General features: G+C 40.9%; 1 protein-coding gene and 1 long non-coding RNA gene across 51 annotated transcripts; both read right to left on the bottom strand.

Annotated features, from left to right (window-relative positions):
• Positions 1–262: 262 nt before the first annotated feature.
• On the bottom strand, positions 263–81,456 carry LOC110508265 (macrophage mannose receptor 1). Its single transcript, XM_090226043.1, has 33 exons — positions 81,087–81,456; positions 69,015–69,350; positions 59,454–59,627; positions 58,548–58,703; positions 58,222–58,335; positions 56,476–56,613; positions 54,362–54,538; positions 54,092–54,234; positions 53,836–53,949; positions 49,458–49,573; positions 48,259–48,407; positions 46,638–46,837; positions 45,296–45,417; positions 42,942–43,017; positions 41,332–41,485; positions 38,894–38,932; positions 37,733–37,896; positions 36,957–37,021; positions 32,614–32,714; positions 31,850–31,992; positions 31,516–31,624; positions 30,122–30,249; positions 28,488–28,521; positions 26,213–26,256; positions 24,268–24,303; positions 23,986–24,079; positions 23,612–23,844; positions 21,344–21,509; positions 19,080–19,253; positions 17,877–17,993; positions 5,010–5,174; positions 2,264–2,290; positions 263–1,753 (listed from the first exon to the last, which is right to left on the bottom strand). Exons 1-33 carry the CDS (start codon positions 81,151–81,153, stop codon positions 1,479–1,481), a joined length of 4,350 nt encoding a protein of 1,449 aa, XP_090082169.1. The 5' UTR covers positions 81,154–81,456; the 3' UTR covers positions 263–1,478.
• LOC149971186 (uncharacterized) lies at positions 59,991–68,966 on the bottom strand. 50 transcript variants are annotated; one of them, XR_016493029.1, is made up of 7 exons: positions 68,107–68,966; positions 65,597–68,034; positions 65,432–65,517; positions 64,787–64,829; positions 62,979–64,413; positions 62,692–62,777; positions 61,488–61,666 (listed from the first exon to the last, which is right to left on the bottom strand). It is a non-coding gene; the product is annotated as an uncharacterized LOC149971186 (long non-coding RNA). The 50 variants fall into 50 exon arrangements; XR_016493030.1 differs by having other exon boundaries at positions 62,979–64,241; positions 64,708–65,474; positions 65,683–65,768; positions 66,113–68,034; XR_016493032.1 differs by having other exon boundaries at positions 62,979–64,241; positions 64,708–65,474; positions 65,683–65,768; positions 66,307–68,034.
• Positions 81,457–121,896: the final 40,440 nt, after the last annotated feature.

Raw genomic sequence — 121,896 nt, 5'->3', positions numbered from 1 at the left:
AACCAAACGGTTGGGACTCTGCTTTTTTCTGAAGATTTTTCGAAAACCTCCTAAAATGACCAGGGGTGGCCCCCATTGACTTGGCCCTGTAGTGGGTTGCTCCCTACCCAATATTGGACCCACCAGCAACAATGAAATGTAACAATGAAAGCCCTGGAACCCTAGAACGGCAGAGACAAGATACTTTCTATCAGCGACTTGTTCAGAAGGAAAATGTTATTGCAACCTCTCTGCAATAAGGAATTGAGACCAAACGGTCCAGAGAAGTTTCAAGTGTTTAATACCAAGGATACAGTCAGTGCATACATTTAGAAAGCTCACAACACATCATATACTCTTCCCTCCTCTTGTAGGTGTCACCTCACCAGCATTTTATGACCCCAATGAGTTTCCCTCCATTCCCCTGTAGAATGTCCATGGTCCTCTCTTTATTTAGCTAGATGTCAGAATCACAACCCGTCATTCTTCCATTCTGGGCTTGACCCTGCTCTCTGATCCTAGGCCATTTCCTCTTATATGATTAGGTCATGGTTTTTTAAACTAGCAAACACACAGTTTCATGACCTAAACTCCATTAATACTCTCGGTAATCATTCACTAAAGAGGATACAAACAAACTACAGTTTATTAACTTGAAACATGTTACATTTGAACAGAATCCATCAGATTCAAACAGAAGTGCATTGAACCGGGCCCGGCAGAACGTTCAACTCGTAGTAAACAGCTGATCTTACTGTAGAATATACTACAACATACTGGACAATCTCAATGTTCAGATGACAGCCAGGTTTGACCACCTTCCAATGATGAGATGGATGTTCTTCTTCTCTGGTTTTGTTTTATCATTTCACTGCCTGTGTTCGATCTTGTTCGATCTTGTCTATCCATCGATGGAAATACGTCCCAGACTTTATTGTGTTTTATCCTACGTGATTTTATTCATGCATTTATGGCTTTTTCAAGTTTTATATGTGCTTGTTTTTTTAAATGGTCGAATTAATAATAATTGTACATTTCACCAACAAAGACAAATCACCTAGACAGCTTCTCGGCTTCTTGTTCCAGCCTGACCTGACACACACTGTCCCCAATGCGAGAGAGTTACTGCAGCTGGTCCAATAGAAAGTGCCTAACCGGCCTCAGACCTCACCGCACATCCCCTGATTCCTAGGTGCAATATGTGAAGGTCGAGACATGAGGATTCTAATATCCCAGAAGTCTTTGCATAAATGGGGAAAAATTCAAAACATCAGCGAAGCTAGTTAGCAATGGCGCTGCTCCAATGAATTTGTTGATTATTTTCAAAATCTTGTGCATGTAAATATGACTTTGTCTAACCTGGGTTGGATCTTTAACCTTCCTCCCCCCTGGACTCCCCCCTTGACTCCCCCTTCGACTCCCTCCTTGACTCCCTCCTTGACTCCCCCCTCGACTTCCCCCTCGACTCCCCCCTCGACTGCCCCCTCGACTCTCTCCAATCACAAAGTGATCATTGGCTGAGTCTCCATATGGTTAACCAGCTGGCTAGTGTCCACCATGCTGGGGTCGACCTTGATGACGGGCTCCGTGTAGAGGGGGTTGTCGAAGGTACTCCGGCCTGCGCTGAAGACCAGGGGGTTGGTGAAGGAGGGCAGGGGACGGCCGGTCTTCTTGTAGAGCATTAAGGCTGTGAGGCCCATCAGACACATGGTAGCCAATACCACCACCACTGCCAGGCCTGAATACACACGCCTCTGACCTGCCTTCAGAGACACTGCAGGATCACAGGAATAAATATTACAGTATGGCTATGGGTTGACTGGTATGACTGATTGGTTAATTGAATGAGTGGTTAATCGACAGAGTGGTTAATTGACCGAGTGGTTAATCGACAGAGTGGTTAATTGACAGAGTGGTTAATTGACAGAGTGGTTAATTGACAGAGTGGTTAATTGACAGAGTGGTTAATTGACCGAGTGGTTAATAGACAGAGTGGTTAATTGACAGAGTGGTTAATTGACAGAGTGGTTAATTGACAGAGTGGTTAATTGACCGAGTGGTTTATTGACAGAGTGGTTAATTGACAGAGTGGTTTATTGACAGAGTGGTTAATTGACAGAGTGGTAATAGACTGATCATTCATTGACTGATTGATTGATTAGTTGATTGAAGGATGGATGATGGGTTGACAGATGGATGGGTGGGCTGGATGATTGATTGATTGATTGATTGAAGGATGGATGATGGGTTGGATGATTGATTGGCTCATTCATTCATGACTCACCATGTGTTGGTGGTGTTTCTGGTAGAACTGGAGGTGGAACAGAGAGGATTAATAACAAGGTATTATTAAGAGGTCCAACGCTGTCTATTTATTTATTTATTTTTTATTTCATCTTTATTTAACCAGGTAAACTAGTTGAGAACAAGTTCTCATTAACAACTGCGACCTGGCCAAGGTAAAGCAAAGCAGTGCAACACAAACAAAACAGAGCTACACATGGGATAAACAAGGGCACAGTCAATAACACAATAGAAAAATAGGAAAGTCTATATACAGTGTGTGGCGTGAGGAGGAGGCAACAAAAAAAAGCCCATAGTAGTGAAGTAATTACAAGTTAGCAAGTTAGCACTGGAGTGATAGATGAGCAGATGATGATGTGCAAGTTGAAATACTGGTGTGCCAAAGAGCAGAAAATAAAATAAAAACAATATGGGGATGAGGTAGGTAGATTGGGTGGGCTGTTTACAGATGGGCTATGTACAGCTGCAGTGATTGGTAAACTGCTCAGATAGCTGATGTTTAAAGTTAGTGAGGGAAATATAAGTCTCCAGCTTCAGGGATTTTTGCAATTTGTTCCAGTCTTTGGCAGCAGAGAACAGGAAGGAAAGGCGGCCAAAGGACGTTGGCTTTGGGGATGGCCAGTGAGATATACCTGCTAGAGTGCATGCTACGGGTGGGTGTTGTTATCGAGACCAGTGAGCTGAGATAAGGCGGAACATTACCTAGCATCAACTTATAGATGACCTGGAGCCAGTGTGTCTGGCGACGAATATGTAGCGAGGGCCAGCCGACTAGAGCATACAGGTCGCAGTGGTGGGTGTTATAAGATTATTTGGTGACAAAACGGATGGCACTGTGATAGACTGCATCCAGTTTGCTGAGTAGAGTGTTACTTTCCTTGCTATTTTGTAAATGATATCGCCGAAGTCGAGGATCGGTAGGATAGTCAGTTTTACGAGGGTATGTTTGGTACCGTGAGTGAAGGAGGCTTTTTTGTGAAATAGGGAGCTGATTCTAGATTTAATTTTGGATTGGAGATGCTTAATATGATTCTGGAAGGAGAGTTTACAGTCTAACCAGACATCTAGGTATTTGTAGTTGTCCGCATATTCTAAGTGAAGAACCATCCAGAGTAGTGATGCTAGTCGGGTGGGCAGGTGTGGGCAGCGATTGGTGGAAGAGCATGCATTTCGTTTTACTAGCATTTAAGAGTAGTTGGAGGCCACGGAAGGAGTGCTGTATGGCGTTGGAGGTTTGTTAGCACAGTGTCCAAAGAAGGGCATCAGATGTATACAGAATGGTGTCGTCTGCGTAGAGGTGGATCAGGGAATCACCAACAGCAAAAGCGACAGAGTCGGCCCGAGAATTGAACCCTGTGGCACCCCCATAGAGACTGCCAGAGGTCCGGACAACAGGCCCTCTGATTTGACACACTGAACGCTGTCAGAGAAGTAGTTGGTGAACCAGGCGAGGCAGTAATTTGAGAAACCAAGGCTGTTGAGTCTGCCAATAAGAATGCGGTGATTGACAGAGTCGAAAGCCTTGGCCAGGTCGATGAAGATGGCTGCACAGTACTATCTTTTATCGATGGCGGTTATGATATTGCTTAGTACTTTGAGCGTGGCCGAGGTGCACCCGTGACCAGCTCGGAAACAGGATTGCACAGCGAAGAAGGTACGGTGGGATTCGAAATTGTCAGTGATCTGTTTATTGACTTGGCTTTTGAAGACTTTACAAAGGCAGGGCAGGATGGATATCGGTCTATAACAGTTTGGGTCTAGAGTGTCACCCCCTTTGAAGCGGCAGCTTTCCAATCATTAGGGATCTCGGATGATACTAAAGAAAGTTTGAACAGACTGGTAATAGGGGTTGCAACAATGGTGGCGGATAATTTTAGAAAGAAAGGGTCCAGATTGTCTTGCCCAGCTGATTTGTATGGGTCCAGGTTTTTTCAGTTCTCAGAACATCTGCTAACTGGATTTGGAGGGAAGGAGAGCAGGGGACGGCCGGTCTTCTTGTAGAGCATTAAGGCTGTGAGGCCCATCAGACACATGGTAGACAATACCACCATCACTGCCAGGCTTGAATACACACGCCTTCAGAGACACTGCAGGATCAAAGGAATAAATATTACAGTATGGCTATGGGTTGACTGGTATGACTGATTGGTTAATTGACCGAGTGGTTAATCGACAGAGTGGTTAATTGGGCAAGTAGCCGCAGGGGGTGTGGAGCTGTTGACCGGTGTTGGGGTAGCCAGGAGGAAAGCAAGGCCAGACGGTGAGAAATGGTTATTGAAATTCTCGATTATCGTGGATTTATCGATGGTGACAGTGTTACCTAGCCTCAGTGCAGTGGGTAGTTGGGAGGAGGTGCTCTTATTCTCCATGGACTTTATAGTGTCCCAAAACTTTTTGGAGTTAGAGCTACAAGATGCAAATTTCTGTTTGAAAACCTAGTCTTTGCTTTCCCGACTGACTGCGTGTATTGGTTCCCGACTTCCCTGAAAAGTTGCATATCGCGGTGACTATTCGATGCGAGGGCAGTTTGCCACAGGATGTTTTTGTGCTGGTCGATGGCAGTCAGGTCTGGAGTGAACCAAGGGCTAAATCAGTTCTTAGTTCTACATTTTTTGAAAGGGGCATACTTATTTAAGATGGTGAGGAAATTACTCAACCTCGTCTTTCCTACAGATGTATGGTCTGTCTCAACCTCGTCTTTCCTACAGATGTATGGTCTATCTCACCTTTGGGCTTCTTGCAGATGTATGGTTTATAATACCACTTGGGGGCAGTGCTCCAAGTCCCATCGGAGGATAGCATATATCCATAGATATAGGAAGAGTCCTGAGGCTGTCCATCTGCCCAGTTAATGTAGTCCAGCACTGTTTGGTCCAGCCACTTCCACTGGCCTGCAACAGGGTCTGTTGTTAGTCATGTAGTTACCTGCACACTTACAAAAAAAGGTTCTATCTAGAACCTAAAAGAGTTCTCCCATGGTGACAGCCGAAGAACCATTTTGGAACCCTTTTATTATAAAGGTGTAGGTGTGTGTTGTAAAGGCCTATCTATAAGGATTGGTAGTTACCTAGGTGTGTTTTGTAAAGGCCTATCTAGAAGGATTGGTAGTTACCTAGGTGTGTTTTGTAAAGGCCTATCTAGAAGGATTGGTAGTTACCTAGGTGTGTTTTGTAAAGGCCTATCTAGAAGGATAGGTAGTTACCTAGGTGTGTTTTGAACAGGCCTATCTAGAAGGATTGGTAGTTACCTAGGTGTGTTTTGTAAAGGCCTATCTAGAAGGATAGGTAGTTACCTAGGTGTGTTTTGAACAGGCCAATCCAGAAGTATTGGTACTTACCTAGGTGTGTTTTGTAAAGGCCTATCTAGAAGGATTGGTAGTTACCTAGGTGTGTTTTGAACAGGCCAATCCAGAAGTATTGGTAGTTACCTAGGTGTGTTTTGAACAGGCCAATCCAGAAGTATTGGTAGTTACCTAGGTGTGTTTTGTACAGGCCTATCTAGAAGGATTGGTAGTTACCTAGGTGTGTTTGGAACAGTCCTATCTAGAAGGATTGGTAGTTACCTAGGTGTGTTTCTTACAGGCCGATCTAGATGGATATGTAGTTACCTAGGTGGTTAGGTACAGGCCTATCTAGAAGGATTGGTAGTTACCTAAGGGTGTTTTGTACAGGCCTATCTAGAACTCTTGGTAGTTACCTAGGTGTGTTTTGAACAGGCCTATCTAGAATGATTGTTTTATGTGTGTGTTGTAAAGGCCTATCTAGAAGGATTGGTAGTTACCTAGGTGTGTTTTGTACAGACCTATCTAGAAGGATTGTTTCTAGGTGTGTGTTGTAAAGGCCTATCTAGAAGGATTGGTAGTTACCTATGTGTGTTTCGTACAGGCCAATTCAGAAGGATTGGTAGTTACCCAGGTGTGTATTGAACAGGACTATCTAGAAGGATTGGTAGTTACCTCGGTGTGTTTTGAACAGGTCTATCTAGAATGATTGGTAGTTACCTAGGTGTGTTTTGAACAGAACTATCTAGAAGGATTGGTAGTTACCTAGGTGTGTTTCGTACAGAACTATCTAGAAGGATTGGTAGTTACCTAGGTGTGTTTCGTACAGGCCTATCTAGAAGGATTGGTAGTTACCTAAGGGTGTTTTGTACAGGCCTATTTAGAAGGCTTAGTAGTTACCTAGGTGTGTTTTGAACAGGCCTATCTAGAATTATTGTTTCTATGTGTGTGTTGTAAAGGCCTATCTAGAAGGATTGGTAGTTAACTAGGTGTGTTTTGTACAGGCCTATCTAGAAGGATTGTTTCTAGGTGTGTGTTGTAAAGGCCTATTTAGAAGGATTGGTAGTTACCTATGTGTGCTTCGTACAGGCCAATCCAGAAGGATTGGTAGTTACCTAGGTGTGTTTCGTACACGCCTATCTAGAAGGATATGTAGTTACCTAGGTGTGTTTTGAACAGGCCTATCTAGAAGGATTGGTAGTTACCTAGGTGTGTTTTGAACAGGACTATCTAGAAGGATTGATAATTACCTAGGTGTGTTTTGTAAAGGCCTATCTAGAAGGATTGGTAGTTACCTAGGTGTGTTGTGTAAAGGCCTATCTAGAAGGATAGGTAGTTACCTAGGTGTGTTTTGAACAGGCCAATCCAGAAGTATTGGTAGTTACCTAGGTGTGTTTTGAACAGGCCAATCCAGAAGTATTGGTAGTTACCTAGGTGTGTTTTGTACAGGCCTATCTAGAAGGATTGGTAGTTACCTAGGTGTGTTTGGAACAGGCCTATCTAGAAGGATTGGTAGTTACCTAGGTGTGTTTCTTACAGGCCGATCTAGATGGATATGTAGTTACCTAGGTGTGTTAGGTACAGGCCTATCTAGAAGGATTGGTAGATACCTAAGGGTGTTTTGTACAGGCCTATCTAGAACTCTTGGTAGTTACCTAGGTGTGTTTTGAACAGGCCTATCTAGAATGATTGTTTCTATGTGTGTGTTGTAAAGGCCTATCTAGAAGGATTGGTAGTTACCTAGGTGTGTTTTGTACAGACCTATCTAGAAGGATTGTTTCTAGGTGTGTGTTGTAAAGGCCTATCTAGAAGGATTGGTAGTTACCTAGGTGTGTTTTGAACAGGTCTATCTAGAATGATTGGTAGTTACCTAGGTGTGTTTTGAACAGGCCAATCCAGAAGGATTGGTAGTTACCTATGTGTGTTTTGAACAGAACTATCTAGAAGGATTGGTAGTTACCTAGGTGTGTTTTGAACAGGCCTATCCAGAAGGATTGGTAGTTACCTAGGTGCGTTTTGAACAGGTCTATCTAGAAGGATATGTAGTTACCTAGGTGTGTTTCGTACAGGCCTATCTAGAAGGATTGGTAGTTACCTAAGGGTGTTTTGTACAGGCCTATCTAGAAGGATTGTTTCTATGTGTGTGTTGTAAAGGCCTATCTAGAAGGATTGGTAGTTAACTAGGTGTGTTTTGTACAGGCCTATCTAGAAGGATTGTTTCTAGGTGTGTGTTGTAAAGGCCTATTTAGAAGGATTGGTAGTTACCTATGTGTGCTTCGTACAGGCCAATCCAGAAGGATTGGTAGTTACCTAGGTGTGTTTCGTACACGCCTATCTAGAAGGATATGTAGTTACCTAGGTGTGTTTTGAACAGGCCTATCTAGAAGGATTGGTAGTTACCTAGGTGTGTTTTGAACAGGACTATCTAGAAGGATTGATAATTACCTAGGTGTGTTTTGAACAGGCCTATCTAGAAGGATTGGTAGTTACCTAGGTGTGTTTTGAACAGGCCTATCTAGAAGGATTGGTAGTTACCTAGGTGTGTTGCGTACAGGCATATCTAGAAGGATATGTAGTTACCTAGGTGTGTTTTGAACAGGACTATGTAGAAGGATTGGTAATTACCTAGGTTTGTTTTGAACAGGCCTATCTAGAAGGATTAGTAGTTACCTAGGTGTGTTTTGAACAGGTTTATCTTGAAGGATTGGTAGTTACCTAGGTGTCTTTTGAACAGGTATATCTAGAAGGATTGGTAGTTACCTAGGTGTGTTTTGAACAGGTCTATCTAGAAGGATTGTTAGTTACCTAGGTGTGTTTTGAACAGGCCTATCCAGAAGGATTGGTAGTTAGCTAGATGTGTTTTGATCAGGCCTATCCAGAAGGGTTGGTAATTACCTAGGTGTGTTTTGAACAGGTCTATCTAGAAGGATTGGTAGTTACCTAGGTGTGTTTTGTACAGGCCTATCTAGAAGGATTGGTAGTTACCTAGGTGTGTTTTGAACAAGCCTATCTAGAAGGATTGGTAGTTACCTAGGTGTGTTTCGTACAGGCATATCTAGAAGGATATGTAGTTACCTAGGTGTGTTTTGAACAGGCCTATCTAGATGGATATGTAGTTACCTAAGGGTGTTTTGTAGAGGCCTATCTAGAAGGCTTGGTAGTTACCTAGGTGTGTTTTGAACAGGCCTATCTAGAATGATTGTTTCAATGTGTGTGTTGTAAAGGCCTATCTAGAAGGATTGGTAGTTACCTAGGTGTGTTTTGTACAAGCCTATCTAGAAGGATTGGTAGTTACCTAGGTTTGTTTTGAACAGGCCTATCTAGAAGGATTGGTAGTTACCTAGGTGTGTTTTGAACAGGCCTATGCAGAAGGATTGGTAGTTAGCTAGATGTGTTTTGAACAGGCCTATCCAGAAGGGTTGGTAATTACCTAGGTGTGTTTTGAACAGGTCTATCTAGAAGGATTGGTAGTTACCTAGGTGTGTTTTGTACAGGCCTATCTAGAAGGATTGGTAGTTACCTAGGTGTGTTTTGTACAGGCCTATCTAGAAGGATTGGTAGTTACCTAGGTGTGTTTTGAACAGGCCTATCTAGAAGGATTGTTTCAATGTGTGTGTTGTAAAGGCCTATCTAGAAGGATTGGTAGTTACCTAGGTGTGTTTTGTACAAGCCTATCTAGAAGGATTGGTAGTTACCTAGGTTTGTTTTGAACAGGCCTATCTAGAAGGATTGGTAGTTACCTATGTGTGTTTTTTTACAGGCCAATCCAGAAGGATTGGTAGTTACCTAGTTATGTTTCGTACAGGCCTATCTAGAAGGATATGTAGTTACCTAGGTGTGTTTTGAACAGGACTATCCAGAAGGATTGGTAGTTACCTAGGTGTGTTTTGAACAGGCCTATCCAGAAGGGTTGGTAGTTACCTAGGTGTGTTTTGAACAGGTCTATCTAGAAGGATTGGTAGTTACCTAGGTGTCTTTTGAACAGGTATATCTAGAAGGATTGGTAGTTACCTAGGTGTGTTTTGAACAGGTCTATCTAGAAGGATTGTTAGTTACCTAGGTGTGTTTTGAACAGGCCTATCCAGAAGGATTGGTAGTTAGCTAGATGTGTTTTGAACAGGCCTATCCAGAAGGGTTGGTAATTACCTAGGTGTGTTTTGAACAGGTCTATCTAGAAGGATTGGTAGTTACCTAGGTGTGTTTTGTACAGGCCTATCTAGAAGGATTGGTAGTTACCTAGGTGTGTTTTGAACAAGCCTATCTAGAAGGATTGGTAGTTACCTAGGTGTGTTTCGTACAGGCATATCTAGAAGGATATGTAGTTACCTAGGTGTGTTTTGAACAGGCCTATCTAGATGGATATGTAGTTACCTAAGGGTGTTTTGTAGAGGCCTATCTAGAAGGCTTGGTAGTTACCTAGGTGTGTTTTGAACAGGCCTATCTAGAATGATTGTTTCAATGTGTGTGTTGTAAAGGCCTATCTAGAAGGATTGGTAGTTACCTAGGTGTGTTTTGTACAAGCCTATCTAGAAGGATTGGTAGTTACCTAGGTTTGTTTTGAACAGGCCTATCTAGAAGGATTGGTAATTACCTAGGTGTGTTTTGAACAGGTCTATCTAGAAGGATTGGTAGTTACCTAGGTGTGTTTTGTACAGGCCTATCTAGAAGGATTGGTAGTTACCTAGGTGTGTTTTGTACAGGCCTATCTAGAAGGATTGGTAGTTACCTAGGTGTGTTTTGAACAGGCCTATCTAGAAGGATTGTTTCAATGTGTGTGTTGTAAAGGCCTATCTAGAAGGATTGGTAGTTACCTAGGTGTGTTTTGTACAAGCCTATCTAGAAGGATTGGTAGTTACCTAGGTTTGTTTTGAACAGGCCTATCTAGAAGGATTGGTAGTTACCTATGTGTGTTTTTTTACAGGCCAATCCAGAAGGATTGGTAGTTACCTAGTTATGTTTCGTACAGGCCTATCTAGAAGGATATGTAGTTACCTAGGTGTGTTTTGAACAAGCCTATCTAGAAGGATTGGTAGTTACCTAGGTGTGTTTTGAACAGGACTATCCAGAAGGATTGGTAGTTACCTAGGTGTGTTTTGAACAGGCCTATCCAGAAGGGTTGGTAGTTACCTAGGTGTGTTTTGAACAGGCCTATCTAGAAGGATTGGTAGTTACCTAGGTGTGTTTTGAACAGGCCTATCTAGAAGGATTGGTAGTTACCTATGTGTGTTTCGTGCAGGCATATCTAGAAGGATATGTAGTTACCTAGGTGTGTTTCTTACAGGCCTATCTAGAAGGATATGTAGTTACCTAGGTGTGTTTCATACAGGCCTATCTAGAAGGATTGGTAGTTACCTAAGGGTGTTTTGTACAGGCCTATCCAGAAGGCTTGGTAGTTACCTAGGTGTGTTTTGAACAGGCCTATCTAGAATGATTGTTTCTATGTGTGTGTTGTAAAAGCCTATCTAGAAGGATTGGTAGTTACCTAGGTGTTTTTTGTACACGCCTATCTAGAAGGATATGTAGTTACCTAGGTGTGTTTTGAACAGGCCTATCTAGAAGGATTGGTAGTTACCTAGGTGTCTTTTGAACAGGTATCTCTAGAAGGATTGGTAGTTACCTAGGTGTGTTTTGAACAGGTCTATCTAGAAGGATTGGTAGTTACCTAGGTGTGTTTTGAACAGGCCTATCCAGAAGGATTGGTAGTTAGCTAGATGTGTTTTGAACAGGCCTATCCAGAAGGGTTGGTAATTACCTAGGTGTGTTTTGAACAGGTCTATCTAGAAGGATTGGTAGTTACCTAGGTGTTTTTTGTACAGGCCTATCTAGAAGGATTGGTAGTTACCTAGGTGTGTTTTGTACAGGCCTATCTAGAAGGATTGGTAGTTACCTAGGTGTGTTTTGAACAGGCCTATCTAGAAGGATTGGTAGTTACCTATGTGTGTTTCGTGCAGGCATATCTAGAAGGATATGTAGTTACCTAGGTGTGTTTCATACAGGCCTATCTAGAAGGATTGGTAGTTACCTAGGTGTGTTTTGAACAGGCCTATCTAGAAGGATTGGTAGTTACCTATGTGTGTTTCGTGCAGGCATATCTAGAAGGATATGTAGTTACCTAGGTGTGTTTCATACAGGCCTATCTAGAAGGATTGGTAGTTACCTAAGGGTGTTTTGTACAGGCCTATCCAGAAGGCTTGGTAGTTACCTAGGTGTGTTTTGAACAGGCCTATCTAGAATGATTGGTAGTTACCTAGGTGTGTTTCGTACAGGCATATCTAGAAGGATATGTAGTTACCTAGGTGTGTTTTGAACAGGACTATGTAGAAGGATTGGTAATTACCTAGGTTTGTTTTGAACAGGCCTATCTAGAAGGATTAGTAGTTACCTAGGTGTGTTTTGAACAGGTCTATCTTGAAGGATTGGTAGTTACCTAGGTGTCTTTTGAACAGGTATATCTAGAAGGATTGGTAGTTACCTAGGTGTGTTTTGAACAGGTCTATCTAGAAGGATTGGTAGTTACCTAGGTGTGTTTTGAACAGGCCTATCCAGAAGGATTGGTAGTTAGCTAGATGTGTTTTGAACAGGCCTATCCAGAAGGGTTGGTAATTACCTAGGTGTGTTTTGAACAGGTCTATCTAGAATGATTGGTAGTTACCTAGGTGTGTTTTGTACAGGCCTATCTAGAAGGATTGGTAGTTACCTAGGTGTGTTTTGAACAGGCCTATCTAGAAGGATTGTTTCAATGTGTGTGTTGTAAAGGCCTATCTAGAAGGATTGGTAGTTACCTAGGTGTGTTTTGTACAAGCCTATCTAGAAGGATTGGTAGTTACCTAGGTTTGTTTTGAACAGGCCTATCTAGAAGGATTGGTAGTTACCTATGTGTGTTTTTTTACAGGCCAATCCAGAAGGATTGGTAGTTACCTAGTTATGTTTCGTACAGGCCTATCTAGAAGGATATGTAGTTACCTAGGTGTGTTTTGAACAAGCCTATCTAGAAGGATTGGTAGTTACCTAGGTGTGTTTTGAACAGGACTATCCAGAAGGATTGGTAGTTACCTAGGTGTGTTTTGAACAGGTCTATCTAGAAGGATTGGTAGTTACCTAGGTGTGTTTTGTACAGGCCTATCTAGAAGGATTGGTAGTTACCTAGGTGTGTTTTGAACAGGCCTATCTAGAAGGATTGGTAGTTACCTATGTGTGTTTCGTGCAGGCATATCTAGAAGGATATGTAGTTACCTAGGTGTGTTTCTTACAGGCCTATCTAGAAGGATATGTAGTTACCTAGGTGTGTTTCATACAGGCCTATCTAGAAGGATTGGTAGTTACCTAAGGGTGTTTTGTACAGGCCTATCCAGAAGGCTTGGTAGTTACCTAGGTGTGTTTTGAACAGGCCTATCTAGAATGATTGTTTCTATGTGTGTGTTGTAAAAGCCTATCTAGAAGGATTGGTAGTTACCTAGGTGTCTTTTGAACAGGTATCTCTAGAAGGATTGGTAGTTACCTAGGTGTGTTTTGAACAGGTCTATCTAGAAGGATTGGTAGTTACCTAGGTGTGTTTTGAACAGGCCTATCCAGAAGGATTGGTAGTTAGCTAGATGTGTTTTGAACAGGCCTATCCAGAAGGGTTGGTAATTACCTAGGTGTGTTTTGAACAGGTCTATCCAGAAGGATTGGTAGTTAGCTAGATGTGTTTTGAACAGGCCTATCCAGAAGGGTTGGTAATTACCTAGGTGTGTTTTGAACAGGTCTATCCAGAAGGATTGGTAGTTACCTAGGTGTTTTTTGTACAGGCCTATCTAGAAGGATTGGTAGTTACCTAGGTGTGTTTTGTACAGGCCTATCTAGAAGGATTGGTAGTTACCTAGGTGTGTTTTGAACAGGCCTATCTAGAAGGATTGGTAGTTACCTATGTGTGTTTCGTGCAGGCATATCTAGAAGGATATGTAGTTACCTAGGTGTGTTTCATACAGGCCTATCTAGAAGGATTGGTAGTTACCTAGGTGTGTTTTGAACAGGCCTATCTAGAAGGATTGGTAGTTACCTATGTGTGTTTCGTGCAGGCATATCTAGAAGGATATGTAGTTACCTAGGTGTGTTTCATACAGGCCTATCTAGAAGGATTGGTAGTTACCTAAGGGTGTTTTGTACAGGCCTATCCAGAAGGCTTGGTAGTTACCTAGGTGTGTTTTGAACAGGCCTATCTAGAATGATTGTTTCTATGTGTGTGTTGTAAAAGCCTATCTAGAAGGATTGGTAGTTACCTAGGTGTTTTTTGTACACGCCTATCTAGAAGGATATGTAGTTACCTAGGTGTGTTTTGAACAGGCCTATCTAGAAGGATTGGTAGTTACCTAGGTGTGTTTTGAACAGGACTATCTAGAAGGATTGATAATTACCTAGGTGTGTTTTGAACAGGCCTATCTAGAAGGATTGGTAGTTACCTAGGTGTGTTTTGAACAGGCCTATCTAGAAGGATTGGTAGTTACCTAGGTGTGTTTCGTACAGGCATATCTAGAAGGATATGTAGTTACCTAGGTGTGTTTTGAACAGGACTATGTAGAAGGATTGGTAATTACCTAGGTTTGTTTTGAACAGGCCTATCTAGAAGGATTGGTAGTTACCTAGGTGTGTTTTGTACAGGCCTATCTAGAAGGATTGGTAGTTACCTAGGTGTGTTTTGTACAGGCCTATCTAGAAGGATTGGTAGTTACCTAGGTGTGTTTTGAACAGGCCTATCTAGAAGGATTGGTAGTTACCTATGTGTGTTTCGTGCAGGCATATCTAGAAGGATATGTAGTTACCTAGGTGTGTTTCATACAGGCCTATCTAGAAGGATTGGTAGTTACCTAGGTGTGTTTTGAACAGGCCTATCTAGAAGGATTGGTAGTTACCTATGTGTGTTTCGTGCAGGCATATCTAGAAGGATATGTAGTTACCTAGGTGTGTTTCATACAGGCCTATCTAGAAGGATTGGTAGTTACCTAAGGGTGTTTTGTACAGGCCTATCCAGAAGGCTTGGTAGTTACCTAGGTGTGTTTTGAACAGGCCTATCTAGAATGATTGTTTCTATGTGTGTGTTGTAAAAGCCTATCTAGAAGGATTGGTAGTTACCTAGGTGTTTTTTGTACACGCCTATCTAGAAGGATATGTAGTTACCTAGGTGTGTTTTGAACAGGCCTATCTAGAAGGATTGGTAGTTACCTAGGTGTGTTTTGTACAGGCCTATCCAGAAGGCTTGGTAGTTACCTAGGTGTGTTTTGAACAGGCCTATCTAGAATGATTGTTTCTATGTGTGTGTTGTAAAAGCCTATCTAGAAGGATTGGTAGTTACCTAGGTGTTTTTTGTACACGCCTATCTAGAAGGATATGTAGTTACCTAGGTGTGTTTTGAACAGGCCTATCTAGAAGGATTGGTAGTTACCTAGGTGTGTTTTGAACAGGACTATCTAGAAGGATTGATAATTACCTAGGTGTGTTTTGAACAGGCCTATCTAGAAGGATTGGTAGTTACCTAGGTGTGTTTTGAACAGGCCTATCTAGAAGGATTGGTAGTTACCTAGGTGTGTTTCGTACAGGCATATCTAGAAGGATATGTAGTTACCTAGGTGTGTTTTGAACAGGACTATGTAGAAGGATTGGTAATTACCTAGGTCTGTTTTGAACAGGCCTATCTAGAAGGATTAGTAGTTACCTAGGTGTGTTTTGAACAGGTCTATCTTGAAGGATTGGTAGTTACCTAGGTGTCTTTTGAACAGGTATATCTAGAAGGATTGGTAGTTACCTAGGTGTGTTTTGAACAGGTCTATCTAGAAGGATTGGTAGTTACCTAGGTGTGTTTTGAACAGGCCTATCCAGAATGATTGGTAGTTAGCTAGATGTGTTTTGAACAGGCCTATCCAGAAGGGTTGGTAATTACCTAGGTGTGTTTTGAACAGGTCTATCTAGAAGGATTGGTAGTTACCTAGGTGTGTTTTGAACAGGCCTATCTAGATGGATATGTAGTTACCTAGGTGTGTTTCGTACAGGCCTATCTAGAAGGATTGGTAGTTACCTAGGTGTGTTTTGAACAGGCCTATCTAGAATGATTGTTTCTATGTGTGTTTTGAACAGGCCTATCTAGAAGGATTGGTAGTTACCTCTGTGTGTTTTGTACAGGCCAATCCAGAAGGATTGGTAGTTACCTAGTTATGTTTCGTACAGGCCTATCTAGAAGGATATGTAGTTACCTAGGTGTGTTTCATACAGGCCTATCTAGAAGGATTGGTAGTTACCTAAGGGTGTTTTGTACAGGCCTATCCAGAAGGCTTGGTAGTTACCTAGGTGTGTTTTGAACAGGCCTATCTAGAATGATTGTTTCTATGTGTGTGTTGTAAAAGCCTATCTAGAAGGATTGGTAGTTACCTAGGTGTTTTTTGTACACGCCTATCTAGAAGGATATGTAGTTACCTAGGTGTGTTTTGAACAGGCCTATCTAGAAGGATTGGTAGTTACCTAGGTGTGTTTTGTACAGGCCTATCCAGAAGGCTTGGTAGTTACCTAGGTGTGTTTTGAACAGGCCTATCTAGAATGATTGTTTCTATGTGTGTGTTGTAAAAGCCTATCTAGAAGGATTGGTAGTTACCTAGGTGTTTTTTGTACACGCCTATCTAGAAGGATATGTAGTTACCTAGGTGTGTTTTGAACAGGCCTATCTAGAAGGATTGGTAGTTACCTAGGTGTGTTTTGAACAGGACTATCTAGAAGGATTGATAATTACCTAGGTGTGTTTTGAACAGGCCTATCTAGAAGGATTGGTAGTTACCTAGGTGTGTTTTGAACAGGCCTATCTAGAAGGATTGGTAGTTACCTAGGTGTGTTTCGTACAGGCATATCTAGAAGGATATGTAGTTACCTAGGTGTGTTTTGAACAGGACTATGTAGAAGGATTGGTAATTACCTAGGTTTGTTTTGAACAGGCCTATCTAGAAGGATTAGTAGTTACCTAGGTGTGTTTTGAACAGGTCTATCTTGAAGGATTGGTAGTTACCTAGGTGTCTTTTGAACAGGTATATCTAGAAGGATTGGTAGTTACCTAGGTGTGTTTTGAACAGGTCTATCTAGAAGGATTGGTAGTTACCTAGGTGTGTTTTGAACAGGCCTATCCAGAATGATTGGTAGTTAGCTAGATGTGTTTTGAACAGGCCTATCCAGAAGGGTTGGTAATTACCTAGGTGTGTTTTGAACAGGTCTATCTAGAAGGATTGGTAGTTACCTAGGTGTGTTTTGAACAGGCCTATCTAGATGGATATGTAGTTACCTAGGTGTGTTTCGTACAGGCCTATCTAGAAGGATTGGTAGTTACCTAGGTGTGTTTTGAACAGGCCTATCTAGAATGATTGTTTCTATGTGTGTTTTGAACAGGCCTATCTAGAAGGATTGGTAGTTACCTCTGTGTGTTTTGTACAGGCCAATCCAGAAGGATTGGTAGTTACCTAGTTATGTTTCGTACAGGCCTATCTAGAAGGATATGTAGTTACCTAGGTGTGTTTTGAACAAGCCTATCTAGAAGGATTGGTAGTTACCTAGGTGTGTTTTGAACAGGCCTATCCAGAAGGATTGGTAGTTACCTAGGTGTGTTTTGAACAGGCCTATCCAGAAGGGTTGGTAGTTACCTAGGTGTGTTTTGAACAGGTCTATCTAGAAGGATTGGTAGTTACCTAGGTGTGTTTTGTACAGGCCTATCTAGAAGGATTGGAAGTTACCTAGGTGTGTTTTGAACAGGCCTATCTAGAAGGATTGGTAGTTACCTATGTGTGTTTCGTGCAGGCATATCTAGAAGGATATGTAGTTACCTAGGTGTGTTTCATACAGGCCTATCTAGAAGGATTGGTAGTTACCTAGGTGTGTTTTGAACAGGCCTATCTAGAATGATTGTTTCTATGTGTGTGTTGTAAAAGCCTATCTAGAAGGATTGGTAGTTACCTAGTTGTTTTTTGTACAGGCCTATCTAGAAGGATTGTTTCTAGGTGTGTGTTGTAAAGGCCTATCTAGAATGATTGGTAGTTACCTATGTGTGTTTCGTACAAGCCAATCCAGAATGATTGGTAGTTACCTAGGTGTGTTTCGTTCAGGCCTATCTAGAAGGATATGTACTTACCTAGGTGTGTTTTGAACAGGACTATCTAGAAGGATTGGTAATTACCTAGGTGTGTTTTGAACAGGTCTATCTAGAATGATTGATAGTTACCTAGGTGTGTTTTGAACAGGTCTATCTTGAATGATTGGTAGTTACTTAGGTGTGTTTTGAACAGGTCTATCTAGAAGGATTGGTAGTTACCTAGGTGTGTTTTGTACAGGCCAATCCAGAAGGAGGAGTAGCTGTCTTTTAGAAACTCCACTTTGCTCTTTATGAAGCGGAGTTCTTCAGGATCCTCGATGCTCACCAGAGACGCCCCTTCACACACAATATTGGTATTAATGCTTCTCCATTTACATTCTTTACGGTTTGTTCTACCCAAAGAAATGCACAGTTCATGGAAAACTGGATCCCATTTCCAGTTCTCTCCTTTTCTCCCTGAAGCGTTCACCATCTCACTCCACGCCAGGATGTAAAAGCATTAGATAGGTGTATCAGTCTGGGTACTAAAGCATTAGATAGGTGTATCAGTCTGGGTACTAAAGCATTAGATAGGTATATCCGTCTGGGTACTAAAGCATTAGATAGGTGTATCAGCCTGTGTCCTAAAGCATTAGATAGGTGTATCCGTCTGGGTCCTAAATCATTAGATAGGTGTATCAGTCTGGGTACTAAAGCATTAGATAGGTGTATCAGTCTGGGTACTAAAGCATTAGATAGGTATATTCGTTTGGGTACTAAAGCATTAGATAGGTGTATCAGCCTGTGTCCTAAAGCATTAGATAGGTGTATCAGTCTGGGTCCTAAAGCATTAGATAGGTGTATCAGTCTGGGTACTAAAGCATTAGATAGGTGTATCAGTCTGTATCATAAAGCATTAGATAGGTGTATCAGTCTGTGTCCTAAAGCATTAGATAGGTGTATCAGTCTGGGTACTAAAGCATTAGATAGGTGTATCAGTCTGGGTACTAAAGCATTAGATAGGTATATCCGTCTGGGTACTAAAGCATTAGATACGTGTATCCGTCTGGGTACTAAAGCATTATATAGGTGTATCAGTCTGTGTCCTAAATCATTAGATTGGTGTATCAGTCTGTGTCCAAAAGCATTAGATAGGTGTATCAGTCTGGGTGCCACCTTTCTTCCAACAATTCAGTCAACCAGTCCAGACTTGGAGGAGAATGGGAGATGGGCCCTTTCCAAAAATGCACCATTTTATAATGGCACCCCGTATAAGGCCTGGCATATTGAATATGAACGCATGTACCCTGAAGAGTTCTGAATGTAATGTGTTACATGGCCTCAAATCTCCTCTCTCTCCTGACAAGTCAACTTATCAGAAATCACGGGTATTCAATAGGACGGCAATTTTTGACACACCCTTGGTTTTGAGGCTCCTCCTACCTTTACGTATACAGCTGGTGGAGGCGTCGGCCCACTCTATGTGGTTAATGACGAAGCTGTAGCAGTGCCCTCTGAAAGGCAACCAGAACCAGAGGCTGTTGCTACCACTGATCTCCTCCTGCTCCTCCTGGATACATTCCCCGGTGTACTGGGGTGGGGCCGTGGGCGGGACGGCTGTGGGGGGAACAAGCCAAAAGGATTACAGCACTGCACAGGGATCAACCAATAGGATATCCTCTCTGGGAGAAACTAGCCAATGGTATTAAGGAGCTGCATAAGGACCAACCACTAGGATCCTTCCCACCCTGCTGCTTTCACACACTGGGGTAGGTGACTGGCTCACCTGGTGACAACTAACACATTGAGGAAGGTGACTGTCTCACCTGGGGACTACTAACACACTGGGGTAGGTACCTGTCTCACCTGGTGACTACTAACACACTGGGGTAGGTACATGTCTCACCTGGTGACTACTAACACACTGGGGTAGGTACCTGTCTCACCTGGTGACTACTAACACACTGGGGTAGGTGAGTGTCGCACCTGGGAAATAAAAACACAAGGGGGTAGGAGAATGTCTCACCTGGTGACTACTAACACACTGGGGAAGGTACATGTCTCACCTGGTGACTACTAACACACTGGGGTAGGTACCTGTCTCACCTGGTGACTACTAACACATTGAGGAAGGTGACTGTCTCACCTGGGGACTACTAACACACTGGGGTAGGTACCTGTCTCACCGGGTGACTACTAACACACTGGGGTAGGAGAATGTCTCACCTGGTGACTACTAACACATTAAGGAAGGTGACTGTCCCACCTGGGGACGACTAAAACACTGGGGTAGGTACCTGTCTCAACTGGTGACTACTAACACACTGGGGTAGGTACCTGTCTCACCTGGTGACTACTAACACACTGGGGTAGGTACCTGTCTCACCTGGGGACTACTAACACACTGGGGTAGGTACCTGTCTCACCTGGTGACTACTAACACAGTGGGTTAGGTACCTGTCTCATCTGGGGACTACTAACACACTGGGGTAGGAGAATGTCTCACCTGGTGACTACTAACACATTAAGGAAGGTGACTGTCTCACCTGGGGACGACTAAAACACTGGGGTAGGTACCTGTCTCACCTGGTGACTACTAACACACTGGGGTAGGTACCTGTCTCACCTGGTGACTACTAACACACTGGGGTAGGTACCTGTCTCACCTGGAGACTACCAACTCAATGGGGTAGGCACCTGTTTCACCTGGTGACCTAAAACACAAGGGGGTAGGCGAATGTCTCACCTGGTGATTACTAATACACTGGGCTAGGTACCTGTCTCACCTGGTGACTACTATCACACTGGGGTAGAAGAATGTCTCACCTGGTGACTACTAACACAGTGGGTTAGGTACCTGTCTCATCTGGGGACTACTAACACACTGGGGTAGGTACCTGTCTCACCTGGTGACTACTAACACAATGGGGTGGGTGACTGTCTCACCTGGTGACTACTAACACAATGGGGTAGGCACCTGTCTCACCTGGGGACTACTAACACACTGGGGTAGGTACCTGTCTCACCTGGTGACTACTAACACAGTGGGTTAGGTACCTGTCTCATCTGGGGACTACTAACACACTGGGGTAGGAGAATGTCTCACCTGGTGACTACTAACACATTAAGGAAGGTGACTGTCTCACCTGGGGACGACTAAAACACTGGGGTAGGTACCTGTCTCACCTGGTGACTACTAACACACTGGGGTAGGTGACTGTCTCACCTGGAGACTACCAACTCAATGGGGTAGGCACCTGTTTCACCTGGTGACTACTAACACACTGGGGTAGGTACCTGTCTCACCTGGTGACTACTAACACACTGGGGTAGGTGACTGTCTCACCTGGGGACTACTAACACACTGGGGTAGGTGACTGTCTCACCTGGTGACAACTAACACACTGGGGTAGGTACCCGTCTCACCTGGGGACTACTAACACACTGGGCTGATTGACTGTCTCACCTGGGGACTACTAACACATTGGGGTCAGTGACTGTCTCACCTGGTGACTACTAACACACTGGGGTAGGTATCTGTCTCACCTGGGTGACTGCTAACACACTGGCGTAGGAGACTGTCTTACCTGGCTACTACTAAAACACTGGGGTCAGTGACTGTCTCACCTGGTGACTACTAACACAATGGGGTCAGTGACTGTCTCACATGGTGACTACTAACACAAAGGGGTCAGTGACTGTCTCACCTGGGGACTGCTTACACACACTGGGGTAGGTGTGGTTACAAAGGGCTGTCTTCCAGGTGCCTTCCACATCCAGGTAGACACAGGGCCGGTCTCTGCTGGGCTCGCCTTGGGCCCACCGGTCCATGCTCAAGGGCCAGCCGTCCATCCACCTGAAGTAGCCTTGCGTCTGAAACAACAAACCACTACAGCTGTAAGTCAGTTGGTAGAGCACGGCGCTCCCAACGTCACTCTCATGGGTTTGATTCCTGCTGGCACCGCCCTGACGATCTGAACTCCATGTTATATTACAGTACACTAGCCTTTCCTGACAATCTGAACTCCATGTTATATTACAGTACACTAGCCTTTCCTGACAATCTGAACACCATGTTATATTACAGTACACTAGCCTTTCCTGACAATCTGAACACAGTTTTGTGGTGCTGTAGACGACCCTGTGGTTGAAACCCACCGTATCCCCTACAGCAGTCCCATGACTTCTTCCCATTCACCCAACACATTCCAAGGCCATCTGGATTCCTACAGATACCCATTAACTTCTATCAAATGTATTTATAAAGCCCTTCTTAGATCAGCTGATGTCACACAGCGCTGTACAGAATCCCAGCCTAAAACCCCAAACAGGAAGCAATGCAGGTGTAGAAGCACCTTGTTACATCTGATGTACCAACCAGTCTCTATCACCCCTCAGATACTATAGTACTACTGATGTACCAACCAGTCTCTATCACCCCTCAGATACTATAGTATTACTGATGTAACAACCAGTCTCTATCACCCCTCAGATACTATAGTATTACTTATGTACCAACCCGTCTCTATCACCCCTCAGATACTATAGTGTTACTGATGTACCAACCAGTCTCTATCACCCCTCAGATACTATATTAATTCTGATGTAACAACCAGTCTCTATCACCACTCAGATACTATAGTATTACTACAACCAGTCTCTATCACCCCTCAGATACTATAGTGTTACTGATGTACCAACCAGTCTCTATCACCCCTCAGATACTATAGTTTTACTGATGTACCAACCAGTCTCTATCACCCCTCAGACACTATAGTATTACTGATGTACCAACCAGTCTCTATCACCCCTCAGATACTATAGTATTACTACAACCAGTCTCTATCACCCCTCAGATACTATAGTATTAGTGATGTACCAACCAGTCTCTATCACCCCTCAGATACTATAGTTTTACTGATGTACCAACCAGTCTCTATCACCCCTCAGATACTATAGTATTACGGATGTACCAACCAGTCTCTATCACTCCTCAGATACTATAATATTACTGGTGTACCAACCAGTCTCTATCACCCCTCAGATACTATAGTATTACTGATGTACCAACCAGTCTCTATCACCCCTCAGATACTATAGTATTACTGATGTACCAATCAGTCTCTATCACCCCTCAGATACTATAGTATTACTGATGTACCAACCAGTCTCTATCACACCTCAGAAACTATAGTATTACTCATGTACCAACCAGTCTCTATCACCCCTCAGATACTATAGTATTACTGATGTACCAATCAGTCTCTATCACCCCTCAGATACTATAGTATTACTGATGTACCAACCAGTCTCTATCACCCCTCAGATACTATAGTATTACTGATGTACCAATCAGTCTCTATCACCCCTCAGGTACTATAGTATTACTACAACCAGTCTCTATCACACCTCAGATACTATAGTATTACTGATGTACCAACCAGTCTCTATCACCCCTCAGATACTATAGTATTACTGATGTACCAACCAGTCTCTATCACCCCTCAGATACTATAGTATTACTCATGTACCAACCAGTCTCTATCACCCCTCAGATACTATAGTATTACTGATGTACCAATCAGTCTCTATCACACCTCAGAAACTATAGTATTACTGATGTACCAACCAGTCTCTATCACCCCTCAGATACTATAGTATTACTGATGTACCAACCAGTCTCTATCACCCCTCAGATACTATAGTATTACTGATGTACCAACCAGTCTCTATCACCCCTCAGATACTATAGTATTACTGATGTACCAACCAGTCTCTATCACCCCTCAGATACTATAGTATTACTGATGTACCAACCAGTCTCTATCACCCCTCAGATACTATAGTATTACTTATGATCCATCATGACTCTAGTATAGAAATGTTCAAAGTTTCACCCAGAATCCAACAGTACCAATAACCTGCCTGTTCTGAGGAGGAGTCCGTTGCACCTGAAGAGACAGCTAGTACTGTACCTCATTCCTATTGAGTCCAATCCACAGTGGTGTCTGCAGCTTCAAAGCCTGCAGCTCCAGGTAGGCTGCTGACAGTTCATCCAGGGTGCTAGCCAGCTGGCCCTCCTCAGCCTCACACTGCATCCGGGCTTCGGGCCATGTCCTGTTCTGGGGCAGCACCTTGTAGGAGTCGTTGGCCAGCTTCACCCAGCCTCTAGGTAACATTGTCGGTGTGGGGACTGGGATGCCTGAGTCTAGGAGGGCAGGGCAACACTTAGTCACATTACAAATCACAGGGCCGAGGATGGAGACAAAAAGGAGGAGGAAGAAGAGGATGAAGAGTAGGAGAGAGAAAGAAGAAGAGAGAGAGAGAAGAGGAGAATGTCTTTTCTCACCAACTTTACGCTGACAGATGAAGCCGTGTGTGTCGTTGCAGGAACTGATTTCCCATTTTCCCAAGATGGAGGAGGAACTGGCCATCACAATACACTGTGAGACAAAGATGATCAATATCGACAACATTCACAGTCACAGACTTAATTCCCTCATATAGTAGAGCTTTGAGCAAAATGTAAGTCTAGCACTTTAAAAAATACATTATTAATATGTTATTATATCCAATTTATTGTGTGTAATTCTCATTTTGAATGGTGATAGTTCGTTTAAATGGATCTTACCCGACTAGCCTGAGAGGAAAGCCTATCCATGAACAACTACAATTAGAAAACAAAATGGTATACGTTAGTGGTATTTATTAAGAAATTGTTCTAGAGATAGAATAAGCAAAGTAAACGATGGGGATTTAATCAATGTGTTTCAGTATAATATGTAAACGATGGGGATTTAGTCAATGTGTTTCAGTATAATGTGTAAACGATGGGGATTTAGTCAATGTGTTTCAGTATAATATGTAAACGATATGGATTTAGTCAATGTGTTTCAGTATAATATGTAAACAATGGGGATTTAGTCAATGTGTTTCAGTATAATATGTAAAAGATGGGGATTTAATCAATGTGTTTCAGTATAATATGTAAACAATGGGGATTTAGTCAATGTGTTTCAGTATAATGTGTAAACGATGGGGATTTAGTCAATGTGTTTCAGTATAATATGTAAACGATAGGGATTTAGTCAATGTGCTTCAGTATAATATGTATTTAAACATATGTACAGTAGGCCTCTCGGTGTGTATACAAAATGTTTAGCTGGTGAATGTATACCCCTTGCAGAGTCTTCACATTTTGCTGCCTTAAAATTTCATCTAATTGTTTTTGTCAAAAATGTTCAAGCACAGTACATTTGGTTGGAAATCTTTGATGGACAGCAATATTCAAACTTTGTTTCAGTTTTTTTAAGCAGATTAAAGTTAGAACTCAGACTGGGCCATTCACTCAACACCTATTGGAAAGCCATTCTGATGTGTCTTTGGCATTCACATGTGTGTAATTAGGATTTCTTGTCCCTGGGATAGTTCAAGAATGTCTTGTCCCTGTGATAGTCCCAGGGCTTTCTTGTCCCTGTGATAGTCCCAGGGCTTTCTTGTCCCTGTGATAGTCCCAGGGCTTTCTTGTCCCTGGGAAAGTCCCAGGCTTTCTTGTCCCTGGGATAGTCCCATTCTATCTTGTCCCTGGGATAGTCCCAGGCTATCTTGTCCCTGGGAAAGTCCCAGGGTTTCTTGTCCCTGGGAAAGTCCCAGGCTTTCTTGTCCCTGGGATAGTCCCATACTATCTTGTCCCTGGGATAGTCCCAGGCTATCTTGTCCCTGGGATAGTGCCAGGCTATCTTGTCCCTGGGATAGTCCCAGGCTATCTTGTCCCTGGGAAAGTCCCAGGGGTTCTTGTTCCTGGGATAGTCCCAGTGTTTCTTGTCCCTGGATAGTCCCAAGTTTCTTGTCCCTGGAAAGTTCCAGAGTTTTCAGGAGACAGAGGTAATCTTTCCTTTTCTTTTTTACCTGGGCTCTGCTCATGGCACGTTTTTTGATCCTGACACCTTCCCCAAAGAGGCATTGACCAAGTATGACCTCTCGGGTGTTTCCTCCAAGTATAAACTCTGGGTTGTTTCCAACCAGTATGAACTCTGGGGTGTTTCCAACCAGTATGAACTCTGGGGTGTTTCCACCAAGTATGAACTCTGGGGTGTTTCCACCAAGTATGAACTCTGGGGTGTTTACAGCAAGTATGAACTATGGGGTGTTTCCAACAAGTATGAACTCTGGGGTGTTTCCACCAAGTATGAACTCTGGGGGGGTTTCTACAAGTATGAACTCTGGGGTGTTTCCACCAAGTATGAACTCTGGGGTGTTTCCAACAAGTATGAACTCTGGGGTGTTTCCACCAAGTATGAACTCTGGGGTGTTTCCAACAAGTATGAACTCTGGGGTGTTTCCAACAAGTATTAACTCTGGGGTGTGAAGACATATACAATCAATACATTCTTTCACTTTAAATATGTAGAATAGGTTTGTTTAGATCTGTCAGAAAAAAACATAACTTAATTCCTTTTTTACTTCATTTTAAGGCAGCAAAATGTGAAAACCGTGCAAAGCGTGCGTAGACTTTCACTAGGTCCTGTGTGTGTGTGTGTATGTCTGTGTTTACTTAAAGTTTGAAGGGACTTTACCTGCCTATAGCGATGCCATCGCGATGGGAACATCTGCGACAATTAAGAAACAAAATATTACATATTAGGGGTATTTATTAAGAAACATTATTGGTTTAGGGATAAAATTAGCAAATTAAACTCAAAGTAAACTAACACATCATGTCGAGTGTGCCACACAGTGTTCCAGGCTGTAATGTATGTGTATATTATGTAAAATGTTACCTCAATTTTCACCACTGAGCAAATTTATTAAGGTCTGCTGAGCACAAACTTGAAAGTCGTGAAAATTCTGTGCAACGTCCAGCGCACGTTTACTGTGAACACTGAGGCTGTACCCACTATAAGTTAGTTTTACTTTGAACACTGAGGCTGTACCCACTATAAGTTAGTTTTACTGTGAACACTGAGGCTGGTCCTGCTGTAAGTTACAGTTTTACTGTGAACACTGAGGCTGTACCCACTTTAAGTTACGGTTTTACTGTGAACACTGAGGCTGTACCTGCTTTAAGTTACAGTTTTACTGTGAACACTGAGGCTGTACCTGCTTTAACTTACAGTTTTAACAGTGGACAAGTAGGCAAATGTGGCTATTTGATCATAATGTAGGCCTACCAGACAGGCCTACCATCAAAAACAATGGAGAAAATGCATCTCATAACATTTTAACATGGAAATAGCTGTTCTATCATTCAGTCTACAGTAGCATCCAATGTGTGGTGTTCAATTATAGGCCTACATTCCATTAGACTTTTGAAAACACATGCAGGGCTTGACATTCAACTGTTTATCCAAATTTGGTTGGAAATCTTTGATGGAGAAGCAATATTCAAACTTTGTTTCTGTTTTTTAAGCAGATTAAAGTCAGAACTGAGACTGTACCATTCAGGAGCACTAAACACCTATTGGAAAGCCATTCATTCTGGTGTGTCTTTGGCATTCAAATGTGTGTAAATAGGCTTTCTTGTCCCAGGGATTCTTGTCCCCGGGAAAGTCCCAGGGTTTCTTGTCCCTAGATAGTCCCAGGGTTTCTTGTCCCTGGGATAGTCCCAGGGTATCTTGTCCCTGGGATAGTCCCAGGGTATCTTGTCCCTGGGATAGTCCCAGGGTATCTTGTTCCTGGGATAGTCCCAGGGTATCTTGTCCCTGGGATAGTCCCAGGGTTTCTTGTTCCTGGGATAGTCCCAGGGTTTCTTGTTCCTGGGATAGTCCCAGGGTTTCTTGTTCCTGGGATAGTCCCAGGGTATTTTGTCCCTGGGAAAGTCCCAGGGTTTCTTGTCCCTGGATAGTCCCAGGGTTTCTTGTTCCTGGGATAGTCCCAGGGTTTCTTGTCCCTGGGATAGTCCCAGGATTTCTTGTCTCTGGATAGTCCCAGGCTTTCTTGTCCCTGGATAGTCCCAGGCTTTCTTGTCCCTGGGATAGTCCCAGGGTATCTTGTCCCTGGGATAGTCCCAGGGTATCTTGTCCCTGGGATAGTCCCAGGGTTTCTTGTCCCTGGATAGTCCCAGAGTTTTCAGGAGACAGAGGTAAGTTTTCCTTTTCTTTTTTACCTGGGCTCTGCTCATGGCATGTCTTTTGATCCTGACACCTTCCCCAAAGAGGCATCGACCAAGTATGAACTCTGGGGTGTTTCCACCAAGTATGAACTCTGGGGTGTTTCCACCAAGTATGATCTCTGGGGTGTTTCCACCAAGTATGACCTCTGGGGTATTTCCACCAAGTATAACCCTCGGGGGTGTTTCCAACCAGTAGGAACTCTGGGGTGTTTCCACCAAGTATGAACTCTGGGGTGTTTCCAACAAGTATGACTCTGGGGTGTTTCCAACAAGTATGAACTCTGGGGTGTTTCCAACAAGTATGAACTCTGGGGTGTTTCCACCAAGTATGAACTCTGGGGTGTTTCCAACAAGTATGAACTCTGGGGTGTTTCCACCAAGTATGAACTCTGGGGTGTTTCCAACAAGTATGAACTCTGGGGTGTTTCCAACCAGTATGAACTCTGGGGTGTGAAGACATATACAATCAATGCAACACAATCTTTTTTAAATGTTTTATTTATAATTATTATTATTTTTATTCTACAACTTTCTTTCACTTTGAATTTTGCTGCCTAAAAGGTAAGTAATTAATTATATGTTTTTGCCTACTTGGTTTGTGTAGATATGTAGGCAAAGACATATAATTAATTACTTACCTTTTAGGCAGCAAAATGTGAAGACTTTCTAAAGCGGGTGCAGACGTTCACTAGGTCCTGTGTGTGTATGTCTGTGTTTACTTAAAGTTTGAAGGGACTTTACCTGACTATAGTGATGCCATCGCGGTGGGAACATCTGCGACAATTAAGAAACAAAATATTACATATTAGTGGTATTTATTAAAAAACATTATTGGTTTAGGGATAAAATTAGCAAATTAAACTCAAAGTAAACTAACACATCATGTCCAGTGTGCCACACAGTGTTCCAGGCTGTAATGTATGTGTATATTATGTAAAATGTTACCTCAATTTTCACCACTGAGCAAATTTAAGGTCTGCTGAGCACAAACTTGAAAGTTGTGAAAATTCTGTGCAACGTCCAGCGCACGTTTACTGTGAACACTGAGGCTGTACCTGCTTTAAGTTATAGTTTTACTGTGAACACTGAGGCTGTACCTGCTTTAAGTTACAGTTTTACTGTGAACACTGAGGCAGTACCTGCTGTAAGTTATAGTTTTAACAGTGGACGAGTAGGCAACTGTGGCTATTTTGATCATAATGTAGGTCTACCAGAGTTGCCAACCATTAAAAACAATGGAGAAAATGCATCCCATAAAATTTAACATGGAAATAGATGTTCTATCATTTGAACTTGTTTGCGTGTGTGTTATAAAGACTGGGTTTGTATTGTGGACTTCAGAACGTTCTGGTGAATAAACTGTACTAGCCTTTTGCATAAGCTGAGTCTAATTATTATTAAACCCACGGGGACTGGTCAAATCTATTGATTGTTTATTATTGGAATTGAAAATTGTTGAACAGGCTAGTAATAGGGGTTGCAAAAATGGTGACGGATAATTTGAGGAAGATTCAGGGTCCAGATTTTCCAACCCAGCTGATCTGTAGGGGTCCAAATTTTGCAGCTCTTTCAGAACATCAGCTGTCTGGATGAAGGAGAAGCGGGGGGGGGGGGGGGGGGGGCAATTTGCTTTAGGGGGTGCTGAGCTGTTGGCAGGGGTAGGGGTAGCCAGGTGGAAAGCATAGAGAAATACTTCTTAAAATTGTTGACTAGAAAGTAGCTATAACTGGGCTAATAACTAGCTAACTAGCAAAACATACACATGTAGCTCTCACTTTGATCTCAGAACAAGAGCATCTACTCCCGACTGCTCCTGCTGTAGCCTAAACACAGTGAACGGCACAGATCCATATATGGCTATGGCTATTTGCATATAGGCCTACTGCAGCTCTGATTGGTAATGGGGCACCTGTCTGTGTAGAGTACAGACTGAGTCCTGCCTGTCAATAGAATCCTACTCCAATGTGCTCTGCCTACAAGAAAGTCTCTTGCACAGTTAGTATGCATACTAAGTCTTGCACAGTTAGTTTGCATACTAAGTCTTGCACAGTTAGTTTGCATACTAAGTCTTGCACAGTTAGTTTTGTGTCGGTATGTTATATAAAAATGGTCTAACATTGTGTTGATTCGATCCCAATTCCCACAGTAGAGCTTAACATTGTTAACTGAAGGGGAAAACTAGAGAAAGGTGAGTGAAGTTCAATCTCGTGCTTCTCTGCAGTTTAGGCGGGAACATTGATGATGTCTTATGTGAATGTTTTGTTTATGTTTAAATGTCTGCTTGGCCGTCATGTCTACGACCAGCTGTGGTATATTGGCCATGGAAAACAACCCTCGGCCCTCATTGCTGAGGTAAATATGTGTACATGCGTACCTTCTTGAAATCCAAGTTTAAGTATTTGACTGCCTGGCCATCGGTCCAGACAAACGCGTCCCGGTTTAAGTTACTCAGTCCAATCCACAGGTCAGTAGCACCAGAAGTCATCTGGGTCGTCAGAAACACTGCAACCATAGAGATAGAAAGAGGACTCATCTTTATATCTGTGTCATTATAGAGTCTGTGACAGCATGGGTAGCTCCATAGAGATAGATAGAGGACTCATCCTTATATCTGTTCCATTATAGCATCTGTGACAGCATGGGCAGCTCCATAGAGATAGATAGATGACTTATCTTTATATCTGTGTCATTATAGAGTCTGTGACAGCATGGGCAGATAGATAGAGGACTCATCCTTATATCTGTTCCATTATAGCATCTGTGACAGCATGGGCAGCTCCATTGAGGCTGCAACCCATAGGACTCCCCACCCAGTTGACTACTTAAAAATGGTGGATGATGGCAATGTCTAATAACAATGGCAATGTCAAAGATAAAATGGGTTACATCCATGATGAGTCCTCTGTCTCTATGGGCAGCACAATGAAGGGTTATCTCCATTTTAAAGTGGTACATTTTCTTCTTCATTGACAAACCATAGGTAACCAAATTTGATGAAGACAATGCTCCAATCATTGGCTGATTTCTCTAAACCCATAGAAATCCCCACCCAGTTGACTACTTTAAAATGGTGGAATCCCTCAATCCATCCAGAGCCCTCTATCTCTATTGCTACAACCCACAGGAGAGAGTGTTGGTCAGGAGAGAACTCATCAACTCATCACTGACTGACTGACATGTGGCTGATGGTACTGTCATTTCCATCTGTAAAACAAGATGCTACTGACACTAATAGTAGCATCCATGGGATGTTTATGTGCATGACTGTCTGGAACATGTCACTTGATCAGCTGATCAGTTTAGGGTCAGTGGTGTTGTCTGTGGGTGTTAAATACCTGCCTGTCTAAGAGAAGTTCATTCAGTCTATATATATATATTTTGCAGTGGTGTAAAGTATTTTACTCCATACATTTTTCATGGCACTCTAAAGTACTTGTTACATAAGTCATTTTAAATTATTTATACTTTTACTTTTGAAACTTAAGTATATTTAAAACCAAATACTTTTAGACTTTTACTCAAGTAGTATTTTACTGGGTGACTTTGAATTTTCTCATCATTTTCAGTCATTTTCTATTAACGCATCTTTACTTTTACTGACGTATAAAAATTGGGTACTTCTTTCACCACTGATTTGTTTTTAAAGTATGTTTTAGGATCAATAGAGGTGATAGGTAGGAGAAAGAGCTATGGTCTTACATGTACTCCAGAGGGAGGGTCTTAGACCGCCACAGACGAGGGGTCATTTACAGGTTAAAATAATCTCACCTTGCTCCCGCCTACTGGCGATGGACGCCAGGTTAGCTCCCATGGATTGGCAGTACGATCTGGCCTCGAGCCAGGTACAAGGCACCCGGTATCCAATCAATTTGTAGCACTATAATCAAATCAATAAGCAATACATCAAGTTGATTCAAGTTGATTGATTATAGGCAAACACTTTGAGTTTGACTTTCATTCTCAAAGCCTGTTGTAAAACTGTATCGCCTGTTTTCATGTGAAAGACATTCAACATATTATTATTACATAATCAGTATTTTAACACTCTTCCTGTGTAACCTTTGATCTCTGACCTTAGGATCCATTCTCTCCTCTTACTGACCTTAGACTGGTAGCGGACCCATTCCGGGGGGCAGCCTCCTGTGGGGGGGGCAGTAGGGGGCACGGTGCTGTTCACTGGGGGGGAACCACTCCTCTCACAGATGGACCTCATTTCAGTGCCACAGTTATAGTCATGCCAGGAACCTGGAGACACAGACACATAGTTATAGTCATGCCAGAAACCTGGAGACACACAGTTATAGTCATGCCAGAAACCTGGAGACACAGACACACAGTTATAGTCATGCCAGAAACCTGGAGACACAGACACACAGTTATAGTCATGCCAGAAACCTGGAGACACACAGTTACAGTCAAGCCAGAAACCTGGAGACACAGACACATAGTTATAGTCATGCCAGGAACCTGGAGACACAGTTATAGTCATGCCAGAAACCTGGAGACACAGACACACAGTTATAGTCATGCCAGAAACCTGGAGACACAGACACATAGTTATAGTCATGCCAGAAACCTGGAGACACAGACACACAGTTATAGTCATGCCAGAAACCTGAACACTCAATCACATAGTTATAGTCATGCCAGAAACCTGGAGACACAGTTATAGTCAAGCCAGAAACCTGAACACTCAGACACACAGTTATAGTCAAGCCAGAAACCTGAACACTTAGACACACAGTTATAGTAGACCTAATCATGCCATTGAGTTATGTGGTAACCAGCCCCAAGATTCAGAATGAAAATAACTCAATGGAAGTTCTTATAAGAGAGGAACATTTATGGGCCTCATCTTTAGCTCACCCATGGAGCTGGACATGACAACACAGTTCTCATCGTTGTTCTTGAAGTCCGGCTGGTTGTTATCCCATCTCTGGAATACTACTGGGGAACCGTCCATCCACCTGGACAGAACACAGGACACAATCACTCAGAACACAAGGATTCAGGAACTCAGAACACAAGAACATGAGAACTCAGAACACAATAACTCAGAACACAAGGATTCAAGAACTCAGAACACAAGAACATGAGAACTCAGAACACAGGACACAATAACTCAGAACACAAGAACATGAGAACTAAGAACACAAAACATAAGATACTGAATATCCCTTTGAGCATGGTGCATAATTACACTTTGGATGGTGTACACCCAGTCACTACAAAGATGCAGGCGCCCATAATTAAGATGCTGGAGGGGAAGGAAACCACTCAGGGAGTTCACCATGAGGTCAATGGTGACATTAAACCAGTGTAATGGCTGTGATAGGAGGAAACTTAGGATGGATCAACAATCACAATACTAACCTGAATGATAGAGTGAAAAGAAGGAAGCCTGTACTGAACAGAAAATAAGGCAACAAGGCACTAAAGTAATTTGGCAAAAGAAAATGGCAAAGCATTTAACTTTTTGTCCTGAATACAAAGTGTTATGTTTGGGGAAAATCCAATACAACACATTACTGAGTACCACTCTTCACATTTTCAATCATAGTGGTGGCTGCATCATGTTATGGGTATGCTTGTCATCGTTAAGGACTGGGGAGGTTTTCAGGATAAAATTAAATGGAATGGAGCGTAGCACAAGCAAAATCCTAGAGGACAACCTGGTTCAGTCTGCGTTCCACCTGACACTAGGAGATGAATTCACCTTTCAGCAGAACAATAACCTAAAACACAAGGCCAAATCTACACTGGAGTTGCTTAAAAGAATAATGGGTAAATGTTGCAGAATCCAGGTGTGGAAAGCTCTTAGAGACCCAGAAAGACTCACAGCTGTAATAGCTGCCAAGGGTGATTCTAACATGTGTTCACTCAGAGGTGGGAATACTTATGTAAATTAGATATGTCTGTATTTCATTTTCAATAAATGTGTAAACATTTCTAAAAACAAGTTTGTACTTTGTCATTATGGGGTATTGTGTGTTGACTTGTGAGAGAAAAAATACTATTTAATCCATTTTGAATTCAGGCTGTAACAACAGAATGAGGAATAAATCAATTGACAGCTTTGGATAGAAAACACTCTGACGTTTCCAAAACTGCAAAGATATTGTCTGTGAGTGCAACAGAACTGATGTTACAGGCGAAACCCAGATACAAATCCAATCAGGAAGTGCCGCATTTTTTGAAACCGCCTCATGCCAATGACTCCTTATATGGCTTTGAATGAGCTACGAATGAGCTTACGTTTTCTACGTATTCCCCAAGGTGACTACAGCATTGTGACGTCTTTTTACGCACTTATGTTGAAGAATAGCCGTAAGGGACCACATTTAGCAAGTGGTCACATGATGTCTCCCGCAGGAAATCTTGCGTAAAGTACTGAGGTAGACATTTTTCCAATCGCTTCTTATGAGAAACCAATTGTCTCGACGGATATATTATCAAATAGATATGTTAAAAACACCTTGTGGATAGATTCTAAACAACGTTTGCCATGTTTCTGTCGATATTATGGAGCTAATTTGGAAAAAAGTTTGGCGTTGTAGTGACTGCATTTTCCGGTCGATTTCTCAGCCAAACCTGACGAAAAAACGGGTGCTATTTCGCCTACAAAAATAATATTTTTGGAAAAAAGGAACATTTGCTATCTAACTGGGAGTCTCCTGAGTGAAAACATCCGAAGTTCTTCAAAGGTAAATTATTTAATTTGGTTGCTTTTCTTATTTTCGTGAAAATGTTGCCTGATGCCAGCAGAGCCTAGTGTTGGATTCTGTGTTTTACATTATAGCCATTACCATATATATGATTGAATATTATCTGCTGTTGGCTTGTGTGGATGTATGTATGTGTTATGCAACATAGCTGACTTGAAACATTGTTAACAGTTTCAGGGCCATGGGCCTTTCTCATGATGGAAAAATACAGAGAAGCATGAAGACAGGAACTGTTCAATGAGTTGGGGGGGGCACATTCAGAACGGGGTGTTGCAGAACAAGCGGTCTTTTGTTAGATAACAGGAGCCAGGTGCGAGATAACGGTATCGAGCATGAGCGCATGGATGTTCTTCACAGCAACAGTTACATCTATCAACAGAAGCGCCAAGAGGCTGAGCAAGTAGAGCTCTAGGGGCGCTATTTCATTTTTGGATAAAAAACGTTCCCGTTTTAAGCGCGATATTTTGTCACGAAAAGATGCTCGACTATGCATATTCTTGACAGTTTTGGAAAGAAAACACTCTGAAGTTTCAGAATCTGCAAAGATTTTGTCTGTAAGTGCCCCAGAACTCATTCTACAGGCGAAACCAAGATGATGCATCACCCAGGAATTAGCAGAATTTCTGAAGCTCTGTTTTCCATTCTCTCCTTATATGGCTGTGATTGCGCAAGGAATGAGCCTACACTTTCTGTCTTCGCCCAAGGTCTTAGCAGCATTGTGACGTATTTGTAGGCATATCATTGGAAGATTGGCCATAAGAGACTACATTTTCCAGAGGTCCGCCCGGTGTCCTTTGTCTAAATTTGTGCGTAATCTTCAGGTGCGGTCATTTTCTCCTGGGATTCAGGAGAGAAAGCATGTGTCCAAGAACGATGTATCAATGAAGAGATATGTGAAAAACACCTTGAGGATTGATTCTAAACAACGTTTGCCATGTTTTCAGTCGATATTATGGAGTTAATTTGGAAAAAAGTTTGCGTTTTGAGGACTGAATTTATGGATTTTTTTTGGTAGCCAAATGTGATGTATAAAACGGAGCTATTTCTAATACACAAGGAATCTTTTTGGAAAAACTGAGCATCTGCTATCTAACTGAGAGTATCCTCATTGAAAACATCAGAAGTTCTTCAAAGGTAAATTATTTTATTTGAAGGCTTTTATGTTTTTGTTAATGTTGCGTGCTGGATGCTAACGCTAATGCTAACGCTAAATGCTAACGCGAAATGCTAACTCTAGCTAGCTACTTTTACACAAATGATTGTTTTCCTATGGTTGAGAAGCATATTTTGAAAATCTGAGATGACAGTGTTGTTTACAAAAGGCTAAGCTTGAGAGATGGCATATTTATTTCATTTCATTTGCGATTTTCATAAATAGTTAACGTTGTGTTATGCTAATGAGCTTGCTGATAGATTTACACAATCCTGGATACAGGGGTTTTTTCATAGCTAAACGTGACGCAGAAAACGGAGCGATTTGTCCTAAACAAATAATCTTTCAGGAAAAACTGAACATTTGCTATCTGAGAGTCTCCTCATTGAAAACATCTGAAGTTCTTCAAAGGTAAATTATTTTTTTGAATGCTTTTCTGTTTTTTTGTGTAAATGTTGCCAGCTGAATGCTAATGCTAAATGCTACGTTAGCCATCAATACTGTTACACAAATGCTTGTTTTGCAATGGTTGAGAAGCATATTTTGAAAATCTGAGATGACAGTGTTGTTAACAAAAGGCTAAGCTTGAGAGCTAGCATATTTATTTCATTTCATTTGCGATTTTCATGAATAGTTAACGTTGCGTTATGGTAATGAGCTTGAGTCTGTATTCATGAACCCGGATCCGGGATGGGGAGATCAGAAAGGTTAAACCACGCCCAGCCTCTACTGTGATAGGCCAACAGACGGGTTGGAACTGTCTATCACAGTATAAAGAATACTGTTTACATACATCTTGTCAGTTCTCTGTTCTGCCCTGCGTGGTATTACAGTGAGCCCGTATATACGAAAGTTGCACTTGCCATTTATTACTTAGCTAATAAAAAATACATAGTATAAAATCAGTGACTCATTGTTATATTTATCCTGATACCAGATTCGAATTTACGCAACCCTAACACTAGCCATAGCATTATGCCATGATAAACATACACAATGACAGTGTGATTAACAAAACGCTAAGCTGTGTCTCAATATATTTCATTTGTGATTTTCATGAATAGGAGAATTTTCTAGGAAGATTTATGTCCGCTGCGTTATGCTAATTCGTTTGAGGCTACGTTACGCTCCCGCATGCGGGATGGCTAGTATCAAGAAAAAGGTCCTTTCAAACCGATTTCTCCCAGAAAGGAAGCTCGTATTTCAGAGTTTCTAGAAGGTTATGAATGCAGCAATAGAACAGCAGTTTGACACCACTAGTTTAGAAGTGATATAAAAAACGTTTTATTTTTCTCTGTTTGATAATCTTCTTTTACTCATTTTATACTCACCCGAAAGAGCGATCAAGATCAACTGTGAGCCCGATGTAATGGCTTCCTAATTGCTCTTTATTGATCTGAAAAAAGAGCAATTAGCATTAGGGACAAGCTGTCTTGGAGTCCACATGGGCCAGCGTCCGTTTCAACACCTTGTAGAGTCCAAGCCCTGACCAACTGAGGGCAAAAGGAGGTGCAACTCCATATTAGAAAGGTGTTCTTAATGTTTTGTTGATTCAGTGTATTTCAGTGGTGGAAAAATTACCCAATTGTGATAATTGAGTAAAAGTAAAGATACCTTAATATAAAATGAAAGTCACCCAGTAAAATACTACTTAAGTAAAAGTCTAAAAGTATCTTTTTAAAAACACTTAAGTATCAAAAGTAAATGTCAAAATCCTTATATTAAGCAAATCTTTTTTATATACGGATAGCAGGGGGCACACTCCAACACATAATTTACAAATGAAGCCTTTGTGTTCCGTGAGGCCGTGAGTCTGCCAGATGAGAGGCAGAGGATTTGGACCATTGGACTGTCCTGCTAAGCATTCAAAACATTACTTTTGGGTGTCAGGGAAAATGTATGGAGGTAAAAGTACATCATTTCTTTTAGGAATGTAGTGAAGGAAAAGTAAAAGTTGTCAAAAAATATAAATGTAAAGAACAGATACCCCAAAAACGACTTAAGTAGTACTTTAAAGTATTTTTACCTAAGCACTATACACCACTTGTGTATATAGCTCTGCCAATGTGTTTGAAGGCAGGACTATAGCGAAACTATAGGTGTTTACCTCTTTCCACAGAAATGTATTTTCTGTTAGTCCGTTGATAACAACAAGGTCCCCATGCCTCTGCTGACAGTAGTGTCTGGCATTCTCCATGGCCAGCACTTCAGTATTAAAGTAATATTGAGAGCCTCCATACTCCAGCCAGCCATCCTCTGTCACATTATACTCTAGACAGGGTTAGAAAATACTCATATAAGTTATGTGCAATTAAGTCCCCTCTAGAGACCAAGCAGATTAGTCCTCTCTAGAGACCAAGCAGATTAATCCTCTCTAGAGACCAAGCAGATAAGGGGACATATTTGCTTGGTGTAGTCTCCAGAGAGGGGATTTATTTGCTTGGTGTAGTCTCTAGAGAAGGGACTTATTTGCTTGGTGTAGTCTCTAGAGAAGGGACTAACCTGCTAATGTCATCTCTAGAGGGGACTTGTCTGCTCGGTCTCTAGAGGGGACTTGTCTGCTCGGTCTCTAGAGGGGACTTGTCCGCTCGGTCTCTAGAGGGGACTTGTCCGCTCGGTCTCTAGAGGGGACTTGTCCGCTCGGTCTCTTGAGGGGACTTGTCCGCTCGGTCTCTAGTGGGGACTTGTCCGCTCGGTCTCTAGTGGGGACTTGTCCGCTCGGTCTCTAGTGGGGACTTGTCCGCTCGGTCTCTAGTGGGGACTTGTCCGCTCGGTCTCTAGAGGGGACTTGTCCGCTCGGACTCTAGAGGGGACTTGTCCGCTCGGTCTCTAGTGGGGACTTGTCCGCTCGGTCTCTAGTGGGGACTTGTCCGCTCGGTCTCTAGAGGGGACTTGTCCGCTCGGACTCTAGAGGGGACTTGTCCACTCGGTCTCTAGAGGGGACTTGTCCACTCGGTCTCTAGAGGGGACTTGTCCGCTCGGTCTCTATAGGGGACTTGTCCGCTAGGTCTCTAGAGGGGACTTGTCTGCTCGGTCTCTTGAGGGGACTTGTCCGCTAGGTCTCTCGACTTGTCAGAGTTCTTTTGGACTGCGTTCCAAAGTTCACACTAGCATTCTGCAATGCGTCCTCAAAATATTTATACTTTTAATGTGGTGAGCTCATTCATTTATTCATTAAATTAAGAGTGATCGACAACTCATCGACACTTGCCAATATTTTCCAGGGAGTCCTGGGAGCTATGGGATGCGTACTGTCAAGGGGACTTACCAGGGATGGTGTTGTTGGGAGGAGGTAGTGGGGTCACTCCTGTAATGCCACAGAGAAAAGAGGAGGATAATGTAGAAGACAGGAGGAGAGAGAAGACTGTGTTAGCTCACCAAGCTAAAGCCTTCTGGTCCCAGTAAGGTTACTATTCATGCACGTGAGGTCGACTAAAATACTTCCATCCCACAGACAGAGGCGATACATCCTGAATGTCTTCCTTTTCTAGTGTTGCACTTTTGACCACAACCACAACCACCTAGTGGCCGCAGGGAAACAAATCAGTTTTACCTAATTTCTACCAGCATGTTACATGTGCAACCAGAGAAGAAAAAAAACACTAGACCACCTTTACTCCACCCACAGAGACACATACAAAGATTTCCCTCGCTCTCCATTTGGCAAATCTGACCATAACTATCCACCTGATTCCTGTTTACAAGCAATAACTTAAGCAGGAAGTACCAGTGACTCGCTCAATTTGGAAGTGTTCAGATGACGCAGATGCTAAGCTACAGTACTGTTTTACTAGCAGAGACTGGAATATGTTCAGGGATTCTTCCGATGGCATTGAGTACACCACATCAGTCAATGGCTTCATCAATAATTAATAATTTGAAAATTTCAATAAGCATTTTTCTACTGCTGGCCATGCTTTCCACCTGGCTACTCCTACCCCTGTCAACAGCACTGCACCCCCAACAGCAACTCGCCCAAGCCTTCCCCATTTCTCCTTCTCCCAAATCCATTCAGCTGATGTTCTGAAAGAGTAAAATAAAAATAAAAAAAAATAAAAAAATAAGTGCATCGACGACGTCGTCCCCACAGTACATTCATACCTCAACCAGAAGCTATGGATTACTGGCAACATCTGCACTGAGCTAAAGGGTAGAGCTGCCGCTTTCAAGTAGCGGGACTCTTTCCCGGAAACTTGTAAGAAATACCGCTATGCCCTTCAATGAACCATCAAACAGGCAAAGCATCAATACAGGACAAAGATTGAATTCCACTACACCGGCTCCGATGCTCGTCAGATGTGGCAGGGCTTGCAAACTATTACAGACTACAAAGGGAATCACAGCCGCGAGCTGCCCAGTGAGCCTACCAGACGAGCTAACTGACTTCTATGCGTGCTTTGAGGCAAGCAACACTGAAGCATGCATGAGAGCACCAGCTGTTCTGGACGGCTGTGTGATCATGCTCTCCGTAGCCGATGTGAGAACGACCTTTAAATAGGTCGACATTCACAAGGCCGCAGGGCCAGACGGATTACCAGGATGGAACATGAAACATGAAACATGTTTCAAGCAGATTACCATAGAGCCTGTGCCCAAGAACACCAAGGTAACCTGCCTAAATGACGACCGACCCGCAGCACTCACATCTATAGCCATGAAGTGCTTTGAAAGGCTGGTCATGGCTCACAACACCATTATCCCAGAAACACTAGACCCACTCCAATTTGCATACCGCCCCAACAGATCCACAGATGACGCAATCTCTATTGCACTCCACACTGCCCTTTCCCACGTGGACAAAAGGAACACCTACGTGAAAATGCTATTCATTGACTACAGCTCAGCGTTCAACACCATAGTGTCCTCAAAGCTCATCACTAAGCTAAGGACCCTGGGACTAAACACCCCCCTCTGCAACTGTTTCCTGGACTTCCTGATGGGCCGCCCCCAGGTGGAAATGGTAAGTAACAACACATCTGCCACGCTGATCCTCAACACAGGGGCCTCTGAGGGGTGCGGGCTCAGTCCCCTCCTGTACTCCCTGTTCACCCGCGACTGCGTGGTCAAGCATGACTCCAACACCATCATTAAGTTTGCTGATGACACAACAGTGGTAGACCTGATCCCCGACAACGATGAGACAGCCTAAAGGGAGGAGGTCAGAGACCTGACCGTGTGGTGCAAAGAGAACAACCTCTCCCTCAACGTGATCAAGACAAAGCAGATGATCATGGACTACAGGAAAAGGAGGGCCAAGCACGCCCCAATTCTCATCGACAGGACTGTAGTGGAGCAGGTTGAGAGCTTCAAGTTCCTTGGTGTCCACATCACCAACAAACTATCATGGTCCAAACACACCAAGACAGTCATGAAGAGAGCACGACAACTGCTATTCCCCTCAGTAGGCTGAAAAGGTGTCTCATGGATCCTCAGATCCTCAGAAAGTTCTACAGATGCACCACTAAGAGCATCCTGACTGGTTGCATCAACGCCTGGTATGGCAACTGAGATGCAGTGCCTTAGACCGCTGCGCCACTCGGTAGCCCCATATAGCCTCGCTACTGTTATTTTATTGATGCTCTTTAATTATTTGTTATTTTTAGATTTTCTTTTTTTCTTCTTTTTCAATTAAATGTTTTCTTTATTCATTTTGAGAGACTCCATACATTACATTAGTTATTGTAGCCATACATTACATTACATTACCTTTAGGGATCTCACACAGCCAGTTATTGTAGTCCTCACAGTTTACATCGTTCCAGGATCCCTCTTCATCCCAGTAAGAGTTCCTCATCTCAGCACAGGACTCCACGCCGTTGTAGTTGTTGGGTTCCCCCTCCATCCAGTGTTGGAAGGACAGCTGAGGACAAACACATTTGTAAGAGAAACTTTCCCATGAGGTAGTAGTAGTAGTAATATTACTATTGCTAGCAGTATTACTATTAGTAGTAGTACTACTATTAGTAGTAGTAGAAGTATTACTATTAGTAGTAGTAATATTACTATTGCTAGCAGTATTACTATTAGTAGTAGTACTACTATTAGTAGTAGTAGTAGTATTACTATTAGTAGTAGTAGTAGTATTACTATTACTAGCAGTATTACTATTAGTTGTAGTATTACTATTAGTAGCAGCAGTGGTAGTAGTAGTATTCGTATTAGTAGCAGTATTACTATTAGTAGCAGTAGTAGTAGTATTACTTTTAGTAGCAGTAGTATTAGTATTCATTATAAATAGAAGTAGTAGTAGTACTAGTAGTATTACTATTATAAGTAGTAGTAGTAGTAGCATTACTATTAGTAGTAGAAGTAGTAGTATTACTATTAGTTGCAGTAGTAGTAGTATTACTAGTATTAGCAGTAGTGGAAGTATTACTATTAGTAGTAGTAGAAGTATTACTATTAGTAGCAGTAGTAGTACTATTACTAGTAGTAGTAGTAGTATTACTATTAGTCACAGTAGTAGTAGTATTAATAGTAGTGGTAGTAGTATTACTACTAGTATTATAATTAGTAGTAGAATGACTTAGTAGTAAAGGTAGAAGTATTACCATTAGTAGAAGTAATAGTATTACTAGTAGTAGTAGTAGTACTATTAGTATTATAATTAGTAGTTGTACTAGTATTAGTAGTAGTAGTAGTATTACTATTAGTATTATAGATTGTAGTAGAATTACTATTAGTAGTAGTAGTAGCAGTATTACTATTATTAGTAGTGGTAGTATTACTAGTAGTAGTAGTAGTATTAGTATTACTATTATTACTATTAGTATTACTATTAGTAGTACTATATATCATTAGTAGTAGTACTAGTATTAGTAGTAATATTACTATTGGTAGTAGTAGTAGTAGTATTTATGTTAGTAGTAGTAGTAGTAGTATTACTATTATTATTATTATGTTAGAAGTAGTAGTAGTAATAGTAGTATTACTAACATTATTACTATTAGTAGTAGTAGTAGTAATATTACTATTAGTAGCAGTAGTTGTAGTAGTATTACTACTAGTATTATAATTACTAGTAGTAGTAGTATTACTAGTATTACTATTAGTATTACTATTCGTAGTATTGTATATCATTAGTAGTAGTACTAGTATTAGTAGTAGTATTACTATTGGTAGTAGTAGTAGTAGTATTTATGTTAGTAGTAGTAGTATTACTATTATTATTATTATTTTAGAAGAAGTAGTAGTAGTAGTATCACTATTAGTAGCAGTAGTAGTAGTAGTATTACTAGTAGTAGTAGTAGTTGTAGTATTACTATTAGTATTATAATTAGTAGTAGTAGTAGTATTATTATGTGAACATAACTCACTGGCGACCCATCAGTCCAGGCGTAGCCAGTGTTGGGATCCTGAGCACTCAGACCGATCCAGGAAGTCCCACCATGGCTAATGTATACAAAACAATACTATATTATCACCATGGTTACGGTATCCAGAACAATACTACATTATCACATATTATCGAGCAAACAGCTGGAGGCAGGGCTTTCTCCTATAGAGCTCCATTTTTATGGAATGGTCTGCCTACCCATGTGAGAGACGCAGACTCGGTCTCAACCTTTAAGTCTTTATTGAAGACTCATCTCTTCAGTGGGTCATATAATTGAGTGTAGTCTGGGCCAGGAGTATGAAGGTGAACGGAAAGGCTCTGGAGCAACGAACCACCCTTGCTGTCTCTGCCTGGCCGGTTCCCATCTTTCCACTGGGATTCTCTGCCTAACCCTATTACAGGGGCTGAGTCACTGGCTTACTAGGGCTCTTTCATGCCGTCCCTAGGAGGGGTGCGTCACTTGAGTGGGTTGAGTCACTGATGTGATCTTCCTGTGTGGGTTGGCACCCCCCCCTTGGGTTGTGCAGTGGCGGAGATCTTTGTGGGCTATACTCGGCCTTGTCTCAGGATGGTAAGTTGGTGGTTGAAGTATCCCTCTAGTGGTGTGGGGGCTGTGCTTTGGCAAAGTGGGTGGGGTTATATCCTTCCTGTTTGGCCATGTCCGGGGGTATCAACGGATGGGGCCACAGTGTCTCCTGACCCCTCCTGTCTCAGCCTCCAGTATTTATACTGCAGTAGTTTGTGTCGGGGGGCTAGGGTCAGTTTGTTATATCTGGAGTACTTCTCCTGTCTTATCTGGTGTCCTGTGTGAATTTAAGTATGCTCTCTCTAATTCTCTCTTTCTTTCTCTCTCTCGGAGGACCTGAGCCCTAGGACCATGGCATGATGACTCTTTGCTGTCCCCAGTCCACCTGGCCGTGCTGCTGCTCCAGTTTCAACTGTTCTGCCTGTAGCTATGGAATCCTGACCTGTTCACCGAACGTGCTACCTGTCCCAGACCTATTATTTGACCATGCTGCTCATTTATGAACATTTCAGAATCTTGGCCATGTTCTGTTATAATCTCCACCCAACACAGCCAGAAGAGGACTGGCCACCCCTCATAGCCTGGTTCCTCTCTAGGTTTCTTCCTAGGTTTTGGCCTTTCTAGGGAGTTTTTCCTAGCCAACGTGCTTCAACACCTGCATCGCTTGCTGTTTGGGGTTGTAGGCTGGGTTTCTGTTCAGCACTTAGAGATATCAGCTGATGTAAGAAGGGCTATATAAATACATTTGATTTGGCTACAGTATCCTAAACAAAACTATATTATCACCATGGTTATGATATCCAAAACAATACTATATTATCACGATGGTTACGGGATCCAAAACAATACTATTTGATCACCATGGTTACGGTATCCAGAACAATACTATATTATCACCATGGCTACGGTATCCAAAACATTACTATATTATTATTATTACCTTTTCTACGGGATCCAAAACAATACTATTTGATCACCATGGCTACGGTATCCAAAACGTTACTAAATTATCACCATGGCTACAGTATCCAAAACATTACTAAATTATCACCATGGCTACAGTATCCAAAACATTACTATATTATCACCATGGCTACGGTATCCAAAACGTTACTAAATTATCACCATGGCTACAGTATCCAAAACATTACTATATTATCACCATGGCAGGGAATACAACTTCTGTCAGTGTGAGTTAGCAGTATTACATTATTGGTATGTCGGGGGTCCCACCTAGTGGACAAGGTTTGAGAAACCTGGAAGAAGGTGGAAATAGAACTGTCACATACTGCATCAAACATGTTATTAAACCTTTACAGGCAACAAACATGTTATTAAACCTGTATAGGAAACAAACATGTTATTAAACCTGTATAGGAAACAAACATGTTATTAAACCTGTATAGGAAACAAACATGTTATTAAACCTGTATAGGCAACAAACATGTTATTTAACCTGTATAGGCAACAAACATGTTATTAAACCTGTATAGGCAACAAACATGTTATTAAACCTGTATAGGCAACAAACATGTTATTAAACCTGTATAGGAAACAAACATGTTATTAAACCTGTATAGGCAACAAACATGTTATTAAACCTGTATAGGAAACAAACATGTTATTAAACCTGTATAGGCAACAAACATGTTATTAATCCATTACAGGCAACAAACATGTTATTAAACCTGTATATGTTGACTCTTTGGATCCTAGAATAAGACCTGTCGAAGATTATTGGGGGCTGGAGCCGTTGCTAACCGATAAAGGTGTGAGTTGGAATATCTGAGTGAGGTTGAAGAACTTACACATGATGCATAGACTGGAGGTCCGTAGAACTGTGGATGCTGAGTAGGTCTCCTCCAATCACCCTGCAGAAGTCCCGAGCCTCAAACCAGGTCTTCTCATCTTCGCGAGGCCCTGTAAAGAACTGGACCAGACAGACAACCTATTCAGTGCAGACCAGAGCGCTATGGGTAGTGCACTACTTTAGACCAGAGCCCTATGGGTAGTGCACTACTATTGACTAGAGCCCTATGGGTAGTGCACTACTATTGACTAGAGCCCTATGGGTAGTGCACTACTATTGACTAGAGCCCCATGGACACTACACAGGGAAGAGACTGTCATTTAATACACAGACTGTCTCTGGATCATGATCTGTTACCGTTAGGAAGAGATCCTTATATTACAGACTGTCTCTGGATCATGATCTGTTACCGTTAGGAAGAGATCCTTATATCACAGACTGTCTCTGGATCATGATCTGTTACCGTTAGGAAGAGATCCTTATATTACAGACTGTCTCTGGATCATGATCTGTTACCATTAGGAAGAGATCCTTATATCACAGACTGTCTCTGGATCATGATCTGTTACCGTTAGGAAGAGATCCTGAAGTAACGACAAACCAGGTCATTGTCCTAAATGACCTATAACCTCTGTAGATCAGGTGGTAGGACATGGTGCTTGCAAGACCAGGATAGTGGGTTTGATTCCCGAGACCACCCATACTGTAACATGCATGCATGCATGACTGGATAAAAGCGTCTCCTAAATGTCCGATATTATTAATATGTTGCTATATTGTAGAACCTGGCTGTATAGATTACAAATGAGGAGGAACCACATTCAAACATCTTCTGGATAGGTGTCCCTTCCACGGGACGGTTGAGCTAACGTAGGCTAATGCGATTAGCATGAGGTTGTTAGTAACAAGAACATTTCCCAGGACATAGACATATCTGATATTGGCAGAAAGCTTAAATTCTTGTTAATCTAACTGCACTGTCCAATTTACAGGAGCTATTACAGTGAAAGAATACCATGCTATTGTTGTTTGAGGAGAGTGCACAATTTTGAACAAGAAAAGTTATTAATAAACAAATTAGGCACATTAGGGCAGTCTTGAATTTTGAACAGAAATGCAATGGTTCATTGGATCAGTCTAACACTTTGCAATACACTGATGCCATCTAGTGGCTAAAATCTAAATTGTACCTGGGCTGGAATAATAAATTATGGTCATTTCAAAGATGATGGTACAAAACAAATACAAAAGAACGGTTGGTTTTTCTATTATCTTCTACCAGATCTATTGTGTCATATTATATTACATTCCTTTCACATTTCATTCTAAGTTATGTCTACCTTGAAGCAGTAGTTCCGAGACCCCACAGGAAACCAGCCCTCATGGCACCTGGGAGGGACAGGCGTGATTGGTTCTGGTGTTGGCCCCGCTCCTTCTGCCAGGTGTTTACAGATATACTTCTCCTGATTGGTGCAGCTCAGCACATCCCATAATCCAGCTAGAGGCCCTGTTGTCATGGCCACACAACCCTGTCGACTGCCTGAGGTCAAAGTTGACGTAAAGAGAGAACACAAATACAGAGCAACATTCAGGTTCACAGCTAAGAGCACCTATTACCATGTTCAATGAGATTCAGTTATATAGTAGAACTGTAGTGAGACTCCTACTACAGAACTGTAGTGAGACTCCTACTATAGAACTGTAGTGAGACTCCTGCTATAGAACTGTAGTATGAGACTCCTACTATAGAACTGTAGTGAGACTCCTACTATAGAACTGTAGTCAGACTTCTACTATAGAACTGTAGTGAGACTCCTACTATAGAACAGTAGTGAGACTCCTACTATAGAACTGTAGTGAGACTCCTACTATAGAACTGTAGTGAGACTCCTACTATAGAACAGTAGTGAGACTCCTACTATAGAACTGTAGTGAGACTCCTACTATAGAACTGTAGTGAGACTCCTACTATAGAACTGTAGTGAGACTCCTACTATAGAACTGTAGTGAGACTCCTACTATAGAACTGTAGTGAGACTATTACTATAGAACTGTAGTCAGACTTCTACTATAGAACTGTAGTGAGACTCCTACTATAGAACTGTAGTGAGACTCCTACTATAGAACTGTAGTCAGACTTCTACTATAGAACTGTAGTGAGACTCCTGCTATAGAACTGTAGTGAGACTCCTACTATAGAACTGTAGTCAGACTCCTACTATAGAACTATATTCAGACTACTACTATAGAACTGTAGTGAGACTCCTGGCATCTGTCACTACAATATATAGTATTATTATATATCTCATAGGTTGTCCTATACCTGGCATCTGTCACTACAATATATAGTATTATTATACATCTCTGAGGTTGTCCTATACCTGGCATCTGTCACTACAATATATAGTATTATTATATATCTCTGAGGTTGTCCTATACCTAGCATCTGTCACTACAATATATAGTATTATTATATATCTCTGAGGTTGTCCTATACCTGGTATCTGTCACTACAATATATAGTATTATTATACATCTCTGAGGTTGTCCTATACCTGGCATCTGTCACTACAATATATAGTATTATTATATATCTCATAGGTTGTCCTATACCTGGCATCTGTCACTACAATATATAGTATTATTATATATCTCTGAGGTTGTCCTATACCTGGCATCTGTCACTACAATATATAGTATTATTATATATCTCTGAGGTTGTCCTATACCTAGCATCTGTCACTACAATATATAGTATTATTATACATCTCTGAGGTTGTCCTATACCTGGCATCTGTCACTACAATATATAGTATTATTATACATCTCTGAGGTTGTCCTATACCTGGTATCTGTCACTACAATATATAGTATTATTATATATCTCCATCATTGTCCTTTACCTAGCATCTGTCACTACAATATATAGTATTATTATATATCTCTGAGGTTGTCCTTTACCTGGCATCTGTGCGTTCCAGTGGGTGTACCTGACCCTGTTGCTGTTCGTCCAGCTGAAGAAGTCGATGTGGTTCTGGTTGGAGAGTCCGATCCAGAAGTGTTGCTCTGGCCTGGACCCAACCAGGCTGATCAGGAAAGCATTATCCAACCTGGGCACATTATTATGAAAACATTAGAATTATAACATTATCCACCCTTGACACAGTATTAATTAAAACATTATCATTATAACACTATACACCCTGGACACATTATTATGCGGCATTATCATTATAACATTATCCACCCTGGACACATTATTGTGAGGCATTATCATTATAGCATTATCCACACTGGGCACATTAGTAGGAAAACATTATCATTATAACATTATCCGCCCTGGACACATTATTATGAGACATTATCATTCTGACATTATCCACCCTGGATACATTATTGTGAGATATTATCATTCTGACATTATCCAACCTGGGCACATTATTATGAAAACATTATTATTGTAACATTATACACCCTGGACACATTTTTATGAAAACATCATCATTATAGCATTATCCACCCTGGTCACATTATTATGAGACATTATCATTCTGACATTATCCACCCTGGACACATTATTATGAAAACATTATTATTATAACATTATACACCCGGAACACATTCTTTTTTAAAGTCATTATCGTGTGAGCATTATCATGGAACATTGTCCTGGATTGTTATCATGGCACATTATCATTTGGCATTATCCACCCTGGACACATTATTTTGAGACATTATCATTGTAGCATTATCCACCCTGTACACATTATTTTGAGACTTTACCATTGTATCATTATCATGGAACATTTTCATGGCACATGATTATAGATCATTATCATGGATCATTATCCACCCTGGACACATTATCATTATAACAATATTGAAACATTATGGTTAAAGGTATATTTTACTCAAAAACTCTATTTTAGCATTTGGTCCTTTAGTCCACTGTTAATACAATGCCCTAAAATGGTGTCAGCAGCCGAGGGATCAAGATGGAGCACTTTCAGTATAGTGCAAAAACTGTGATGACATAACAGTGGACCAAATAAGATATACATTATAATGGAACTCATTATCATTAGACAATGTATTATCTAGCCAAATTCATCTAGCCCAAATTTTTGATATAGAGAAGTATATCCGGGTTTCGTTCTTACCTGCTAGAAACATCTGCCAGATATGACTGTGAGCTCTTGCATGTCTCTTTGGCCTCATCAAAGGTCTTGATCTCTGGTCCCACAAAGTAGCAGAAGGAGCCGTGCCTGGTCCAATGCTTCAGAGAGACAAACAGGTTCAGAAACAGCTGTTAGGCTGTTGAGCTGGTCTTGGTGTAAGGCTGGTCATGTATCACATCAACACCATTATACCAGAAATCCTAGACCGACTCCAATTTGCATACCGACCCAACAGATCCACAGATGATGCAATCTCTATTGCACTCCACACTGCCCTTTCCCACCTGGACAAAAGGAACACTTATGTGAGAATGTTGTTTATTGACTACAGCTCAGCGTTCAACAAAAAGGCTCATCAAAGCTCATCACTAAGCTAAGGACCCTGGGACTAAACACCTCCCTCTGCAACTGGATCCTGGATTTCCTGACGGGACACCCCCAGGTGGTAAGGGTAGGTAACAACGCATCTGCCACGCTGATCCTCAACACGGGGGCCCCTCAGCGGTGTATGCTCAGTCCCCTCCTGTCCTCCCTGTTCACCCATGACTGCACGGCCAGGCACGACTCCAACATCCTCATTAAGTTTGCCGACGACACAACAGCGGTAGGCCTGATCACCGACAACGATGAGACAGCCTATAGGGAGGAGGTCAGAGACCTGGCCGGGTGGTGCCAGAATAACAACCTATTCCTCAATGTGATCAAGACAAAGGAGATGATCGTGGACTACAGGAAAAAGAGGAGCGAGCACGCCCTCATTCTCATCGACGGGGCTGTAGTGGAGCAGGTTGAGAGCTTCAAGTTCCTTGGTGTCCACATCACCAACAAACTCTCATGGTCCAAGACAATCGTGAAGCGGGCACGACAATGCTTTTGTCATGACATTGGCCTGGGGGGTAGGTTTATGACAGTCATAAATACCTCTTCCCCCCTTTTTCCTCTCTCTACCCTACTGAGGTTACATACAAAAAACCCTTGGTTAACATAGAGATTCTGGGAACATCAGAATGTGGGGGGAAATGAACTATATTCTGGTAATCCGATCAATTGAACATATGCAGTGGTACTTCATGAATATGATGTCAGTTCGGTTGTCATCTGAGACATTCTCATTTATGATAAGATGACAAACTCTACAGTGGAATGTCTACACATCACAGTTATCGGATTCACATGGAATTGTTGTTCAATTTAAATGTTTGAATATGAAATTATTCGTGATGGGATGAAATGTGGGAAATTTGGGTTTTCATAAGATTAGGGCTCTGCTCAATCAGTGGCCCACCCCTGTGAAGGGACATATGGGCTATAAAACTTTTCAAACACGCCCTCCTCTCCCTTCTTATATAAAGCCTTGACGACAATATAACCTCCTGTTCCGAGGATGTGAGGACGACGGTCCGATGTCAGAATGGTTCAGATAATAACTACAGAACGAAGCCAACATCAGCGTGAGCTTCGGTTGCGAATTGTATGAACTTTGAACTCTTATTCACTACAAAAGTGATACCTCCTAGCCGTTGAGTTAGCAACAGCAGATGCAAATGAGGGTTAGGAAGGAACAGACAGAGTATCCCGTCTATCACACAACGACGTTACTACAACGTATCCAATTGACCACCAGAGACATTCTTCAAAGGACAGAGGATTCGGTTTGGCAACACGGCCTTCCATCTACCACCAACTTACCGAAGCGCAGCTCAGAGTAAATATTCCTTTTCCAAATGGGTGGTCATTTAGAATGCATAAGATACTGTATTTACGATAGCACAGCTTCGCCCTTTGGTCCTCAGTCTTCCCGCTCTTTCACTCAAACCCAGCCCCTTTTATTTTGTGTAACAAGTTGTCATATCAGTTCCACCCGCTAGGGACTTTTTCCTTTAGGACGTCATTTGTAATCAAGTTATGATTAATTGTGTGTATGTGTAAGCCTGTGTGATTAGTTAGGTATTTAGTAAATAAATAATTAAACCCAATTTTGTATTGCTGATTCAACTTGTTAGCCAGGGTTCGTGACGATAACTAAGAATTTACAACTTTCAGATGAGACTGAATTAAGATGATGATTAATATTGACTGCTATTGATGTAAAACAATATTACTAGGTCTTTCAGAGTTTATTCGGAAGATAACAGCTCTATAAATATTATTTTGTGGTGCCCCGACTCTCTAGTTAATTACATTTACATGATTAGCTTAATCAGTTAATATTAATTACGGATAAATAATTTTATAGAATAGCATGTCATATCACTTAATCCGGCACAGCCAAAGACAAGACACTATTCCCCCTCAGGAGACTGAGAAGATTTGGCATGGTTTTCCTCAATAAGTTCTACAGAAGCACCATCAGCAGCACTGCCTGGTATGGCAACTGCTCGGCCTCCGACCGCAAGGCATTACAGAGGGTAGGGCGTACGGCCCCGCCATCCAGGAACTCTATACCAGGCGGTGCCCTACCCTTACCCGGTGCTACCCGGACTATTTGCATTGACCTACCCCCCCCTGTTTTCCCCCATTTTGACGCTGCTGCTTCCCTCTGCTTATTATCTATGCATAGTCCCTTTACCTCTACCGGCTGCACATATTCCCTCAATTACCTCGACTAACCTGTACCCACACACATTGACTCTGTATCGGCACCCTCTGTATATAGCCTCATTATTAACCTTTGCCTCCGCACCTTGACTCTGTACCGGCACCCCTGTATATAGCCTCATTATTAACCTTTGCCTCCGCACCTTGACTCTGTACCGGCACCCTCTGTATATAGCCTCATTATTAACCTTTGCCTCCGCACCTTGACTCTGTACCGGCACCCCTGTATATAGCCTCATTATTAACCTTTGCCTCCGCACCTTGACTCTGTACCGGCACCCCTGTATATAGCCTCCTTACTGTTATTTTATTGTTGCTCATTGTTTATTTGTTATTTTTTCATTTTCTTTTTTCTTTTTTTATTTGTATTTATTTATTTATTATTTACTTCAGTTTATTTAGTAAATATTTAACACTTATTTTTTCTTAAAACTGCATTGTTGGTTAAGCATTTTATTGTCTACACCTGTTGTATTCGGCGCACGTGACAAATAACACTTGATTTGATTAGATTTTTGATGTAAATGTTGATTATCTATCTGCTCAGGGACTACAGTTGACAACTAGCTAGCTGACTAAATCTTGCACATTTAGAGAATGTGTTTTTTTTCTACTTTATTCAGACAGTTGGAAACAGAGGTGGAGAAGTGGGAGTGACATCAGGAAGGCTTGAATAGAGGCTTGAACCTCACTCTCCGGTGGGGAGAGCCATATATGTGGCTGTTCCTGAGAACATCAGCGCTATAGAGCATGAGCTCTGCTCTCCCTGGCTGATCTCTGCTCTATAGCGCTGACCTCTGCTCTCCCTGGCTGACCTCTGCTCTATAGCGCTGACCTTTGCTCTCCCTGGCTGACCTCTGCTCTATAGCGCTGACCTCTGCTCTCCCTGGCTGACCTCTGCTCTCCCTGGCTGACCTCTGCTCTCCCTGGCTGACCTCTGCTCTATAGCGCTGATCTCTGCTCTCCCTGGCTGACCTCTGCTCTCCCTGGCTGACCTCTGCTCTATAGCGCTGACCTCTGCTCTATAGCGCTGACCTCTGCTCTATAGCGCTGACCTCTGCTCTCCCTGGCTGACCTCTGCTCTCCCTGGCTGACCTCTGCTCTCCCTGGCTGACCTCTGCTCTATAGCGCTGACCTCTGCTCTATAGCGCTGACCTCTGCTCTCCCTGGCTGACCTCTGCTCTATAGCGCTGACCTCTGCTCTCCCTGGCTGACCTCTGCTCTATAGCGCTGACCTCTGCTCTCCCTGGCTGACCTCTGCTCTCCCTGGCTGACCTCTGCTCTCCCTGGCTGACCTCTGCTCTATAGCGCTGACCTCTGCTCTATAGCGCTGACCTCTGCTCTATAGCGCTGACCTCTGCTCTCCCTGGCTGACCTCTGCTCTCCCTGGTTGACCTCAGCTCTATAGCGCTGACATCAGCTCTATAGCGCTGACCTCTGCTCTCCCTGGCTGACCTCTGCTCTATAGCGCTGACCTCTGCTCTATAGCGCTGACCTCTGCTCTCACAGGCTGACCTCTGCTCTCACGCGCTGACCTCTGCTCTCACGCGCTGACCTCTGCTCTATAGCGCTGACCTCTGCTCTATAGCGCTGACCTCTGCTCTCCCTGGCTGACCTCTGCTCTCCCTGGCTGACCTCTGATCTCCCTGGCTGACCTCTGCTCTCCCTGGCTGACCTCTGCTCTCCCTGGCTGACCTCTGCTCTCCCTGGCTGACCTCTGCTCTCCCTGGCTGACCTCTGCTCCCCCTGGCTGTCCACTCACCGATTTGCAGCCTGGGTTAGTGTCCACCGGGTCCCCTGAGGGTTGGGAGGTAGATTTCTTCATACAGATGAAGCCACGCTGGTTGTCACACACCTGAGTAGCCCACCTGCCCTGCTGTAAGACAGACACAGTCACACAGAACATCGTCAACGAGGGAGAGGGTTGGTGTGGTTGTAAATGGGTGTTAGGGTTAGGGGGTGTTAGGGTTAGGGGGTGTTAGGGTTAGGGGGTGTGGAGGGGTATGATGGTACCATACCTCTCCTCTGACCAGGACACAGTTGCCCTCCATTGGCATGGCTTCCTCCCACCTGGTGAAGGTGACAGGGGATTGGTCACCCCACTCAAACAGTAGTGGCGTCTTGACATCGTTCATCCCGATCCACAGCTCGTCAGCGGCCGCTGGGACAGAGGAAAGGAGGAGAGGAGGAGAGGAGGGGAGGGGAGGAGGAGAGGAGGGAAAGGGGAGAGTTGGAGTTAGCCTTTTCACTGACTGTCTAACGTGTGAGCGTATCTGTGTTTCACTGACCATATCCCAGCTGTGACATCACAAAGCTGTGCTGCTCAATGTTGTGGATGCTGGCCAGGTCGCCTCCGTCCTTCCGACATTCCGTCTGAGCCTCTGTCCAGGTCTTCTTGGTACGCTGGAGGAGGTAGCACCTGGCAGCGTAGGGAATCCACGGACTGGAGCAGTAACCTGTCACTTCTGTGGATCACAAACAAAGGGAAACACATTGTAGAATACAAGAAATACACCGCCCATAATAAACAATATAATACAAAAATGAACTGGACTAGACTGGACTGGACTAGACTGGACTGAAATTATCTGGACTAGACTGGACTGAAATGAACTGGACTAGACTGGACTGGACTAGACTGGACTAGACTAGAGTAGATTGGACTAGACTGGACTGGACTAGAATGGACTGAAATGGACTGGAGTAGACTGGACTGAAATTATCTGGACTAGATTGGACTGAAATGAACTGGACTAGACTGGACGAGACTGGACTGAAATGAACTGGACTAGACTGGACTGGACTGGACTAGACTAGACTAGACTGGACTGAAATGGACTTTACTGGACTAGACTGGACTGGACTAGACTGGACTAGACTGGACTGAAATTATCTGGCCGAGACTGGACTGAAATGAACTGGACCGGACTGGACTAGACTGGACTGAAATGGACTGGACTGGACTAGACTGGAGTAGACTGGACTAGACTGGACTGGACTAGACTAGACTAGACTAGACTGGACTAGACTGGACTGGACTAGAATGGACTGAAATGGACTGGAGTAGACTGGACTGAAATTATCTGGACTAGATTGGACTGAAATGAACTGGACTAGACTGGACGAGACTGGACTGAAATGAACTGGACTAGACTGGACTGGACTGGACTAGACTAGACTAGACTGGACTGAAATGGACTAGACTGGACTAGACTGGACTAGACTGGACTGAAATTATCTGGCCGAGACTGGACTGAAATGAACTGGACTGGACTAGACTGGACTGAAATGGACTGGACTAGACTGGACTAGACTGGAGTAGACTGGACTAGACTGGACTGGACTAGACTAGACTGGACTGGACTGGACTGGACTGAAATGGACTGGACTAGCCTGGACTGGACTAGACTGGACTGGACTAGACTGGAGTAGACTGGAGTAGACTGGACTGGACTAGGCTGGACTGAAATGGACTGGACTAGCCTGGACTGGACTGACATGGACTGGACTAGACTAGACTGGACTGAAATGGACTGGAGTAGACTGGACTAGACTGGACTGGACTAGACTGGAGTAGACTGGACTAGACTGGACTGGACTAGACTGGAGTAGACTGGACTAGACTGGACTAAAATGATCTGGACTGGACTAGACTGGAGTAGACTGGACTGGACTAGACTGGCCTGGACTGGACTGGACTGAAATTATCTGGACTAGACTGGAGTAGACTGGACTAGACTGAAATTATCTGGACTAGACTAGACTGGACTAGACTGGACTGGACGAGACTGGACTGAAATGAACTGGACTAGATTGGACTGGACTGAAATTATCTGGACTAGACTGAACTGAAATGAACCAAAATGGACTGAGCGTAATTAAAACAAACTGTACAAGATTGAAATGGACTAGACTAGACTGGACTGAAATGAACTGGACTAGACTGAACAAACTGTTCAAGATTCAATTGGACTGGACTAGACTGAAATGAACTGGACTAGACTGGACTAAACAAACTGTTCAAGATTGAAATGGACTAGACTAGACTGGACTAAAATGAACTGGACTAGACTGAACAAACTGTTCAAGATTGAAATGGACTGGATTAAATTGAGCAGAGTAGAACAGAGTGTTGGATCTGGGTGAACGGGGCTTTTAGGGAGGTCTTTCTGACAGATCTACCTGGGTGAACAGGGGTTATAGGGAGGTCTTTCTGACAGACCTACCTGGGTGAACGGGGGGTGTAGTTGGGTCTTTCTGACAGACCTACCTGGGGGAACGGGGGATGTAGTTGGGTCTTTCTGACAGACCTACCTGGGGGAACGGGGGATGTAGGTGGGTCATTCTGACAGACCTACCTGGGGGAACAGGGGATGCAGGTGGGTCATTCTGACAGACCTACCTGGGGGAACGGGGGATGCAGGTGGGTCTTTCTGACAGACGTAGCCATGTTTCTTGGAGCACAGGGAGCTCTGCCAGTAGGACTGCTGACTTGGGTCGACTAGTCCACAGATATGACCAGGATCAGTGAGAGGATGACCTACACACAAACAACAACAACGACTATATCACTACAACTGAAGACTAACAACTATATCACTAGATCTGAAGACTAACAACTATATCACTAGATCTGAAGACTAACAACTATATCACTAGATCTGAAGACTAACAACTATATCACTAGATCTGAAGACTAACAACTATATCACTAGATCTGAAGACTAACAACTATATCACTAGATCTGAAGACTAACAACTATATCACTAGATCTGAAGACTAACAACTATATCACTAGATCTGAAGACTAACAAATATATCACTAGATCTGAAGACTAACAACTATATCACTAGATCTGAAGACTAACAACTATATCACTAGATCTGAAGACTAACAACTTTATCACTAGATCTGAAGACTAACAGTCTAACTGACCCTGGTCCTTTTCCCCTATATAGTGTAACTAACTGACCCTGGTCCTTTTCCACTATATAGTATAACTGACCCTGGTCCTTTTCCCCTCTATAGTGTGACTGACCCTGGTCCTTTTCCCCTCTATAGTGTAACTGACCCTGGTCTTTTTCCCCTCTATAGTGTTACTGACCCTGGTTCTTTTCCCCTCTATAGTGTTACTGACCCTGGTCCTTTTCCCCTCTATAGTGTAACTGACCCTGGTCCTTTTCCCCTCTATAGTGTAACTGACCCTGGTCCTTTTCCTCTATATAGTGTAACTAACTGACCCTGGTTCTTTTCCCCTCTATAGTGTAACTAACTGACCCTGGTCCTTTTCCCCTCTATAGTGTAACTAACTGACCCTGGTCCTTTTCCCCTATATAGTGTAACTAACTGACCCTGGTCCTTTTCCCCTCTATAGTGTAACTGACCCTGGTCCTTTTCCCCTCTATAGTGTGACTGACCCTGGTCCTTTACCCCTCTATAGTGTAACTGATCCTGGTCCTTTTCCCTTATATAGTGTGACTGACCCTGGTCCTTTTCCCCTCTATAGTGTAACTGACCCTGGTCCTTTTCCCCTCTATAGTGTAACTAACTGACCCTGGTCCTTTTCCCCTATATAGTGTAACTAACTGACCCTGGTCCTTTTCCCCTCTATAGTGTAACTGACCCTGATCCTTTTCCCCTCTATAGTGTAACTGACCCTGGTCCTTTACCCCTCTATAGTGTAACTGACCCTGGTCCTTTTCCCCTCTATAGTGTAACTGACCCTGATCCTTTTCCCCTCTATAGTGTAACTGACCCTGGTCCTTTACCCCTCTATAGTGTAACTGACCCTGGTCCTTTACCCCTCTATAGTGTAACTGACCCTGGTCCTTTTCCCCTCTATAGTGTAACTAACTGACCCTGGTCCTTTTCCCCTCTATAGTGTAACTGACCCTGGTCCTTTTCCCCTCTATAGTGTAACTGACCCTGGTCCTTCACCCCTCTATAGTGTAACTGACCCTGGTCCTTTACCCCTCTATAGTGTAACTAACTGACCCTGGTCCTTTTCCCCTCTATAGTGTAACTGACCCTGGTCCTTTACCCCTCTATAGTGTAACTGACCCTGGTCCTTTTCCCCTCTATAGTGTAACTGACCCTGGTCCAGAGTAGTGCAGCATGAAGGGAATAGTGTGAAGGTGAGGACTCACCAGAGTCCCAGCGGAAGTAGCGGAGAGGCTTTCCACTGATCCACTGCCACCCACTGTCCTGTTCCAGAGCATTCAGCCCCGTCCACAGCGGCACATGCAGCCTACCACACAGGCCTGTGTGTGTGTGTGTGTGTGTGTGTGTGTGTGTGTGTGTGTGTGTGTGTGTGTGTGTGTGTGTGTGTATATATAAGATAAGGAGAGAACGTTCCATATGACATAAATAGTACACTAATAAACACACTAGTACATGAACAGTACACTAATAAACACACTACTTGAGTTTGACACGCCTGATATATGTGAGCATGGCCAACGGATGGCGCTACCTGCTAAGTAGGTCTGCTCGAGGGGTTCGGTGATTGAGGCCAAGTCTGCTCCCTGCTGCTGGCAGCTGGTCCGAGCCTGGTGCCAGGTCAGAGCAGAGTGGAGGTTCACCTGGTAGAATGCATCTGTGACCGGGTTCTTATGCCAATGCTCCGTAGCTGCAGAGGGATGGGGGAGAGATGTTCAGACTCAGAGAGCATAGCCTTGCTATTGAGAAAGGCAGCCGTAGGCAGACTTGGCTCTCAAGAGAAGACAGGCTATGTGCACACTGCCCACAAAATGAGGTGGAAACTGAGCTGCACTTCCTAACCTCCTGCCCAATGTATGACCATATTAGAGACACGTAGCGAGAGTAGAGAGAGAGTAGAGAGAGTAGAGAGAGTAGAGAGAGTAGAGAGAGAGTAGAGAGAGTAGAGAGAGTAGAGAGAGTAGAGAGAGTAGAGAGAGAGAGAGAGTAGAGAGAGAGTAGAGAGAGTAGAGAGAGAGTAGAGAGAGTAGAGAGAGAGAGAGAGAGTAGAGAGAGTAGAGAGAGTAGAGAGAGTAGAGAGAGTAGAGAGAGAGTAGAGAGAGTAGAGAGAGTAGAGAGAGTAGAGAGAGTAGAGAGAGAGAGAGAGTAGAGAGAGAGTAGAGAGAGTAGAGAGAGAGAGAGAGTAGAGAGAGTAGAGCGAGAGAGAGAGAGGAGAGAGAGGAAGGAGAGAGAGAGAGAGAGAGAGAGAGAGAGGAGAGAGAGGGAGAGAGTGAGAGAGAGAGAGAGAGAGAGAGAGAGAGAGGAGAGAGAGAGAGAGAGGAGAGAGAGGAGGGAGAGAGAGAGAGAGAGAGGAGAGAGAGAGAGAGAGAGAGAGAGAGAGAGAGAGAGAGATCTAACAGCTGCTTATATTGACACAGTAAGTAATAGATGTAATACTCACATTTGGATGGACAGTTGCCCCACAGTTCATTGTCTTGGTAGTTTGTTTCAATGGCACACCAAAGCCGTCTATCAGAGGAGTCTACCAAGGTGCAGTCTCCATACCATTGGTCTTTGTACAGGAAAGGAAACTGACAGGGACGCCCAAATGCGTTTCCTTCGATGGTAAAGAGTTCTGAAAAGGGGACAGGGGTTACTGGTTACTGTGTGATCTGTATGTAGTTCAGTGCTCAGTGCGACGTGGGTTTTAGACCCAAAGGGTTTTACTATATTAGTGTGTCTGCCATCTTGCCTCCCTGTGTGACCTTGTTGGGGAACATGGCTTTCTATACTAACACTCTTAGGGGAGACTGGCTGAGTGTGTTCCTGTGTTACTGTACGTTGTGGATTCTCAGGGAAAAAAATCAATATGTCAACATTTCAATAAAATATACTGTCTGATGTAGTTATATTTAACCTGTAATCTATAAAATATACTGTCTGATGTAGTTATATTTAACCTGTAAAATATACTGTCTGAAGTAGTTATATTTAACCTGTAAAATATACTGTCTGATGTAGTTATATTTAACCTGTAAAATATACTGTCTGATGTAGTTATATTTAACCTGTAAAATATACTGTCTGATGTAGTTATATTTAACCTGTAATATATAAAATATACTGTCTGGTGTAGTTATATTTAACCTGTAAAATATACTGTCTGATGTAGTTATATTTAACCTGTAATCTATAAAATATACTGTCTGATGTAGTTATATTTAACCTGTAATATATAAAATATACTGTCTGATGTAGTTATATTTAACCTGTAATCTATAAAATATACTGTCTGATGTAGTTATATTTAACCTGTAATCTATAAAATATACTGTCTGATGTAGTTATATTTAACCTGTAAAATATACTGTCTGATGTAGTTATATTTAACCTGTAATCTATAAAATATACTGTCTGATGTAGTTATATTTAACCTGTAATCTATAAAATATACTGTCTGATGTAGTTATATTTAACCTGTAATCTATAAAATATACTGTCTGATGTAGTTATATTTAACCTGTAATCTATAAAATATACTGTCTGATGTAGTTATATTTAACCTGTAATCTATAAAATATACTGTCTGATGTAGTTATATTTAACCTGTAATCTATAAAATATACTGTCTGATGTAGTTATATTTAACCTGTAATCTATAAAATATACTGTCTGATGTAGTTATATTTAACCTGTAATATATAAAATATACTGTCTGATGTAGTTATATTTAACCTGTAGTCTATAAAATATACTGTCTGATGTAGTTATATTTAACCTGTAATATATAAAATATACTGTCTGATGTAGTTATATTTAACCTGTAATATATAAAATATACTGTCTGATGTAGTTATATTTAACCTGTAATATATAAAATATACTGTCTGATGTAGTTATATTTAACCTGTAATATATAAAATATACTGTCTGATGTAGTTATATTTAACCTGTAATCTATAAAATATACTGTCTGATGTAGTTATATTTAACCTGTAATCTATAAAATATACTGTCTGATGTAGTTATATTTAACCTGTAATCTATAAAATATACTGTCTGATGTAGTTATATTTAACCTGTAATCTATAAAATATACTGTCTGATGTAGTTATATTTAACCTGTAATCTATAAAATATACTGTCTGGTGTAGTTATATTTAACCTGTAATCTATAAAATATACTGTCTGATGTAGTTATATTTAACCTGTAATCTATAAAATATACTGTCTGATGTAGTTATATTTAACCTGTAATCTATAAAATATACTGTCTGATGTAGTTATATTTAACCTGTAATCTATAAAATATACTGTCTGATGTAGTTATATTTAACCTGTAATCTATAAAATATACTGTCTGATGTAGTTATATTTAACCTGTAATCTATAAAATATACTGTCTGATGTAGTTATATTTAACCTGTAAAATATAAAATATACTGTCTGATGTAGTTATATTTAACCTGTAATCTATAAAATATACTGTCTGATGTAGTTATATTTAACCTGTAATCTATAAAATATACTGTCTGGTGTAGTTATATTTAACCTGTAATCTATAAAATATACTGTCTGATGTAGTTATATTTAACCTGTAATATATAAAATATACTGTCTGATGTAGTTATATTTAACCTGTAAAATATACTGTCTGATGTAGTTATATTTAACCTGTAATCTATAAAATATACTGTCTGATGTAGTTATATTTAACCTGTAAAATATACTGTCTGATGTAGTTATATTTAACCTGTAATCTATAAAATATACTGTCTGATGTAGTTATATTTAACCTGTAATATATAAAATATACTGTCTGATGTAGTTATATTTAACCTGTAATCTATAAAATATACTGTCTGATGTAGTTATATTTAACCTGTAATATATAAAATATACTGTCTGATGTAGTTATATTTAACCTGTAATATATAAAATATACTGTCTGATGTAGTTATATTTAACCTGTAATCTATAAAATATACTGTCTGATGTAGTTATATTTAACCTGTAATCTATAAAATATACTGTCTGATGTAGTTATATTTAACCTGTAATCTATAAAATATACTGTCTGATGTAGTTATATTTAACCTGTAAAATATAAAATATACTGTCTGATGTAGTTATATTTAACCTGTAATCTATAAAATATACTGTCTGATGTAGTTATATTTAACCTGTAAAATATAAAATATACTGTCTGATGTAGTTATATTTAACCTGTAATCTATAAAATATACTGTCTGATGTAGTTATATTTAACCTGTAATATATAAAATATACTGTCTGATGTAGTTATATTTAACCTGTAATCTATAAAATATACTGTCTGATGTAGTTATATTTAACCTGTAATATATAAAATATACTGTCTGATGTAGTTATATTTAACCTGTAATATATAAAATATACTGTCTGATGTAGTTATATTTAACCTGTAATCTATAAAATATACTGTCTGATGTAGTTATATTTAACCTGTAATCTATAAAATATACTGTCTGATGTAGTTATATTTAACCTGTAATCTATAAAATATACTGTCTGATGTAGTTATATTTAACCTGTAAAATATAAAATATACTGTCTGATGTAGTTATATTTAACCTGTAATCTATAAAATATACTGTCTGATGTAGTTATATTTAACCTGTAAAATATAAAATATACTGTCTGATGTAGTTATATTTAACCTGTAATCTATAAAATATACTGTCTGGTGTAGTTATATTTAACCTGTAATCTATAAAATATACTGTCTGATGTAGTTATATTTAACCTGTAAAATATAAAATATACTGTCTGATGTAGTTATATTTAACCTGTAATCTATAAAATATACTGTCTGGTGTAGGTATATTGAACCTGTAATCTATAAAATATACTGTCTGATGTAGTTATATTTAACCTGTAAAATATACTGTCTGATGTAGTTATATTTAACCTGTAAAATATACTGTCTGATGTAGTTATATTTAACCTGTAAAATATACTGTCTGATGTAGTTATATTTAACCTGTAATCTATAAAATATACTGTTTGATGTAGTTATATTTAACCTGTAAAATATAAAATATACTGTCTGATGTAGTTATATTTAACCTGTAATCTATAAAATATACTGTCTGATGTAGTTATATTTAACCTGTAATATATAAAATATACTGTCTGATGTAGTTATATTTAACCTGTAATATATAAAATATACTGTCTGATGTAGTTATATTTAACCTGTAAAATATACTGTCTGATGTAGTTATATTTAACCTGTAATCTATAAAATATACTGTCTGATGTAGTTATATTTAACCTGTAATCTATAAAATATACTGTCTGATGTAGTTATATTTAACCTGTAAAATATACTGTCTGATGTAGTTATATTTAACCTGTAAAATATACTGTCTGATGTAGTTATATTTAACCTGTAATCTATAAAATATACTGTCTGATGTAGTTATATTTAACCTGTAAAATATACTGTCTGATGTAGTTATATTTAACCTGTAATATATAAAATATACTGTCTGATGTAGTTATATTTAACCTGTAATCTATAAAATATACTGTCTGATGTAGTTATATTTAACCTGTAATATATAAAATATACTGTCTGATGTAGTTATATTTAACCTGTAATCTATAAAATATACTGTCTGATGTAGTTATATTTAACCTGTAATCTATAAAATATACTGTCTGATGTAGTTATATTTAACCTGTAATCTATAAAATATACTGTCTGATGTAGTTATATTTAACCTGTAAAATATACTGTCTGATGTAGTTATATTTAACCTGTAAAATATACTGTCTGGTGTAGTTATATTTAACCTGTAATCTATAAAATATACTGTCTGATGTAGTTATATTTAACCTGTAATATATAAAATATACTGTCTGATGTAGTTATATTTAACCTGTAAAATATACTGTCTGGTGTAGTTATATTTAACCTGTAATCTATAAAATATACTGTCTGATGTAGTTATATTTAACCTGTAATCTATAAAATATACTGTCTGATGTAGTTATATTTAACCTGTAAAATATACTGTCTGGTGTAGTTATATTTAACCTGTAATCTATAAAATATACTGTCTGATGTAGTTATATTTAACCTGTAATCTATAAAATATACTGTCTGATGTAGTTATATTTAACCTGTAAAATATACTGTCTGGTGTAGTTATATTTAACCTGTAATCTATAAAATATACTGTCTGATGTAGTTATATTTAACCTGTAATCTATATAATATACTGTCTGATGTAGTTATATTTAACCTGTAATATATAAAATATACTGTCTGATGTAGTTATATTTAACCTGTAATCTATAAAATATACTGTCTGATGTAGTTATATTTAACCTGTAATCTATTAAATATACTGTCTGATGTAGTTATATTTAACCTGTAAAATATAAAATATACTGTCTGATGTAGTTATATTTAACCTGTAGAATATACTGTCTGATGTAGTTATATTTAACCTGTAATCTATAAAATATACTGTCTGATGTAGTTATATTTAACCTGTAATCAATAAAATATACTGTCTGATGTAGTTATATTTAACCTGTAATCTATAAAATATACTGTCTGATGTAGTTATATTTAACCTGTAATCTATAAAATATACTGTCTGATGTAGTTATATTTAACCTGTAATCTATAAAATATACTGTCTGATGTAGTTATATTTAACCTGTAAAATATACTGTCTGATGTAGTTATATTTAACCTGTAATCTATAAAATATACTGTCTGATGTAGTTATATTTAACCTGTAATATATAAAATATACTGTCTGGTGTAGTTATATTTAACCTGTAATCTATAAAATATACTGTCTGATGTAGTTATATTTAACCTGTAATCTATAAAATATACTGTCTGATGTAGTTATATTTAACCTGTAATCTATAAAATATACTGTCTGATGTAGTTATATTTAACCTGTAATCTATAAAATATACTGTCTGATGTAGTTATATTTAACCTGTAATCTATAAAATATACTGTCTGATGTAGTTATATTTAACCTGTAATCTATAAAATATACTGTCTGATGTAGTTATATTTAACCTGTAATCTATAAAATATACTGTCTGATGTAGTTATATTTAACCTGTAAAATATAAAATATACTGTCTGATGTAGTTATATTTAACCTGTAATCTATAAAATATACTGTCTGATGTAGTTATATTTAACCTGTAAAATATAAAATATACTGTCTGATGTAGTTATATTTAACCTGTAAAATATAAAATATACTGTCTGATGTAGTTATATTTAACCTGTAATCTATAAAATATACTGTCTGATGTAGTTATATTTAACCTGTAATCTATAAAATATACTGTCTGATGTAGTTATATTTAACCTGTAATCTATAAAATATACTGTTTGATGTAGTTATATTTAACCTGTAATCTATAAAATATACTGTCTGGTGTAGTTATATTTAACCTGTAATCTATAAAATATACTGTCTGATGTAGTTATATTTAACCTGTAAAATATACTGTCTGATGTAGTTATATTTAACCTGTAATCTATAAAATATACTGTCTGATGTAGTTATATTTAACCTGTAATATATAAAATATACTGTCTGATGTAGTTATATTTAACCTGTAAAATATAAAATATACTGTCTGATGTAGTTATATTTAACCTGTAATCTATAAAATATACTGTCTGGTGTAGTTATATTTAACCTGTAATCTATAAAATATACTGTCTGATGTAGTTATATTTAACCTGTAATCTATAAAATATACTGTCTGATGTAGTTATATTTAACCTGTAATCTATAAAATATACTGTCTGATGTAGTTATATTTAACCTGTAATCTATAAAATATACTGTCTGATGTAGTTATATTTAACCTGTAATCTATAAAATATACTGTCTGATGTAGTTATATTTAACCTGTAATCTATAAAATATACTGTCTGATGTAGTTATATTTAACCTGTAATCTATAAAATATACTGTCTGATGTAGTTATATTTAACCTGTAATCTATAAAATATACTGTCTGATGTAGTTATATTTAACCTGTAATCTATAAAATATACTGTCTGATGTAGTTATATTTAACCTGTAAAATATACTGTCTGATGTAGTTATATTTAACCTGTAATCTATAAAATATACTGTCTGATGTAGTTATATTTAACCTGTAAAATATACTGTCTGATGTAGTTATATTTAACCTGTAATCTATAAAATATACTGTCTGATGTAGTTATATTTAACCTGTAAAATATACTGTCTGATGTAGTTATATTTAACCTGTAATATATAAAATATACTGTCTGATGTAGTTATATTTAACCTGTAATCTATAAAATATACTGTCTGATGTAGTTATATTTAACCTGTAATCTATAAAATATACTGTCTGATGTAGTTATATTTAACCTGTAATCTATAAAATATACTGTCTGATGTAGTTATATTTAACCTGTAATCTATAAAATATACTGTCTGATGTAGTTATATTTAACCTGTAATCTATAAAATATACTGTCTGATGTAGTTATATTTAACCTGTAAAATATACTGTCTGATGTAGTTATATTTAACCTGTAAAATATACTGTCTGATGTAGTTATATTTAACCTGTAATATATAAAATATACTGTCTGATGTAGTTATATTTAACCTGTAATATATAAAATATACTGTCTGATGTAGTCATATTTAACCTGTAATATATAAAATATACTGTCTGATGTAGTTATATTTAACCTGTAAAATATACTGTCTGATGTAGTTATATTTAACCTGTAATCTATAAAATATACTGTCTGATGTAGTTATATTTAACCTGTAATCTATAAAATATACTGTCTGATGTAGTTATATTTAACCTGTAATATATAAAATATACTGTCTGATGTAGTTATATTTAACCTGTAATCTATAAAATATACTGTCTGATGTAGTTATATTTAACCTGTAAAATATACTGTCTGATGTAGTTATATTTAACCTGTAATCTATAAAATATACTGTCTGATGTAGTTATATTTAACCTGTAATCTATAAAATATACTGTCTGATGTAGTTATATTTAACCTGTAAAATATAAAATATACTGTCTGATGTAGTTATATTTAACCTGTAATATATAAAATATACTGTCTGGTGTAGTTATATTTAACCTGTAATCTATAAAATATACTGTCTGATGTAGTTATATTTAACCTGTAATCTATAAAATATACTGTCTGATGTAGTTATATTTAACCTGTAATCTATAAAATATACTGTCTGATGTAGTTATATTTAACCTGTAATATATAAAATATACTGTCTGATGTAGTTATATTTAACCTGTAATCTATAAAATATACTGTCTGATGTAGTTATATTTAACCTGTAATCTATGAAATATACTGTCTGATGTAGTTATATTTAACCTGTAATCTATAAAATATACTGTCTGATGTAGTTATATTTAACCTGTAATCTATAAAATATACTGTCTGATGTAGTTATATTTAACCTGTAATATATAAAATATACTGTCTGATGTAGTTATATTTAACCTGTAATCTATAAAATATACTGTCTGATGTAGTTATATTTAACCTGTAATATATAAAATATACTGTCTGATGTAGTTATATTTAACCTGTAATATATAAAATATACTGTCTGATGTAGTTATATTTAACCTGTAATCTATAAAATATACTGTCTGATGTAGTTATATTTAACCTGTAATCTATAAAATATACTGTCTGATGTAGTTATATTTAACCTGTAATCTATAAAATATACTGTCTGATGTAGTTATATTTAACCTGTAATCTATAAAATATACTGTCTGATGTAGTTATATTTAACCTGTAATCTATAAAATATACTGTCTGATGTAGTTATATTTAACCTGTAATCTATAAAATATACTGTCTGATGTAGTTATATTTAACCTGTAATCTATAAAATATACTGTCTGATGTAGTTATATTTAACCTGTAAAATATACTGTCTGATGTAGTTATATTTAACCTATAAAATAGACTGTCTGATGTAGTTATATTTAACCTGTAAAATATACTGTCTGATGTAGTTATATTTAACCTGTAATCTATAAAATATACTGTCTGATGTAGTTATATTTAACCTGTAAAATATAAAATATACTGTCTGATGTAGTTATATTTAACCTGTAATCTATAAAATATACTGTCTGATGTAGTTATATTTAACCTGTAAAATATACTGTCTGATGTAGTTATATTTAACCTGTAATCTATAAAATATACTGTCTGATGTAGTTATATTTAACCTGTAATCTATAAAATATACTGTCTGATGTAGTTATATTTAACCTGTAATCTATAAAATATACTGTCTGATGTAGTTATATTTAACCTGTAATCTATAAAATATACTGTCTGATGTAGTTATATTTAACCTGTAATCTATAAAATATACTGTCTGATGTAGTTATATTTAACCTGTAATCTATAAAATATACTGTCTGATGTAGTTATATTTAACCTGTAATCTATAAAATATACTGTCTGATGTAGTTATATTTAACCTGTAATCTATAAAATATACTGTCTGATGTAGTTATATTTAACCTGTAATATATAAAATATACTGTCTGATGTAGTTATATTTAACCTGTAATCTATAAAATATACTGTCTGATGTAGTTATATTTAACCTGTAATCTATAAAATATACTGTCTGATGTAGTTATATTTAACCTGTAATCTATAAAATATACTGTCTGATGTAGTTATATTTAACCTGTAAAATATACTGTCTGATGTAGTTATATTTAACCTGTAATCTATAAAATATACTGTCTGATGTAGTTATATTTAACCTGTAATCTATAAAATATACTGTCTGATGTAGTTATATGAAACCTGCTTCTTTTGCTTCTTGTGTTGTGTGTCGAGACTTTGTCCATTTTTTCTAAAATTCATTTTACAATCCTAATAAATGTGAACCGTGTGACTCTAATCCCATACCTCTGTGGGTCCTTGAGCAGGGGCCGTCCGTTGTTCCAGAGATGGTCCAGCGACTCCGAGGCCCCGTGTCTCTGGACAGCACCAGATCATTGTTGTCGTTGATGTGCAGGTACAGAGTCTGTCCTTTCAGTGTGAGCAGTGTGTTATTACTGCACTCCCACTGCTGGAGGAGGCTCTTCTCATCACAGTCAGAATACACCAGCGTACTACCCTCTGTCTTCCCAGAAACCCCAGCACACTTCCTGTTGTTGGTGTAGTAGAGACGTCCACCTGACACCCAGCGTGCCAGGTCCTGTCTAATGCCACTTTCTGCATTGAAGAGGTTGAACGGACCGTCTACAAAGAAAAATTACAACAATCACTAACCAGCATTGACATAATAGGCAAACATTTGAACACTTTAATTGAACCTTCTATCATAAGGACTTTTTAACAGTCGTAGGGCTACATAACACTGTTATAGAGCTATATTACACTGTCATAGGGCTACATAACACTGTCATAGAGCTATATAAAACACTGTCATAGGGCTACATAACACTGTTATAGAGCTATACACCACTGTCATAGGGCTACATAACACTGTTATAGAGCTATATTACACTGTCATAGGGCTACATAACACTGTCATAGAGCTATACACCACTGTCATAGGGCTACATAACACTGTCATAGAGCTATATAAAACACTGCCATGGGGCTACATAGCACTGTCATAGAGCTAAATAAAACACTGTCATAGGGCTACATAACACTGTCATAGAGCTATATAAAACACTGCCATAGGGCTACATAGCACTGTCATAGAGCTATATAAAACACTGTCATAGGGCTACATAACACTGTCATAGAGCTATATACACCACTGTCATAGGGCTACATAACACTGTCATAGGGCTACATAACACTGTCATAGAGCTATATAAAACACTGTCATGGGGCGACACTACACATTTAAAAATAGATCAGCAAATGGTTATGACATTAAGCTGCCAGTACAAGACAGGACAGGAGTTAGAGAGAAAGGTCCTCTGCAGCGTAAATTAGATTAAAAATCAGATTAACAACATACCTGTTTCAGGTGTAAACTAATAACCAATGAGATGAACAACATACCTGTTTCAGGTGTAAACCAATAACCAATGAGATGAACAACATACCTGTTTCAGGTGTAAACCAATAACCAATGAGATGAACAACATACCTGTTTCAGGTGTAAACTAATAACCAATGAGATGAACAACATACCTGTTTCAGGTGTAAACTAATAATCAATGAGATGAACAACATACCTGTTTCAGGTGTAAACCAATAACCAATGAGATGAACAACATACCTGTTTCAGGTGTAAACCAATAACCAATGAGATGAACAACATACCTGTTTCAGGTGTAAACTAATAACCAATGAGATGAACAACATACCTGTTTCAGGTGTAAACTAATAACCAATGAGATAAACAACATACCTGTTTCAGGTGTAAACTAATAACCAATGAGATGAACAACATACCTGTTTCAGGTGTAAACTAATAACCAATGAGATGAACAACATACCTGTTTCAGGTGTAAACCAATAACCAATGAGATGAACAACATACCTGTTTCAGGTGTAAACTAATAACCAATGAGATGAACAACATACCTGTTTCAGGTGTAAACTAATAACCAATGAGATGAACAACATACCTGTTTCAGGTGTAAACCAATAACCAATGAGATGAACAACATACCTGTTTCAGGTGTAAACCAATAACCAATGAGATGAACAACATACCTGTTTCAGGTGTAAACCAATAACCAATGAGATGAACAACATACCTGTTTCAGGTGTAAACCAATAACCAATGAGATGAACAACATACCTGTTTCAGGTGTAAACTAATAACCAATGAGATGAACAACATACCTGTTTCAGGTGTAAACCAATAACCAATGAGATGAACAACATACCTGTTTCAGGTGTAAACTAATAACCAATGAGATGAACAATATACCTGTTTCAGGTGTAAACCAATAACCAATGAGATGAACAACATACCTGTTTCAGGTGTAAACTAATAACCAATGAGATGAACAACATACCTGTTTCAGGTGTAAACCAATAACCAATGAGATGAACAACATACCTGTTTCAGGTGTAAACCAATAACCAATGAGATGAACAACATACCTGTTTCAGGTGTAAACCAATAACCAATGAGATGAACAACATACCTGTTTCAGGTGTAAACTAATAACCAATGAGATGAACAACATACCTGTTTCAGGTGTAAACCATTAACCAATGAGATGAACAACATACCTGTTTCAGGTGTAAACCAATAACCAATGAGATGAACAACATACCTGTTTCAGGTGTAAACCAATAACCAATGAGATGAACAACATACCTGTTTCAGGTGTAAACTAATAACCAATGAGATGAACAACATTCCTGTTTCAGGTGTAAACTAATAACCGATGAGATGAACAACATACCTGTTTCAGGTGTAAACTAATAACCAATGAGATGAACAACATACCTGTTTCAGGTGTAAACTAATAACCAATGAGATGAACAACATACCTGTTTCAGGTGTAAACCAATAACCAATGAGATGAACAACATACCTGTTTCAGGTGTAAACTAATAACCAATGAGATGAACAACATACCTGTTTCAGGTGTAAACCAATAACCAATGAGATGAACAACATACCTGTTTCAGGTGTAAACTAATAACCAATGAGATGAACAACAGACCTGTTTCAGGTGTAAACTAATAACCAATGAGATGAACAACATACCTGTTTCAGGTGTAAACCAATAACCAATGAGATGAACAACATACCTGTTTCAGGTGTAAACTAATAACCAATGAGATGAACAACATACCTGTTTCAGGTGTAAACTAATAACCAATGAGATGAACAACATACCTGTTTCAGGTGTAAACCAATAACCAATGAGATGAACAACATACCTGTTTCAGGTGTAAACTAATAACCAATGAGATGAACAACATACCTGTTTCAGGTGTAAACTAATAACCAATGAGATGAACAACATACCTGTTTCAGGTGTAAACCAATAACCAATGAGATGAACAACATACCTGTTTCAGGTGTAAACTAATAACCAATGAGATGAACAACATACCTGTTTCAGGTGTAAACTAATAACCAATGAGATGAACAACATACCTGTTTCAGGTGTAAACCAATAACCAATGAGATGAACAACATACCTGTTTCAGGTGTAAACTAATAACCAATGAGATGAACAATATACCTGTTTCAGGTGTAAACCAATAACCAATGAGATGAACAACATACCTGTTTCAGGTGTAAACTAATAACCAATGAGATGAACAACATACCTGTTTCAGGTGTAAACTAATAACCAATGAGATGAACAACATACCTGTTTCAGGTGTAAACCAATAACCAATGAGATGAACAACATACCTGTTTCAGGTGTAAACCAATAACCAATGAGATGAACAACATACCTGTTTCAGGTGTAAACCAATAACCAATGAGATGAACAACATACCTGTTTCAGGTGTAAACCAATAACCAATGAGATGAACAACATACCTGTTTCAGGTGTAAACCAATAACCAATGAGATGAACAACATACCTGTTTCAGGTGTAAACCAATAACCAATGAGATGAACAACATACCTGTTTCAGGTGTAAACTAATAACCAATGAGATGAACAACATACCTGTTTCAGGTGTAAACTAATAACCAATGAGATGAACAACATACCTGTTTCAGGTGTAAACCAATAACCAATGAGATGAACAACATACCTGTTTCAGGTGTAAACTAATAACCAATGAGATGAACAACATACCTGTTTCAGGTGTAAACTAATAACCAATGAGATGAACAACATACCTGTTTCAGGTGTAAACCAATAACCAATGAGATGAACAACATACCTGTTTCAGGTGTAAACCAATAACCGATGAGATGAACAACATACCTGTTTCAGGTGTAAACCAATAACCAATGAGATGAACAACATACCTGTTTCAGGTGTAAACCAATAACCAATGAGATGAACAACATACCTGTTTCAGGTGTAAACCAATAACCAATGAGATGAACAACATACCTGTTTCAGGTGTAAACTAATAACCAATGAGATGAACAACATACCTGTTTCAGGTGTAAACCAATAACCGATGAGATGAACAACATACCTGTTTCAGGTGTAAACCAATAACCAATGAGATGAACAACATACCTGTTTCAGGTGTAAACCAATAACCAATGAGATGAACAACATACCTGTTTCAGGTGTAAACCAATAACCAATGAGATGAACAACATACCTGTTTCAGGTGTAAACCAATAACCGATGAGATGAACAACATACCTGTTTCAGGTGTAAACCAATAACCAATGAGATGAACAACATACCTGTTTCAGGTGTAAACCAATAACCAATGAGATAAACAACATACCTGTTTCAGGTGTAAACCAATAACCAATGAGATGAACAACATACCTGTTTCAGGTGTAAACCAATAACCAATGAGATGAACAACATACCTGTTTCAGGTGTAAACCAATAACCAATGAGATGAACAACATACCTGTTTCAGGTGTAAACCAATAACCAATGAGATGAACAACATACCTGTTTCAGGTGTAAACCAATAACCAATGAGATGAACAACATACCTGTTTCAGGTGTAAACCAATAACCAATGAGATGAACAACATACCTGTTTCAGGTGTAAACTAATAACCAATGAGATGAACAACATACCTGTTTCAGGTGTAAACTAATAACCAATGAGATGAACAACATACCTGTTTCAGGTGTAAACTAATAACCAATGAGATGAACAACATACCTGTTTCAGGTGTAAACTAATAACCAATGAGATGAACAACATACCTGTTTCAGGTGTAAACCAATAACCAATGAGATGAACAACATACCTGTTTCAGGTGTAAACCAATAACCAATGAGATGAACAACAGACCTGTTTCAGGTGTAAACTAATAACCAATGAGATGAACAACAGACCTGTTTCAGGTGTAAACTAATAACCAATGAGATGAACAACATACCTGTTTCAGGTGTAAACCAATAACCAATGAGATGAACAACATACCTGTTTCAGGTGTAAACTAATAACCAATGAGATGAACAACATACCTGTTTCAGGTGTAAACTAATAACCAATGAGATGAACAACATACCTGTTTCAGCTGTAAACCAATAACCAATGAGATGAACAACATACCTGTTTCAGGTGTAAACTAATAACCAATGAGATGAACAACATACCTGTTTCAGGTGTAAACTAATAACCAATGAGATGAACAACATACCTGTTTCAGGTGTAAACCAATAACCAATGAGATGAACAACATACCTGTTTCAGGTGTAAACTAATAACCAATGAGATGAACAACATACCTGTTTCAGGTGTAAACTAATAACCAATGAGATGAACAACATACCTGTTTCAGGTGTAAACCAATAACCAATGAGATGAACAACATACCTGTTTCAGGTGTAAACCAATAACCAATGAGATGAACAACATACCTGTTTCAGGTGTAAACTAATAACCAATGAGATTAACAATATACCTGTTTCAGGTGTAAACCAATAACCAATGAGATGAACAACATACCTGTTTCAGGTGTAAACTAATAACCAATGAGATGAACAACATACCTGTTTCAGGTGTAAACTAATAACCAATGAGATGAACAACATACCTGTTTCAGGTGTAAACCAATAACCAATGAGATGAACAACATACCTGTTTCAGGTGTAAACCAATAACCAATGAGATGAACAACATACCTGTTTCAGGTGTAAACCAATAACCAATGAGATGAACAACATACCTGTTTCAGGTGTAAACCAATAACCAATGAGATGAACAACATACCTGTTTCAGGTGTAAACCAATAACCAATGAGATGAACAACATACCTGTTTCAGGTGTAAACTAATAACCAATGAGATGAACAACATACCTGTTTCAGGTGTAAACTAATAACCAATGAGATGAACAACATACCTGTTTCAGGTGTAAACCAATAACCAATGAGATGAACAACATACCTGTTTCAGGTGTAAACTAATAACCAATGAGATGAACAACATACCTGTTTCAGGTGTAAACTAATAACCAATGAGATGAACAACATACCTGTTTCAGGTGTAAACTAATAACCAATGAGATGAACAACATACCTGTTTCAGGTGTAAACCAATAACCAATGAGATGAACAACATACCTGTTTCAGGTGTAAACCAATAACCAATGAGATGAACAATATACCTGTTTCAGGTGTAAACTAATAACCAATGAGATGAACAACATACCTGTTTCAGGTGTAAACTAATAACCAATGAGATGAACAACATACCTGTTTCAGGTGTAAACTAATAACCAATGAGATGAACAACATACCTGTTTCAGGTGTAAACTAATAACCAATGAGATGAACAACATACCTGTTTCAGGTGTAAACTAATAACCAATGAGATGAACAACATACCTGTTTCAGGTGTAAACTAATAACCAATGAGATGAACAACATACCTGTTTCAGGTGTAAACTAATAACCAATGAGATGAACAACATACCTGTTTCAGGTGTAAACTAATAACCAATGAGATGAACAACATACCTGTTTCAGGTGTAAACTAATAACCAATGAGATGAACAACATACCTGTTTCAGGTGTAAACTAATAACCAATGAGATGAACAACATACCTGTTTCAGGTGTAAACTAATAACCAATGAGATGAACAACATACCTGTTTCAGGTGTAAACCATTAACCAATGAGATGAACAACATACCTGTTTCAGGTGTAAACCAATAACCAATGAGATGAACAACATACCTGTTTCAGGTGTAAACCAATAACCAATGAGATGAACAACATGCCTGTTTCAGGTGTAAACTAATAACCAATGAGATGAACAACATACCTGTTTCAGGTGTAAACTAATAACCAATGAGATGAACAACATACCTGTTTCAGGTGTAAACTAATAACCAATGAGATGAACAACATACCTGTTTCAGGTGTAAACCAATAACCAATGAGATGAACAACATACCTGTTTCAGGTGTAAACCAATAACCGATGAGATGAACAACATACCTGTTTCAGGTGTAAACCAATAACCAATGAGATGAACAACATACCTGTTTCAGGTGTAAACCAATAACCAATGAGATGAACAACATACCTGTTTCAGGTGTAAACCAATAACCAATGAGATGAACAACATACCTGTTTCAGGTGTAAACTAATAACCAATGAGATGAACAACATACCTGTTTCAGGTGTAAACCAATAACCGATGAGATGAACAACATACCTGTTTCAGGTGTAAACCAATAACCAATGAGATGAACAACATACCTGTTTCAGGTGTAAACCAATAACCAATGAGATGAACAACATACCTGTTTCAGGTGTAAACCAATAACCAATGAGATGAACAACATACCTGTTTCAGGTGTAAACCAATAACCGATGAGATGAACAACATACCTGTTTCAGGTGTAAACCAATAACCAATGAGATGAACAACATACCTGTTTCAGGTGTAAACCAATAACCAATGAGATAAACAACATACCTGTTTCAGGTGTAAACCAATAACCAATGAGATGAACAACATACCTGTTTCAGGTGTAAACTAATAACCAATGAGATGAACAACATACCTGTTTCAGGTGTAAACCAATAACCAATGAGATGAACAACATACCTGTTTCAGGTGTAAACCAATAACCAATGAGATGAACAACATACCTGTTTCAGGTGTAAACCAATAACCAATGAGATGAACAACATACCTGTTTCAGGTGTAAACTAATAACCAATGAGATGAACAACATACCTGTTTCAGGTGTAAACTAATAACCAATGAGATGAACAACATACCTGTTTCAGGTGTAAACTAATAACCAATGAGATGAACAACATACCTGTTTCAGGTGTAAACTAATAACCAATGAGATGAACAACATACCTGTTTCAGGTGTAAACTAATAACCAATGAGATGAACAACATACCTGTTTCAGGTGTAAACCAATAACCAATGAGATGAACAACATACCTGTTTCAGGTGTAAACTAATAACCAATGAGATGAACAACAGACCTGTTTCAGGTGTAAACTAATAACCAATGAGATGAACAACATACCTGTTTCAGGTGTAAACCAATAACCAATGAGATGAACAACATACCTGTTTCAGGTGTAAACTAATAACCAATGAGATGAACAACATACCTGTTTCAGGTGTAAACTAATAACCAATGAGATGAACAACATACCTGTTTCAGGTGTAAACCAATAACCAATGAGATGAACAACATACCTGTTTCAGGTGTAAACCAATAACCAATGAGATGAACAACATACCTGTTTCAGGTGTAAACTAATAACCAATGAGATGAACAACATACCTGTTTCAGGTGTAAACTAATAACCAATGAGATGAACAACATACCTGTTTCAGGTGTAAACCAATAACCAATGAGATGAACAACATACCTGTTTCAGGTGTAAACTAATAACCAATGAGATGAACAATATACCTGTTTCAGGTGTAAACCAATAACCAATGAGATGAACAACATACCTGTTTCAGGTGTAAACTAATAACCAATGAGATGAACAACATACCTGTTTCAGGTGTAAACTAATAACCAATGAGATGAACAACATACCTGTTTCAGGTGTAAACCAATAACCAATGAGATGAACAACATACCTGTTTCAGGTGTAAACCAATAACCAATGAGATGAACAACATACCTGTTTCAGGTGTAAACCAATAACCAATGAGATGAACAACATACCTGTTTCAGGTGTAAACCAATAACCAATGAGATGAACAACATACCTGTTTCAGGTGTAAACTAATAACCAATGAGATGAACAACATACCTGTTTCAGGTGTAAACTAATAACCAATGAGATGAACAACATACCTGTTTCAGGTGTAAACCAATAACCAATGAGATGAACAACATACCTGTTTCAGGTGTAAACCAATAACCAATGAGATGAACAATATACCTGTTTCAGGTGTAAACTAATAACCAATGAGATGAACAACATACCTGTTTCAGGTGTAAACCAATAACCAATGAGATGAACAACATACCTGTTTCAGGTGTAAACTAATAACCAATGAGATGAACAACATACCTGTTTCAGGTGTAAACCAATAACCAATGAGATGAACAACATACCTGTTTCAGGTGTAAACCAATAACCAATGAGATGAACAACATACCTGTTTCAGGTGTAAACCAATAACCAATGAGATGAACAACATACCTGTTTCAGGTGTAAACCAATAACCAATGAGATGAACAACATACCTGTTTCAGGTGTAAACCAATAACCAATGAGATGAACAACATACCTGTTTCAGGTGTAAACCAATAACCGATGAGATGAACAACATACCTGTTTCAGGTGTAAACCAATAACCAATGAGATGAACAACATACCTGTTTCAGGTGTAAACCAATAACCAATGAGATAAACAACATACCTGTTTCAGGTGTAAACCAATAACCAATGAGATGAACAACATACCTGTTTCAGGTGTAAACTAATAACCAATGAGATGAACAACATACCTGTTTCAGGTGTAAACCAATAACCAATGAGATGAACAATATACCTGTTTCAGGTGTAAACCAATAACCAATGAGATGAACAACATACCTGTTTCAGGTGTAAACCAATAACCAATGAGATGAACAACATACCTGTTTCAGGTGTAAACTAATAACCAATGAGATGAACAACATACCTGTTTCAGGTGTAAACTAATAACCAATGAGATGAACAACATACCTGTTTCAGGTGTAAACTAATAACCAATGAGATGAACAACATACCTGTTTCAGGTGTAAACTAATAACCAATGAGATGAACAACATACCTGTTTCAGGTGTAAACTAATAACCAATGAGATGAACAACATACCTGTTTCAGGTGTAAACCAATAACCAATGAGATGAACAACATACCTGTTTCAGGTGTAAACTAATAACCAATGAGATGAACAACATACCTGTTTCAGGTGTAAACCAATAACCAATGAGATGAACAACATACCTGTTTCAGGTGTAAACTAATAACCAATGAGATGAACAACATACCTGTTTCAGGTGTAAACTAATAACCAATGAGATGAACAACATACCTGTTTCAGGTGTAAACCAATAACCAATGAGATGAACAACATACCTGTTTCAGGTGTAAACTAATAACCAATGAGATGAACAACATACCTGTTTCAGGTGTAAACTAATAACCAATGAGATGAACAACATACCTGTTTCAGGTGTAAACTAATAACCAATGAGATGAACAACATACCTGTTTCAGGTGTAAACCAATAACCAATGAGATGAACAACATACCTGTTTCAGGTGTAAACTAATAACCAATGAGATGAACAACATACCTGTTTCAGGTGTAAACTAATAACCAATGAGATGAACAACATACCTGTTTCAGGTGTAAACTAATAACCAATGAGATGAACAACATACCTGTTTCAGGTGTAAACCAATAACCGATGAGATGAACAACATACCTGTTTCAGGTGTAAACCAATAACCAATGAGATGAACAACATACCTGTTTCAGGTGTAAACCAATAACCAATGAGATGAACAACATACCTGTTTCAGGTGTAAAGTAATAACCAATGAGATGAACAACATACCTGTTTCAGGTGTAAACTAATAACCAATGAGATGAACAACATACCTGTTTCAGGTGTAAACCAATAACCAATGAGATGAACAACATACCTGTTTCAGGTGTAAACCAATAACCAATGAGATGAACAACATACCTGTTTCAGGTGTAAACCAATAACCAATGAGATGAACAACATACCTGTTTCAGGTGTGAACTAATAACCAATGAGATGAACAACATACCTGTTTCAGGTGTAAACTAATAACCAATGAGATGAACAACATACCTGTTTCAGGTGTAAACTAATAACCAATGAGATGAACAACATACCTGTTTCAGGTGTAAACTAATAACCAATGAGATGAACAACATACCTGTTTCAGGTGTAAACCAATAACCAATGAGATGAACAACATACCTGTTTCAGGTGTAAACTAATAACCAATGAGATGAACAACATACCTGTTTCAGGTGTAAACTAATAACCAATGAGATGAACAACATACCTGTTTCAGGTGTAAACTAATAACCAATGAGATGAACAACATACCTGTTTCAGGTGTAAACCAATAACCAATGAGATGAACAACATACCTGTTTCAGGTGTAAACTAATAACCAATGAGATGAACAACATACCTGTTTCAGGTGTAAACTAATAACCAATGAGATGAACAACATACCTGTTTCAGGTGTAAACTAATAACCAATGAGATGAACAACATACCTGTTTCAGGTGTAAACTAATAACCAATGAGATGAACAACATACCTGTTTCAGGTGTAAAGTAATAACCAATGAGATGAACAACATACCTGTTTCAGGTGTAAACTAATAACCAATGAGATGAACAACATACCTGTTTCAGGTGTAAACTAATAACCAATGAGATGAACAACATACCTGTTTCAGGTGTAAACCAATAACCAATGAGATGAACAACATACCTGTTTCAGGTGTAAACTAATAACCAATGAGATGAACAACATACCTGTTTCAGGTGTAAACCAATAACCAATGAGATGAACAACATACCTGTTTCAGGTGTAAACTAATAACCAATGAGATGAACAACATACCTGTTTCAGGTGTAAACTAATAACCAATGAGATGAACAACATACCTGTTTCAGGTGTAAACTAATAACCAATGAGATGAACAACATACCTGTTTCAGGTGTAAACTAATAACCAATGAGATGAACAACATACCTGTTTCAGGTGTAAACCAATAACCAATGAGATGAACAACATACCTGTTTCAGGTGTAAACTAATAACCAATGAGATGAACAACATACCTGTTTCAGGTGTAAACTAATAACCAATGAGATGAACAACATACCTGTTTCAGGAGCCCCCAGGGTGGTTTGAATGAAGAGCATCAGTACTGTTATCATGATGGTTGTCATGGTCCCAGTTGGGTTGTGACTGACATACAGACGTCCTACAGCAGAGTGGAGTGTTCTGTACGACTGGGTCTGCTATTTAATAACATGACAGTCTCTGTCACATGACAGCTTTTTTTTTCTCCATCAACGACATTTCAACACTTTTCTAGTGAATGGGAGGTGCACTGACACATTCGATCAGCCAACATGTACTCACTATGTCAGGGTTTACAATTCGCAGAAAACACTGTGGTGTTTAAAAAAATATATGTTCTGTGTATTTTATGCGAACCACAAGTCATGAGACAATAGTCAATGTCTGAGCCCCAAATAGCATCATATTCCGATATAGAACCCTGTGGGCCTTGGTTAAAAGTAGGGCACTACAAAGGGCCCTGGTTAAAAGTAGGGCACTACAAAGGGCCCTGGTTAAAAGTAGGGCACTACAAAGGACCCTGGTTAAAAGTAGGGCAATACAAAGGGCCCTGGTTAAAAGTAGGGCACTACAAAGGGCCCTGGTTAAAAGTAGGGCACTACAAAGGGCCTTGGTTAAAAGTAGGGCACCACAAAGGGACCTGGTTGAAAGTAGGGCACCACAAAGGGCCCTGGTTGAAAGTAGGGCACTACAAAGGGCCCTGGTTAAAAGTAGGGCACTACAAAGGGCCCTGGTTAAAAGTAGGGCACTACAAAGGGCCCTGGTTAAAAGTAGGGCACCACAAAGGGCCCTGGTTAAAAGTAGGGCAATACAAAGGGCCCTGGTTAAAAGTAGGGCACTACAAAGGGCCCTGGTTAAAAGTAGGGCAATACAAAGGGCCTTGGTTAAAAGTAGGGCACCACAAAGGGCCCTGGTTAAAAGTAGGGCACTACAAAGGGCCCTGGTTAAAAGTAGGGCACTACAAAGGGCCTTGGTTAAAAGTAGGGCACTACAAAGGGCCCTGGTTGAAAGTAGGGCACTACAAAGGGCCCTGGTTGAAAGTAGGGCACTACAAAGGGCCCTGGTTAAAAGTAGGGCACTACAAAGGGCCCTGGTTAAAAGTAGGGCACTACAAAGGGCCCTGGTTAAAAGTAGGGCACTACAAAGGGCCCTGGTTGAAAGTAGGGCACTACAAAGGGCCCTGGTTGAAAGTAGGGCAATACAAAGGGCCCTGGTTAAAAGTAGGGCACTACAAAGGACCCTGGTTAAAAGTAGGGCACTACAAAGGACCCTGGTTGAAAGTAGGGCACTACAAAGGGCCCTGGTTAAAAGTAGGGCACTACAAAGGGCCCTGGTTGAAAGTAGGGCACCACAAAGGACCCTGGTTGAAAGTAGGGCACTACAAAGGGCCCTGGTTAAAAGTAGGGCACTACAAAGGGCCCTGGTTGAAAGTAGGGCACCACAAAGGACCCTGGTTGAAAGTAGGGCACTACAAAGGGCCCTGGTTAAAAGTAGGGCACTACAAAGGGCCCTGGTTGAAAGTAGGGCACCACAAAGGGCCCTGGTTAAAAGTAGGGCACTACAAAGGGCCCTGGTTAAAAGTAGGGCACTACAAAGGGCCCTGGTTGAAAGTAGGGCACTACAAAGGGCCCTGGTTGAAAGTAGGGCACTACAAAGGGCCCTGGTTGAAAGTAGGGCACTACAAAGGGCCCTGGTTAAAAGTAGGGCACCACAAAGGGCCCTGGTTAAAAGTAGGGCAATACAAAGGGCCCTGGTTAAAAGTAGGGCACTACAAAGGGCCCTGGTTGAAAGTAGTGCACCACAAAGGGCCCTGGTTAAAAGTAGGGCAATACAAAGGGCCCTGGTTAAAAGTAGGGCACTACAAAGGGCCCTGGTTAAAAGTAGGGCACTACAAAGGACCCTGGTTAAAAGTAGGGCAATACAAAGGGCCCTGGTTAAAAGTAGGGCACTACAAAGGGCCCTGGTTAAATGTAGGGCACTACAAAGGGCCCTGGTTAAAAGTAGGGCAATACAAAGGACCCAGGGCCCTGGTTAAAAGTAGGGCACTACAAAGGGCCCTGGTTAAAAGTAGGGCACTACAAAGGGCCCTGGTTAAAAGTAGGGCACCACAAAGGGCCCTGGTTAAAAGTAGGGCACTACAAAGGGCCCTGGTTAAAAGTAGGGCACCACAAAGGGCCCTGGTTAAAAGTAGGGCACTACAAAGGGCCCTGGTTAAAAGTAGGGCAATACAAAGGACCCTGGTTAAAAGTAGGGCACCACAAGGCAGACTACCTGGCTAACGACTGGCTGTCAGACTACCTGGCTAACGGCTGGCTGTCAGACTACCTGGCTAACGGGTAGCTGTCAGACTATACCTGGCTAACGGCTGGCTGTCAGACTACCTGGCTACCGGCTAGCTGTCAGACTATACCTGGCTACCGGCTAGCTGTCAGACTATACCTGGCTACCGGCTAGCTGTGAGACTATACCTGGCTAACGGCTAGCTGTCATACTATACCTGGCTAACGGCTGGCTGTCAGACTACCTGGCTAACGGCTGGCTGTCAGACTATACCTGGCTACCGGCTAGCTGTCAGACTATACCTTGCTAACGGCTAGCTGTCAGACTATACCTGGCTAACGGCTGGCTGTCAGACTACCTGGCTAACGGCTAGCTGTCAGACTATACCTGGCTAACGGCTAGCTGTCAGACTATACCTGGCTAACGGCTAGCTGTGAGACTATACCTGGCTAACGGCTGGCTGTCAGACTATACCTGGCTAACGGCTAGCTGTGAGACTATACCTGGCTAACGGCTAGCTGTCAGACTACCTGGCTAACGGCTGGCTGTCAGACTACCTGGCTAACGGCTAGCTGTCAGACTATACCTGGCTAACGGCTAACTGTCTGTTAAATAATTCATACTCTTTCAGGAACACACACTTGACCCTGACCCCAGGGAGTGAATTTAGTCTGCTGTGAAAACACAATGCGAATGCTCTGATTCATCCTTGAGCACACAGAAAGAGAGATGTGTGTGTGAGAAAGAAGAAGTACCATGGGGCCCCAGGGAGCTATGGCCTTCACCACCCTGCACCCTTGAAGACGGGAAGGACAGAGGGGACGTGATTCACCAGAACACAGGAAGTACCTGGCTGAGTGCCAAGGAAGACAAAGACCAGCTAGGTGTACTATCCTACTGGAACCAATAGGCCAGCTAGGTCTACTATCCTACTGGAAGCTATAGACCTACAGCTAGGTCTACTATCCTACTGGAACCTATAGACCAGCTAGGTCTACTATCCTACTGGAACCTATAGACCAGCTAGGTCTACTATCCTACTGGAACCTATAGACCAGCTAGGTCTACTATCCTACTGGAACCTATAGACCTACAGCTATGTCTACTATCCTACTGGAACCTATAGACCTACAGCTAGGTCTACTATCCTACTGGAACCTATAGACCTACAGCTAGGTCTACTATCCTACTGGAACCTATAGACCAGCTAGGTCTACTATCCTACTGGAACCTATAGACCTACAGCTATGTCTACTATCCTACTGGAACCTATAGACCTACAGCTAGGTCTACTATCCTACTGGAACCTATAGACCTACAGCTAGGTCTACTATCCTACTGGAACCTATAGACCAGCTAGGTCTACTATCCTACTGGAACCTATAGACCAGCTAGGTCTACTATCCTACTGGAACCTATAGACCAGCTAGGTCTACTATCCTACTGGTACCTATAGACCTACAGCTAGGTCTACTATCCTACTGGAACCTATAGACCAGCTAGGTCTACTATCCTACTGGAACCTATAGACCTACAGCTAGGTCTACTATCCTACTGTAACCTATAGACCTACAGCTAGGTCTACTATCGTACTGGTACCTATAGAGCAGCTAGGTCTACTATCCTACTGCAACCTATAGACCAGCTAGGTGTACTATCCTACTGGAACATATAGACCAGCTAGGTCTACTATCCTACTGGTACCTATAGACCTACAGCTAGGTCTACTATCCTACTGGAACCTATAGACCTACAGCTAGGTCTACTATCCTACTGGAACCTATAGACCAGCTAGGTCTACTATCCTACTGGAACCTATAGACCAGCTAGGTCTACTATCCTACTGGAACCTATAGACCAGCTAGGTCTACTATCCTACAGGCACTTATAGACCAGCTAGGTCTACTATCCTACTGGTAAATATAGACCAGCTAGGTCTACTATCCTACTGGTAAATATAGACCAGCGAGGTCTACTATCCTACTGGAACCTTCCCAGTAACATAAATAAGATACCTACCGAAAAAGCAGGGTCCAGGGTATTGATAGAGTGATAGATTGGTTTTGATTAATTGATAGATTGGTACTGATTCATTGATAGAGTGATAGATTGGTTTTGATTAATTGATAGATTGGTACTGATTCATTGCTTTAATGCCTACGATGCACAAAGACAGAGCTGCATTATCATCAAAACCACAGTTGGGCAATATTCAGGCAGACACAATTCTCAGAACAACCAATAACACGAGTTCCCCACCCACCAAGCAGAGAAATTCAGAGGAAATGCATGATGCTCTGTCATCAATCAGAATCACTATCCTGTATGCTTCGTCTGATTTCCCACTGCGTTATAGGTTGTTCTTAGAATTGTGTCTGCCTGAATATTGCCTAACTGTGATATGGACGATGATGCAGCTCTGTCTTTGCGCATCGTAAGCGTTGCGGTGGACACATAACATCAGTACTGGAGACACCATATCCTGATATGGGATTGACAGTTGTTGCTGATACCTCTAAGTCAGTAGGTAGAGGAGAGCTAACCTGACTGATACAGTGCCTTGCGAAAGTATTCGGCCCCCTTGAACTTTGCGACCTTTTGCCACATTTCAGGCTTCAAACATAAAGATATAAAACTGTATTTTTTTGTGAAGAATCAACAACAAGTGGGACACAATCATGAAGTGGAACGACATTTATTGGATATTTCAAACTTTTTTAACAAATCAAAAACTGAAAAATTGGGCGTGCAAAATTATTCAGCCCCTTTACTTTCAGTGCAGCAAACTCTCTCCAGAAGTTCAGTGAGGATCTCTGAATGATCCAATGTTGACCTAAATGACTAATGATGATAAATACAATCCACCTGTGTGTAATCAAGTCTCTGTATAAATGCACCTGCACTGTGATAGTCTCAGAGGTCCGTTAAAAGCGCAGAGAGCATCATGAAGAACAAGAAACACACCAGGCAGGTCCGAGATACTGTTGTGAAGAAGTTTAAAGCCGGATTTGGATACAAAAAGATTTCCCAAGCTTTAAACATCCCAAGGAGCACTGTGCAAGCGATAATATTGAAATGGAAGGAGTATCAGACCACTACAAATCTACCAAGACCTGGCCGTCCCTCTAAACTTTCAGCTCATACAAGGAGAAGACTGATCAGAGATGCAGCCAAGAGGCCCATGATCACTCTGGATGAACTGCAGAGATCTACAGCTGAGGTGGGAGACTCTGTCCATAGGACAACAATCAGTCGTATATTGCACAAATCTGGCCTTTATGGAAGAGTGGCAAGAAGAAAGCCATTTCTTAAAGATATCCATAAAAAGTGTCGTTTAAAGTTTGCCACAAGCCACCTGGGAGACACACCAAACATGTGGAAGAAGGTGCTCTGGTCAGATGAAACCAAAATTGAACTTTTTGGCAACAATGCAAAACGTTATGTTTGGCGTAAAAGCAACACAGCTGAACACACCATCCCCACTGTCAAACATGGTGGTGGCAGCATCATGGTTTGGGCCTGCTTTTCTTCAGCAGGGACAGGGAAGATGGTTAAAATTGATGGGAAGATGGATGGAGCCAAATACAGGACCATTCTGGAAGAAAACCTGATGGAGTCTGCAAAAGACCTGAGACTGGGACGGAGATTTGTCTTCCAACAAGACAATGATCCAAAACATAAAGCAAAATCTACAATGGAATGGTTCAAAAATAAACATATCCAGGTGTTAGAATGGCCAAGTCAAAGTCCAGATCTGAATCCAATCGAGAATCTGTGGAAAGAACTGAAAACTGCTGTTCACAAATGCTCTCCATCCAACCTCACTGAGCTCGAGCTGTTTTGCAAGGAGGAATGGGAAAACATTTCAGTCTCTCGATGTGCAAAACTGATAGAGACATACCCCAAGCGACTTACAGCTGTAATCGCAGCAAAAGGTGGCGCTACAAAGTATTAACTTAAGGGGGCTGAATAATTTTGCACGGCCAATTTTTCAGTTTTTGATTTGTTAAAAAAGTTTGAAATATCCAATAAATGTCGTTCCACTTCATGATTGTGCCCCACTTGTTGTTGATTCTTCACAAAAAAATACAGTTTTATATCTTTATGTTTGAAGCCTGAAATGTGGCAAAAGGTCGCAAAGTTCAAGGGGGCCGAATACTTTCACAAGGCACTGTATATCTAAGTAGAGGACAGCTAACCTGACTGATACCTCTAAGTAGAGGACAGCTAACCTGACTGATACTTCTAAGTCAGTAGGTAGAGGACAGCTAACCTGACTGATACATCTAAGTAGAGGACAGCTAACCTGACTGATACCTCTAAGTTAGCTTTGGGAAACAACATTGAGAGTCTGTGTATTGGTTGGACTCCCTGGGTTGTGCATAATTTTGGCAACGGAAAATAACCCTCCCACAACATAGCCGGATAGAGTGATAGATTGGTACTGATTCATTGATAGAGTGATAGATTGGTACTGATTCATTGATAGAGTGATAGATTGGTACTGATTCATTGATAGAGTGATAGATTGGTACTGATTCATTGATAGAGTGATAGATTGGTATTGATTCATTGATAGAGTGATAGATTGGTACTGATTCATTGATAGAGTGATAGATTGGTATTGATTCATTGATAGAGTGATAGATTGGTACCGATTCATTGATCGAGTGATAGATTGGTACCGATTCATTGCTTTAATGCCTACGATGCACAAAGACAGAGCTGCATTATCATCAAAACCACAGTTGGGCAATATTCAGGCAGACACAATTCTCAGAACAACCAATAACACGAGTTCCCCACCCACCAAGCAGAGAAATTCAGAGGAAATGCATGATTCTCTGTCATCTATCAGAATCACTATCCTGTATGTTTTGTCTGATTTCCCACTGCGTTATAGGTTGTTCTTAGAATTGTGTCTGCCTGAATATTGCCTAACTGTGATATGGACGATGATGCAGCTCTGTCTTTGTGCATCGTAAGCATTGCGGTGGACACATAACATCAGTACTGGAGACACCACATCCTGATATGGGATTGACAGTTGTTGCTGATACCTCTAAGTCAGTAGGTAGAGGACAGCTAACCTGACTGATACCTCTAAGTTAGCTTTGGGAAACAACAACACAGTCTGTGTATTGGTTGGACTCCCTGGGTTGTGCCTCATTCTGGCAACGGAAAATAACCCTCCCACAACATAGCCTCTACAACAATAAAATGTTTCTTGCCAACAAAGGCATATGTATAATCTCCAGGAGCTCTTCTTACCAGATGTAAAGTGAAATGTGTCCATCACTATCAAATCAAACAGATCAAGAGATATAATTTGCCCGTTATAGCGCCACCGTGTGGTCGATGTGAATATGTCAGTTCTTGACAGTGTTTGGAACATGTGTACCAAGTTTTGTTACAATACTGTTTGATTTATATGCATTTATGTACCAGGTCACACCAATCTGAATGTTCATTGGTCAATATTGTTGTATGTCTGGAAAATGTTGAGAGACATTGGTCCATAGATGCGATACCAAGTATTATTTTATTAGGATCTCCATTAGCTGTTGCAAAAGCAGCAGCTACTCTTCCTGGGGTTCCACACAGAACATGACATAATACAGAACATTAATAGACAATAACAGCTAAAGGACAGAACTACATACATTTTTAAAGGCACACGTGGCCTACATATCAATACATACACACACACTATCTGGGTCCAATAGGGGAGACTTGTTGTGCCGTGAGGTGTTACTTTATCTGTTTTTTGAAACCAGGTTTGCTGTTTATTTGAGCAATTTGAGATGGAAGGAAATTCCATGCAAAAAAAAAGAACTCTATACTTTTTTGGTTTAACCTTTATTTAACTAGGCACGTCAGTTAAGAACAATGACGGCCTAGGAACAGTGGGTTAACTGCCTTGTTCAGGGGTAGAACGACAGTCTTTTCCTTGTCAGCTCGGGGATTCGATTTATCAACCTTTCGGTTACTGGCCCAAAGCTCTAACCACTACCTGCCACCCCAGCATATAATACTGTACGCTTCCTTTAATTTGTTCTGAATTTGGGGACTGTGAAAAGACCCCTGGTGGCATGTCTGGTGGGGTAAGTGTGTGTGTCAGAGCTGTGTGTAAGTTTACTATGCAAACAATTTGGGATTTTCAACACATTAAATGTTTCTTATATAAATAAGAAGTGATGCAGTCATTCTCTCCTCAACTCTTAGCCAAGAGAGACTGTCAGGCATAGTATTTATATCAGCCCTCTGATTACAATGAAGAGCAAAACGTGTCGCTCTGTTCTGGACCAGCTGCAGCTTAACTAGGTCTTTCCTTGCAGCACTGGACCACACGACTGGACAATAATCAATATTAGACAAAACTGGAGCCTGCAGAACTTGCTGAGTGTGGTGTCAAAAAAGCAGAGCATCTCTTTATTACGGCTAGAACCCATCTTTACAACCATTGAATCTAAACTCAGCAAAAAAAGATTTTTTATTTTTTATTTTCAGAAAACTTAACATGTGTAAATATTACGTTCCTCTGAAGTTCTTGGCTCTTTCCAGAACAGCTACCTTGTCCTTGAACCTCAGGAGCTTGACCCTGTGACCTGGGCCGGTCTTCCAGTCCTGTGGGCTCCACCTCAATCTTCCTGTGGTCCATCTTCAGTTTCTCCCAGATCATTTCCCTCACTTTGTCCTCAGACTCCATCCAGGTCTCATGTAGAGATTCTGCATTTTCGTCCACAACCATGTTGTTCTGCCTTGATTGTACCTCGAGATAATCTGATTTTTCCCTCATTGTTATCATGGATTCACACACAGAACTGATGTCCTCTTTCAATGACTTACAGATTGCTGTCATCTTGCCGTTCTCCTGTTTCAACTCATCGAGCTGACACTGGGAGAAGTGCAAACTGTTCTTCAGGTCCTGGACCTCTCTGGTCAGATCGTCCATTCTTTTATTAGTAGAATCCACAAGTATTTGGGCAAAGCACTTGAAGCTATTTTCTTGTTGTTGTTGCTTGTAAGATCTATTTTTGTTCGTTTAAAAAGATCCTTCAGGTGTGATAGAGACACACGACTGTCCTCAACAGTACGCCCGCCAGCTTTGGTCTTTGTCATGGTAGCTAGGTAGGTGCATGAAATCTAAGGAAGTCTCTAGATTTTGCCTGAAGTAGAGTATCTCATGATAAGCTGTAAGACCACACTACTTGCCTAGAGAGTTTTCTTCTATATTTTTCGTGGCTGTTTATTTACCACCACAGACAGATGCTGGCACTAAGACCGCACTCAGTCAGCTGTATGAGAAAATAAGCAAACAAGAAACTGCTCACCCAGAGGCGGCGCTCCTAGTGGCCGGGGATTTTAATGCAGAGAAACAAATCAGTTTTACCTCATTTCTATTAGCATGTTAAATGCGCAACCAGAGGGAAAACAAACTATATCACACAGAGACGCATAAATGTCTGCCCAGAAGCACAAGATTTAACTTCACCTTCTTTGACACTGTCAATGTTTCACTCTACTGTGGGAATTGTGCTCAAATCAACACAATATTAGCCACTTTCAATGTAACATTCCGAAACAAAACAAACTATGCAAGATTTGTATGCAAAACTAAATGTGCAAGAGATGTTCTTGTAGAAAGAGCGCATTGGATTCTATTAACAGGCAGGACTCAGCCTGTACTCTACAGACCGGTGCCCAATTACCAATCAGAGCTGCAGTAGGCCTATATGCAAATAGCCATTGCCATATATGGATCCCTGCCGTTCACTGTGTTCAGGCTACAGTACGAGCGGTCGGGAGTAGATTATCTTGTTCTGAGATCAAAGTGAGAGCTACTTGTAGCCACCTGTGTATGTTTTGCTAGTTAGATAGTTATTAGCCCAGTTATAGCTACTTTCTAGTGAACTATGGGGGAGTGGTTGCTTCCTACAAAAGTACAAAAAGTGTACATTTCTAGCCCTCTTTGAAAAGCCAGTCAGGTAAAGAGCTTTTTTATGTTTTAAAGGGGCGGTGTTGTATTTTCAGACCGGCTTGAATAAGCTAAGTAGCCAATAGGCAGAGCGTTGCATAATTTGTCTGATTCTATGTAATAATTGTACGGGAATAATGATGAATTTTAATTTCCTTTTAGTGGTTTCTTGCATCAAACAACACATTCAGTCACCTCCTTGTCTGAAGGACAAGTGGATCAACAGGTTAAAGGTCAAGCCCTGCATGTGTTTTTCATAAGTCTCATGGAATGTAGGCCTATATTGAACACATTGGCTGCTACTGTAGACTGAACGATAGAACATCTATTTCCATGTTAAAATGTTATGAGATGCATTTTTCTCCATTGTTTTTGATGGAAGGCCACTCTAATACGCCTACATTATGGGCCACAGGGTCAAATAATAATCACAGTGGTTGTAGAGGGTGCAACCTCAGGAGTAAATGTCAGTTGGCTTTTCACAGCATTCAGCATTCAGAGGTTGAGACAGCAGTTGCGGTAGAGAGAGAAAGAGAGTCGAAAACAGCCGAAACAAGTCAGGGTTCCACAGCCGCAGGCAGAACAGTTGAAACTGGAGCAGCAGCACAACCAGGTGGACTGGGGACAGCAAGGAGTCATCAGGCCAGGTAGTCCTGAGGCACGGTCCCAGGGCTTAGGTCCTCCAGGAGGGGAGGGACCATACTTAGAATTCACATAGGACACTGGATAAGACAGGAGAATTACACCAGATATAACAGACAGACTCCAGCCCTCAGGCACATAGACTATTGCAGCATAGATACTGGAGGCTGAGACTGAAGCACAGCGCGAGGACCAGGCCATTGGAGAAGTAATCAGTTTGAAAGTAGACAGCAGGACACTTGACAATGACACACTAGGAACAGCGAACGGGTTTACAAGGAAATTACTACATGAGTAAACTTCACTTGGAAGATGGATTACTGTATTGAAGGACAGGTGAAAAATAACAGCTTGTTCTCCCTGTTAAGGAACAGAAGCATCTACAGGATGACGTTTGCTATAGAACGAGTGCTCAACCTCGCGAGGGAATTATTTTACTGGCCATTTACGAGAATAAAGATACAGGAATATGTCACGAGATGTCCTTGTATAAAGCAAAAATAAACCAGTTACCCACATCCAAGCTGTGAAGCATCAAGTCCAGCTTTCCCCGAGAGCTTGTCTGTATTGATTACCTGCAACTGGAAACCAGCCGAGGTGGCTATGAGTATATCCTAGTAGTGGTAGATCATTTTACAAGGTTCGCTCAGGCTTACCTCACAAAGAACAAGTCCGGACGGGTCCTTAATGATTTCATCCCGAGGTTTGATTACCCGTCAAAGTTACATCATGACCAAAATGAGCTCTTCCGAACTCTCCAGAAGCTCGATCATTCTAGAACCCCGATCATTCTAGAACGTCTCCCTACCCATCGCATGGCAACCCCAGGCATTCTAGAACGTCTCCCAACCCCTCGCAAGGCAACCCCGGTCATTCTAGAACGTCTCCCTACCCCTCGCAAGGCAACCCCGGTCATTCTAGAACGTCTCCCTACCCCTCGCAAGGCAACCCCGGTCATTCTAGAACGTCTCCCTACCCCTCGCAAGGCAACCCCGGTCATTCTAGAACGTCTCCCTACCCCTCGCAAGGCAACCCCACCGAGAGGTTTAACAGGACATTACAGATGTTAAAGAGAAGGAAAGATGGTGCGTATACAGTGCCTTGCGAAAATATTCGGCCCCCTTGAACTTTGCGACCTTTTGCCACATTTCAGGCTTCAAACAAAGATAGAAAACTGTATTTTTATGTGAAGAATCAACAACAAGTGGGACACAATCATGAAGTGGAACGACATTTATTGGATATTTCAAACTTTTTTAACAAATCAAAAACTGAAAAATTGGGCGTGCAAAATTATTCAGCCCCCTTAAGTTAATACTTTGTAGCGCCACCTTTTGCTGCGATTACAGCTGTAAGTCGCTTGGGGTATGTCTCTATCAGTTTTGCACATCGAGAGACTGACATTTTTTCCCATTCCTCCTTGCAAAACAGCTCGAGCTCAGTGATGTTGGATGGAGAGCATTTGTGAACAGCAGTTTTCAGTTCTTTCCACAGATTCTCGATTGGATTCAGGTCTGGACTTTGACTTGGCCATTCTAACACCTGGATATGTTTATTTTTGAACCATTCCATTGTAGATTTTGCTTTATGTTTTGGATCATTGTCTTGTTGGAAGACAAATCTCCATCCCAGTCTCAGGTCTTTTGCAGACTCCATCAGGTTTTCTTCCAGAATGGTCCTGTATTTGGCTCCATCCATCTTCCCATCAATTTGAACCATCTTCCCTGTCCCTGCTGAAGAAAAGGCCCAAAACCATGATGCTGCCACCACCATGTTTGACAGTGGGGATGGTGTGTTCAAGCTGTGTTGCTTTTACGCCAAACATAACGTTTTGCATTGTTGCCAAAAAGTTCAATTTTGGTTTCATCTGACCAGAGCACCTTCTTCCACATGTTTGGTGTGTCTCCCAGGTGGCTTGTGGCAAACTTTAAACAACACTTTTTATGGATATCTTTAAGAAATGGCTTTCTTCTTGCCACTCTTCCATAAAGGCCAGATTTGTGCAATATACGACTGATTGTTGTCCTATGGACAGAGTCTCCCACCTCAGCTGTAGATCTCTGCAGTTCATCCAGAGTGATCATGGGTCTCTTGGCTGCATCTCTGATCAGTCTTCTCCTTGTATGAGCTGAAAGTTTAGAGGGACGACCAGGTCTTGGTAGATTTGCAGTGGTCTGATACTCCTTCCATTTCAATATTATCGCTTGCACAGTGCTCCTGGGGATGTTTAAAGCTTGGGAAATCTTTTTGTATCCAAATCCGGCTTTAAACTTCTTCACAACAGTATCTCGGACCTGCCTGGTGTGTTCCTTGTTCTTCATGATGCTCTCTGCGCTTTTAACGGACCTCTGAGACTATCACAGTGCAGGTGCATTTATACGGAGACTTGATTACACACAGGTGGATTGTATTTATCATCATTAGTCATTTAGGTCAAAATTGGATCATTCAGAGATCCTCACTGAACTTCTGGAGAGAGTTTGCTGCACTGAAAGAAAAGGGGCTGAATAATTTTGCACGCCCAATTTTTCAGTTTTTGATTTGTTAAAAAAGTTTGAAATATCCAATAAATGTCGTTCCACTTCATGATTGTGTCCCACTTGTTGTTGATTCTTCACAAAAAAATACAGTTTTATATCTTTATGTTTGAAGCCTGAAATGTGGCAAAAGGTCGCAAAGTTCAAGGGGTCCGAATACTTTCGCAAGGCACTGTAACTGCACTAGACATGAGTCTACAGGATTCTCTCCAGTCCTTCCGTATCCCTGTTGACCTGCTGTTCGGGTTGATACTGACCTCATCTCCCTGTTGCCTTGCTAAGAGACCTGCTGTTCAGGTTGATACTGACCTCATCTCCCTGTTGACCTGCTAAGAGACCTGCTGTTCAGGTTGATACTGACCTCCTCTCCCTGTTGACCTGCTAAGAGACCCGCTGTTCAGGTTGATACTGACCTCCTCTCCCTGTTGACCTGCTAAGAGACCTGCTGTTCAGGTTGATCACAGATGAAGGGACTATACAGAACAAAAATATAAAACTTTTACTGAGTTACAGTTAGGTATGGGGTATGGATCAGAACCAGTCAGTATCTGGTGTGACCATCATGCAGCTCAACATCTCCTTCACATAGAGTTGATCAGGCTGCTGATTGTGGCCTGTGGAATGTTGTCCCACTCCTCTTCAATGGCTGTGTGAAGTTGATGGATATTTAAAAAATATCTATATATTTTACCTTCATTAAACTAGGCAAGTCAGTTAAGAACAAATTCTTATTTTCAATGACGGACTAAGAACATTGGGTTAATGCCTTGTTCAGGGGGAGAACAACAGATGTTTACCTTATCAGTTCGGGGAGTCGATCTTGCAACCTTTCGGTTACAAGTCCAACGCTCTAACCACTACCTGTCTACCTCCTACCTGCCCAGATTCTGAGGGGAACTGAAACACGCTGCCGTACACCTCAATCCAGAGCATACCAAACATGCTCAATATGTGACATGTCTGGTGAGTACGCTGGCCATGAAAGAACTGGGCCATTTTCAGCTTCCAGTAATTGGGTAAAGATCCTTGCGACATGGGGCCGTGCATTATCATGCTGAAACATGAGGTTATGGCGGTGGATGAATGGCACGACAATGGGCCTCAGGATCTCGTCACGGTATCTCTGGGCATTCAAGTTACCATCGTTAAAATGCTATTTTGCTTGTTGTCCGTAGCCTATACTTGCCCATATCATAACCCCACCCCCACCACGGGCCACTCTGTTCACAACGTTGACACCAGCAAACCCCTCGCCCACACGACGCCATACACGTTGTCTGCGGTTGTGAGGCCAGTTGGACATAATGCCAAATTCTCTAAAATGATGGTGGAGGTGGCTTATGGTAGAGAAATTAACATTCAATTCTCTGGCAACAGCTCGCAAACAAGGATGTAAACAAACAGCTTTTCGTGCCTATGGAACATTTCTGGGTTCTTTTATTTCAGCTCATGAAACATGGGACCAACAGTTTACCAAAATGTAATATTGTGTACCTTAGTAGCGCTTCCCTTTCTCCTCTTTCTACTAGTTTTCATGTTGTGTTTATATTTTTTGTTCAATTTAGTTCACCGAGAGAAATGGGCAGACCGGATGACTGAAGAATATAAACAGTAATCAGATTCCAGAAACACGGCCCAATAATCAGATTCCAGAAACACGGCCTGCTACAACAAGCAAGGGGTGTAGTTCTTCAGTCTGTGAAAGAGGTGGTCTGCGTAAACATACTGGGAGAGGAACAGCTACATAAGTCAGAGAACAAAAGTTGTTGACAACCTGATCTCCCTCTCCGTCAGTTAATAAAATCAGCCCAGAGACCAGCGAAGGTAGATCGAGGACGCTCCATCGAAACCCGTTTCTCCTTGTAAACAACGTACCTCCACGTCAAAGCTGCGCCAACGAAGCAACGTAGAGAACAAAATATTGTCCTCCCTCATTAACTGCACTGACTGCCACACTCCCAAGTCGCACAACACCCCACCCCACCGTACTCCAATACATCACCCCACCGTACTCCAATACATCACCCCACCGTACTCCAATACATCCCCGCCACCCTACCGTACTCCAATACATCACGCCACCCCACCGTACTCCAATACATCACCTCACCATACTCCAATACATCACCTCACCCCACCGTACTCCAATACATCACCCCACCCTACAGGACTCCAATACATCACCCCACCCCACCGTACTCCAATACATCACCTCACCGTACTCCAATACATCACCTCACCCCACCGTACTCCAATACATCACCTCACCGTACTCCAATACATCACCCCACCCTACCGTACTCCAATACATCACCCCACCCCACCGTACTCCAATACATCACCTCACCGTACTCCAATACATCACCCCACCTCACCGTACTCAAATACATCACCCCACCGTACTCCAATACATCACCTCACCGTACTCCAATACATCACCTCACCGTACTCCAATACATCACCCCACCGTACTCCAATACATCACCCCACCCCACCGTACTCCAATACATCACCTCACCGTACTCCAATACATAACCCCACCGTACTCCAATACATCACCCCACCCCACCGTACTTCAATACATCACCTCACCCCACCGTACTCCAATACATCACCTCACCTCACCGTACTCCAATACATCACCCCACCCCACCGTACTCCAATACATCACCCCACCCCACCGTACTCCAATACATCACCCCACCTCACCGTACTCCAATACATCACCTCACCGTACTCCAATACATCACCCCACCTCACTCCAATACATCACCCCACCGTACTCCAATACATCACCCCACCGTACTCCTATACATCACCTCACCCCACCGTACTCCAATACATCACCCCACCTCACCGTACTCCAATACATCACCCCACCGTACTCCAATACATCACCCCACCGTACTCCAATACATCACCTCACCGTACTCCAATACATCACCTCACCGTACTCCAATACATCACCCCACCGTACTCCAATACATCACCTCACCGTACTCCAATACATCACCCCACCCCACCGTACTCCAATACATCACCTCACCGTACTCCAATACATCACCCCACCCCACCGTACTCCAATACATCACCCCACCCCACCGTACTCCAATACATCACCCCAACCCACCGTACTCCAATACATCACGCCACCCCACCGTACTCCAATACATCACCTCACCATACTCCAATACATCACCTCACCCCACCGTACTCCAATACATCACCCCACCCTACAGGACTCCAATACATCACCCCACCCCACCGTACTCCAATACATCACCTCACCGTACTCCAATACATCACCTCACCCCACCGTACTCCAATACATCACCTCACCGTACTCCAATACATCACCCCACCCTACCGTACTCCAATACATCACCCCACCCCACCGTACTCCAATACATCACCTCACCGTACTCCAATACATCACCCCACCTCACCGTACTCCAATACATCACCCCACCGTACTCCAATACATCACCTCACCGTACTCCAATACATCACCTCACCGTACTCCAATACATCACCCCACCGTACTCCAATACATCACCCCACCCCACCGTACTCCAATACATCACCTCACCGTACTCCAATACATAACCCCACCGTACTCCAATACATCACCCCACCCCACCGTACTTCAATACATCACCTCACCCCACCGTACTCCAATACATCACCTCACCGTACTCCAATACATCACCCCACCCCACCGTACTCCAATACATCACCCCACCCCACCGTACTCCAATACATCACCCCACCTCACCGTACTCCAATACATCACCTCACCGTACTCCAATACATCACCCCACCTCACTCCAATACATCACCCCACCGTACTCCAATACATCACCCCACCGTACTCCAATACATCACCTCACCCCACCGTACTCCAATACATCACCCCACCTCACCGTACTCCAATACATCACCCCACCGTACTCCAATACATCACCCCACCGTACTCCAATACATCACCTCACCGTACTCCAATACATCACCTCACCGTACTCCAATACATCACCCCACCGTACTCCAATACATCACCTCACCGTACTCCAATACATCACCCCACCCCACCGTACTCCAATACATCACCTCACCGTACTCCAATACATCACCCCACCCCACCGTACTCCAATACATCACCCCACCCCACCGTACTCCAATACATCACCCCAACCCACCGTACTCCAATACATCACCCCACCCCACTCCAATACATCACCCCACCCCATTCCAATACATCACCCCACCCCACCGTACTCCAATACATCACCCCACCCCACTCCAATATATCACCCCACCCCACTCCAATACATCACCCCACCCCACTCCAATACATCACCCCACCCCACCGTACTCTAATACATCACCCCACCCCACCCTACTCCAATACATCACCCCAACGTACTCCAATACATCACCCCACCGTACTCCAATACATCACCCCACCCCACCGTACTCTAATACATCACCCCACCCCACCCTACTTCAATACATCACCCCAACGTACTCCAATACATCACCCCACCCCACCGTACTCCAATACATCACCCCACCCCACCGTACTCCAATACATCACCAAACCCCACCGTACTCCAATACATCACCCCACCTCACCGTACTCCAATACATCACCCCACCTCACCGTACTCCAATACCCCACCTCACCGTACTCCAATACCCCACCTCACCGTACTCCAATACATCACCCCACCCCACCGTACTCCAATACATCACCTCACCCCACCGTACTCCAATACATCACCCCACCTCACCGTACTCCAATACATCACTCCACCCCACCCCACTCCAATACATCACCTCACCCCACCGTACTCCAATACATCGACCCACCCCACTCCAATACATCACCTCACCGTACTCCAATACATCACCCCACCGTACTCCAATACATCACCCCACCCCACCGTACTCCAATACATCCCCCCACCGTACTCCAATACATCCCCCCACCGTACTCCAATACATCCCCCCACCCTACTCCAATACATCACCCCACCGTACTCCAATACATCACCCCACCGTACTCCAATACATCACCCCACCGTACTCCAATACATCACCCCACAGTACTCCAATACATCACCCCACCGTACTCCAATACATCACCCCACCCCACCGTACTCCAATACATCACCCCACCCCACCGTACTCCAATACATCACCCCACCCCACCGTACTCCAATACATCACCCCACCCCACCGTACTCCAATACATCACCCCACCCCACCGTACTCCAATACATCACCACACCCCACCGTACTCCAATACATCACCCCACCCCACCGTACTCCAATACATCACCTCACCCCATTCCAATACATCACCTCACCGTACTCCAATACATCACCCCACCCCACCCCACTCCAATACATCACCTCACCCCACCGTACTCCAATACATCACCCCACCTCACCGTACTCCAATACATCACCCCACCGTACTCCAATACATCACCCCACCCCACCGTACTCCAATACATCACCCCACCCCACCGTACTCCAATACATCACCCCACCCCACCGTACTCCAATACATCACCCCACCCCATCGTACTCCAATACATCACCTCACCGTACTCCAATACATCACCCCACCCCACCGTACTCCAATACATCACCTCACCGTACTCCAATACATCACCTCACCGTACTCCAATACATCACCTCACCCGACCGTACTCCAATACATCACCCCACCCCACTACATCACCCCAACCCACCGTACTCCAATACATCACCCCACCATAATCCAATACATCACCCCACCCCACTCGAATACATCACCTCACCCTACCGTACTCCAATACATCGACCCACCGTACTCCAATACATCACCCCACCCCACTCCAATACATCACCCCACCCCACCGTACTCCAATACATCACCCCACCGTACTCCAATACATCCCCCCACCGTACTCCAATACATCCCCCCACCGTACTCCAATACATCACCCCACCTCACCGTACTCCAATACATCACCCCACCGTACTCCAATACATCACCTCACCGTACTCCAATACATCACCCCACCCCACGGTACTCCAATACATCACCCCACCGTATTCCAATACATCACCCCACCGTACTCCAATACATCACCCCACCTCACCGTACTCCAATACATCACCCCACCTCACCGTACTCCAATACATCACCCCACCTCACCGTACTCCAATACATCACCCCACCTCACCGTACTCCAATACATCACCTCACCCCACCGTACTCCAATACATCACCCCACCGTACTCCAATACATCACCCCACCTCACCGTACTCCAATACATCACCCCACCTCACCGTACTCCAATACATCACCCCACCGTACTCCAATACATCACCCCACCGTACTCCAATACATCACCCCACCTCACCGTACTCCAATACATCACCCCACCTCACCGTACTCCAATACATCACCCCACCGTACTCCAATACATCACCCCACCGTACTCCAATACATCACCCCACCCCACCGTACTCCAACACATCACCCCACCGTACTCCAATACATCACCCCACCCCACCGTACTCCAATACATCACCCCACTTCACCGTACTCCAATACATCCCATCACCGTACTCCAATACATCACCCCACCCCACCGTACTCCAATACATCACCCCACCTCACCGTACTCCAATACATCACCTCACCGTACTCCAATACATCACCCCACCTCAAAGTAACCCAATACATCACCCCACCGTACTCCAATACATCACCTCACCCCACTCCAATACATCACCCCACCTCACCGTACTCCAATACATCACCCCACCGTACTCCAATACATCACCTCACCTCACCGTACTCCAATACATCACCCCACCCCACTCCAATACATCACCCCACCCCACTCCAATACATCACCCCAACCCATCGTACTCCAATACATCACCCCACCGTACTCCAATACATCACCCCACCCCACCGTACTCCAATACATCACCCCACCGTACTCCAATACATCACCCCACCGTACTCCAATACATCACCTCACCCCACCGTACTCCAATACATCACCCCACCTCACCGTACTCCAATACATCACCTCACCGTACTCCAATACATCACCCCACCCCATCGTACTCCAATACATCACCCCACCCTACCGCACTCCAATACATCACCTCACAGTACTCCAATACATCACCCCACCCCACCGTACTCCAATACATCACCCCACCCCACCGTACTCCAATACATCACCCCACCTCACCGTACTCCAATACATCACCCCACCTCACCGTACTCCAATACATCACCCCACCCCACCGTACTCCAATACATCACCCCACCCCACCCCACCGTACTCCAATACATCACCCCACCTCACCGTACTCCAATACACCACGCCACCCCATCGTACTCCAATACATCACCTCACCGTACTCCAATACATCACCTCACCCCACCGTACTCCAATACATCACCCCACCTCACCGTACTCCAATACATCACCCCACCCCACCGTACTCCAATACATCACCCCACCCCACCGTACTCCAATACATCACCCCACCCCACCGTACTCCAATACATCACCCCACCCCACCGTACTCCAATACATCACCCCACCCCACCGTACTCCAATACATCACCCCACCCCACCGTACTCCAATACATCACCCCACCCCACCGTACTCCAATACATCACCCCACCCCATCGTACTCCAATACATCACCCCACCCCACCGTACTCCAATACATCACCCCACCCCACCGTACTCCAATACATCACCCCACCCCACCGTACTCCAATACATCACCCCACCCCACCGTACTCCAATACATCACCCCACCCCACCGTACTCCAATACATCACCCCACCCCACCGTACTCCAATACATCACCTCACCGTACTCCAATACATCACCCCACCCCACCGTACTCCAATACATCACCCCACCCCACCGTACTCCAATACATCACCCCACCGTACTCCAATACACCACCCCACCCCACTCCAATACACCACCCCACGCCACTCCAAAACACCACCCCACCCCACTCCAATACACCACCCCACCCCACTCCAAAACACCACCCCACCCCACTCCAATACACCACCCCACCCCACTCCAATACACCACCCCAGCCCACTCCAAAACACCACCCCACCCCACTCCAATACACCACACCTACATACCTTCCAGGATCTTTTGTGTACTAGATTTGAAGATTGTTAAAAAATGAGTTTGTTTGATGGGACGATGTTTAATGATGTTAGGAGCCATTTTATTGTTGTTGGGGGGGGGGGGGGGGGGTGACGCAAACATAAAATGTATGGTCAAAGTTTTGTGTAAAAGTACAACAAAATTATTTAAGAGCACCTGTGCACCTCAGTTTTCATAACCTGTACAACTATACATCACCTAGGTTCAAAACTACATGGCTGTAGTCTGGTGCCTTATGGTCAACCCATTCATAACACAGACACCTGCTGCAGGAAGGTGGTGGCTCAGTGCTCCAAAACTGTTCACCTGTTTCTACACCGAACAAAAAAACCCATTAAAAACGCAACATGCAACAATGAAAGATTTTACTGAGTATACAGTTCATAAGAAAATCAGCCAAATGGAAATTAATTCATTAGGCCCTAATCTATGGATTTCACATGACTGGGAATACATTCATTAGGCCCTAATCTATGGATGTCACATGACTGGGAATACATTCATTAGGCCCTAATCTATGGATGTCACATGACTGGGAATACATTCATTAGGCCCTAATCTATGGATGTCACATGACCGGGAATACATTCATTATGCCCTAATCTATGGATGTCACATGACTGGGAATACATTCATTAGGCCCTAATCTATGGATGTCACATGACTGGGAATATATTCATTAGGCCCTAATCTATGGATGTCACATGACTGGGAATACATTCATTAGGCCCTAATCTATGGATGTCACATGACCGGGAATACATTCATTATGCCCTAATCTATGGATGTCACATGACTGGGAATACATTCATTAGGCCCTAATCTATGGATGTCACATGACTGGGAATACATTCATTAGGCCCTAATCTATGGATTTCACATGACTGGGAATACATTCATTAGGCCCTAATCTATGGATTTCACGACTGGGAATACATTCATTAGGCCCTAATCTATGGATTTCACATGACTGGGAATACATTCATTAGGCCCCAATCTATGGATTTCACACGACTGGGAATACATTCATTAGGCCCTAATCTATGGATTTCACATGACTGGAAATACATTCATTAGGCCCTAATCTATGGATTTCACGACTGGGAATACATTCATTAGGCCCTAATCTATGGATTTCACGACTGGGAATACATTCATTAGGCCCTAATCTATGGATTTCACATGACTGGGAATACATTCATTAGGCCCTAATCTATGGATTTCACGACTGGGAATACATTAATTAGGCCCTAATCTATGGATTTCACATGACTGGGAATACATTCATTAGGCCCTAATCTATGGATTTCACGACTGGGAATACATTCATTAGGCCCTAATCTATGGATTTCACGACTGGGAATACATTCATTAGGCCCTAATCTATGGATTTCACATGACTGGGAATACATTCATTAGGCCCTAATCTATGGATTTCACGACTGGGAATACATTCATTAGGCCCTAATCTATGGATTTCACGACTGGGAATACATTAATTAGGCCCTAATCTATGGATTTCACATGACTGGGAATACATTCATTAGGCCCTAATCTATGGATTTCACGACTGGGAATACATTCATTAGGCCCTAATCTATGGATTTCACGACTGGGAATACATTCAATAGGCCCTAATCTATGGATTTCACATGACTGGGAATACATTCATTAGGCCCTAATCTATGGATTTCACGACTGGGAATACATTCATTAGGCCCTAATCTATGGATGTCACATGACTGGGAATACATTCATTAGGCCCTAATCTATGGATTTCACATGACTGGGAATACATTCATTAGGCCCTAATCTATGGATGTCACATGACTGGGAATACATTCATTAGGCCCTAATCTATGGATTTCACGACTGGGAATATATTCATTAGGCCCTAATCTATGGATGTCACATGACTGGGAATACATTCATTAGGCCCTAATCTATGGATGTCACATGACTGGGAATATATTCATTAGGCCCTAATCTATGGATGTCACATGACTGGGAATACATTCATTAGGCCCTAATCTATGGATGTCACATGACCGGGAATACATTCATTATGCCCTAATCTATGGATGTCACATGACTGGGAATACATTCATTAGGCCCTAATCTATGGATGTCACATGACTGGGAATACATTCATTAGGCCCTAATCTATGGATTTCACATGACTGGGAATACATTCATTAGGCCCTAATCTATGGATTTCACGACTGGGAATACATTCATTAGGCCCTAATCTATGGATTTCACATGACTGGGAATACATTCATTAGGCCCCAATCTATGGATTTCACACGACTGGGAATACATTCATTAGGCCCTAATCTATGGATTTCACATGACTGGAAATACATTCATTAGGCCCTAATCTATGGATTTCACGACTGGGAATACATTCATTAGGCCCTAATCTATGGATTTCACGACTGGGAATACATTCATTAGGCCCTAATCTATGGATTTCACATGACTGGGAATACATTCATTAGGCCCTAATCTATGGATTTCACGACTGGGAATACATTAATTAGGCCCTAATCTATGGATTTCACATGACTGGGAATACATTCATTAGGCCCTAATCTATGGATTTCACGACTGGGAATACATTCATTAGGCTCTAATCTATGGATTTCACGACTGGGAATACATTCATTAGGCCCTAATCTATGGATTTCACATGACTGGGAATACATTCATTAGGCCCTAATCTATGGATTTCACGACTGGGAATACATTCATTAGGCCCTAATCTATGGATTTCACGACTGGGAATACATTAATTAGGCCCTAATCTATGGATTTCACATGACTGGGAATACATTCATTAGGCCCTAATCTATGGATTTCACGACTGGGAATACATTCATTAGGCCCTAATCTATGGATTTCACGACTGGGAATACATTCAATAGGCCCTAATCTATGGATTTCACATGACTGGGAATACATTCATTAGGCCCTAATCTATGGATTTCACGACTGGGAATACATTCATTAGGCCCTAATCTATGGATGTCACATGACTGGGAATACATTCATTAGGCCCTAATCTATGGATTTCACATGACTGGGAATACATTCATTAGGCCCTAATCTATGGATGTCACATGACTGGGAATACATTCATTAGGCCCTAATCTATGGATTTCACGACTGGGAATATATTCATTAGGCCCTAATCTATGGATGTCACATGACTGGGAATACATTCATTAGGCCCTAATCTATGGATGTCACATGACTGGGAATACATTCATTAGGCCCTAATCTATGGATTTCACGACTGGGAATACATTCATTAGGCCCTAATCTATGGATGTCACATGACTGGGAATATATTCATTAGGCCCTAATCTATGGATGTCACATGACTGGGAATACATTCATTAGGCCCTAATCTATGGATGTCACATGACCGGGAATACATTCATTATGCCCTAATCTATGGATGTCACATGACTGGGAATACATTCATTAGGCCCTAATCTATGGATTTCACATGACTGGGAATACATTCATTAGGCCCTAATCTATGGATTTCACGACTGGGAATACATTCATTAGGCCCTAATCTATGGATTTCACATGACTGGGAATACATTCATTAGGCCCCAATCTATGGATTTCACACGACTGGGAATACATTCATTAGGCCCTAATCTATGGATTTCACATGACTGGAAATACATTCATTAGGCCCTAATCTATGGATTTCACGACTGGGAATACATTCATTAGGCCCTAATCTATGGATTTCACGACTGGGAATACATTCATTAGGCCCTAATCTATGGATTTCACGACTGGGAATACATTCATTAGGCTCTAATCTATGGATTTCACGACTGGGAATACATTCATTAGGCCCTAATCTATGGATTTCACATGACTGGGAATACATTCATTAGGCCCTAATCTATGGATTTCACGACTGGGAATACATTCATTAGGCCCTAATCTATGGATTTCACGACTGGGAATACATTAATTAGGCCCTAATCTATGGATTTCACATGACTGGGAATACATTCATTAGGCCCTAATCTATGGATTTCACATGACTGGGAATACATTCATTAGGCCCTAATCTATGGATTTCACGACTGGGAATACATTCATTAGGCCCTAATCTATGGATTTCACATGACTGGGAATACATTCATTAGGCCCTAATCTATGGATTTCACATGACTGGGAATACATTCATTAGGCCCTAATCTATGGATTTCACATGACTGGGAATACATTCATTAGGCCCTAATCTATGGATTTCACATGACTGGGAATACATTCATTAGGCCCTAATCTATGGATGTCACATGACTGGGAATACATTCATTAGGCCCTAATCTATGGATGTCACGACTGGGAATACATTCATTAGGCCCTAATCTATGGATTTCACGACTGGGAATACATTCATTAGGCCCTAATCTATGGATGTCACACGACTGGGAATACATTCATTAGGCCCTAATCTATGGATGTCACATGACTGGGAATACATTCATTAGGCCCTAATCTATGGATTTCACATGACTGGGAATACATTCATTAGGCCCTAATCTATGGATGTCACATGACTGGGAATACATTCATTAGGCCCTAATCTATGGATTTCACGACTGGGAATACATTCATTAGGCCCTAATCTATGGATTTCACATGACTGGGAATACATTCATTAGGCCCTAATCTATGGATTTCACATGACTGGGAATACATTCATTAGGCCCTAATCTATGGATTTCACATGACTGGGAATACATTCATTAGGCCCTAATCTATGGATTTCACATGACTGGGAATACATTCATTAGGCCCTAATCTATGGATTTCACGACTGGGAATACATTCATTAGGCCCTAATCTATGGATTTCACATGACTGGGAATACATTCATTAGGCCGTAATCTATGGATTTCACGACTGGGAATACATTCATTAGGCCCTAATCTATGGATTTCACATGACTGGGAATACATTCATTAGGCCCTAATCTATGGATTTCACATGACTGGGAATACATTCATTAGGCCCTAATCTATGGATGTCACGACTGGGAATACATTCATTAGGCCCTAATCTATGGATTTCACGACTGGGAATACATTCATTAGGCCCTAATCTATGGATTTCACATGACTGGGAATACATTCATTAGGCCCCAATCTATGGATTTCACATGACTGGGAATACATTCATTAGGCCCTAATCTATGGATTTCACATGACTGGGAATACATTCATTAGGCCCTAATCTATGGATTTCACATGACTGGGAATACATTCATTAGGCCCTAATCTATGGATTTCACATGACTGGGAATACATTCATTAGGCCCTAATCTATGGATTTCACATGACTGGGAATACATTCATTAGGCCCTAATCTATGGATGTCACATGACTGGGAATACATTCATTAGGCCCTAATCTATGGATTTCACATGACTGGGAATATATTCATTAGGCCCTAATCTATGGATGTCACATGACCGGGAATACATTCATTAGGCCCTAATCTATGGATGTCACATGACCGGGAATACATTCATTAGGCCCTAATCTATGGATTTCACATGACCGGGAATACATTCATTAGGCCCTAATCTATGGATTTCACATGACTGGGAATACATTCATTAGGCCCTAATCTATGGATTTCACGACTGGGAATACATTCATTAGGCCCTAATCTATGGATTTCACGACTGGGAATACATTCATTAGGCCCTAATCTATGGATTTCACGACTGGGAATACATTCATTAGGCCCTAATCTATGGATTTCACATGACTGGGAATACATTCATTAGGCCCTAATCTATGGATTTCACATGACTGGGAATACATTCATTAGGCCCTAATCTATGGATTTCACATGACTGGGAATACATTCATTAGGCCCTAATCTATGGATTTCACATGACTGGGAATACATTCATTAGGCCCTAATCTATGGATTTCACATGACTGGGAATACATTCATTAGGCCCTAATCTATGGATTTCACATGACTGGGAATACATTCATTAGGCCCTAATCTATGGATTTCACATGACTGGGAATACATTCATTAGGCCCTAATCTATGGATTTCACATGACTGGGAATACATTCATTAGGCCCTAATCTATGGATTTCACGACTGGGAATACATTCATTAGGCCCTAATCTATGGATTTCACGACTGGGAATACATTCATTAGGCCCTAATCTATGGATTTCACGACTGGGAATACATTCATTAGGCCCTAATCTATGGATTTCACATGACTGGGAATACATTCATTAGGCCCTAATCTATGGATTTCACGACTGGGAATACATTCATTATGCCCTAATCTATGGATTTCACGACTGGGAATACATTCATTAGGCCCTAATCTATGGATTTCACATGACTGGGAATACATTCATTAGGCCCTAATCTATGGATGTCACATGACTGGGAATACATTCATTAGGCCCTAATCTATGGATTTCACATGACTGGGAATATATTCATTAGGCCCTAATCTATGGATGTCACATGACCGGGAATACATTCATTAGGCCCTAATCTATGGATGTCACATGACCGGGAATACATTCATTAGGCCCTAATCTATGGATTTCACATGACTGGGAATACATTCATTAGGCCCTAATCTATGGATTTCACATGACTGGGAATACATTCATTAGGCCCTAATCTATGGATTTCACGACTGGGAATACATTCATTAGGCCCTAATCTATGGATTTCACGACTGGGAATACATTCATTAGGCCCTAATCTATGGATTTCACGACTGGGAATACATTCATTAGGCCCTAATCTATGGATTTCACATGACTGGGAATACATTCATTAGGCCCTAATCTATGGATTTCACATGACTGGGAATACATTCATTAGGCCCTAATCTATGGATTTCACATGACTGGGAATACATTCATTAGGCCCTAATCTATGGATTTCACATGACTGGGAATACATTCATTAGGCCCTAATCTATGGATTTCACATGACTGGGAATACATTCATTAGGCCCTAATCTATGGATTTCACATGACTGGGAATACATTCATTAGGCCCTAATCTATGGATTTCACATGACTGGGAATACATTCATTAGGCCCTAATCTATGGATTTCACATGACTGGGAATACATTCATTAGGCCCTAATCTATGGATTTCACGACTGGGAATACATTCATTAGGCCCTAATCTATGGATTTCACGACTGGGAATACATTCATTAGGCCCTAATCTATGGATTTCACGACTGGGAATACATTCATTAGGCCCTAATCTATGGATTTCACATGACTGGGAATACATTCATTAGGCCCTAATCTATGGATTTCACGACTGGGAATACATTCATTATGCCCTAATCTATGGATTTCACGACTGGGAATACATTCATTAGGCCCTAATCTATGGATTTCACATGACTGGGAATACATTCATTAGGCCCTAATCTATGGATTTCACATGACTGGGAATACATTCATTATGCCCTAATCTATGGATTTCACATGACTGGGAATACATTCATTAGGCCCTAATCTATGGATTTCACGACTGGGAATACATTCATTAGGCCCTAATCTATGGATTTCACATGACTGGGAATACATTCATTAGGCCCTAATCTATGGATTTCACATGACTGGGAATACATTCATTAGGCCCTAATCTATGGATGTCACATGACTGGGAATACATTCATTAGGCCCTAATCTATGGATTTCACGACTGGGAATACATTCATTAGGCCCTAATCTATGGATTTCACATGACTGGGAATACATTCATTAGGCCCTAATCTATGGATTTCACATGACTGGGAATACATTCATTAGGCCCTAATCTATGGATTTCACATGACTGGGAATACATTCATTAGGCCCTGATCTATGGATTTCACATGACTGGGAATACATTCATTAGGCCCTAATCTATGGATTTCACATGACTGGGAATACATTCATTAGGTCCTAATCTATGGATTTCACATGACTGGGAATACATTCATTAGGCCCTAATCTATGGATTTCACATGACTGGGAATACATTCATTAGGCCCTGATCTATGGATTTCACATGACTGGGAATACATTCATTAGGCCCTAATCTATGGATTTCACGACTGGGAATACATTCATTAGGCCCTAATCTATGGATGTCACATGACTGGGAATACATTCATTAGGCCCTAATCTATGGATTTCACATGACTGGGAATACATTCATTAGGCCCTAATCTATGGATTTCACGACTGGGAATATATTCATTAGGCCCTAATCTATGGATTTCACATGACCGGGAATACATTCATTAGGCCCTAATCTATGGATTTCACGACTGGGAATATATTCATTAGGCCCTAATCTATGGATTTCACGACTGGGAATACATTCATTAGGCCCTAATCTATGGATTTCACGACTGGGAATACATTCATTAGGCCCTAATCTATGGATTTCACATGACTGGGAATACATTCATTAGGCCCTAATCTATGGATTTCACATGACTGGGAATACATTCATTAGGCCCTAATCTATGGATGTCACATGACTGGGAATACATTCATTAGGCCCTAATCTATGGATTTCACATGACTGGGAATACATTCATTAGGCCCTAATCTATGGATTTCACATGACTGGGAATACATTCATTAGGCCCTAATCTATGGATTTCACATGACTGGGAATACATTCATTAGGCCCTAATCTATGGATTTCACATGACTGGGAATACATTCATTAGGCCCTGATCTATGGATTTCACATGACTGGGAATACATTCATTAGGCCCTAATCTATGGATTTCACGACTGGGAATACATTCATTAGGCCCTAATCTATGGATGTCACATGACTGGGAATACATTCATTAGGCCCTAATCTATGGATTTCACATGACTGGGAATACATTCATTAGGCCCTAATCTATGGATTTCACATGACTGGGAATACATTCATTAGGCCGTAATCTATGGATTTCACGACTGGGAATACATTCATTAGGCCCTAATCTATGGATTTCACATGACTGGGAATACATTCATTAGGCCCTAATCTATGGATTTCACATGACTGGGAATACATTCATTAGGCCCTAATCTATGGATGTCACGACTGGGAATACATTCATTAGGCCCTAATCTATGGATTTCACGACTGGGAATACATTCATTAGGCCCTAATCTATGGATTTCACATGACTGGGAATACATTCATTAGGCCCCAATCTATGGATTTCACATGACTGGGAATACATTCATTAGGCCCTAATCTATGGATTTCACATGACTGGGAATACATTCATTAGGCCCTAATCTATGGATTTCACATGACTGGGAATACATTCATTAGGCCCTAATCTATGGATTTCACATGACTGGGAATACATTCATTAGGCCCTAATCTATGGATTTCACATGACTGGGAATACATTCATTAGGCCCTAATCTATGGATGTCACATGACTGGGAATACATTCATTAGGCCCTAATCTATGGATTTCACATGACTGGGAATATATTCATTAGGCCCTAATCTATGGATGTCACATGACCGGGAATACATTCATTAGGCCCTAATCTATGGATGTCACATGACCGGGAATACATTCATTAGGCCCTAATCTATGGATTTCACATGACTGGGAATACATTCATTAGGCCCTAATCTATGGATTTCACATGACTGGGAATACATTCATTAGGCCCTAATCTATGGATTTCACGACTGGGAATACATTCATTAGGCCCTAATCTATGGATTTCACGACTGGGAATACATTCATTAGGCCCTAATCTATGGATTTCACATGACTGGGAATACATTCATTAGGCCCTAATCTATGGATTTCACATGACTGGGAATACATTCATTAGGCCCTAATCTATGGATTTCACATGACTGGGAATACATTCATTAGGCCCTAATCTATGGATTTCACATGACTGGGAATACATTCATTAGGCCCTAATCTATGGATTTCACATGACTGGGAATACATTCATTAGGCCCTAATCTATGGATTTCACATGACTGGGAATACATTCATTAGGCCCTAATCTATGGATTTCACATGACTGGGAATACATTCATTAGGCCCTAATCTATGGATTTCACATGACTGGGAATACATTCATTAGGCCCTAATCTATGGATTTCACATGACTGGGAATACATTCATTAGGCCCTAATCTATGGATTTCACGACTGGGAATACATTCATTAGGCCCTAATCTATGGATTTCACGACTGGGAATACATTCATTAGGCCCTAATCTATGGATTTCACGACTGGGAATACATTCATTAGGCCCTAATCTATGGATTTCACATGACTGGGAATACATTCATTAGGCCCTAATCTATGGATTTCACGACTGGGAATACATTCATTATGCCCTAATCTATGGATTTCACGACTGGGAATACATTCATTAGGCCCTAATCTATGGATTTCACATGACTGGGAATACATTCATTAGGCCCTAATCTATGGATTTCACATGACTGGGAATACATTCATTATGCCCTAATCTATGGATTTCACATGACTGGGAATACATTCATTAGGCCCTAATCTATGGATTTCACGACTGGGAATACATTCATTAGGCCCTAATCTATGGATTTCACATGACTGGGAATACATTCATTAGGCCCTAATCTATGGATTTCACATGACTGGGAATACATTCATTAGGCCCTAATCTATGGATGTCACATGACTGGGAATACATTCATTAGGCCCTAATCTATGGATTTCACGACTGGGAATACATTCATTAGGCCCTAATCTATGGATTTCACATGACTGGGAATACATTCATTAGGCCCTAATCTATGGATTTCACATGACTGGGAATACATTCATTAGGCCCTAATCTATGGATTTCACATGACTGGGAATACATTCATTAGGCCCTGATCTATGGATTTCACATGACTGGGAATACATTCATTAGGCCCTAATCTATGGATTTCACATGACTGGGAATACATTCATTAGGCCCTAATCTATGGATTTCACATGACTGGGAATACATTCATTAGGTCCTAATCTATGGATTTCACATGACTGGGAATACATTCATTAGGCCCTAATCTATGGATTTCACATGACTGGGAATACATTCATTAGGCCCTGATCTATGGATTTCACATGACTGGGAATACATTCATTAGGCCCTAATCTATGGATTTCACGACTGGGAATACATTCATTAGGCCCTAATCTATGGATGTCACATGACTGGGAATACATTCATTAGGCCCTAATCTATGGATTTCACATGACTGGGAATACATTCATTAGGCCCTAATCTATGGATTTCACGACTGGGAATATATTCATTAGGCCCTAATCTATGGATTTCACATGACCGGGAATACATTCATTAGGCCCTAATCTATGGATTTCACGACTGGGAATATATTCATTAGGCCCTAATCTATGGATTTCACGACTGGGAATACATTCATTAGGCCCTAATCTATGGATTTCACGACTGGGAATACATTCATTAGGCCCTAATCTATGGATGTCACATGACTGGGAATACATTCATTAGGCCCTAATCTATGGATTTCACATGACTGGGAATATATTCATTAGGCCCTAATCTATGGATTTCACATGACTGGGAATACATTCATTAGGCCCTAATCTATGGATTTCACGACTGGGAATACATTCATTAGGCCCTAATCTATGGATTTCACATGACTGGGAATACATTCATTAGGCCCTAATCTATGGATTTCACATGACTGGGAATACATTCATTAGGCCCTAATCTATGGATTTCACATGACTGGGAATACATTCATTAGGCCCTAATCTATGGATTTCACATGACTGGGAATACATTCATTAGGCCCTAATCTATGGATTTCACATGACTGGGAATACATTCATTAGGCCCCAATCTATGGATTTCACATGACTGGGAATACATTCATTAGGCCCTAATCTATGGATTTCACATGACTGGGAATACATTCATTAGGCCCTAATCTATGGATTTCACATGACTGGGAATACATTCATTAGGTCCTAATCTATGGATTTCACATGACTGGGAATACATTCATTAGGCCCTAATCTATGGATTTCACATGACTGGGAATACATTCATTAGGCCCTGATCTATGGATTTCACATGACTGGGAATACATTCATTAGGCCCTAATCTATGGATTTCACGACTGGGAATACATTCATTAGGCCCTAATCTATGGATGTCACATGACTGGGAATACATTCATTAGGCCCTAATCTATGGATTTCACATGACTGGGAATACATTCATTAGGCCCTAATCTATGGATTTCACGACTGGGAATATATTCATTAGGCCCTAATCTATGGATTTCACATGACCGGGAATACATTCATTAGGCCCTAATCTATGGATTTCACGACTGGGAATATATTCATTAGGCCCTAATCTATGGATTTCACGACTGGGAATACATTCATTAGGCCCTAATCTATGGATTTCACGACTGGGAATACATTCATTAGGCCCTAATCTATGGATGTCACATGACTGGGAATACATTCATTAGGCCCTAATCTATGGATTTCACATGACTGGGAATATATTCATTAGGCCCTAATCTATGGATTTCACATGACTGGGAATACATTCATTAGGCCCTAATCTATGGATTTCACGACTGGGAATACATTCATTAGGCCCTAATCTATGGATTTCACATGACTGGGAATACATTCATTAGGCCCTAATCTATGGATTTCACATGACTGGGAATACATTCATTAGGCCCTAATCTATGGATTTCACATGACTGGGAATACATTCATTAGGCCCTAATCTATGGATTTCACATGACTGGGAATACATTCATTAGGCCCTAATCTATGGATTTCACATGACTGGGAATACATTCATTAGGCCCTAATCTATGGATTTCACATGACTGGGAATACATTCATTAGGCCCTAATCTATGGATTTCACATGACTGGGAATACATTCATTAGGCCCTAATCTATGGATTTCACATGACTGGGAATACATTCATTAGGCCCTAATCTATGGATTTCACATGACTGGGAATACATTCATTAGGCCCTAATCTATGGATTTCACATGACTGGGAATACATTCATTAGGCCCTAATCTATGGATTTCACATGACTGGGAATACATTCATTAGGCCCTAATCTATGGATTTCACATGACTGGGAATACATTCATTAGGCCCTAATCTATGGATTTCACATGACTGGGAATACATTCATTAGGCCCTAATCTATGGATTTCACATGACTGGGAATACATTCATTAGGCCCTAATCTATGGATTTCACATGACTGGGAATACATTCATTAGGCCCTAATCTATGGATTTCACATGACTGGGAATACATTCATTAGGCCCTAATCTATGGATTTCACGACTGGGAATACATTCATTAGGCCCTAATCTATGGATTTCACGACTGGGAATACATTCATTAGGCCCTAATCTATGGATTTCACGACTGGGAATACATTCATTAGGCCCTAATCTATGGATTTCACATGACTGGGAATACATTCATTAGGCCCTAATCTATGGATTTCACGACTGGGAATACATTCATTATGCCCTAATCTATGGATTTCACGACTGGGAATACATTCATTAGGCCCTAATCTATGGATTTCACATGACTGGGAATACATTCATTAGGCCCTAATCTATGGATGTCACATGACTGGGAATACATTCATTAGGCCCTAATCTATGGATTTCACATGACTGGGAATATATTCATTAGGCCCTAATCTATGGATGTCACATGACCGGGAATACATTCATTAGGCCCTAATCTATGGATGTCACATGACCGGGAATACATTCATTAGGCCCTAATCTATGGATTTCACATGACTGGGAATACATTCATTAGGCCCTAATCTATGGATTTCACATGACTGGGAATACATTCATTAGGCCCTAATCTATGGATTTCACGACTGGGAATACATTCATTAGGCCCTAATCTATGGATTTCACGACTGGGAATACATTCATTAGGCCCTAATCTATGGATTTCACGACTGGGAATACATTCATTAGGCCCTAATCTATGGATTTCACATGACTGGGAATACATTCATTAGGCCCTAATCTATGGATTTCACATGACTGGGAATACATTCATTAGGCCCTAATCTATGGATTTCACATGACTGGGAATACATTCATTAGGCCCTAATCTATGGATTTCACATGACTGGGAATACATTCATTAGGCCCTAATCTATGGATTTCACATGACTGGGAATACATTCATTAGGCCCTAATCTATGGATTTCACATGACTGGGAATACATTCATTAGGCCCTAATCTATGGATTTCACATGACTGGGAATACATTCATTAGGCCCTAATCTATGGATTTCACATGACTGGGAATACATTCATTAGGCCCTAATCTATGGATTTCACGACTGGGAATACATTCATTAGGCCCTAATCTATGGATTTCACGACTGGGAATACATTCATTAGGCCCTAATCTATGGATTTCACGACTGGGAATACATTCATTAGGCCCTAATCTATGGATTTCACATGACTGGGAATACATTCATTAGGCCCTAATCTATGGATTTCACGACTGGGAATACATTCATTATGCCCTAATCTATGGATTTCACGACTGGGAATACATTCATTAGGCCCTAATCTATGGATTTCACATGACTGGGAATACATTCATTAGGCCCTAATCTATGGATTTCACATGACTGGGAATACATTCATTATGCCCTAATCTATGGATTTCACATGACTGGGAATACATTCATTAGGCCCTAATCTATGGATTTCACGACTGGGAATACATTCATTAGGCCCTAATCTATGGATTTCACATGACTGGGAATACATTCATTAGGCCCTAATCTATGGATTTCACATGACTGGGAATACATTCATTAGGCCCTAATCTATGGATGTCACATGACTGGGAATACATTCATTAGGCCCTAATCTATGGATTTCACGACTGGGAATACATTCATTAGGCCCTAATCTATGGATTTCACATGACTGGGAATACATTCATTAGGCCCTAATCTATGGATTTCACATGACTGGGAATACATTCATTAGGCCCTAATCTATGGATTTCACATGACTGGGAATACATTCATTAGGCCCTGATCTATGGATTTCACATGACTGGGAATACATTCATTAGGCCCTAATCTATGGATTTCACATGACTGGGAATACATTCATTAGGTCCTAATCTATGGATTTCACATGACTGGGAATACATTCATTAGGCCCTAATCTATGGATTTCACATGACTGGGAATACATTCATTAGGCCCTGATCTATGGATTTCACATGACTGGGAATACATTCATTAGGCCCTAATCTATGGATTTCACGACTGGGAATACATTCATTAGGCCCTAATCTATGGATGTCACATGACTGGGAATACATTCATTAGGCCCTAATCTATGGATTTCACATGACTGGGAATACATTCATTAGGCCCTAATCTATGGATTTCACGACTGGGAATATATTCATTAGGCCCTAATCTATGGATTTCACATGACCGGGAATACATTCATTAGGCCCTAATCTATGGATTTCACGACTGGGAATATATTCATTAGGCCCTAATCTATGGATTTCACGACTGGGAATACATTCATTAGGCCCTAATCTATGGATTTCACGACTGGGAATACATTCATTAGGCCCTAATCTATGGATTTCACATGACTGGGAATACATTCATTAGGCCCTAATCTATGGATTTCACATGACTGGGAATACATTCATTAGGCCCTAATCTATGGATGTCACATGACTGGGAATACATTCATTAGGCCCTAATCTATGGATTTCACATGACTGGGAATACATTCATTAGGCCCTAATCTATGGATTTCACATGACTGGGAATACATTCATTAGGCCCTAATCTATGGATTTCACATGACTGGGAATACATTCATTAGGCCCTAATCTATGGATTTCACATGACTGGGAATACATTCATTAGGCCCTGATCTATGGATTTCACATGACTGGGAATACATTCATTAGGCCCTAATCTATGGATTTCACGACTGGGAATACATTCATTAGGCCCTAATCTATGGATGTCACATGACTGGGAATACATTCATTAGGCCCTAATCTATGGATTTCACATGACTGGGAATACATTCATTAGGCCCTAATCTATGGATTTCACATGACTGGGAATACATTCATTAGGCCGTAATCTATGGATTTCACGACTGGGAATACATTCATTAGGCCCTAATCTATGGATTTCACATGACTGGGAATACATTCATTAGGCCCTAATCTATGGATTTCACATGACTGGGAATACATTCATTAGGCCCTAATCTATGGATGTCACGACTGGGAATACATTCATTAGGCCCTAATCTATGGATTTCACGACTGGGAATACATTCATTAGGCCCTAATCTATGGATTTCACATGACTGGGAATACATTCATTAGGCCCCAATCTATGGATTTCACATGACTGGGAATACATTCATTAGGCCCTAATCTATGGATTTCACATGACTGGGAATACATTCATTAGGCCCTAATCTATGGATTTCACATGACTGGGAATACATTCATTAGGCCCTAATCTATGGATTTCACATGACTGGGAATACATTCATTAGGCCCTAATCTATGGATTTCACATGACTGGGAATACATTCATTAGGCCCTAATCTATGGATGTCACATGACTGGGAATACATTCATTAGGCCCTAATCTATGGATTTCACATGACTGGGAATATATTCATTAGGCCCTAATCTATGGATGTCACATGACCGGGAATACATTCATTAGGCCCTAATCTATGGATGTCACATGACCGGGAATACATTCATTAGGCCCTAATCTATGGATTTCACATGACTGGGAATACATTCATTAGGCCCTAATCTATGGATTTCACATGACTGGGAATACATTCATTAGGCCCTAATCTATGGATTTCACGACTGGGAATACATTCATTAGGCCCTAATCTATGGATTTCACGACTGGGAATACATTCATTAGGCCCTAATCTATGGATTTCACATGACTGGGAATACATTCATTAGGCCCTAATCTATGGATTTCACATGACTGGGAATACATTCATTAGGCCCTAATCTATGGATTTCACATGACTGGGAATACATTCATTAGGCCCTAATCTATGGATTTCACATGACTGGGAATACATTCATTAGGCCCTAATCTATGGATTTCACATGACTGGGAATACATTCATTAGGCCCTAATCTATGGATTTCACATGACTGGGAATACATTCATTAGGCCCTAATCTATGGATTTCACATGACTGGGAATACATTCATTAGGCCCTAATCTATGGATTTCACATGACTGGGAATACATTCATTAGGCCCTAATCTATGGATTTCACATGACTGGGAATACATTCATTAGGCCCTAATCTATGGATTTCACATGACTGGGAATACATTCATTAGGCCCTAATCTATGGATTTCACATGACTGGGAATACATTCATTAGGCCCTAATCTATGGATTTCACGACTGGGAATACATTCATTAGGCCCTAATCTATGGATTTCACGACTGGGAATACATTCATTAGGCCCTAATCTATGGATTTCACGACTGGGAATACATTCATTAGGCCCTAATCTATGGATTTCACATGACTGGGAATACATTCATTAGGCCCTAATCTATGGATTTCACGACTGGGAATACATTCATTATGCCCTAATCTATGGATTTCACGACTGGGAATACATTCATTAGGCCCTAATCTATGGATTTCACATGACTGGGAATACATTCATTAGGCCCTAATCTATGGATTTCACATGACTGGGAATACATTCATTATGCCCTAATCTATGGATTTCACATGACTGGGAATACATTCATTAGGCCCTAATCTATGGATTTCACGACTGGGAATACATTCATTAGGCCCTAATCTATGGATTTCACATGACTGGGAATACATTCATTAGGCCCTAATCTATGGATTTCACATGACTGGGAATACATTCATTAGGCCCTAATCTATGGATGTCACATGACTGGGAATACATTCATTAGGCCCTAATCTATGGATTTCACGACTGGGAATACATTCATTAGGCCCTAATCTATGGATTTCACATGACTGGGAATACATTCATTAGGCCCTAATCTATGGATTTCACATGACTGGGAATACATTCATTAGGCCCTAATCTATGGATTTCACATGACTGGGAATACATTCATTAGGCCCTGATCTATGGATTTCACATGACTGGGAATACATTCATTAGGCCCTAATCTATGGATTTCACATGACTGGGAATACATTCATTAGGCCCTAATCTATGGATTTCACATGACTGGGAATACATTCATTAGGTCCTAATCTATGGATTTCACATGACTGGGAATACATTCATTAGGCCCTAATCTATGGATTTCACATGACTGGGAATACATTCATTAGGCCCTGATCTATGGATTTCACATGACTGGGAATACATTCATTAGGCCCTAATCTATGGATTTCACGACTGGGAATACATTCATTAGGCCCTAATCTATGGATGTCACATGACTGGGAATACATTCATTAGGCCCTAATCTATGGATTTCACATGACTGGGAATACATTCATTAGGCCCTAATCTATGGATTTCACGACTGGGAATATATTCATTAGGCCCTAATCTATGGATTTCACATGACCGGGAATACATTCATTAGGCCCTAATCTATGGATTTCACGACTGGGAATATATTCATTAGGCCCTAATCTATGGATTTCACGACTGGGAATACATTCATTAGGCCCTAATCTATGGATTTCACGACTGGGAATACATTCATTAGGCCCTAATCTATGGATGTCACATGACTGGGAATACATTCATTAGGCCCTAATCTATGGATTTCACATGACTGGGAATATATTCATTAGGCCCTAATCTATGGATTTCACATGACTGGGAATACATTCATTAGGCCCTAATCTATGGATTTCACGACTGGGAATACATTCATTAGGCCCTAATCTATGGATTTCACATGACTGGGAATACATTC

This window comes from Oncorhynchus mykiss, chromosome 28 (genome assembly GCF_057628025.1).
Source record: "Oncorhynchus mykiss isolate SJ-2025 chromosome 28, ASM5762802v1, whole genome shotgun sequence".
NCBI classification, from domain to species: Eukaryota; Metazoa; Chordata; class Actinopteri; order Salmoniformes; family Salmonidae; genus Oncorhynchus; species Oncorhynchus mykiss.
Note: the sequence above shows the minus strand (reverse complement) of the source record. Positions and strands in the feature narration are given on the sequence as shown.

Coding starts and splice junctions, on each gene's coding strand:
- LOC110508265 (XM_090226043.1), bottom strand. CDS start 81,153: ATGACAACCATCATGATAACAGTACTGATGCTCTTCATTCAAACCACC. Junction 46,838..48,258: donor CTGGAACGCACAGATGCCAG/GTAAAGGACAAC, acceptor CTTTGACCTCAG/GCAGTCGACAGGGTTGTGTG. Junction 28,522..30,121: donor TAAACTTGGATTTCAAGAAG/GTACGCATGTAC, acceptor TAATTGTCGCAG/ATGTTCCCACCGCGATGGCA.